This window comes from Pseudopipra pipra, chromosome 12, assembly GCF_036250125.1.
Source record: "Pseudopipra pipra isolate bDixPip1 chromosome 12, bDixPip1.hap1, whole genome shotgun sequence".
Taxonomy (NCBI): domain Eukaryota; kingdom Metazoa; phylum Chordata; class Aves; order Passeriformes; family Pipridae; genus Pseudopipra; species Pseudopipra pipra.
Genome location: NC_087560.1, coordinates 10,079,357 through 10,201,252, shown reverse-complemented (window position 1 = coordinate 10,201,252; position 121,896 = coordinate 10,079,357). Strand labels below are relative to the sequence as shown.

The window sequence follows — 121,896 nt, the reverse complement described above, 5'->3', positions numbered from 1 at the left end:
TTGCTTTACAAAATAATATTCCCTTCCTCATCCATCTCCTTTTCTTCCACTCCCTGTCCTTTTGCTTTGTTCAGTCTCTACTAATCTCTTTGCTTCCTTGCTGCCCTATCCTGCTGAGCTCTGCTGGTTCTCTTGGAATAAGGAAATAAAGCCACCTGTAGAAGACTTCTTTTGGGGACTTGCATTGCACGTGTTATCCGCACAAAACTTTTAAAAGACATTTCTACCCCCTTTCTAGTGACTCTCACAGTACCTGATTCAGTTTACTGACCACTGTGCAAGTTTGGGCTATTCAGTCTGCTTTTGCTTTCTTTTCTCTAGTCTTCTTTTATTTTCTCTTACTGTAGTTCTGCTGGTTTTCTAGATATTTACCTCCTTGTTTCCCTCCCTACATATCAGGAAAAAGCAGATGAAGTTTCCACACCAGGTTCCAAGTAGAGGAAGTAATACAGGAAATGCTATTCGTGTTTGTCTGACTGCAGTAGGAAAACGTATATCAAGCTCTTCACTGAAGCCCACACCAGCCCAGCAACACTTGTGCTAATGATACCTGGTTCCCTAGGGTGTAAGAGGCTTTGGGTGACAGCACAGCATCATGTCACTCTACCCTTGCCTGGAGTGATTTAATTAACATGCCCCTGAAGTCCCTCTGCTGTTACAGGCTGTGTTAGTTGGAGGCTTGCAGTGCTACTCCTCCTGTATGGCCATTTTAAAGGATTCTCCCTCATACCAGGGTGACAGTGGTACTAGGAATCCCCTCTTTTAGTCCAGGAGATGTGAAATCAGGATACTCGAAGGTAGCAAAGCATTCTTTAAATAAAAACATGGACAGACATGGACCAACAACAAACAGATTGCCTTTGAATAAAGTTTGCCCATCTGAATAGCAATGTCAGAAGCTGCATTTTTAAATCACAATCATATAATTTAAACAAGTTCTATTATTCTGTGTGTTGCCTTTATCTGAAGATTGCAGGCATTTGTGATTATCTGTCATTTTATGTTTATGCAGCTGTTTTCATCCTGATAGGTCACAGAAATTTGCCACATGGCAGTAATGGCAGCCATCTCATCCAGCATGTTACAAAGGAATGGAGAGATGGGGAGTGTCTACCCAGGACTGCTATTGCAAATTGACACACTTAGAAAAATGCTGTAAAGCCATTCCACTCCATTTTTAATGCTGTGTCTGAACAGCCTGTGCTCAATGAATTGTGAGATGCTCGAGTTATCTGTCTGTGCAAGATGAAGGGCTGAGCTGGCTGTGCTACGTTTAAACCTGGGCTTCTTGTGGCAGTAGGTATTCTTTGGCCCATGCAGCATCTTGAGGGTTAAGGGACTGAAAAGGCAACACTGACTATCCTCCAGCTCCTCAGGTCTTAAAACCATCAATACCCGAAGCTATTGTGATGTTCAGACTGTGTCTTCTGAGTGAGTCTGCACAGCTGGCACCACTCCAGCTGCAGCTGCTCTTTAAAGTTAAAAAACTTCTTGGAAGGTATTTTTTTTTTTTTCTTAAATTATTATTTTCTCAACTTTGAGAATAGTTTGGTGTCATGTCCCTTCCCCCTACTCCTTCCTTTAACAGCAGTTTCAGTCTAGCTTGTGTCCCACCACTCACACTCTCACTGCAGCCTTAAAGGAGCACAGACCAAACCTCAGCAATTTTCAGCAAGGCCACAGAGTCATTGGAAAGGTTCCCACTGCCTTCTTCAGTGAGCTCTTAAAGGCAGGCTCCAGCTTTCCAGTGCTGCTGTAAATAATGTCTATAAGGGGCCGGATAAGGAAGAAGGGGTACACACGGCCCTGCTTTCAGCTCGCATTTAATTTCCGTTGTCTCTTTTAAGAGAAACAAGGGAGGTAATTTCATGTAGCTTGGCACATCGTCTGACTGTTGGACCCTTAGGGGTCTGTTTGGGGCTGGCTCTCCCACCCACAGGACTTCAGGCTCCAGGTTTTACTTGGAGGAGCCAGAGAGGCCTCTCGGGTGCCTGAAGGGGAGAGCGCAAAGTGTTAACTGCAGAAGGAGCACTGGAAACAAGGGCAATTTTCTGGCTTTGATCTGTCACTTGGCAGTTCCAGGAGACAGGCTTGTCTGGGGCTATCTCTGCTGCAGAGTTTGGAAGTGGCTGAGAAGGCACTGCTCAGCCTGGGGGATCAAAGTGCACCAGAGAGCAAAGGAGCACGATGTCCTCTGTTTGAAGCAGGAGCTGCAAAATATAAATGCAGTGCTGCTCTCCTCTGGGAAGCCAAAAGGGAGGATGTGCTTCCCTCCTTTCCCCCTTTCTGTGGATTTTTCAACAGGTTAAGTTGCATTTGGTTGTTAAGGGTTGTGAGTACACTGAGAGACAAATGCAGCATCTGCAGGTAGAAGGAAGGCAGTATTATTGGAGTGGGGTTAATAGCCAGATAAGGTGGCAAATATTAAGTTATGAAAGCTTACTGTATCATTCCCTTAATTCAACAGAAGGTGACAAGGAGATGAATTAAATATAAAAAGTAGACATGAAAGAACTCAAGGAATGTCTGTGTTCTTATTCAACACTAGGATACAGAATGCTTGATTTCATGCAAATCAGACTTCATTTATTTTCTGTTTTGCTTCTTCAGTTAAATATGAGATGAATGAGGAGTGGTTTTTTTCAGCATCCCATACCTGGTAAATTCACTCTGGGAATGGAGGAAATAGAGTGAATATGATTCTGGACAATGACATTGCCAATGATCCAAAAATATTTGCACTGGGTGACCTGAATAATCTCTTGAATATAAATGAACCACAAGGGAAAATTTCTATTAAGAGCAAATGCAGTAGCTAAAAGGGTGATATTGGTGAATTGGAAATATGCAGAAGGATTAAAGCTTGCTGAATTGTAGGATTAAGTGAACTGACACAGGTGGAGAAAATAATTTCAATAATTAACAGGTTTTTGTTCTTTGGGAATCTTTCTAGGAAACATAGTCATAATGGTCATACTACACACACTAAGTTACTGCTGCAGTGTAGAACAATGGAATATATCCATGTGGTAAAGCAGTGATCCATAATCATATTGTTATGCTAGACAGCGGAAAAACATAGATATTTTAAGCAAAATTAAACTTTGTATGTTAAAATGGGTATATTACAATATGCTTCCTCCTGCAGGACACCTTCAAAACGACAGTTTGCTTACTGGGCTATCACACAGCACTTTCTCCTTCTGCTTGGCCCTTGTTTACCAATGAGGGACTGAAACACATACAAGGCAGAGAACATTGCTGAGGTCATGCAGAAGAGACCTCAATTTCTTGGTTGTCTTTCCTTTGCTAACCCTCTGTGCTGTTCATTTATATGTTGATCCTGTTGAAACAGGGCCAAGCAAAAGCAATAGCTGGTGATCATGTTGGGAACTAGGTGATTGTGGTTATTACTATGCTTCATCTGGAATCTAATGTCTCCTAAGTCATGAGCACTCTTCTCAAAGTCAGTCAACCTGGGCCACCACAAAGGCTTACAAGGGTGGGAGTTAAAAGCTAGGAAGCTGGACCAGGCAGACTGGCAAGGGCTTGTCTGTCTTCTTACAGTTTTAGGCTTCTTGTTTTGTCAATGCCTCGTACTTATCATCAGGTTAAGTCTTAACTGGTTATAATTGCTGTGCATCTCTGTTTTTCACAGCCTTACAGCTTCCCAAGGCATCTCTTTGCCACTGAACTTTTCCATGCATGGTCTACAGCAAGTGTCACTCACTTTTTCATGAGGCCCTTTTTCTTCTTCAGCGAAGCCAAGTGATTGAATCTTTGTAATTTACTGGGGCAAGGAGTACATCTTATCTCTCTTTGTAGCCTATCACAGTGTTTGCTTTCAGTGAATAATAACAGTGACAACTCTTTCATTAAGGGGCTGTTAGGTGTGTCTTCTAAGACCAAAGTTGTACAAATTATGTTTAGCACATATGCTTAATAGGCACATATGCTTAATCTTCCTATGTGCACTTGAACTTTTGCAACCAACCTGTAATCTCTAATGCTGCAGAACCTGTGAGCAAGGTGGTCCACAGCTGAATATTCTGAACAGTAAGAATTCCAATACCAGCAATTCAGGTAAAGCATTACTTTCTGATAGCATTAAGTATAAAAGGTTCCCCTGAAATGGTTGTGACCTGCCTGTTCTGCATGGCTTGGAGGATTAGCAAAGTCTGTTTGAATTGACAGAGATTAAAAAATGTTTCTTGACAAAGCAGCTGTTATTAGCATGATTAGCAAAACCACTAATTGGGGAGTGGTGAACAGCAACCAAACAAAAGCTATTTGACTCCAGCCCTGCAGTTAGTGCCAAAATATTGATGGACAATACACAACTTTTAATCATTGCATAGAGGACTGTAGGAGAATCAAGAAGGGCTGTGATCCAGTACTGTCCAGTGCCTTTGAGACCACTGCAGTGGTGCACAGGGAGCGTGGTTTGCTAGCTGGGGAGCAGTCAGTGGCAGTCAGGACTGTATTGGAGGCTCTTCTCTTGGTGTCCTTGCTAGTACAGAGCTTCTTCCTCTTTGGTGGAGGAAAGTGTGTGCACCTTGAAATGTTTATGATAGTGAGTAAGGACTTGATTTGGGCTTGGTTTTGTGGTCTGTTTGCTTTACTAAAACCTGAAGAACTGATCCTAAAAAAATGCTAAAGGACAAAGGTAGAATGTTGTGCTAATGATGGTGTAGGATATGGCAGCAGTGCTTTGCCATATAATTTTTTTGCCCTTCTTCCATGTACCTCCAAGTAGTAGCTTGAAATCATTGCCGGTCATGAACAGTTAATTGTGTCATGTATTACCTCCCCACAACAGTCACTTGGACTACAGAGGGCTGTGTGGGGTTTTTATAGTAGGGAGTTGGGTTTTTTGTTGCTCTTGTCATCTCTGCTGGGATTTGGTTTTAATGCTAGAAATATGCTTGGCATGGACAGTGGGGCTGCAAGGCACTGTGGCTCTGGGGAGTTCTTGTCCTGGATAGTATCCCACAGAGATGAATTCTACTCTCATAGCAGAAGGAAAGTGTGACCCTGCTAAAGGGACACGGCTGGTAATTGCAGTTCTCAAATTGCAAAGAGGATGTTCCCGAGCAATTCTGTTGCTATGTTGGAGAGCATCAGGAATGGTCAACAAGTGGTCAACCTGTGGTCCCAATGCCTGCTGTCTGTCAGCCTTGATTAATGGTAACTGAAACTCAAATCACTTGAAATTGAGTTATTAATTAATTAAAAACCATAGTATTGAGAGCAGAGTAGGAACTACTTTTCTTTACCTGAAAGGTGAATCAAATGCTGGTTGGTTGCAGCATAGCAGGAGCCCGGAGGAGTGCTTGAAAGTTCCAATAACTATACAGAAGCAGGCTGTGCCCTTTCAGGCTGAAGATATCTGCAGCCTTTGACCAGGATTTTTGGTCCAATGAGGGATGCAACTTCAAATGTGCATGTCTTTGCTGACATTCACTGGGGCAGTTTGGTGTGGAGGGCTTTGGATTCCCTTCTGACATGCATAGCCCTTTTCTGAATTTTGATCATTGTGGCTAGATGGGCTTCTTAGGATGACACAGATGCAACTTGTGAATGATTTATAGCATTTCAAAAATTCTGATTGTGCTGTCTGGGGAAATGGACTAAGTACAGTTTGCTCCATTTAAAAGCAGAAAGTTGTTTTTATTGTAAAACTCCAAACTGTATTTGCATATTCCCATGCTCTGCTATCTTGCATCTCCTGTCCCTGTCAATAAACAAGATCTTTCAGTGGTTTACTCAGTAAGAAAGTGATTCCACATTATTTCCTACAGAGGTTTCTGCTGAAGTAGGCTGGCTGTAAAGAAGCAGCAACTTCTTTACATTCAGTAACCATACCATTTTCTCTATCAGCATGGAGCATTTGACTCATGTGCCCTAGAAAATAACTCCTCACTCCCACTATGTGCTCATATACTGAGCTGAGATCTAAACCTGACCTGCAGTTCTGGGATAAAAACTCGTGATCAGAATCACTGGATGCAGGAGGTCAGTGTTGCAGCGTCCCTAGTCTCTGGGGTGAGAGTCCACTATTTAAGGAGTATTGTTGTGAATTCTAAAACAGGTTAATGCTTTCTAAGGTCTAGTGAAGTTACAAAAACACAGTACAAAAGAACATGTCTGCCTTAAATAAAAGCTGATTATGGGGCTCAATCTTGTTTCTATAAAAGTCAATAAGGGGATCATGCCTCTAGATTTCACCCACTCTGGGTCAGGGGCTTTTATCAGGGGGCAAAAAACTTCTGTATGAAAAACTGAGATGCTTGGTTTCCAGCACAAGCTGTAATTCCACTCTTGCAGTAATGTCATGCAAGTATACTCTTCAGGGAGCCAATTTAATAAACAATTCAAAAATAGTGGTTCTGTCTACAGTCTCTTCTCCCACACAGCACCTTGAAATGTATTCAGCACTGAGCCTTATGAAGCAGAAGGCTAACCTTCCCCAGGACTTTACACTCCCTGTAGTTGAGGGACTGGGTTTTCATTACAGTTAGTAGCAGATGGGGTAACTAATATTTTAAGCCAGATCTGAGACTGTGAATTTGTAGCAGAGTTTTGTGTGATTTAATTTTCTTAATATGATACTCTCAGAATGTGCACAATCCAGAGGTGCTTGGTTGTAAAGCCTGCAAATAGGCTCACCTCTTCCTGTAATTATCAGAAAGTCTTCTGATCTGTCTGCATAAACTGGGTATTTGTATGTACACAAGCATCCACCCAGCACAAGCCTCTTGAGAGTTTTGGCTCCCTTTTTTTGTAACTTTCTTTCCATGATCCTTGCTCTGCATGTCTTGTTTGTTATTCCCCGTTTTCCATACTGGAACTCGCCTATTAAAGACGTGTCTCCTAATACTTGCTTTTCATGGGGAGATTGTGATGAGCAGGCTGGGATTTCAGATTCCTGCAGAAATCTACCTCTGAAACCCATTTCTGACTGTGCCTCACCCTAGTGTAGCAGCACCCCTGGCTGTGGTGAACTCCACTCATCCAGACTGCCCTCACTTGTGAGTAATTTTCTTGTTCTCCTTAGCTACCCATGGATTTGCTAAGTGCTGAAGAGCATATATGAAACGTACCCTAGAGAGTTGTTAGCCAGGTGGCTGCTCCATTAATTTTCATGGTGGCCCTGTGTTATATCTCTGTATGCTGCTGTGGAAAAACTCAGTGCCCTCCGAGTTTTAATTCAGGGATCATAAAGGCCTAATGTCACTTTTCCGTAAAGGAGAGAGCAGCAAATGATTCCTTGGTGCATTTTGCTTTTATTTTGCAGCATGTGAAGACAGAGAGGTTTATGATTTTATTCGTGATATAAAATCACTTGGTTAGTTCTGCATAATATTGTTTACAGATATTTCAGAACCATTTTGGAAATTCTCGGGGACAGAAACGAATATCAAGGTGTGACCAGTTAAAAAAGTGCTTGTTCTGAGATTCCTTTCTATAGAAATTAATGAGGCATTTTTGGGGAATGAATTCTGAATGTATTAATTTCTGATCATCTTCAGTACTAACCAGAGATTAAGGGAGAAGTGTCGAGTGCAGTTAACTCAAGCCAAGGAGGAGAAATGGAGGGCAGCTGAAGCCTGCTCAGCCAGTGCTGGCTTTTTCGGCTCTGTTCCCCTTGCTGAGGAAGGGCTCTCTCCAGGCATTGACTTTACTTGTCTGTTTAATAGTCCTAGTAAATCCTGAAGTACTGTGTACCCATGGCTCAAGGTCCCTCTGTGCACACATGCACAGTAATAATCCTGCCCTAAGTGCCTCTTAGTGTGTTAGGTGTTACCTTCAGAAGATTGCTTCCCTCCCACGTAGTGTCTCAGCTTTACCAAGGTTGGATCTCCTTCAAAGAGAGCAGCCTTCACAGTCTTAACAGGCTTTCATCCATATGGCTTCTCACTTTTTTTCCCCTCCCTCTGCTTTAGTTTTTCCTTGCTCACCTGTCTGCTCTGCAGCTTGCTTGGATGCATTGCTGACTTGGGAGCTCAAGACCAAGGATTCTTTTAAGCTTTCTGTCCTAGCACGTAGCTGAATACATTCAAAGACTCCCAGACGTGACTGGCTGTGAGTGTGTTGCATGGGACGGGCTGAGGGCTGTACTTAAGCTACATTCAAGTCTCTCACAGTTCTTCCCATCCCCACTGGCCAAGGAAGCCATATATCCTTTTCCTGGTACGTAAAAAAAGAGTTCTAAGACTTGCCCCTGTGGTTTCTTCCTACCATTAAACAACTCCATCTCTGTACAGCTAATATAATTTTGTTTTGCAGCTAGTCAACCCTCTTGATCATGCTCTTTGCTGATCTGGTAGTTATTTTTGTTGCCTCTGTGGAGATCTGCTCTCAGCATACCCAGAGCCAATGCTCCTGACAGGCAGCACAATCCTGGAGAGCCTTGGCAGGCTGCCTGTGTCTGTCCTGCAGGCCCTGGGGGGACTCTCACACGTTTTGCTGCTTACTTTCCTCTTTCCTAGAGATCTAACGCAATTTTGCAAGTAGTCACTTGGAGCCATATTTCCCTTTGCCCTGGAATATTTTTTATTTATTTTTAGTAAACGTTTGTCAGTATTTCTAACATTGTGCCTCCAGCAACGTGGCCTGGACTGAAGCCACGCAGCAGTCTGACAACCTGTTAGGCGAGTCTCCTATCAATTAGGCTGCAGCTGTCATTGGATCTATTCTCAGCCTCCTTGGTACGTGTTTGCAAATAACAGGGGCTGCTGTTTTGCAGCTCTTGATTTTTTTTTTTTTCTCCACAGCCAGTCAAGAACATTTTATCCCTAGAATCCCTTCTGCCTCCTTTGTTTTTGCTTTCTAATCATCTTCACTTTATTCTCCTAAGAATATGTGCTTATCGACGATATTCTTATAAGTAAAGTGTCTTCACTCTTATTTAATGCAGAAAACCCAGAAAACCTCCCTCAAAGAAACAAACAAACAAAAAAATCTCACTTAAGGCCATACCTTGATCCTTTAAATGTTTTCAGACTTTCTCCAAAGCATCCAGACTGCTTCTTACCTGTGGGGAGCTGCCATTTTGAAAGCCCATCTTGGATGGAAGCTCTCTATGGGGGAGCCTTGTTTCTGCTGATGTTTGAACTTTGAGGTGATAGTGTGCTTTATTATCAGGTTTGCCACAGCTGGAAATAGAATCCCTGATGATGTACAATCTGTTAGAATTTCCTCTTATACCTTCTACCATTTACAGCTTTCTCTTCTCTTCCAAAAAATTAATGAAAATGGCTCTATAACTTTTTTCCAGATGTTACACGCTGCATGGGGGTGCTTGATGCTAATCTTTCATTCAGTAGTCCATGGATCACAGCCCAGTTTGTGTTAGAGTAGCCATGCTTAGGCATATAACTTTTTTTGTTTTGCTTCCATGTGAAATGGGAAATCAGAACTGGAGTATTCAAGCAAGGCAAAAGCACCGAGAGCATTTTGTCCTTGGGTTGGCTGAAAGATACATTCTGGTATTATGCTGTCATTTCTTTCATAAGCCCAGCTCCAATTTTGCATGAAACCAGTGGAAACTGTTCCACCTTCCACTCAATCCATAGGTTCTAACAACAGGTCTCTGGCCAGCTTGCAGCTCTGGAGGCAGAACCAGCCCATCATAGGCAGATTGAAACAGTTAAGTTTAGATCAGCTCATGCTGAATTGGCCAAAGTCCCTACACTTTCCTGCTGGGAGGCTCAGGACAGGACTTCTTTCTATGCCCATGAAATAGCACTGCAAGATACTTCCCCTGACATCACTCAATGTTTGCTCTGCAAGAATATCCAGGAGGAGCCCACTTGGTGCTGTAGCTGAGCTGGCATTCAGAGTCAGCTTGAAGTTTTTGTTTATGAAATTACCCCAAAGTAGCTGTGTGGCCCTGTGAAGCTCTCAGGCGCTGTTTGAATTCACACAGCACTGCTCTGCAATGCTGTATTTCCTGGAGTGTGGTAAACCTGGGACTGGAAGGCTCCACCAGGACCCCAGCACTAAGAGGTTTGGTGTTAGTGCACCAAGGTAAGGGACAGATGGCTCTTGAAGGGATTCTGCAGAGCTCTGAGCAGCCTCTTGGCACATGAGCAAGAGGGGCTTCTATGGACAAAATTAGGGAAGCCAGACCACATAGAAGGCCTAGACAGGGCATGCTGGATTGTCTAGCAGTGCTTTGGCACCTCAGAAAGTGGTGCTTTCGTGATCTTCTTCCTAGGACTCTAAATTCCTTAGGAAACCTCTGTTTTGACTAGGATCTAGGCTCCCACTTCAGGTGTTTCACGAAATACTTGTTGGACATAGATCCTACTGAGCAGTGTAGACCTTTGGGCAATCTCCAGCTGAGGCATTTAAGGGTTTCTCAAGTACTTATTTAATGAAAAACGCATTTCACATGTATATAGCATCCCACATTGTTCCTGCTCAACCACTGAGCTTTCAACTCTTTGAAAGTATAAACATAGTTAGAACAAGCTGCCATCCTGCAGACAAAGCTCAGTTGGCAAGATGATGTAGTTTATGCAGTATTTATGTTCTCCTGGTAAACAAAGACAAGTAAAATGCTTTACTTGTTAACATCAATTCAAAGGGAAAGCGAATGATGGCACTTGCTGTAATCATGTTCAGTGTTCTGAAGGTGTCTGCAGGTTTCACCTTTATACTAAGCTCTTGCTTATAATTTGCTTCTTATGTTTTAATAGTGTGTGTCTGTTTCTGAGAATGCAGTGTAGGACCTTGTTTCAAGACCATATCTAAGGAGAAGGGCTCTCTCTGGATTTTATAGTGATAATATTAAATGCAGCAGGAGCACTGGTTAAATAAGCAGGAGAGGACAGAGCTGACTAGTTTGGTGTTCATTTCTTTGTCAGCTGCCATTGGAATAGTGTTCAGATTAATGTGATTACTCTTTGCAGTGGCTGCAAGTTCATAGACCAACTGTGCACTTGTATCAAAGTCATTAGAATGATTTTAGTCCAGGTTTCCTACCAGAATTATTTATATAAAATGCATTTGAAATTCTATACTGGCCATTTACACGTGAGGATTTCTATTTCAGGAAGCTTTGGAAATAGCCAGGATCTTCAACTGCACCCTTTCCAAAAGATACAAGATCCTTTTAACATTTAATGATGACTGAGAAGGTGCTTAAAAATAACTTAGAAGCACAAAACACATTAATGTGGTCCCTACCAGTTACAGGACTGGACTAACAGTTAAATTTTGGATTCTATTTGCTTTTCTTGTCCTTTCTTGCTTCATGACCTCAGGTGAATTGCCTGGTTTCCCTTGACAAATGAGCTTAATACTTATCTATTGTCCATATTTATGTTATTACATTTAGGAAGTGATAGAATCTGAATTCATCTTCTTGAGGAAAAAACTGTAAAACTCTGTGGTGATCGGGTAGTATAAAATATACCCTTCTACATGACTGCACATGGTATTATCCACTGCATAATTTGTTGGGTATCAAGTCCATTTCACATGCAAAAGGTCCCTAGTTAATGATGGTATAAGTTCTTTTGGGAGGGATTATGCTTACATATATATTTTTACAATATTCAATATAATAGCAAGCTAATCTGGACTGTATCATTTTTGCTTTGCTACAATTTATACAATATAGGTAATTAATTAGTCTGATTCTCCTTCATGTTGCTAAATGGAACATGAACAGCTCATAATGGGCAGCAGTAAATAGATATTTGTATGTATACAGGTACCCTGTGCGGTGAAGGGGCCATGCAGGAGACAAGGTACTGAGCAAAACAGCCCTACATAAAACCAGGCTTTCATTTAAAGGAAGAAAAATGTCACTGAAAGCTGCAAGATTATTAGCATTACTATGCATGAGGAGTAGTCAAAGAAGATGTTACAAGAGGAAGAGAGACATTATTCAAGTGTCTAGGAAGATGGACCATCATCAGCAGTGGAGAGAGAAAAGGCTTTCAAAGGAATAGCATACCATTTCAAACATTAAATTATAAGGGGACTGAAGCTTTAAAAGGTATGTTGGAGTTCCTGCATTATTTATAATTTGAGATTGCCTTTCCCCCTAGATGCTTAAGTTTTGTTCCATTCATACAGAAAAGCCCTTCTCAGCTTCTGGACACTGAGCCAGCTCTAAGTTTTGGGATATGATTTACTCTGAGAAGACATTGATTACCTGCAATGCTGCAGTGGGTTGAAGCTGCTGCTTAAAGAGGTTGGGGAAGTGAGAAAAATTTGGCTACCATTACTCTGGAACTTGGGAATGCTGGGCTTGGAATTAATTATTATTTTGTGTTTTTATTGCGTCCATAACTACCAGTTCCAGGCACTGACAGGATTTCACAGTGCTGGGTGCTGTCCTTTCCTCAACACAATTTAAGGTCTTCTGGACACCTTTTTTGAACCTAGTGCAGAGCTGCACTGACAGTGCAATCATTCAGAGTGCAGAAGCTTACACCAGGAAAAAAACCTGCAAAAATATAGCTCATATCAGTTGCCTGAGCAAAAGAAGCTGTATTGGCAAAAAGAAACTTTTTCCCCCCTTTTGCTCATATTATAGCTGTGTCTACGTTAGGGCTTTTGCTAGCATAGCTGAAAAAAAAAATCATACTCCTAGCTGACAGGGATATGCTGACAATTTTTTTAAATAGATGATGGATCAGTGTGTGTTTGGGGGGGGAGGGGGAGGGGTGAACCTGGTTTAAAATAGAAGTTTCTAAAATTGGTTTGCACAGATACCCTTAAAATGGCAAGTACTACCCTTGCCAATAGCCTCCTGCTTCCTGGCCCTCCTGTCCTTCTCATCCAGGCTCAGACCCCAGCCCTGTATTCCCCTTCCCTTCACCCACACCCTGGTGTGTCCAGCTGGGAACTCTTGCCTGCTGTCCTTCAGTTCTCCTGCCTGGCTTCTGCCCTGGCATCATCCCACCTCCATGACCCTGCCCCCCCCTTCCCTGCAGGCAGACACCTTCACTAACGCTCCAGTCTAACCCCTCTGCTCCCTGAAGTGTTTCTTACCTTCCTCCCAAGGCCTCCATCGGGTGTGAAGGCTCAGGCTTTGCATACAAACAGAAGTCCTCCAAATACTCTCTGCCATTGCAAAATGCTTCATTTCCTTTGGCCAAACTGCACACTGAGTCAGAGAGAGCAGAGCGATTCTCATTTCTAACAGGGAGGCAGAGACTTTCCAGAACACCTGGAGAATACTTGGAGGAAGAGATGGGCTGTGATAAGATCACAGGACTAGAGGCATGAAGGTTGGTTCTGTTGCTGCTTGCCCTGACCAGACAATTACTATGTTTCCCTTGTTCCATCAGCTCAGGTTGGTTGATTGGTTGGTCCAAATGGCATATAAGGGTGTCATATGCACTAGCTCCTGGGGACAGTATTGATTCCAAAGCTAATCTGATCTTTCTGTGTCATCTTTGGACTAAAGTTACTGCTTTGGTGCATCAGATTCCCTGTGTATAAAATGAGACTTCACAGTCATAAGGTATGAACCTTAATTTAATCAAACTGGAAATGGGGTGAGGTCCTGTGGTGGTTGAATCTGCTGAAGTGCAAGGAGTAGGGATTAGCTGGTCCCCAGACGACTATCATGCCTTTGAAAGCACAATTTTGGAAAATAAGTTGCTAAATAACCTGCAGACGTTGTGAGGGAGTAAGGGGTCAGAGGCAAGCAGGGTCCTGAGCAGACAGCGGCCTGGGCAAACGGGTCTTGGAACCACCCACAAGTGTCAGTGTGCATAGCCAGCACCCCAGGGTCCTTACTGTGGTTATTGCAGGTAATTCATAGGTTATACACCTGGAAATGAGGCATATGTAATAATTTTTTTAAAAGAGCAATGAGAAGACTTGTTTTAATTTCTTTTCGAATATGAAAGTTTAAGTACTTAAATAGATTTTAACTAAGTAACCCAAGCCCATTGGTATCAATTATCTGTTCAGAGTTTAAACTGACATTTCATAAGTATGTTAATTGATACTGCACTAACTAACTATAGGTATCTTCCTAAGTGCCAATTATCTGCCTCAACATTCCCCACAATTTAAGTTTGTTAGTAAGAAGCTAATTACACTAGTTTATTGCTGATGGAATTACATGAAGAGTAGATTTCACTCTTACATACTTATTAGACCTCAATAAGTGATCCTTAGCAGTCTGTTGCTATTCAATTAACAAGTAATAACTTACTTAATGAATCTAATTGAAATGCTTATTTCAGTCAGGCACCTAACATAAAGCGCTTTACTTTGAGCACTTTTTTGAGTGCTATTCTTGTTTACTTAACAAGAACAAAATGGTGCCACTGAGGAAAACTCAGGACTGGGACACCTGAACCACTGTTGGCAGAGCCCTGCCAAACATAACCAGAAGTAATCTGCCAGGTGATTTCTGTTCTACTGAAACATCATGGGAATAAACCAAGATTTTTGTCTCTCTAAGGGTTTAAATCCACGGAGAGGATTCTGCAGCATGAAATTCTCCTAACACATTAGCTCTGCCTCCTGTGCTGGATGTAAACACACTGGCTGCTCTGCTGGGAGTGCACAGCTCCTCTGCGCTGCTGTGGGCTCTGTCACTGAGTTCTCATTGCAGTTCAACTCCCTTGAAAACTCACTCCTTTTCCTTTTGAGTCTGCAAGTTTAGCTTAAGAGATTGATAGAGGTGTGATGATGGCTCTATTTAATGATCTGAAACTATTAGTATAATTACAGCCAAAAAGAGAATGTAACATGTAATTTGAGTGTTTTATACTGTTCCATGTCCTTCAGTGAGACTGACACTAAATCACTGTGAATTTAATCTTTGCTCACAAGCAGAACCTGTGCTGAGCTGTCTTGAGTGACCACTGCTGGGGTGAGCAAAACACAGTTGCTATGAAGAGACAGGTTCCTAACAAAAGTGGCTGCACACACCGTACCTAGTGAGCCATTAGGTTGGGAGTCTCCTTAATGGGGAAAGGGAGGATTCTCAACTGGGATTTTGTGGTCTTGGGAAGGATAACCTGGTGTGCCCATTTATGGGAAGGCCCAAGAATGGTTGACTTCTAAAGCTATTTTGTTTCAGGATTAAAAGTCTGCTTTCTCCTATAATGAGTATTTAACAGACAAGACTTGTGTTTGTGGATAAATGCCAGGAAATCTTCTCAAGCAACACTAACAAATTATGCCATTTGGCAATATTAGTGTATGGGCAGTAACCTTTTCTCGAGAATTTTTAGCAGATAGATTTAGTGTCAAAAAACCCCATAATAGGCTGTAATACCTTCTCCAGTCTATCAGGTTTGTTACCAACTTTTTAATGTATGCCTTCTACTCATTGAATTGAAAGACCTTATTGATCTCTTTGCAGCTGAACTGATTATTGGGGTAAGAGAGAGACTTCCTGAAAGAAGCCAAGAGAAATTATTCATTTAACATATTCTTATTTTAGTAAACTTCCATTTAACCTCCAGGGTTAATGAAAAAAAAAATTGCTGGTTGGCTGGCATGAATTTATTAAATCAGACAGAAACTGAGTTCAGGCTAGTACATTTAATGTCAACGTTTGTAATAATCTTCGGGGAAAAAAATCCACACAGATTTATTAGTATTGCAGAACTGCTTTATTTTAAAACAACAGCCGTAACAGCAAAGGAACCCAGCAAGAAAAGTAACCCCCAAAATGGAGACACATTCTGTACCTTTGGATAGTTCAGAAATACTTAAATAAGGTATTGGGGACTTCGTAGGTCTGTGGTTATTGGCTGAAATCCTTTTGTCATCAGGAGGCATTAGCTGGCTGGTGTCTGTAGCTTCTTTGAGTTGGTATTGGGGGATTTGGTCTGCTGTCCAGAGGTGCCATGGTTCTTCCCCATGTCTGCAGAGTGAATGTTGCACATCAGAGCTGGCATCTTTGTTAGTCTGAACAGAGAGCGAGGATTAAATAGGCCTAACAGCTGAGGGGATTTTCAAAGGCATGAGTGGTATTTACACATGTATCTTCTGCTGGTTTCTGTTGGTTTTCCAGACTTGCTTTCAGATTCCTGGTTTGATGTGGGTCTGTCATCCCACTGCTCTACTTGACCCTGTTACGGACAAGCTACTTACGGGTGTTTGATGGAGATTTGTGGAAATTTTCAGAGATACAAATGTCAACACTGAAGTTACATCGATGAGATGGAGAAGCCCATTCTCGATAGGAAGGAGTTAATAGAGAACCATCCTGGAGAAGGTTCTGTCTTGTCATTTGTTGTGTGACAAGCTTGGAGGTGAGACTGGGTGGCATAAAAAAGGTGCAGTCTGACATTTTGAAGCTGGGCTCCTCTGATCCTGATTTGACTTTGTATGTGAAGCAAAGGGGAGTGGGGCTGGAACATCCTATAAAGCAGCAGTTCAGGAGAGGAGAAGCCTTTGTTGGAAGGACTATGAAAAAACAAATGAGTACTAAAATACCGAAGTGCAGCTTGTTCTGTGCAGAATAAGTTAAACTATGTTTCAGAGAACACAAGGAGGAGTGTAAAAAGTCCAGTACTGGATTTAGATAGAAAGTGCTGACACTATTAGCTGGGTGGTATTTGTGCAGGATTTTTATTGGAAGCCAACATCATAAAGCTGTCCATTCTGTCAGCCAGTTTCAGGGCAAACTTTTTCTCCTCCCTCCTGCCATCAAATTGAGGTGACAGGTTTCTAAATGGTTTTCTTCTGAAATGTGACAAAAAGTATATTTTTGTCAACTGATCTTGCTTTGTGTCTTATGTGATATTTTGTCCCTCCTGGCCTGGAATATCTTCTGTAGTTAGAGGCTTTTGAGACATATTCCCTCCCTCAGAATATGGGGAGAAATTCTACCTGGAGTTTTGTTCCTGTGGAAGAGCAAATCCAGTCTTTTACCAACTACTGCAGTTTAACTGAAGCAGCAGGAACTAGCAAGGAATGCTTGTAATATGGGACATATCATGTATAGTAAAATGTCATTTTCAAGTGCTTTCTGAGCTATCCGTCCTAGTAATGAAGCAGCTCTGAAACATCACATGACTTTCTCACAGTGTGTTGCACTCAGGATAACCTCACCTTTGATCATGATGTCACTTCAGATGAAAGACTTGCATGGAGAGTGGTACGTTGTGCATTAGGATCGGCAGATATCCTCTGGGATCTGAACAGTGAAGGACTATTTGAGATGTGCACTCTATGCTTGTCAAAGAGAAGTAAGTGCTGCGATAAAAATAGAATATTCAAACTCCCCTCAGCCTGGGGAGAAGGAGGACTTCACCTTTATGCAAGAAGACCTGCTTAATCTGAAAGTTCTCCTAGAAAGGGTTTTAACGGTGAGTAATCATTTTTACTGTCATTCAGTCCAGGATCAGATCAGTGATCTCCCGAATGAGTAGGTCCAAGTGGCCCTGCTTAAACAGGGGTCTTGAACCAGATGATCTCCAGAGGTCCCTTCCAACCTCAATCATTCTGTGATTTTGATATCTTGATATGCCTACCAATAGAAGTGAAACAAACACCACAAAACACTTTCTTCTCCTGTTAGCACCAGCAGCCCCCTGAAGCCTTGACCAAACACACGTGGCCAGAGATGATGTTGGGGCTGCGTCCTGTTGCAGCAAATGCTTTCCTGTAGATGTGCTGCCCATTTTGCTTTGGCCTTGCTCCCCCCTCCTTAGCATTTGCTTTCAGGGAACGTCTGAGTGATTGAGGGTGAAGGCCTGGCCCCATGCAGCTCTGCCACCTCCTTCGATGGAGTCAGTATTTCACCCGCGCTAACGGTGACAGAGACTGAATGTCAGAGCTGCATGCACAAGCTTTCAGAGAAATCAATTCTCACATGCAGCATTAATACTGGAAGTGCTTTTCTCTCACCTAATCGTTGGTGAGGCACAATAACCTGTGACTAATGGCCATTTGTGGTTATACAGCACGGCCTGATTATAAATATTTGCCATTAGTCCGTAACAAAAAAAAAATCTCAGGCTGTTAATTGACCAACATGTATTCCTGAGGAAATCAGAGTAATCAGATGGATATTCATTGCACAGAAAAGGAAGGTGCAGCCAGCTTGTGCATTGTTTTTATGATTCATCTGCTTTTGATTATTTTTTCCTCATGTGAGGCCAGTATTGTAAATCAAAGATTTGAGAAATAACCCTGTGCTTGAAGTGACCCAAATTAAAAGCCAATTGCCACCTTTCTTCTCTTACTAGGCAGCCGTCCATTTCTGTGCAGGAACAGACATATGTTAAAGGCTGTCATGCTGCTGCAGAAGCAAACCAGTGAGCTCATGGGCTGCCTCTGCCAGTGGTTAAGGTCAGCTACTGGAAAAAATTACAAGACAGCTATTACAGCCAGGTATGATCCTGAAGAAGGGCCTTCATGGAGAACTGTTACTCTTTGCTCAATTTTGTTCAAGTCAGTGAGACTCTGACCTGGAAAAATTGCTTCTGATTCTCAAAACAAGGACAGCAAGGTGTGTGCAGGTCGGTTTGGGGATTGTGATTTTTTTTTTTTTTTGGCCATTCAAGTTTTTCAGTCATAAACTGCCTTTTTTGTTGACAAATGGGGATCATTCCTGAAAATGGTCAGGACAGCTTGTCCATGTGGTAGATTTTCTTCTCCTTCCCTACCCTTTAAAGCATTACAGGAGCTTGAGCAACAATCTTCCTGGCTGACATGAAGGGCAGTCTGATACAGAGGACACAGTGTCACCATTGCAGCCCAAGGAATTCTCAACCCTTACCTAAACATTGTGACACTCTGGCCTCTCCACTCTGGTCAGCAGCCTTCACTTGGACACAGACTTGGATCTAGTTACAATTTTAACGAGCGGAGCTCAGAAAAGTTATTAGTGACTGTAGGAAAAAAGCAAGTGAGCAGGCCATAAATCAGGCCATGGGATGAATTCAGAATGCACTAATAAAATCAGAGCTTCCAATAAATTTCATTTCAGGCAGAGTAGCAACAGTTTCTCAGTCGAGAGTTCAGCACAGATTATAATTTCAGATGTGTGTCTGGCCAACTCAATATGCCTACAAAAATGTTTGCAAGCAGGCAGCAATGGCTGGTCTAGAGTCAGGCCCTCACACCAGCTGAACTTTAGTAGGATTGAATAAAAAGGTGAGAATCTCTACTTCTCTGAGCAAAGCTCAGTCTAATTAAATATTTAATGTGTTGGGTTTTTTTCTCCCAAATCCTTTGATTTCTTGCTCTTTCATACTGTGATATGATGACATTTGAACAACAAATGCTGTCTTGGTACGTTGGTCTCCTGGTACTGCTTTTTATATGAAAAGCTTGCACATCCTAGCTGAAGTCCAGATGCTCCATTTATGAGGTATTTTGTCGTGATCAATTTTTAAAAAATATTTTTCTATGCCATGAAATTAATAGGCACCCAGGGAAATACCAACCAACTCCTCCCTACTCCTGCAAATACTAACCTTTCCCAGATGGGAAGGTATTTCTCCTTCCCTTTATTTACCTGCAAGATGTCCTTGCTGGTTCTCAGAATCACAGATAGAGAAGGAAACATTAAGTGGAAAATGCTACAAACAGACCAACTGCACTAAGAACACTGCATTCTGAGGAGCCATTTACTGCATAAACCCTGCATAATCTTCCCAGGGTCACAGAGTGAGTCATTAGCAAGACAGCACTAAGACAGAGGCATCCTGATTTTTCTAACTACTCTGATTACTTTAAGACCCCAATTTAAAAGGCCATAGGTTTGTGCTGGCAGCACAGTCATAGAGATAACTACTCACGATTTTACAAATTGGTTTTCTTGCAATCATCTCACTAGTGTGGGCCTGCAGCCCTTTTGTGTTCTGTTCAAAATTATTTTTTTCTATCAAAACCAAAGCAAGGCAGAGATGAGCAGCAGCCTCTTCTCTGCTGCCCCGTGCCCACAGCAGCCCTGGGTGCTCAGGCCAGCTCTGTGTTCTGGGCCTGGGACCTGCCCTTGCCAGGATGATCCTGCCCACCTGCATCAAGCACCCTCTGTGTGCTCATCAGCTGTGGCCATGAATTGTTCTTCAAGAGAGACTTTAGGATGCTTAAAACCAACCAATTGACCCAAGAGATCACTGGAGGAGAAAAACTGAACCTGTGTTCATTTCTTTTCTTTCCAAGTTTTCCTTATTGCTGCAGTTCCCTTTCAGAATGGGGCATCTGTAGGTGGGTGCTTTGGCATCATCCTTGGAGACAAAGCAGTTTAGAAGCTGCTGGTATGGCTGCTTAGCCACTGGCTGCCATGTTCCCTCTCTGTTAATAAAGGGAGAGATTTTCTTGTACTTATTTTTCTAAAAAATGGTAAATATTTGTTTTTATAGACTTCTGTGGTGTTTGCAACCATCATTGAGCTCAGCAGATGTTTGGAGAGATGATGGTCTGGCCACACCTGTCCAGCCACCGTGTCCCTCTGGTTACAGGAAGGCTGGTTCAATACAGATCAAAATACGTAATTCTGGAAAATGGTCACTTGGCACATTTTAGATAAAATACAGACGTTTTCTGAACACAAAAAAGTACCCCAGGATTTGCATTGCAGATGCGCATTTATATGTCACTAAAATAGAAATTTGTAATTTTCTAATGACTTTTAATGCCTGACTAAAAATGACTCAAGTAGATGTGTGCTTCAAATGCTACAGACTCTCCATGAAAGGACCACCTTTAGCCACACTGGCTGACACTTTGGTGTCAAAGGCATCATTAATTTTAGTGGAAATTAAGTGGAAAAGCAGCACAGGCTTGCAGCATATGACAGCTGTATGTCTTTGATGCTTCATTTCATGTATTAAAGACATCCAATGAAAAAACATAATACACCAATAAAAAGAAATATAAATTTTCTTTGGCACTAGAAAAATATGTATTGAGCCATTATAGGTTTGGGAGGCATTTTTGGCTTTTTTTTTTTTTTTTTAAGCACCATATTTTTTTTATTTTAAAAGATTTTTTTTTAGTAAGATAAAACTAGGTGCCATTGTACTGCTAAAACATGGGCAGCAATTTCAAATGATTAATACCTTGACAGCATAATCTCATAAAAACATAGTTTTTATCCATTATCTAAAATCAAGTTTTAATTAAAAGAGTACGTTATAGTTGTTTTCTGTTACTAAATTATCTTAAGATCAAGTGTGATGTTGGCACATACTAAATATACAGCATATATATTTCTGCTGGGCTTTACTGTCTGCAGGAAATGTGAATTTCAATTATTAAGCATTAATAAGTATATAGGAATGTCCTGCTATGTGGGTCTGCAATTAATTTTACCAGTAATTAGCTCTATCTTTTGTAGTCTATATTTTAGAAGGAACACGCTACCGTCTTACAAAACTGTGCTGCATTTGCACAAAATTGGTATTCTTTTTACCATAATAAGAAAGGTTTGCCCAGGTGAAACCTGGATCAAGCTCCAGTAAAGGCTTCATATGGGCACATGGGCACGTTTTCAAATTCAGTGCAACATGTTGGTGTGTCATGTGGGCAGCCCTGGCTCTGTCCTGTGTTCTGCTACTGCACACTGGTTACTTGGATGTTTTGTATTCACCTCAGGAGGCTGAAAGTCACCTCCAGACCCTCACTGCTCCCCAAGAACACCCATGTCAGCGTGTGGCTGCAAGGGAAACGAAGGACTGGTGAGTGTCACCTCCACCTCCACAGTTTCTGTACGGCTGATGAGCGGCTGGATGGCTCCGTGCCTTCCTCACTGGACTACTGAAGGTAAGCAGAGATTTTTCCTCCATTGTAATCCCAACCACACATCTAAAACCAGCTGCACTAATAATGAAATTACACTCTCAGTACATTGGAATATTTTATTTTGACTTTACATGCGGTGTTAAAAACCCAAAGAACGTATTATTTACACATCCACAATACAAGTTTACAAGATATCTATACATGTTAAAGTACTCTATAGTATAGAGCAGCTTCATTTAAGGGTTACTTTTTTTATGCCGTACCATTAAAAAAGATACAATCTGCGTTTACCTTTGCACAAATGGATAAAGCATCTTTTATTATTAAATTAACAGAATAAGGACTAGGTTGAATGTTAGAAATTTCAACATAAATACTGAGAGAACTCACATTACCATCTACAAGGCAGCACAATGTTACAGGAGGTTATCAGGGTTCACATACATTTATCTTTCGGGTCACACAAGTCTGTATTAATATTTGTAAAGTGAATTCGGATCAGTTTGTGTCTTTTGACAACGGAGTACATTTTAATAGTTATTAATCTGTAGTGTTTTAGTTGCAAGACAGAAGTGTTTAGGAAGAGAGATCATTGATTTTTGGATCCAGAGGTCTCAGGAAATAAATGTCCCTTACAGCCTTACAAGAAGAAATGACTACTTCTATCCTTTATTCTTTGTTCTGTAACAGAGATCCAGTTTTTTAGTGACTAACCTTTTCTCCCCTTTGAACACATAATATAAATCTCCACCGTCTCTGAAACCCATTGCAGTTATTTGTCCCACTAATTCATGAATATTCCTCTGCCATGGTTATTTCTATAGTTATGTTCAATAAACAATGTGGTAGTGTGTAGTTTGCAAGCTAAAATAGCCATCTGTGTTGAACATCAGCTGCAAGTGGATACTGTAAACCCTACTAAATAGCTTACACAACTTTAGCAGGTGTTCCATTACCCTAGAAACCTCATTTGATTTCACATTATAACTGTTTGATCCTTCAGAGAGCTGGAGTGGAATGTTTATCATGGTAAGGTGATTTAATGCTGCTGTCTTCTTGGATTGTAGGCTGCCTTTAGTTACCATTAATTATTCTTGCTTTTTATCCTTTTTTTTTTTTGGGTGCTGTTGAGAGGTTTTACAACTGGCACTCGGGAGATATGTGCTATAGTGAGAACACTTGACAGATTTAATTTTTTTTTTTTTAGTACTTTTATCATTTGCATGAATAAGGCACAAAATGCACAGATTCAGGTAAACTCACACATAATATTTACAGAATATTGTCATTACCTGCATGACTTTGGAAAAAAACAAACCTTACTTTACACAACAAAAACAAATTGATTGCACTACTGTTGAGTTTTCACAGACTGCTTCTGCCAGGCCAATTAATGTTTCTTCTTTTTTACTGACAAGAGTCTATCAGCGTGTAGGGCATAATTAAATGCAACAAAAATGTAACCTTCTCCAGTTACACAGGCGTTTGCCAAGTGAATTGATTAGTAGCTGCCCTCAATGAGAAGTACAGGGGCTCAAGTTCACAGTGGCCAGGTATTGGATGGAGGCACTGTGGAAACACAGTAAAACTCCCCCGTTCCAGCCCAAAACACTAGATTTGAAATGCACAGCTCTGAATCAATAGCAGCATAACAGAGTTATGAAGAATTAAACACATCTGCACTCTTTCACCGGGTGACTGTTTCATCAAGGCGTTACCACTCAGGAGGCTGTCAGAGATGCGCAGTTCATCCTTAGCTGGCTCCAAACTGAACCCAACGGGCTGCAGAAGGCAGAGTCATCTGTTTGTTCAGTCATGCTCAATGTAAACAATTCCATAGCATAAAAGATGCAATGGGAATCTAAGTACATCCTAGTGTGTACAGTACACACGCACATCCACACACACGCACAGCTTATCTGTGGCAAAAACAAAATGCCACACACATGGAGAGAAAAAAAAAAAAAAATGCTACAGTTGGGCCAGAGACTGAATTCCAGCAAATTGATTATTAACCCAGCTATTCATTGAGACATTACCATTTTCTGACATTTGTGCAAGAGGCAAGGTGAATGCATACATAGTAAAATGTTCACATTTAATGGGAATGACCACACTTAATGGCAGTCTAAAATGGAACCCATTTTTCAAGTATTTGCTTACTGATTTTTTCCCAATAACTGTTTTTAGCTATTTAGAACAGTAACGTAGCCCCCACCCCATTGTGCTACATGTCTCCTTAGCTCCAAACAAAAGAAATGTAATGACCAGCACTTTCCTTTGTTCTTTTGTGTTTGCTCGTAGCAAGTACACGAAGTCTTGCTACAGCTACACGTGGCAAGACACAGATGTTGCTGAAGTAAAGACAGTTTCTTTGGCCACTTTGTTCTCCTTAATAACAAGCAAGTCTCTGTCTTATGTGTCTACCACAACATCATCTCACAACCTGTACAGGTCAATGCCAGACTCATTTTAGCACAGACATGTCCTAGTAACTGTATTTGTTCAGTGGTCTGACTGAAGTTGTCTGAGGAACGAATGAGGGTTTTGGTGGCACGTCGGGTTTTAAGGAGGGTGTCCTCTTTATTCCTGTACGAGGAAGGGTGCCGTTGCTCGTGTAACTGCTTTGCCTGGACAAGGAAGGCTGGAGGTGAACGCTGACAGGCGTCCCTTGCATGTAGTCCATCTTTGTGCCTGCCGTGGGGGTCATGTACCCCCCACGATTAATACTTGGCTGTCTGGATAACAAAACACCATTTGGTGAGTTTAAGTTTTTAGGAAGGGCAGATATCGAGTGCCTTTGTGAAGAATTTTTGTGATAACCTCTCTGCCTTTCCAAAGAGGTCATTGGTACTGCAGGGGTGGTGGGAACGTCCACTCGTTTTGTGGGACTGTTTCTTGGAAGAGTTGATGGAGGAGAGTATAAAGATGCCTCCCTGTTGGGAACCTTAGGTGGGATCTCAGACATATTGCCCATTGGATCCAGCATTAAAGTCTGGTGGGCCACTTGAATATCTCCCATAATTGCTTTGGGATTATTAGTAGTTTCATTTAAGTGTTTCAGAAAATCATTCAGGGTGTTCCTGGAATCAACAGATCTCCTGTGGTCTCTTTTGCTGGATGGTTTTGTAAGTGGATGATCAATATGTTGCATCTTTTTGTCTGCCTTGTGTGCATTAGAATTTGAGAAAGATGTATTGTAATCATGGGTAGCATTGGGAAGAACAATAGCACTGGGAATATGTCCATGACTTAGAGGAGAGTGGGGTGGAGGACTGGAAGGAAAAAACTGAGGGCTTTTTAGTGGAGTTTCCTTCCGTGAAGCATTGAGGTTACCGTGCGCTTTGTCCGACTGGCTTTTCATAGCCTGCAGAGTCTTTTGTTGAAGAACTGGTGTAGATTCAGGAGTTGGAAGTGCAGCTAATTCTGGAGGCTGTCCCCTGTGGTCCATCATCATGGACTTTGTATCACCGTTTGGAGGCAACTCCTTCCTGCTAGTCAGCAGGTTTGTGTACAGTTTGGGTGAATCAATGTTCTGTTGATATTCCTTGACGGGACTGTCAAACAGCCCATTCAGTTTGGCAAAGCTCCCACTGGAGTCCGTGCAGGACTGAGCCGATTCTGCATCTTTGTGTATTTTTCTGGATTTCCGTACAAATATATCCCGGTAACAGTAAACGGCCACTCCCGCAATAAAGGCTCCCAGGACAAAAGCGGCAAAGACACAAGTGATTAGGACATTCATATGTACCATTTGGTTGGACTCTCCTGATTGTACTTCCCACCTTACACCTGCAAAAAACAGGCAGGATATCATAAATCTACAGGTATTCACACTGACACATTTCAGAAGATGACAGCCTCCCTCAGGGAAGTGTCTACTCAGTGTTTGTAAGTGCTCTGGGTGTTGTGTTGGTGTAACTCAGTAGGATTCTGCAATTCACACCACTGGTGAATGCAAATAATTTTATAAATAAAAATGACTGTGTGAGCATTGACCAGTCTAAATGAAGACTGTCTATCTGCTTTGATAATAAGGTATTCTTGTCGAAGTTTCTCTCTCCTTATGTTTTGTTTAGCCTGTCCCCAAATTTCCTTTAAGGCTCACAAGTAGGGGCCTTATGTTATTAACATTAATGATTTCTGCTGGAAAATTGAGGTTAGAAGGTCCTACTGGGCCAGACAGCAATTAATAACTCATGGATGGATTTCTCTCTCTTTTCTGCCCAACTCATAAATCAGTATCAAAGGAGAGGCAGGATTATGCAAATGTTGTGTAAAAATGTACAAAGTACATACTGCATTGTTATAACCATGCTACTGTAATACGGTGCAAAACTTGTGAACTACTCCACCCCCATGTTGCTGGCCCTGTAGTGCACACCTGGCACTATATTAATGTACAAGTCTTGAAGTTCAGGATCATGTGATTCTGTTAGAGCACTAATTTTTATTTTTTTTTTTTTTTAGCCAATAATGAACATAAATACTTACATAACATAAAAAAAAAACAACTTGCAGGGTAAGTCATTAGAGAATGTTAAAATTTAGAAACTTTTAGCTTAGACTAAGAAGTTGAATATTTGATTAATTTTTTTATTTGTGTATTAACAAGCTCCCTTTGGTTTTTTTTGAGATTTTAAAGCAACCACAGACATCTTGCAGCTAAGACAATGTTAGTTTTTAATGAAAGTAATTCTGTTGCTATCCCAAGAGATGTTAGAATGAAAGAGCAAGAGGGAAGGAACAGATTCGCTTTTTGTTAGAGGCAAGGCCTTTGAACATTGTTAATGTTCAGGGTTACAGGTTTTAATGGCACTGTGCAGAAGAAGAAGGAAAACATGAGTAAAGTTCATTAATAGCTACGACACAAAATGTGATTCAGAACCAAGAGCAAATGATAATAAAAACTTAAAGCAAAACGGAAAATAGCTGCAACAAATAAAAATGACAAATGCACTGCCATAATGGCTGATAGGAAACCTGATATGTTTTGGTGAATGGTAATAAAACACAAATGGTTTTTGGCTGGTGAGATTTTTCAGTAAATACAGAATTGTGCAAACATGTCTGTCACCTCACTGTACTGTGCACTGATGGAGAATTGTGTTAAGTTTTGGTTATTGGATTGGAAGCTTCTCGATTCTGTGGTTGACTGCAATAGTCCTACTCAATTAAAGTCTCTGTTGCCATAACAGCCTAATCAAAGGTTCACTTAGCTAAGTGAACAGAAGGATGAACTACAGGCAGAATAGGTTTCTTTTTGTGTTTAGCTAAAAATCTCTGCGTGTCTCAGTATGTACTGAGACCATCTGTAAACTGATGCTCATATCCAGAGAATAAAAATTCAGCACATTCTTACTCTGACCCACGTTCTTCAGAAACATGCTCCAGGCAAGCAGTGTTTGGGATATGCCCCATTTAACACACGGATCTGTCACTGAGCTCTGATTTGTTTTCTGTTTCCCCCCCACCTTCAACCCAAATGAAAAAACCCAAATGAAAAAAACCCAAACATAAGCAACCATTCATGAGGACTAATAGTCTTAACCAAACTAGACTGGTTTGAAAACAACAAACAGAGGTACAGGCAAGTCTTGAAGGTAATTTTTTTTTAATGCATCCGGAACTCCCACTGATTTCAATGGGAGTTTTGAAACATCCCAGGAATAAAAGGCTGAGCTTATTATCTGTGTTTCTCATTATAGTCTCTAAGCAGCATTTTGTCCACAGGATAAGTATATATGAAAAACATGATTGCACTGTCTGCATATTCACAGGAAATGGGTGTAAAATATAGCCCAACAATCATGGTTGTTACGTTTAAGCCTTAGGCAATGCTGAGACTATCAGGTTTCCATTCAGCTGCAATGTATTCCCTGGTAAGGCCTTACCCTTTGGGACACCTGATAATGGATCAGAATAATCAGAAGTGTTTGGGTCATCTTGAACTACAAATTTCCGAGAGCCAGTCACTTTAGGTTTCCAGGAACCAATCACTTTAGGTGATATAACTGGGATACTTGCCATTGTGGTAATGGAAGCTGAGGAGAACTTCATGTCTGTGGTGGCAAACAGATTTTTATTAATGTGTTTCATGGCACATCTAAGCTATAACTGGAGACAGTATTTAACGGGAGTTACAAAATGTGACCCCCCCTACACTCTGCAGAAGTACAGATGGCTGATTAAAATCAATCACTTCAAAACTTTAAGTATGAAAAAAGTACATTTAAACATCAACAGCTGCTAGCCAAAAAGCCAGAGAAGTCAAACATGAAAGCAGTGCAAAAGTTAAAGTAAGCAACTGTGGGGGTGAAAAGCACAACTCAGTCTACTTAATTGCTGTATTCTTCATTGGAGACAACATAGTTGGCTGCCTTTTAAACATCTTCAAAAAAAAAAGAAGTTACTTGGAAAGATATACGCTCATGACAGGTTACGCCTGAGAAACCAGATCAGCTCCATTATTGTTATTATGGTATACCTGGAACTGCTGAATGAGCTATTTCTGCAGGTGGGGATAAAAGGAATGCTTTTAACCTCTATTTTGTAATGGTTCTTAAGGAATAATGTTGCATAGATTCTGGCTCTCTGTAGTACGTTTGGTGAACAGAACCACCACAGCCTACGTGAAAACAGACAGGAGCAGGAAACACATCAAACTGGGTTTACAATTCACAGTCTAGTTTGCACACTCAAGTGTTTTGTGTTCACTGTCACAGTAGGTTTAGGCATGAAGGTCTATGGCTCAAGATTGGACTTGAGAAATGTACTTCAAAAGCACACAAATTCAGGACTTGAAAATAAGGTTCAGTTGTATCTGTGTCATAAAATATCACTTTGAAAATTCAGTCAATAAACACTCATGAAGCCAGGCAGCACTTCTGTGTAACACGGTTTTGTTTTGCTTTCCTAAGTGAGTCTCTAACTTGCATTATGAGTAAATAAATCTGGAAGATTTGTCATGTTACAGAAGTGAAAATGTCAGAAACCAAACCACAAAATAATGTTCTTGTTTCACCCTTGCAAATTTAACATACAAATAGATTATTTTCGTATTTGTCAGTCAGAAATGTGCCCTTGGTTTGAAAGGAAAGACCCAAGTTCCAGAACCAAAGACTGGAAAATAAGGGCTGAGTCTTGCTCCTGTTGAAGTCAACACAGGTTCTGCTCTTGAGTTCAACAGAGGAGCACTCTGGTGTCCCAGAACACCAGAGGCCGACACTGGAAACACTATTAGAAAAGTCACTGCAGGAGAAAAGGATGTGAAAGTCCATCTGACAATGCACAATATTTTTTCTAAGCCACTTTTGTCTACACAAGTTCTCATTCAGCTACACAGTTTGTGATGTTAAATTTTTTGCCATTAGCATAAACTACTTAAAGCATTTCAAAAATATAGAAATACACATTTTAGAAAATGTGTATTTGTGCAAAAAGCTTGCTGGGAAAGAAGGAAAAGAGAAAAGGAGAGGTAAGGAGGAAGAGGATGAAGTTCTGCCATTCATCTACTAGAGATGACCAATAGGGGCATTCACAAACACATGGCTGGGGATAAAGAGTAAAGCTTAGTGGACTTCGTGCAGTGAAGATGTCATCTATGTTAATCAGGCTCTTTAATAAAAGATGGCTCAATAAATAATGAGCTGTTAACATGCGGCTACACAGGGTGAAGTGCTGAGTGAGAAGAGTCTGACTATCTTTACCATCAGTGGGAACATGAGTAAAAGCACAAAAATGGAGGACTGCCAACTGTGCAAAAGGAAGGAAAAAAGGGCTGAAAATGCTGAACTGAAGGAAAGTAAAGGTCATTAATTCAAAAAATTAAAAAAAACTAACCAGATGTTGGGTCGCCAAATATTTTGTAATCTGGTGTAGCTGTAGTAGGCAAAATTTCTAAAAGAATTAAAGGAACAAGTAATCAGTAAAAAGTAACAAAAAGAAAGCAAAAGATCTCAAACCTGAGTAATGGAAAATAAAAACTAAAATATTACTGCTTATAAAAAATAAATTCTTCAATACTTTGCCGTAGACCCCAAATAGTTGTAAACTGGTGAAGGAAAGACAAAAACTCTGCCACCCAGGACCAAAAAGCTCAGCTTTGTGAACATTCACAGTAACACCAGGTGATGTGTTCATCATGTTACTGAAAAGCTCATCAGAAATTTAACATCCACAGTGAGGTGTGGCCACAGACTACAGTGAGACATTACAAAGGAGCAGCATCGACTGGGCCTTACCATGGCAGTCCCCAAGCTGCGCCGTGTTGCCGTACTCGACATCTTGTACGTATCCTCCAGTGCTGTGGTTGTATGAAACAAACAAAGAGAACCTGCAATTAACAGTATTAGTAAGGATACAAATGGAGATTTTTATTTTTTTTTTCCCCTGGAAGCAGCAAATAGAAACATATCCAACAGCCAGTGTATGGCCCAAAGAATTCACAAAATGCACAAGTTAGCTATAGCCCAGGTTTTAAAACTCTTTTGTGTGTGCTTATGCCAGGAAATAGAAAAAAAAAAAAAATCCCTTTTTTTTAGCAACTGCATCATGTCTTCTCCATTGGGCACGCTCTTGGGTTTAGATACAACGTCCAATTATACTAGTTAAACTTTGCACTGGCCTGCTACAAAGGCCTCTTTTTAAGATACAGCTGCTAATGCACCATATATTACAGACTTGATTTGTGCAAAATGCCTTTGGTATGCATATATATCACCCCAGCTCCAGCACAGAGGCACAACCTTACTCTTCCCACTGTGAATCCTGTGCTTTCATATTTGCAATTGGCTGTGCCCTGGCCGGGAGCATGCCTGGGAGGGGATACTCTGTACTCTCTGAGCTGCTCAGGTTTGCAGGCAGCCTTCCTGCTTCCAAATGCTCTTCCTACAAGTTTGCTCGTCCTGCACATGTAAAACTCCCACTGAAAGCAAGTCTTCACCCAAAGGTTGCAGAATTAGGCCAGACTTTAGCATTCTGTTCTCTTATGTGCACAGTGCACTGAAAAAACATGTTTAAAAAAACGGAGATTTATTAACTGTGTGCAAGGGAAGAGCACGAGATTTGAGCTCATGGGGTCTGTAAAGCATATACAGAGATGCTGGGCTAATTTGAAAAGGAGTACTTACAACATGCCTGGTGTAACTCTTCCACAAGTCTCGTGGTCTAACCAGCCGCAGTACGGGTCCCGTGAAGCAATACATGCCCTTGCAAGAGAAAAAAACCAAAAAATCATGCATTTTTTACTTCCTTCCCAAGAGATGTTGGTGCCCTTCCTTTAAGGGGGAATTCAGGAATGTAACCATACTTTTTACATGACCCGTGACGCTCACACCGACTCAGAGGAATTCTAATGACGCAGCTGGAGAAGGCCACGAACAGAGCATGGTGGTCTCTGTCCAGCTGAAGGGAGATGACTCTTCTGTCCTCCTCGCTCTCTCCATTACACCTGTTCAGCAAAAATAATGGGAGGTCATTGCTTTAGTGACTGTAGTACCTTGTGCAGTAAATGTTTTATTTATGGTCCGTGTAAATACTGAAAAGAGACTTTTTATATATACAAATGTAACCTACTAGTCTTTGCTGAGTCATTTTGGAAACAAATCCGTGAGTTATCAAATGCCAGCTTCTGGTTGCTATTTACAGCTAGGTGACAAATTTGCTGAACTAAAAAAAAAAATCCAAATCCATTTTCTTTGTTCTCTCAGTCAGCCTAAATATCTTGACAGAGCAGAAGAGGAGTCCTATACTGGATGCCTGTAGAGTCTAACTGGAACATTTCCATTCCCAAATTCTTTGTGCCAGAACAAGCAAGTTTAAAATGATCAGATGTAGTTTATACATTATTGGTCACTCCTGAGCAACCCCTCAAGATAAGCTCAGATTATTTAACATCAGCAGATACTTCTGACGTTTCAGAAGTACTTGTGGCAGAATTAGACTGTGCCACTGACGTCACTGGAGTGGAATTAGGTTGTTCATTCAACCCATGCAAAGTGGCAAGTGACCAAATATTTTCAGGTTATTCAGCACGAGGAACATGATGAAATGACAAACAAGTGGTGATGTTGGTGATAATGAGCTGGCTTTCTCTTACCATAATCTTTTTTAGCTAGGTACCTAGTACTAGATGAAAAGCTTAGATGTTCTGGTAATACTTACTTTGCATGATTATATGCTTCAATCTCTTCCAGTAATACGCTGTCATTCAAAGAAAAGGGCCCGGTCTTTGCCAAGATTTTAAGTACTACTCCTGCTTCGGAGCCAACAAATATGACTGTGTAGTTCTGGTGGGGTCCAGCAGCGTGATCTACAGCTATTGCTGTCAATCTGTATCTAGCAAGACCAAAAGGCATATCATTAACAGCAAGTCTTCTTGTTTTCCTTTTCACATGTGTTATTTTTGAACAATGTCATACCTGACACGTGTTTTGGTAAACCAAGGCTCCTCAGTGACTGAGGGAACAGCTGAATCCATTAAAGGATGAGATTTGATGAAGGAGAGCGTTTCGTCTGGGAAATCAATGGAGGTTTTGTAAGCCTCTGCTAGGCCATGTTTTGCACAGCAGCCAGGTCTGAAATGAGAACAGCATTGTTTTCCTCTTGGTATTTTGGCTAATGAGAGAAGGCAGACAGCTAATGAGCATCCTTATGGCTGAAGTGTCAAGTTCTGCTTTGGGTTTTACCCAACAAGGCACTCAAGAGTGCAGTTGATTTAAAGTAGCTCTTTACAAGAACAGTGTTATGACATCATAAGTAAGAACCTTTTACCTTGGCTTTGGTACTTTGTCTTCAGGTACAGCTGTCCAAACAGAGTCAGGAGTCTTTTGTTCTTTAAATCTGCCTTTGAAGACTTTCTCAATGTCATCCATGCTGAAAGCACACACTGCTGAACCAGGGATGCTGTAAAATTAGAAAAACGGTTGCAAGAACTCAGACTACAATGGCAGCAATCTCAGTGTAAGAGAGAACCAGAGAAGTACCTTTGATGTAAAGTTGCTCATCTCTCACCTGTTAAGCTGTGTGGTGAATACACCAACAACTGTGGGCACTCCATTGATTTCTATTATGTCTGTGATAGACTGCAGAACATCAAAGTAGAAGAATGAATCCCCAGGAACTGAGCAGTTGAGTCGAGCTTTCAGAAAGGATGTCCAATGTTTCTCCAGGACCCTTTGGGATCCCCCCATGTCATTTTTGCATATGCGTGCCACACGGGAATACACAGCCTGTCAAGGACAAAAAAAGAAAGGAAAAGGGAGGAAGGCTTGAGAGATGCAAAGAAAACAGTGCTTGTTTCAGAGCTGTTAATAAAACAGCAAAGATAATTTTGTTAACAGGACGCTGTCATTTATCTGCACGGAAAAGATGAAAGCAAACGGTGTTCATCTCGTAGTGCACAGGCATCATAATGTATCACAAAGCAAATGCATCTTCACAGCTTGTCCCCACCCTTTTTCCCCTTCAAAATTGTATTGTTATTGAGATTTAAAGACTTTAATTAACCATGTGTAAAGGATTTAATAATTTATTGTAGAATATCCTTCCATGGTGAGGCATGAGTATTATACTCTGTACTGGCATGACTGAATTATTCAATATCCAGGGACATTAGAGAAACTTCTTTGAAACTCTTCTTTTGTGTTGTTTTCTTTTGTTTCTTTAATAAGCATGAAAACACCCTCAGATTTTCCATTACTTGCCACAAGAGTTAAGGCAACAGCACACTGAAAGATACCTGTAGTGAGCTCACCTAACAGCAAGGCTTAGAGACCAGAAACAGCTTTTGGGTTGAAGAATGCACTGCTCTATTTCTCCTTTATTTCCCTCCCTGTAAATTATAATGATGGGAAAACTGTGCAACCTTTATATTAGTCCCTACTTCATATTGTAAACTGTGCTTGTTCCTGATGCTGGTTTAGGATGATCTCTTTCTGCTGCGACTCACACCCCCCTGACAGCTCCCTGACGATACCGACCTTGCCCAAAGTGTTGTGCTCTACAGCGATTTCTCGGAAGAAGAAATAAACATAGTTCCCATATTCTATGGCGTGGAGGAAGTGTGGTTCTGTAAGAAAGAGCAAGGACAAGTTACTTCAAAGAGCTGCTCAGTCATCATACGACACTGACTGCGCTGTGCGACTTGGTGGCTCCCCCCCAGGCCCACACCACCCAGTGTGAGCTCCAGTCTTCCAGATACTTTGGGATGGCCAAATAAGGGTGCACTGGAGTTTAAATGAACTTGAAACTGGAGTTTAAGTGAACCTGAAGTCTTTAGTGTTGGCTACTAGACTGTAAAAAGGCCTCGCAGAAATTCTATTTCAGCTATGGTATTTTGTTACTGCAAATCCATTCACTGAAGTGTTTAACAAAAATTTTTCCTTTTTTTTTTTTTGCATTAAACAGCTTTTTTATTGTAATGATACCACACTGAAAGCCTCATACATGCTGACATTGTAGCATATGTGTAAAGCATGCTGGCTGTGAATTACCTGACCTGTGCCACTGAAATTACATTTGCTATGTGTATGGGAAAATACTCCCCAAATTACCTTTTATCCATTTGGAATCATACTTTATTGTTCTTAAGGCAGATCCATCCCCCATGCTGCGATAAATAACAGCATCACTTGCCAGGAAATCTGCTACTGTTGCCGAATACAATTTTCCATCTAAAACGGAAGTTGAAAACATGATATTAAGAGGCCTTTAATAATCTAGAGAATTCTGATTAGCCTGTATTTTCCCCCATTTTTTTTGCTGTCACACTTCCCCAAATTGCTGTAACCTATTTATTAGCAGGTCAGCTTCTGATCCTTTGGAGGCCCTTTAAAAATTTAAGAGCAGGGGCACCATGACACCTTTAGCTTTCCTGTGCTTGCTTTAAAAGCTCTCTGGCTCCTTTGGTGTCATTAATCATTTAGACTCATTACAAGCAAAAGTTCTTACCAGCAAAGAGGGCGACATTGGTTTGTCTGGCATCAAATGGGCATCTTGCCAAACCACTAATTTCCTCCCCATCATACTCTAAGGTATTCAGCTGGAGAAGAAGAATAAATGGGTGATAGTGTCATTTCTATTTTGTGCACTGGCACAAAAGCACAACACTGTCTTTCCACAAAACTTAATTCAGCACCTTGGCTTCTGTCTGTTTTTATTTCACCTTGAAGCACTCCCCAATCACACTGGATGTATTTGCTAAAGCATAATCAGTGCAAGCAAAATCAGTAACAGATGAATGACGTCTGCAATATTCTTACCCGATAGTATCTGCACATAGGGTTAAATGCATTTGTTCCACAGACAAACACCATCTCATCATTTCTTGGAACAAAGACTTTAATGAAGTTATGGCATTCATCCTGAAAAGAGAATAATATGTATTAATCACAGACTTCACATATATAGTAAATACTAGCATAATTTTTCTATAATGTTTATTAACCCTAAACTTACTTTATGTTTGCCTTTCATAGCACAGTTCTCTCTGTCCTGTTGCCTTGATCTCCATGTTAATTTCTGTTAAATAAGACCAGAAAAGAACATTGAAATTCCTTTCCATAGAAAATTCTTAAAAAAAATTAAACCCAAAGAAAACACCTCTCCCTTTCCAGCACCTGCATCTACTCACCTTGCTTGGAGTAACTTCTGATTTTGGAACTTCATTTAAGTTTACAGTGTAAACCTGGTCCCTGTTTGCAGAGTAAAAAGACATCAGTAAATTCATTAATTCTATGGTCCTGTATTTGATAAGCTAAACTGATTTTTAGAATATTGTGTTAGACCAGAAAGTCCTATGAAATGCTTTTAGATTTTCTGAGAAGGTTGTTCATGGGAAACATGGGGTGGTTTTGATTTTTATTGGTGTGGTCCTTAAGCAGCACCTGCAGTGTCCAGCTCCTCATCTCTGCCTGCCCATTCAGTTAAAGACTAACCCAGGCTGTAAATATGCAAGTGTGTAATCCTCACTTCTGACATCCCTGATGTGTCAGTCCAAGTTTAAAGCGATCAGGAGAGGTTTTTATCAGGCAGGGCAGCAATATAAAAGAGGGAAAAGAGCATTTGATCATTGGTTTTAGCCTAACTACAGTAACTGCAGCCTTCAAATCCAATTTTCATGCACTGGCCATAGATATGGTATATTTCTCTGGGAAGTCCTTTCCCAATTCTAATTTTTATCATATTCTGCACATTTTTCTAAATGAATTTTACACATAAATGCAAAACCAGAAGAGAAAAGAATTTTAATCTAATGAACTGAGTGAAGGAAAATTACCTGCCAGTGATATAAAGTGTGTCTCGAATTTTCAGCATTAGTTGGAAGTCCAGTCTGTGCTGAGATTCATTGCCTGAAGGGCGTCCTCTAAATACTGGATATTGCCTTGAATCTGCAAGTAAAAATGGGCTACACCATCACTCAGGATTATAGAGCTAAAGAATCAATATATGGCATTGATTAGCTGTATATACTAGGTGTAGAAGGGTTTAAACTAAATTCCTTGAGTAATGTCTTGAATATAAATGAGAAAAAGATGGCTAATGTCAGCAAATGTTCTTTTTCCTGAAGTTATTGCTGTATTTCTGATTGCTTTTTTAAGAAAATGATTAAGTGTTCTATTAAAGATACAAAGCCAGTAAACACATTTCAATTTGAAAGGAATCAGATTTTTTTTTCAATCTCCCAAGGAAAAAAAACCCCAAAAAATCAACATTAAAACTTTTTCCCCGGTGTTTAGCACCACTTGCAGATTAACTTACAGTGGTAGTCAACAACGTTAATGGGGTCCTCGTCCTCAGGGAAGCTGACAGCTCGGCACCCGGACAGGCTCATTAGCGTCAGGAAGGCACAGAGCAGAGGGAGCCTCATGGCTGGGGAAGGATGAGCACTACCTTTGTGGAAACACTGTTTAACTACCTGGAAAACAGGAAGACAACAGTGAGATTTCAGCTGCACAGGACAGTAAACGTGACTTCCTACAGCAGATTTTGTCTGTATTTGAGCACTGGCAGCAGTGGACTGAACTGGAGCTTAGGAAAGGCTCCCGTAGGCACACTGATGGAAAACTGCTGCATGGCATACCCCTAACTCAAAGCTGCCCTGAAACATATTGATGTTTGCTAATTTTTAGCTGGATTTAGAGGCATTTCCAAAGAAGCTGACAACTGTCAGCCCATTTAATTCACAGGAATCAGAACATGCAGGCTGCTGACCTGGCAAGAAAAATTGTCAAACTTGGGATTAGAATTTTAATTAAACCGCAATCTCTTTCCATCCCTTCTATCACTGAATGTCATCCAATAAAAACCCATTTCCCATAAAATACCTAAATCTTATCCACAAAACGTCATGGCACACACAGTCTGTCCAAACACCCATGCTGTGTTTTAATATTGGTGCTTGTTTCCAGGCTGTGCCATCACGGTACTCAGTCTAACATGCCCATTGTCAAAGACCTTATGCCAAGGACCAGGCACTTGATGCTTTGTCTTCTGCAGTGACTTACACATGTGCACAGTAAATGCAAAATGTTGCCCTTACAGCACTGTCACATGTTTTGCAAGGGTGGCAAGAGACTTAAATGAGGGGATAATGTTGAATTGGGTTCCCAAGATGCCACTTTCCCCCTCATTCTATTTTATACTGTTGAAAGCAAGCAACTTCAGAGCCTTTCACTGGGGGGGGTTGTGTGTGCCCTATAGACTGTACACTACAGATTATGACAGCACCGCAACTTTATACAACAAAGCTTTTAAGAGGGGAAGGGAAACATAACTTCTCCAATTAAACCACAGAGATATTTTAGTGAGCAAGAATGTAACTACTCAAGTTGCAATTTGGGTAGGATGCAAGAAAACACATCTCAAAGTGAAATGTGATCTTTAATGACCGCAAGTGGTCTGGGCAGGGGTCATATTTCTCATTAGAAACCTGGCAAATGTTGTATTATTCCCTCCTCCAACCTTTTGGAGGCATTCATTCAGCCCTGATTCACAGGTCAGAGCTCTGAGTCATCAGCTCAATGCCTTGCACTTGCTGAAATTAGTTATTAAATGCTTTGTCTAAACAAAAAAAAAAAGAAACCTTTCCATTTTAATGTTTCAAGAACTGCAGTGAGAGGAACACGTTGCCAGCACAAGGTGCCAGACCCGATCTAGCAAAGCACAAAAGTATTAATCATTTAATAATTTGAAAAGCAATTAAAAAAACCCCTTCATAACAACACTTAACCTTTCAGCAACGCTTACTGGGGACAAAAATGCTGTACTTGTTAATTGATACTATGGCTGGCTAAGGGCAGGGCTTCCTCCTTCCACAAGGCTGCTGAGCTGTCAGTTCAGGCTGGACTGTGAGCAGAGCAACCGAGAGGCTGGTAACGTTTTGGGGATGGGGGCGGGGGTGTTGTCTGGATGCCTGCCCATTACAGACTGACCTGGAAAGAAGCATTTTCCACTGTTAATGATATTTCTGTATCTCAGTCCACCAGTCCAGAACGAATGGGCTGTGCTCTTAGTCAAGATTGATGAGTGCAGTGGTTAATAAACACTAATGATTCCTGGCACTTTCCCTCTGCTCTTCCTTGTCCTGACATGGCCTCTTCAGCTGAAGCATCTTGCGTTAAATTACTAATGAGCAAACTTAAAACAAACTGGAATTAATAAAGTTAGTCAAATTAGTTCTTTCTTGTGAAAGCACCATTAGAGCAAAGTCCTGCAGCACAGTGGCTCCCAGACACAATAACAAATCATTAATGGTTACACAATCTTTCTTTTTTTTTTTTGGTTCTTTTTTTAAAGAAAAGCAGGCTCCAAATATCCAATCCACTGCTATCCCAGTGAAAGAGAAAGGGGAGGCACACAACTGTACGTTGAGTCAGTGCACAGTAACATCCATAAGGTGCTTAGTGAAAGTCCTCCCTGAAGCCTTGTTTTCTTGGAGAACAAATGAATACAAATTGCCAAAGAGCAAGAAGCTCTCCCAGCCATGCAGGCTGTAGTTAGCATAGAAGATGAGGCTGTTCGTGGCCCACACACCAGGACTCAAAGAGACCCTGGCCCAGCTGCAAATCACACACAGCCTGCAAACTGCACAAGTTCTGCCTGTACCAAGCATGGGCAGAGATCCTTTTTTCCTCACTTTCCTTCCAATATCCCACCTGGGAAGAATTCACTGGGGCAAGTCACAAAACTTCCATGTAACCTGCCTTACACAGGCAGATACTGGCTTCTGGACTCGAGGAAATGGCTACAGAAAAAAGGGCAATTTGTTTTTGGGTCATGATTGTCATGGCCAACACACAGCAAACTGTCTCAAAAGCAATAAGGAAACACCCGAAATGCCACGTAAACAAGGAGAGTTTCAGTTCTCTCAATTAGATTCAAATTTCAGGGGGCATATCATACTCCCTCAAAGAATGAGAAGTTTTGTAAATGTAAATTCACAGGATGTGTCTCCCCAGAGATGGCACCCAGAGCAGAAACAAACTCACGTTCGTGTCTTCCTCAAACCCCCTGAAACATCTCAGTATACTCCAGAGATGAACTCTGAGAACACACAGGGCAGGAATAGTTATGTTCTGCAATCTCTTCTAACTGAACATCACCTGTCACAAATCTCTATCAAAGAAAATATCTACATGAAGCACAGACCTTTGTCATGACAGGAGAGAAGAGCAGACAGAGAGCTGGACTGGATCAGCAAACCAGAGGCAATCACTTTTCACCAGCCAGGCAAGAAGTACAGATTTCTTTGTTATTTTGCTTGCAAAATTATTACAAGAACATTAACAGTAGCTCTGATTTCCAGCCACATGTGAAAAGGAAATGCACCTGCTTCAAGAGGCTCTTGAATGCAGCTTTTATCTAGTTGGACATAGGCTTGAGATCAGACTGAACAGAGAATAAACTGGGAAGAACAGCTGTTTCCTGGATAATCAGAAAAATGGGCTCCATCTAGCCCTTGGAGCAGGGGTTTATGACAGCCAGGTGTATGCCTCTGGTAGACACAGATAGGCTGGTGTGAAAGATGTAATTCTTGCCACATTCAAACCTTTTAGTGGAGGCCACTACTGGGGACTACAAATAACAATGATGAAGTATCTCTTTGGACCAGAATAGCTGATTACAAAATGCTGGCAAAGTCTACCTTCAAGAAAATGCAGAAAACAATCATACTCTGGGTTTGATTATTTCTCCCCAGCCAGGATTCAGACCAGTCTTTGATTAATTTCTCTTATAAATTGCATTCCTAGCGTTTCTGCTAGGAAACAATCCATGGCAAGTGCAGTGTTTGGAAATTACCATATTGCTATCCTTGTTTTGCAGCTGGGGAATTGAGGCACAGACCAAGGCTGAATTTGTGACCAAGGCCAACAACCAAAAAAGCCTTTTCAAAGGTCCTGAGCTGCTCTGGGTCACATAGGGTCCTTCCTTGCAGCACAGGCACAGTGACCAGTGCCATTATGGTGGAGAGCAAGTCACAAATCAGAGCTCTTCTGGCCACTTGGTCTGTGCCATAACTACTTGTTGGCTGCAAATACAAAGAACTAGAGGAATAAATGTTAACTGGTGGCACAAATCGACATTAAGAGGAGAGCAACCTGCCTGAAATGGGCCTCAGGGAGATGCTGTTGGTCAAATGGAAGGCAGGCAGTTGTCCCAAGTAATAAACTGGTTCTTTGTGGCTGGTACCTTTCAATCTCAGCTACAAATCCCATCCTTCAATTCCTGATTGGGGGAATCCAGAGAAGCAGGATATAATTTCTGTTAAAATATGAGCCTGCCTTCAAACAATCACACATGAAGGGGAACAGGCTGGTGTTTCTTGCCCATTAATCTACTCCAGCCTTTGACAACGTGCTGGTGACACTCCATCAATCATCTTTCTGTGCACTGCCACGTAAAAGAGAAGGGGGGAAGGGAAAGGGCATTCAGCCAGCTCGGGAGAAGCAACATATAAAATGGCTTCAAACCAGACTGATGCAATATCTTCTACTCACTGAGAAAAAAAAAAATCTTAAAAATCTCCTTAACGCAATAAATGCTTCTCAAAATGCTAAAGCACAGACAGGAGAGCAGCACGGCAAATCCAGGCTCAAGTTCAGGACAGGTCAGAACAAAAGACATATCCTAAAAGTTAGCTCACTTGTGGAGAGTTTGGCAAGGAATGGAGAAAAGGGTTGCAATAATAACAGCTGAGTAAATGACTACATTGTCTTCCTTCTCCACCAGACTCAGGCTGTTAGGTGAGATCAAGGATGTCCTCTGTGCGTGAAGGTACAAGTGAACCATAACGTAGAGGGGGGACAGGCAAAACTGAATATGCTGAGCTTAGGCAATTTCTGTTGGTGTGGTTTGCCACAATCCCAAGTGACTGGACTTGGACAGATCAGGAAATCCCTGCTGTCCTCTGTTCCTTCCTGCATGCAAATGGCTCCCTGAGGGCACTAATTAGTGCAAAGGCACTAACTACTGCATTTCTCAGATGGCACCTTCTGAAATCTTGAGCATGAAACCACTCTAATAATAAGATAAAAGTTAATATGAAACAAAACATAAAAATCTTTTACTGCTGTTTGTTCAGAGATGCTCAACAAGTTTCTCAGGGCCTACAGTTGAGACTTCAGTTTCTGACACAGAGCAAAGCAGATCCTGTGCAACACTCAGCAACTTCCACTCAGCCCTTGAGACAACCCTCGGTGAGGGTCACAGGGAAACCTTAGAGAGTGGCTTCAGGGCACTGAGCAGTTGGGCTCTTTAACCAGAAGACACTCAAGCAACAAAGATGTGCTGGCCAGGCTAGAGCAAGTCACAGATTTCACCTGCAACCAAATAAAAGCTACATTAGTCTCTGAATGGGACCTTCTGTTCAGCACCTCTCCCCTTTTTTTGGATACAAAGGGCAAGTCTAGAAAAGTTAAAAATCTTGTTTACTACAGCTTCAGGGATCATCTTTTGATGCACAAATCACTTACAGTCTACTAACAGCAGGTTAAAAAGCACTACCTGAAAAGGGTATGGTTCAGATTCTGGGCTTCATGAAGTTAAAACACCTGTTGGCAGTGACTCCCCTTTAGTGTGCTAAGGATCTGCATCTGAGTTTACTTGCTGATGGTAACTGCTACCAGGTGGGAGAAGTTCAACTTCTTGAGCCAGCTGCAGAGAGAACAGCTCACCATTAGGGCACTGGGGCTCTACTCCACTTGTACCTAGTAAAGAAATGTAGGTTGTTGCTCGATTTTGGTTTGTCAACCAGGTCAATCTTTTCAGAAGATAAAACATTCAGAAGAAAATATATGAAGGTGGTACAGGCTGTCTTCAGCAGCGCCCTACACTCATAGAAATGTATGCATTGGCAATCACAGATACATGAGAATATTCACTCAGATACCTAATCCCTGCTGTGACTAGAATAAAATAACTAGAGCAGAGCCACAAAGCGGGGGAACCAGGTCAAAAAATGTTTTGGTAATCAAAACATGAAAATGAAGCCATTCTGTATCACTGGAGTCAAAATGTAAGACCAGCATGGCCCAAGGTCTAATGGCTTGAACTCCAGAGAGGGAACCAACTACTCTTTGTCCTGCCTCTATTTTTTTGGTTTCGGTCTTTTTCTTCTGTGTCTTACTGTGTGAAATGGGTATGATGAGTCATTTGCTTACAAGCCAGAAAGTATTCCACACAGAACACAACATTTGCCTTAAAAATCTGTATCAGTATTTATTATACGAGAAGCAAGGGATTAGATTCCCATTTTAGGTCATAGCTATACATAGGTTTTCCAATGATGCAATTGCATTATAGTGTGCTAAATCCTCCCTAAACAGGGATACAACAGCCAGCATCAATGCAAGTGTGATTTTCTTTATAATTTTTTTTAATGTCATTCCAGTATGTGTTTCTTCTAATGAAGGCTGACTTCAATAAAGTTCCTGAAGGCAATGCCTGACACACAGGTTTACTGTACATTCAAATCTTGGAGATTGTCTATGATGTGATAAATCCATGTTGTGGAAATTGGTGACAGATTGTTTCAGCTAATTATCAAATAGCACAGAAAAATATTTGTGGTTTTAATAAAAGAGACGTACTTAATTCTTGTAGTCCCTTTGAGAAACATACAGCATGATTTTGTATGAATAAATAGGTAATAAAACCTGTTTCTGTCCTATAAAGGTACACTCAAATTTAAACTTGCTGTATATAGCCCTCCTGACTTTCTATAACAACCTTAAAGTCTGCAGCTCTGAAGAAAAAATTTAGGATATTTGAAGCAGATATATTAATTGAGCATGAAAGTGCAAATAACAGGTCTGTTATTTTAAGATAATACTTGACTTCTTTTAAGGATTCTGCATTAACACCTCTTGATCTATGCCTAAGTAAAAAAAGATAGTTTAATATTAAAGTGATGAAACCCTACCACTGAGTATCACAGCTTTCATCTTAATTGGCTTATGGTACTGCCAGCTACACTTCAGTTGTTTGCACGCTTTGAACGTTGCAGAAAGCATACCCCTCTTACTCCAGAATGAGCTGACAGAATGCCTGCAAAATGGATAGGGTGACTTTTAATGATGCAAGTGTTTAGTGGTTGATTAGATGCACTTTGAGGGCTAAATTCTCCTGTGATCAAAAATTTACTTGAACACAAGGTAGTTTCAGCAGGAAAGGAAATAAAATGCTCAACAAACTGTAAGTGATTGCTTCAATTATGTTCATTTTAAGTTAATTTTTGAGAGTGAATGTTAACTACCTTCCCTTACCAGGGTGACACAAAAGTGCTTCAGCTGAAACCAACCTTTGATTTCGGCTCACATCTATGGTCAAATCTGTTCTGTTTTGCAAAGCTCCTGTAGGACATCCTTCCCTTGAAATTTTGCCAAGGTTGAGCTATTGGTGATGGAGTGCAAGGTACTTTAACTTAAGCAGTGCTCTGGATTCACCATTTCAGCAGACCTGCATTTCATTAATTCAAACTGCTCATGCCCAACTGGGACTGCCCTAGGATATACTAAATTTATTCATGAAAGCATCCAAGGACTGGTGCAGCAAATGTCAGTGCAGTGATGTTCAAGGTTTGTTCTATACTCTTGGCACTGATCTTCCATTAATTCCTGGCCATGGGCAGCACTGGTAGCATGAGTTCCTACCCCTGCCCTGACCCCAACCCGAGGAAAGCAAAGCCCCCCTGCTGGGGAGAGAAGCTGTGGCTCATCGGGGTGAAGTCCTGAGTGCCTCCAGCTGGGTCAGAGGTGTCTGGTGCTTTTGATTAGCGTGTTTCAGACCGAAATACTTTTATCCTGAAAACTAGCAAGAACTCTTAAGCCATGATGGCAAAGATCTAATTACTTACAGTACTACACACAGGCTTAGATGCAGGTTTGGGAACAACCCAAACTGCCCCCCTTGGCCTCAAACAAAAGCCTAAAAACCTAGACCAAAGTATTACTTTTCCTCCCTCAAGGAGGGTTGGCCACAAGTGTGAGTGAGAGCTGGAAGTGAAGGAAGTAAGTATTCTTCCTGCAAGCCTACAGAACATGATTTACATAGGAAAACTGCCACTCATTTCAGCATGATTAGGCATCATCTGATAAGGCAACTCTGAGACAGGTATAAACCAGTATTTGCAGGTGAGGACATAATGAAGGTCTCAGGCACAACTTGCACAAGTCCAGCTGACGCCACAGCCAGGGTGAGTTGCTGGCAGTGCCCCGGGCCTGCTGTCTGAGAGCCCTGCTGTCTCTCCAGCCTGCACCTTGAGCAGTGCTCCAGCCCTGATCCCCGAGATAAGTGCTGCCCATTTTAGTCCTGGCTGGAGCCCAGGAGGTCAGGGTTGGCCTACGGGATGAAGTGAATGGGATGTTCTGAAATGGAAGGGAGGTTTGGGGGAAAGAATACATCCCAACAAGCAGGACAGGCAAAATAAAAAGGGATTTGCACTGTGGAGAGGGCACATCTGCTGTTCAACAGGCTGTGCCTCAGACAATGTTTCTGTCAACCTCACTCCAGAAAGCATCACTTCTTTCCACCCACTGCTCTCCCCTGCTATAAACATCCCTCCAGCATTGCATCACCATGCCTTGCTGGAGCATGGGGCCTGCTGGCCTGAGTTGCTACTGCCAGGGAAAAGGCTGCCACTGCTCCCCCTTCAGAGAGAAAGTAAATGGCTCCTGGAAAATGCAAGGGGAGAGACAGAAGACTATCAACTGGCAAGAAACACATCAGAGCATCTTAAGCACTGTGCTGGTACTATCAGTATGCCATTCTCAGGGCTGGAATGGCCAGCCAGCCTTGCCTGTAGGAATACTGCCTATAGAGAGTGGGGAACAAGGCGTTTTTAACTAGTTTTGGTTTTTCTGCACAGACAAATCTGGTAGCTGGCCACCCAGTTACCTCTTTGGATATGCAAAGCATGTGCTCCGTCACTTTCCTGGGCACAATCAATTACATGTACAAAATACAGGCATGAAAACCTGGAGGAAGCTTGAGCTCAAAGTTAACGATTACTATTCTCTTGTTAAGCATTAAAGATTAACCACACCAGTGAAAGGATGTGTTATGAAATGTCTTTCCCAGGCTGGAAAGTAATAAGAGTTGGCTTTTTTGTTTAGTTAGTTTTTTTTTTTTTTTTCTTTTTTGTTTTTGGGTTTGTTGCCTTTTTTTTTTTCATCTCAAAGTCTACTCGGGATTTCAAGTAATTGTTTAAACTTCTGTTTTTATTTACCATAATACCAAACTGTTGTCACTTGCCACGTGACTGCTCATACTTTCATTTGAGATGTCGTGCAGAAACACATGGAAATCTGGTGAAGGCAAACCAATTTTAGAACATGTTCCGAGCAATTGTTTTGCAGCACTGCCCTACAGTATGAAGTCTCTTACATTTCTTAAATTGCCTAATCAAATGCAGACTCTGTTCCAGTCACGCTAAATTTTCACATAATGGCAGAAAAATACTTCTTTCTAGCCTAGCACTGAACAGTTGGATCACATTATCACATTTGCTGCTTTTGTAGTCTCCAAGTGTGTATTTGTAAATGTATGTATATACATATTCAGAGGGGAGAGGGGGGGAACATCAGTGCTCATGCTGTGAGACCCTGGGGACAGTCAGAGGGACAAGACCCATGTCTTGAGAGGTGTCTGTGCTGAGGGTCTTCTGGGATGACCTGGCTTACCAGTAGTGGTGAAAAAATTATTTATATTTATTCTAAACAAAAATTTATTTGTTTAGAAATCAGAAGTATTAGTGCAGGATTTGATCCAGCTGATTTCCTTGCCCTGAAGTTACTAAACTGATACAAACTCAGTAAGGTAAATTATACCCAGTTGTTGCCAGTTTGGGGTCGGAGGCAGGATTGGTGCAACTTGCAGCCATGGCTATCCTGCTCTGGGTCCCAAACTTGGGCACATCCCTGTGTTGCTTCACATCAGTTTGGGGAACTGTGCATCCTAAATCCACCCACTTTCTACAGACCAAACACAACCTGCAGAGCCCACCCTCAGCAGTCATTTGGAACTGGATGCAGCTGTGCTTGGCACCAGCTCTCCCTCCTCTTTCTCTCTTTTACTTGGGCTTCATCACCTCATGGTAACATTCACACTGCAAAACAGGGAAATATATGCATCTCAATACTTTGGCATTTTGACTAGTACGCCACAGAGAAGTCACAGATCAGACCTTTAAAATTAAAAATAAAAAAGATATTCAAATCAGTAACATATGGACTGCAAGTGCTTGAATCAAGGTCAGAAGGAAATCTGTAGCAAATCAGGGAAGGGTTTTAAAGCCTTATATTACAGCCTGTCCCCTTCTCTCTTCCACACAGACCTCCCCAGATGCCCAATACAATTACAATGTTTCCTTAAATCCTTGTGTTGTCACCAGTAATATTGGCCCAATATCAACAGACTCACGCCCACACTATTTAAATCTGCAGGTCTATTTTTCTTATACATCTGCACCAAATACATTTAAGTCTGTGCTGGCATAGTTTGCCCCCAAAGACCACAACCACAAGCAGTGTTTGTTACATTTTTGGTGAGGATGAAAACCTGATGCTTTAGAGGGAGGAAAAGCCATAATCCACTCTCACAGTAAAACCTGTACAATGGTACACAAGAAAAAAAAATTCTATCTGTACCCTTGCAGGAAATCAGATTAATCCCCAAAGCATGAGATTTGATTATTTTTGTCTGAGGTTATCATCAAGGAAAAAAACCTACATAATGCTAAAAATATCCACAGCATTTACTTTATGAAGAAAAAATATGACTTACTGAGCAAAAACAAATTACTGGCTTTTTGGTGTTAATCTTTGATAAACACGTGCTGGGTTAAAGAAACTGTCACAGAGAGAAGTTTGCAAATTGAAATAAACCATTCAACTCTTCAAGATTATTTCCCCTCCACGCCCCCTCTTTACTCCTTTCATGAGACATGGGGACATTGTTCACACAGTGTTGACAGCTTTCACACTACTGCTTTTCCTCTGTTACCCTTCTCCTCAGCACTCGTCCCTAGGTGGCAATACACAAAAGAGGTATATTTGCCAGGGGTGCCAATGCTGGCTCTGGGACAACTGTTGAAGAGCCAGAGGGTCCTCTCCTGCCTTCCAGCTTCGTTGGTTCCAGTTGCTTCCACAGGGTACTGAGCCTCCCTGACCTGCCAGGCAGTGCTCTGGTATTTCACACAGAGTGCTGCTTAGGGAACACACAGACTGCTTACAGCCCTTTCTTGTTTTAACCACCATCAGGTACAGTCACGCTCCCTAACACTAGGCTACATTCAAACACTATCTAAAATTTTAATACTATAGCCTTAACTGTACACTGAGGTTTTTGTAATATACGTTTTTCTTCCCTGCAGTCTCGCAAACCAGGATGGTTACACAGCCCGATAGAACATGTAGGTGTTCACACAACATGGGAAGGGGGTACCTAAATGGAGGCACAATATAAGCAGGGGCTTGAAATACAAGCGTGAAAGTTTTCTTTTGACCCCAAGGTGCATCTGTCATGACAGACACACACAGAAATAGCAGCAACACCTCCTGTTGGAGCTGCAGTCCCTGCCCACCACCAGCACCCATACTCGGCCTGGGAAGCCAGGCAGCAGCACTTGAGGGGAATACCTTTTGTTTCACGCCACAATAAAGCTCTGAGGAAGGTCCAACCCGACAGAGGTGTGAACTGCTACTTTACTGTTGCTTGAGAAAGCAGAGTCCCAGCTGCCATGACCATTTGGTAAAAGAAAGATGAACTATGTAGCTCACATTAAGAAAAGCCTATTATTGCAGTAGCTGAGCTGAGTGACCAGCTGATCAGCTCTCATCTCTTCTGAGGTTTCACTCCCACCTCTGACGGGCTGTGATGATGGTCCCCATTGCTCACTCGTTACCTTTCCAGACAAGCACCTCTGTGTTTGCCTCCCTGCTGTCCTTCACACACTTGAAGAGCCCCCCAGCATGCATCTGCCAATTAACTTTTCATTCTCATCCCAAGCTCTCTTCAAAGCTCCCCTTTGCCTCTGATGCCTCCAATCCTGTGTGCCCCCTCTTCCCAACACACACAGCTCAGCTATGCTTAGGCAGCTTGTGCGCTGGCACAGCTGCTGATTATGCAGTCCAACACGGCTCTCCAGCTTCCACAGGCCACTGCCTGGCTGTACCTATTTGCCATCTCTTCTCTTAAACCATCCACTGTGAGAACAGGATCCATCCTTTTTAGTCTGTGTTTATCCAGTACCTATCCAATTAGAAACCTGGGCTGCAACTTGCCTCTTAGATGAATGGTTAAAAAAAAAAAAAAAAAGAAAGTAACGGCAACAACAAACCTTTTTGCAAGAAGAGTATCTGTGTGCAAATACGACCTCTGTTATGTTACCAAGGTCAGGCAGACCAAGGCCAATCTGCTGTGTGAGAATATAAATCAAAGCTGTCCAGGGACTGATTTCATTTACAAGGTTTGTAACCATTTTGGACAGAACAAATGTCACTTGCTTGCCTGAGCTCCTTGCTCCTCCTCTTCCACCACCACTTCTTTGCTCCTCCACTCCCATCTAGCCCCTCCCTTCCTGGTAATACCTCTTGACCTCCTTTGCTCTTGAAATCAAAAGTTCTTTTCCAGCAAGAAAGCAGTGGCTCACACATGATAGACAGCCATACTAGGCCAATTTATTTAAATTATGCAAAAATCTCAACAAGTAAAATTAGCAGAGAGCCACAAGTACATTCACCTGCTGGTTACCTGCCATTCATAGCGCACATCAGAATTAAAACAACAAATCCTGTAAGGACTTCTTTCCTATTGCATTCATAGATCCGCAAAACAAACCAAGGAAAGCATCTGTAGCAAGTATTAGAGTCTGGGCACAGATCCTGCGAAATCACATGGTTTCCGTTGTGGAACTAAAAAGGCTTCTACAAGAATGTGTGAAATACACAGCCGAGATTCTCCATTTCTTTTTGTGCTCCTTGGCAGTTTGCGTGGCCAAGTTAAAGCGGCAAGTTCTGTTTCTTTAGCTGGAGGCTCTCAAAGCACAGCCCGACCCGCACACTGACAGCGCACAGGACTCAGCCAGCAAGCTCCCTCTCGAGTACGGACAGAGTTAATGTAATCCCACTCCAGACAACAGGTTGCTGTCTCCAAACTGGAGCCTCGAAAAGAAGGAGTCCAGCAGTTGCCTCGCTCCTCACAGCCATTTTGCAGCCCTTCCTCCTGCAGGTGTGCACACCGAGCCGCAGCGGGGCTGGGCAGGGGTGCCAGAACGAAAGAAACTTCACGTTCTGGATGTTAACTTTAGTTACCATAGCCAGACAATGCTGCCACTGGCGTGGAAGAAAAAATTGCTGTAGCCAGCTGTGCTGTTCACAGTCGGATGGTTTCTGTGTAGCTCCAAATGGTTATGGAGCCAGTAGCCTGTTGTGGCCAAGGACAGGATGATGGATGGTCTACACACACTGTCCAAGCAGGGAGAATGGCAGAAGTTCACTTCAGGGTTGTTAAAATGCTAATCTGGGTTAGTTAACAAAAGCTGAGTGGAACAGAAAAGTTAGGGAAATAAACACTACTCATATGTTATATGTGTGCACTACAGATTTGATCTCTGTGGTTAACACAAACATTTGACTTTGGAAGTGGGACAATTCAACAGTCTTCCCGTCTGAATAAACTGAATCAACTGTAATATTAGCTGTACTGTAATTACTGTCAAGCCACAACGAGGGAAAGTGGGCTATGGCACACAACACACAGAGCTCCAGGAAACACCATTGAAAGGGCAGTAACACGATTTTCACTGCACACCTCTTCCATGTGACATGGGAACAAATCAGAACCCGCTTTCTTTTGAACTCAAGGCTGGCAGCTATTCACAGAACAAGCAACAACTTAATAAGATGACTTAGATAGATTTTAGCAGTAACTGCTGTAGCTTATCAGATGCGTAAGAAAAGAGATCATCTGTTCGAGCAGCAGTTTTGACGAAAGCGACATTTGAACTGTTTTAATTACATACAGAGTTGCTAAGACTGAAAATAACTTGTACTACCCAATGCAAGTAAGATGCCTTATTCTGTTTCTTCTTAATTACTTGTGGAGCAAATTATTACTTTATCAAGTGGAAAGGTATCTGATTTTATCAATCTGGAATTAGAGGTATGTTTAACGACGAGTATGTAATCAACCACCATCTCCTCTGTTCAGCAAGCAAAGTAAACACATAGTCTATGCCTTGAAAAATATCAGATCACATAAGTAAGCTCAACATAAGCTTATACAGGCACAGCAGCTGTTGATATAGCTATTTTCTTTGTCTTACAAAGACTAGAACTGAAACAGTCTCAGTCATATCACTTGTAAAACACTTGATGAAAACTGACTGTATTCACACATGATCTCCACTGGACTTCAGATTTCAAATTTCTTTCTTCTTTTTTTTTTCAGAAGGAAGAACAACCATAGCATTTCAACATTTCCATACAGGTTCTATCCATCCAATTGGGCTTCACCTGACTTCAGAGGATACTGAATCATCTGTTAAGTACACTAATGTTTTAAAAAGAATTCAAACCCCCTAAAACTCCAGAGCTGAAATCTGCATGTGATCAACTGCAGTAAGACCAGAAGATACATTGCTACAAATGCTGATATACACTTTGAAGTGAGCTTCTATGATGGACTTTTGTTTTCCTTCCCACACCTCTCATGACAGGACTGATGGGATCAAAGGCCAATTTAGTCAGAGTGGATTGCACATATAATTAAGCATTCTATCTAAAAGTGTGCTCTTCATAAATACACAGCAAAGTTATGGTGGCTCTAAGGGCTATAGTATCTGCTGCAATAGTCAGCTCAGCTCAGCCGTTCCCAGAAACGTTCAGATGGTCCAGCTCAAAGGGCACGAGAGGCTGGGGGAAAAAACCCGCAGCCATACAGCTGGTTTGTAGAGCTTTGACAGGGCCATCACTGTATTCCTGGCACACACTCCTGCATCACACAAAGCACATTTAGAAAATGATGTTATCTTTGTTGCATCTCGACCATAAAGGAGAACAGGTAGTGACAGACTGCAGGATATGGGGGAGGAATGTTCACTGTAACTAAAGGTGCAGATGAAAGTGAGAAGCTGGTTAAATAAACCAATTTAGAGCCTCTGGGTTATACTTTTTTGGCTGTCTTTTTGGAAACAAATCTGAGCTACATAATTCAGAATGCTAATAAATTCTTACTACAAACTTTTCCTTTCTGATTTAAGAAAGCCTGAGTTTTATATTAGTTTAAACAAAAGGTGTTCAAGTTCATGATTATATAGAAAAGAAATCAGGGCACTAAGCTGGCAATTTGTATTTATCTAAGCCAGAGTAAATGTTTATACAATATCTGCCAACATAACAAAATATGCCTGTCACTTACTACATTAAACATGATTACGTACAGCTTAATTTACTGAAAGGAACTGAAGTAGACTTTGGAGGTGCATAGAATTTTATAGTGTGAATAAAGCAGGAAAAACATCTATTCTCTTTTGCCACAAAAGTAATTGCAAAGCTTTACAATGAGCTTCCTGTTGGACTTGGGAAAAGGAGAGAACCTCAGAAAATTCTCTGTGAAAGTATTTGTATGTGAGAGCAACAGACCAGCAGTAAAAGCCTCTAAGACAGTAGGAAGCTGTTCCTTCACATAATATTTAGGGAATTAAAACACATTAATAAGACCAAAAACTTGGGAGCACAAAGGTATCCCAATAAAGATGCATGTTTTTTTCTCCAAGGGAAATAACCGGGAGAAAAAATGCCACTCATTTACAGAGCACTGAACAGTATTCTGGAGGAAGTTTGCTGTAATTCCTGCACATTATGTGTGAAGCTTGTGTGTGTACATGGATAAGCTACAATACCATCTGTACAGCAAGTGCCACATATGTGAGCATTATGAACCATCATTGCTGTTGCTATGCTCAAAAGTAAATGTATTCTAAGCCACACACACATATAAATACAAATGACTTTACACACTAAGGGCTGAATTTTGCTCGAATTACTCACAGGCTAATGCCTGTGATACAGACATAATCTTGACCAGAAGTAAGAAACAACTCAGAGGTTGGCAGAAAACCACTAATTTAAGACTAACTATATTCATGCTAACAAGTGGGATATCCACCAGAACTACAATGTTTTCAACACATCAACCTAAAGCACTTAATCGCATTTTTCAACTCACAAGATAAAACACAACGACAGTCACAAAAAACCCCGCACCACCATCCCCCAGCCCTTTAAAACACAACCCGGATAGCCACCTAGAAATATCTGTGCGACCTTTCATTTCCATTCATCCTTATAAATAATAAAGAAGGCTTTAAACCCTTCCTAATTACTCCCTGAAAGCAGCTGTATCGGTTTCTGCAGCGCTGAAACGCCTCCACCTCCCCCCGAAAAAAAAAAAAAAAAAAAAAAAAAGAAAGTTTCCCCGCTCCGCACCTGAGCATTGTTTTCGGCAGGAGGGCGGCGCGGAGCTGCCCCCGCCGCGGCGCGGGGATAATTCACAACTGACTCCAGTATTTGTTTCCATCCATAATTGATGGGGAGCTGGAAACACAGCTCCCTCTGCCTCCCAGCGCCCGGCTGCTGCCGGGGAGCCCGTAAATCACGCCTCGCCGGGCGCCCGCCCCGCCGGCAGCGCCGAGCCCCGCGGCCGGGCGGGCTCAGCCCCCGACGCGGCGCCACAGCCCCGACTCACCCCAAAGCGCCCCGGGGCGACTTCGCTGGGGACGAGCCCCACAGCTCCGCTCCGGCCGCCCCGTCCCCGGCCAGCGCCGGCTCCCTCCCGCTCCGCTCGGCAGCGCTCCCCGTACCTGCTGCTGCCCGCGGCCGCCGCCCGCCGGCGGGGCCGCCCGCTCCGCTCCGCCCGCCGGCCCCCGCCGGGCGCCCCATCCCGGCGCTGCGCTGGGAGCCGGGGCGGCGCGGGGGAGGCGCGCCCGGCAGAGCCCACCCACCCCTTCCCTCCTTCCCTCCCTCCACCTCCCGCTAAGGGGTTTATTCTCGCCCGTCCTCCGCGCCGCCACCGCGGACAACTTTTGGGTCTCACCGCAGCGGGAGCGCGGCCCGCGGCCGGCGGGGCTCGGCGGCGAGTCGCGCCATGGCGGGGCGGGGGCGGACCGGGACCGGCCCCGGCACCGCCCCGGCCGCGGCCCCCCCGCCTCCGCCTCCCCCGCCGCGGGCAGCGCCGGGCGCCGCCCCGATCCCGCACCGAGCGGCCCCGGCCCGGTGCGCCGAGCTCCGGCAAAACTTCGCCCGTAGTTTTACCCCTCCCAAAACACCTCTCGGCAAACCTGCCCACCCTCTGCCGCCCCCGCGGCCGCGGAGGTAAACAGCTGGGGCGAAGCCATGGGGAGGCGTTTTCTTCATCGCCGACGCCACCTTCGCTTCTTAAGACAAATTTTCGCTTCTACGTGGAAAGAAAAAAGTCGTTGCGAGCGATGCAATTTTGCAGGCTAATGATTTTGCAGACGAGTACTTCGCGTGTGGTGCTGGGGGGGGGGGGGGATGTCCTTGAAATGACATCTTTTTAAATGCCTGTCCAAAATCCCCTCAGATATTCCAGAAACAAAAGGTTTAATCCCAGAAATGAAGTCCAGGAAATAGCTGTCACTAATTCATTTTTTCTTCACATGAAAGATAAATTAATTAAGGCTTAAAGTGCCATGGAATATTTTGGATGCCCCTGCAAGGAGTAATAAATGATTACTCGCCAAACCGTATCATCTGTGTTTGTTTTATGGGAAATAAGTAAAATACTGAGTAAAAATAATTTAGAGATTTTGCTGTGGAATATCTTCTTCGTTCACATGCAGTTCCCAAATTTCTGCCCCTTAGCTGTGCACTGCCTCCATGGCAAATCCTTGGGCCGGTTGCTCCCCACAGCTCTCCTGCCCCTCTGGAAGACAAACACTTGATACTCCCAAGCAGTATTTTGGGCTGATCTGGCAGGTTTCTGTGCACACACACCACTCACAGTGGGAGCGTTTCTTCTTGAGAACTGATTCATCTAAGCAAGGGCGCCAGGATTTGGCCCATAGTAAATTCTCTTTAGAGATTGTGCCAACAAAATCTCCCAGCCATGGGAATAGGACGTTTTTGGCAACTCAGCCCCTTGGCTGTCTCACTCTGATGTTTCCTAGTGGTGACAGGCTAAAGGCGAGATCATTATGGGCTTCCTCGAAGGGAACAGAGCACGGCGATGTGGCACCCCAGGAGCTGCTGCCTGGTTAAAGGTGTAAGGACATTATTTCCCCTTTCTCATGAACAGCCCTAATCTGAAAAGCATCAAAATTTGCACAGTGCACGAAAATGCTGTGATAGAGACTACTCGCTTGGTTAGGAATCAAATTGCAACCTGAGGAAAAAGAAAGCTGAAAGTGCTTCAAACAGAAGGATCCGTTTCACAGAATAGCTCTGTGGCCTTTGCACTGGAAGTCAAACCCTTGGAGCAAACCCACTGTTGTGAGGATTTATCAGGGGTACAGAGGGGTACCTTGGTGCAAGTTACCCACACCAGGGCATTACAAATGTAGGATTTGCTTCTTGGCTTTTGAAACGCCTGATGGTAGTGCTAGCCAGAAAAACGGCAGTACTAGAAGAGCCACTCATATTTTCATTCGATAGATCCCTTTTGTGAGTGCCACGTAGAAATTACTCTGCAATGTTGCTCGGTTATCCCTACAGCGGGGGGCATTGGATGCACAGCCTGTGGCATCTGCTTGGGCTGTGGCTGCACACTCCCCTCTGCTCTGAGAAGGGCGGCTTGTGGGAAGGGACCTTTCTTCCCTGCTATACCTCCCAGCCACAAGCTGTCTCAAGGCTTCCATATATCAAGATGAGAGACTAATATGGTTTAAATCTCCTTCTGGTTCAATTAGGCAGGTGACACAATGTTGAGCATCGGATCACATTCCTGTAGGGCAAAGAGTTCCAGTTTGAAGTACAGCATTTTAGAGGATTTTGGTATAGCCAAGACTAATATCTTGTGTCTACACTTAAATACGGTAGTTTATTATCGTTTCAAAATTTGCTGCATGGCTAGAAACCACTTTATGTAAGGATTTAAAGTATGTGCACTTACAATATGTGTGCAGTCAGGGAATTACACAGCCACAGGTTTTTAAACACAAATATATGCAGGTTCCTATTGATATGATAAACTATCAGTAACATGTGCTGCAAAGCTTCTTAAATCCTCATTGACACAACAGACCACTACTGTGTCAATAGTGTGCAGATTAATGGGGTATTGTCAGGCTATTTTAGGCCTTAACTTTCATTTATCCTAAAACTTGTTCTTCATTGTAACTCTTAACCTTTGGATTCTGCCAACACATTTCTTGTCACAAATATACTAATGGAATTAAAAGAAACCTGGCTTTTAAATGTTAATTATCCCTAGAATGATTGATTTGTAAAAGAAACACATCAGCAGAATCTGAAAGTACAGAGGCACAATAAAATGGGCTGAGTGTCAGCCCAAGAGCCAGGAATGCCCCAGGACCAGCTTTGGCTCCGACCAGACTGTCCCTGTGCTCCAGGTGGTAATGAGAGCACTTACCCACCCTATCTCATGGTTTAGCATATGGATTATTCCTACAGTCTAAAGGACTTTTCACCCTCTAAGTGTTTTACAGACTTAAGCAACACTTGTTCATGAATTTGAAAATGTAAGCAAAATATTAAAAATTTACATACTGATAATAGAACCACCATCTGTTAGAACACCATCTTGAGTTCTTGATTCATTAATATATGGATAATACTAAACTAATATGTGTTTAAACCAGACATTTCTTTGTGCTTGAATGCCTCCACTGGGTTTATAACCAAGGCTGAACTGCTTTCAGCAAGCAGGTGTGTTAATTAAAATCACCGCTTCAGCCACACGGTGATTTGGTAAGGAAGTGCAAGTGCACACAGTGCAGGGCAGTTTGTAAGTTCAGAAAACCACCTTCAGAGCATGGTCACACAGGAAAGTTTGCTCAAATGGCGCATCCCTAGGAAATACCAAGTGCCAAGGAAAATGGCATTGATGGTTTCCCCCTGCCTGAGCTAGAGCTGAATCAGTGACTCAGCATGCTAACACAAGGAAACTTATATTTTCAGGACATGTTCATTTAAGCTGTGTCATTTCCAATAAAAACAGCAAAGGTCAGTTACAGAAGGATGGTCAAGTCACAGGAGTGCCAAGAAGTGATGCTGTTATATCCTAAGAGTAGTTTTGCTTTAGCTAAATATTTTCTCTCTCCCTTCTCTTTTTTTTCTTCCAAAAATCACCACATTTTGCCAGTGTGTACAGACATCTGCCTACTGCATGGCATTGTATAGAAGAATTGGTAATGTAATATGGATCAATACATAATTTCTGATGAAGTAGACAAGCATTTTTTATATTCACTGTCTTTAAATCTAAATTGCAAAGTGCGGATGTTATGACTTACCTTGCCTGTAATTAAGTTTGATAATAAAAGAGAATAGAATTTATTTATTATGAGTGCATAAAATTAGTTGGACAATTTAAGGTGCTATTCAATGAGTAATGCTCCCATAGCAGGGGTAAACATTAGTCTGTCTGATAATATTAGTTTCTATTAACAACCTAGAAAAGTTATTTTTATACAGCTCTGTTTTTATGTGCTTTTGTGTCTTCTCAATATCTGGGGAGCCATTGCACAGGGCAGGGCAGGCATGTGTAATAGGTGAATAAATGTAGAACAATTTCCAAGAAAAACAGGCTTTTTATCTCTATCGATTGGTGAAGAATTCTCTCCTTTGGATTTTTAAGAACATAACTGTAGAAAATAGGAAGATGAAGCTATAATGCTTCACAGCTCATCACCAGAACAGGGTTAAAGCCATATACTGATAGCTCATTATGGTACTCCACCTTTAGCCTGCACAAGGCAGAATTAGGTGTTTCCTAATGCCCACCTCTGCCAACCATTCCTGGCTTTAGCATCCAGTCTTCATGAACCCTTACTGTAGCTATTGCCCTATTTGTAGCCACTTATTCACCTCCACTCCCCATAGTTTAGATCCCAAGATGGGTCTTTAGTCTGCCTGCATTTAAATCCTGTCCCTGTTCAATCACCCTAAACTTTGTTGCCTGGGGGAATATAGGTGAAAATCCCAGTGTTTGGCTGGCAAAGCAATAAAGCCATTTTCCTTTTTCAAGTCCTGAGCTTGTAGCAGTATCAACGCAAGTCAGAAGTGAGACATTTCAGAACATTGTTGCTCATGATTTACACCAATAGGCTAAAAATAGCAAACTGCCAATGTAATAAGCCTGTGCTGTGTTGATACAGGCAAATAATTGGTTATAACTCAAGTATTGTATAAAGAGTGGGAAGTTTAAGAAAAGACATTGCAAATTTATCCTTGTAAATAGTATCCAATTCAAGTATCACATGAATGTAGTTCTTTATAATGCTTACAGGAAAGAAGATAATTTTCTCATATTTTCCAAAGGATGGGAAACCCTTCTTTTCACCCTTGTCAGTTGTCAGAAGATTATAGGAGGTGCTTTTAGGCAACTACCATTTTGTAAAATATAGGAGGACACAAAACAGTTCCAACACTTTCTCATAGCATCTTCTTGGGTATTGTGTTGAGAGTTGTGTTTAAAGCATTTCTGACTGTCAAAAATTAACATAGAATCATTTAGGTTGGAAAAGACCTTTAAGATCATTGAGTTCAACCATTAACAACATCACCATGCTCTCTTTTTTATATTCTTCTAATCTGCCTCCTCAGTTAGAGGGATGTGTAGAAATCAGGTTGTATGCCTGTCACTTGAAGGTGTAGCGATAATTTTCTGCTAACGGTGATGGGCTGTGCACCCAAACTTGGCAACTTTATCCTGTCTCTGCATAGGATCACCTTGTGCATATGCTTTCACTCTTGTCATGTATCTTTCTGGCTGGTGTAAGAAATGGGTCCACAGTGTCATTCATGACCACCCACGATCATCTGACACCAATTTGCCTCGAGAAGCATACAGAACACTATTTCTATATTGAATATTTAAGTGATAAATCTAATAGCTGCTCTCAAGTCTTACTTAGGCAAAAGTCTGGCTGAAATTCAATATGTTGGTTTTCCAATTCCTCCAACTACCTCTGGGGAGGTAGAAGAGATGTGCCAGTAATGAATAAAAATAATTGTAAAACAAATAATTTTTTCTAAGCTTTGGCAGTATGCTGCATGGGTCAGCCAGAGAGGATCATGCAGGATCCTGTGCAGATGAACCTGAGGCAGTGGAAAGCCAGAAATTCCCCCTCTGCTGAGGCTGTGGGGCTGGCAAAGAGAACCCGTGTCAGCAAAGATGGGAGAGACAGAGACACAATGCTTGTAATGTGTTGTCCTGTGTGTTTTACTGCTCGAAATGTGCTTAAGAGTGAAATCTGGATGACTGTATGACAAAGCTAATAAAAGGGATTCAAGCAATAAACATAACTGGGCACAGTCTTGTAAAACTGGTCTTTCCTGCCTGTAAGCTCCCCATCAGGCTTAACTTTGTAAAACTGACTCTTTCAGGGCAACAGTTCTTGCCATGGCACTTTCCTGCAAAGATCACTGCAATAGTAAAACATGACTATTTCCTGGTCCTTGCAAAAGAATAGTATTGTAAAACAAACAAACAAACAAAAATCCCAGAGAGGGACAATTCTACAGGGCAGAGAGCTGGGAACAGAAAAACCAAGCTTAAGGCATTGTCATGGTGCCTTCTGGGGCCAGGTGTAGAGTGGTAAGTGTTGCAAACTCCCTTCAGCCCTTTAAATGTCTACAGGAATGATTGAAAGCCAGAAAACTCCATTTTTCTGTACAATGATTAGCTTTTCATTTAGGTATATTACAGCACCCATCTTTTGATGGGGAATTTATTTAAAACATCTAAGGTAATATCAACAAACTACTGTAATTAGATTTAATGGCACACTTCCAAGATTAATAGGTGATCTTCCTCACAGGCTACAATTTTAATTTCCAGAATTTCATTTGTCATACAGCTGTACTCAGTTCAGATTCACCAGCTACAGTGTTTACCTCCACTTTTCCTTACTAGTAGTAGAATGTGCTGCCTTTTCCAGGCACAGACAGATGAAAAGATGTATTAGTAACAAATTTTTGTTCATGGCATATAATCACCAGATGACAAGACACTTAATGTTATCTATTTATATATTATACATAGCAACTTCTGTTACACAAAATCACTTTTCAGTCCCATTTTAGCCGATTACCTAATCCTGTAATTGATTCTGTGTGATGAGTCCCTGTTGTCCTGTGGAGACCCACTGACCTTCAGAACAGGAACAGGCCTGAAAACATTCTATTATTTCACTGTTATTTATGTGTAAATTACAAGATAATGTAAGATGAGAACAGATGATTTTATCTTTTTATTTATTTCACTGGGCTCAGAATTTTAAGTGTTTTATGTCTTGGCCAAGAAGAAAAAATACTCCCTATCAGTAAGAATGACCAAAGACATAACTGATGTTTTCTTTAAGGTAAATCAAATACTCCCTTAGAAATTTAACCAATCATACATGTTCTCAAGCAGCTCAGAGCTACAGTAAAGCTCCTTTATACTGTAACTGTCACATCTCAAAACTTGCAAAGGGGTGAGGCAATTGCTCACTGGTTATAAATACCAGCAGATTAGTTTATCTATAGATTTGTATCATGTTATTCATTCCAGAGTCTGTAAAATCTGACGTGAATCAGCTTGACTTCATACACAAACAATCACATCCTACACAAAGGTGAGTCCACAGGTAGCAGCTGATGACATTTTATAATCTTGGAGGTTTTTAGTATTACAAAAAACAAGCAATTAATGTGTGCTTGTACAGACTCACACAGACACATCCACAGACACACACAGACCTTCCTCCTTCACTGTCCCACCAAATATAACTCCATGGATTAAGGCCTTAAATAAGTCTCTAAGAATGTAACTTAGTACAGTCTGAATCTCCCTTGGGCAAGCCTGAGGTAGCTCCTTCGGCTGTCACAGCTGAGCAGCTGTCCAGCCTAACACCGACTCAGGAGCCAAAAACCTGCCTCATTTGGGCGACAGTGAAACAGTTGTAAAGGATCAGACAGACATTATTCGTGGCTGATGTAGGGAGGGTGCTTAGAAAATAGTTAATACCAGTAATTACTAAGAATAGAAAGATAAACAACCTGCTTGTAATTTTGTATCTGCTTGAATTCTGAAATAAAGCCTCTTACCACATGGCATTCCTGTCCAGCAAGAGGGTAGACTCATCCTGGGTTTGAAGAAAGATGATCAAACTATTTACTTTTACCTCGGTGACACACACAGAAAGTTCATAGCCCACACACAAACAGTAATGGCAGGAGTTGCTGCCTTTGGCATATTAACTTGAGTTTCTGTTTAGTGTATGCCCCTTGACATCTCAGTATCTACTTCCTAGCCTAGGATATTTTGTTCTTGAGGCATAGGTGGATACCTTTAATTATATTTTCAACACTTATGGCCTTATTTAACATTACAGTTTGTTTGAAAAAAATTACTTCTATCTTTGGTGTACCTCAGTGTTCCTCCTTGTGTGCTAGCTGTGGGCTGCAAAATCCTTTCTATCGAGTAGCTCTAGCAGAACCATCCATGGAAGGTTTGCTTTTCTCTGTTCTGTGCTTTGCACATTAGTGCAGAAGGAAAATTTCCACTTACAGAAGGTGAGTACACACAATTATTATTCTTTATATACCACATTATAAAAATTAAGAGGCGAAAATAAGTGCACGTTTTTTGACCCTTTGGAGTTACTGCTACTCCTTCCCCCCACCAACATTTGAAATGTCACCATGTCCACTGATCCTGGGACACATCCTACTGTTTTTCTTTGGAGGATGAAAGATGACATATTTTCACCTTTGAGGTGACAGTAGGTGACAATGAGATAGGTGGCCCATTTCATCCCCACATTGTTTCCCTGATCACAGTGTGCCAGCTGCTTGTATGACTCTGCATGTCAGCCCACTAATCTTGAGTGATGCAAAGCTCCACAGAGTCTGGGGAAATACCATTGTCTGTGACAACTCATGCAGGAAACAGTCATGCAAAGGAGCTGTCAGGGAGGAGGCTTGGTCTAGAAGAGGGGGGGTGTATGGGGTCAAAAGTGTAGAAAGCACTTTGGATCCAAGGCAGTATAAATTAGCAATGGCACCTATTCTAGCCCACAAAATCTCCTATTTGCATCGTATACTCAAAAAATTAACATTGCAAAAATATACAAGAAAGCAGCAACCAGTAATAATGAAGTTATTACTAAATACCCTGGATGGTGCTTGACTTGGAAAAACAGGCTCAGGTAGGAATGCCAACACTATTATCTGACGTGGCTCAAAAAAAAGAGTAAGCCATGACATCTCCATTCTTGGCAAATCACAGGGACTGCTGCAGGCACTCTGTTCCCTCTGCTGCTTGGAGTGATGCAGTCATAGCTGCTGTCACTGTTAGCTACTGATCTCCTCTTTTCTGTGTCTTTGTGGGTAAGAGGAGGGCATGAAAAGTGGTTCCCTATTTGGGAAGCAATGGAAGAAACAGTATTTGTGGCTCCAGTCAAAGTTGTCCACCTCCTTTTATAGATTTGACTTTTTTTTTTTAATTACTTGCATGACAAGGTGCCAGGATTTTAGCAGCCGTGTTATAGCAAATAAATGATTTTATAATAAAGTCTCTACTGTCCAGTAGCCAAAGATAACTACAGGTTATTCTCAGCTTTCTTATCAAAAGCTCTTTCAGACTTGGGTATTTTATCTGAGTACTTCAGATGCTGCCTGAATAACTTCCTGTGTTCAGAAGAATCTCAATGATTGTTTATTTTGTGCATATGTACTTTACATGCTGGTGGAAAATGCCTAGCTGGCATTTCTTTCCCTGCCATTATTAGCCATGTATGTGCATTAGGCCAAGAGTGCAGCATTAAACCAGAGAGGAATGGAAAGGTCTCCACCTCCTCATGCAGCCAGACCATACAGAAACACTCTCCATGTGTGGGAGGGGGGACCCATCTGCATGAAGCACAGGCTTACTGGGGCCCCTGCCATCTGGGCAGTCCCCTGCACTGCCCTGGCACTGCCAGGTGAAGAAGGGAGCGGAGTCAGGGGAAGAAAGGAAAGGCAAAGGGGGGAGAAAGCAGAGTTTCCAATGCTCAGCCAGGTCACAGGTGATTTTGAGAACAGGGTCATGGTCAAGCTTGGACTCCCATCACATCCCATTGCCAGGACTCAAGCCCAGAGGAGCTTTGGACATGTCAGAAGAGGGATCTGAGCGAGGAAGTCTCTGCGAGGTGAATCACGTATCACTCCTGCCCATCAGTAATGTCACGGTGCTGATGTCAGGCCGACAATTTAGATTCAAAATCATTCCTAGAAGGATCAGGGGAGCACGTGAGCATGTGTTCCTGGGGTTGCTGGCCATCTGGGCTGCTCTTAAAGCCGTGTGGTTTTACACCCTGCCCACGTTTCAGGTGTCCTGTATCTAGAACGTCACCAGAGAGAACTGCATGTGTTAACTTGTTCTCTGATCTACACCTCTTCATGAACTTTTGACAGAGCCTAAGTCTATGTTTTCCCTAGGATCTTCAAAACCCTTTCAAACAGACCTGATGACAGAAAGCCTGTTGATTTTTGTTGGGACTGCATGAAGATCCCTCTTTTCTCTCAGTTGTCAAAGAAAAAAAATGTGAACTGTAGTTTTCAAATGTCATGCTGGGGAACCAACCCTTAAACACTTCCTCATATATAAAATGTCCTGGCAGGATTACCATATAATATCCATTGCAGCAGTGGAAAATATCAAAGGATCATGATTTAAAATTAAACAAAGCAGTACACTTTCTTGTCTCAAAAGCAATACACTGTTCCTTTTCCTTCTTTTCCCTTCTCATCTGCAAATTGCCATGCAGTTTGGTAAAGTGGGATTAAGTAGCCACAATAAACACACCCATGTGAGGCCAGAAAGTGCAAATGGAAGCAATCGCTTTACTTTTTAGCCCAAACCTTCTGTTACTGTAGCAAATGAGATTTTTTTTGCAGCTGACTCGCAGAAACTGATTTAGACCCTTTCCACTTGCTGCGAGCAAGTGTTCCCACTCCAAAAATAGCCTATTGAAGAAAGAAGTGTCAGTTGCTGTCTTCAACAGGCTGCTTTCTAAACCCATTGTTAGAAGACACCTACTTCAAATGAAACCTGGCATGTCACCACGCCGGTGGGCAAAGTGCCATTCTAGCAGATGGGCAGGGGGTAGGCAGTGCCAGCAATTCAGTCTGTTTATCAACCTGAGTAACAAGGTTGTATTCCCATCTGAGAATGTCAGAGCCTGTAGCTGTGCTCTGCCTTAACCTGTGTCCTTACATGTGTTGCTGCCCAGACACATCTATGGGGTATTTAAAACGTTTCTATTTGATTTTGAGCCCAAAGTGCTCTGTCTGACCAGGCACTAGGTTTAAGTTTGGGATGGGTGAGCCCGGCCTGCCATGGTCTGCAATGAAGGTGTGGGCAGGACCACATGAGCAGTGCTTGTCTTTCAGTGCCTTTATCCCCACTGTGGCATTTAGCAGAAAATATGTGGGAAAACACTTCAGGGTGCTGTAGTCATGGCAAAACAGAAACACCTCAACAGCTGTGGAAATGGTGAGAAACTGCAATGTAGGTATCTCTGACTGGAGCTGTAGGAGATCAGTAAGGGGTTAATCTCAGTGCTCAGGTCCCCCTACATTTAGTGTGAACATGTGCCCAAGTACCAGGTGGTAAGAGCAGTCCTGCTCTCATTTTGTACTAGTCTCACAAATCCCCACACTCTCACTCGCTCACAAGAGCATCAGGCCTTGATGAACTGGGATTCATATGCCTCAGCCTCGTGAGACTAATGTGACAATGAAGTCTCCACCTTTTGATGTGTCTTGTGCAAAAAAAGTGTTGACTTTCTAGTGAAATGCCAGCCTGTGTGTGGAGGCTTTATCTAGGTTCTTCTGTAGCACCTATTTTTATTAATTGTGTTACAAAGTCTCAAATTAATGCATGTAAACTCTATCTGCATATTTTCAAAATCCTGTCTTATATATCCCATGAAACTATTAGTTTAGTTATCACTAGGTATTAAAATTTAAAAGGGTCACTAAATGCATACTGCTAGAAGGGAACAACATTAGTTACACATTACCAGAACAAAACTAAATTAAGAAACAGCTCATTTCCTTTGTACCATCAATATTTTACTCAGCCATAGCCTGGATGCTTGTACTCACAAAAAGGAATTAATCATTCATGTGCTAATGTACATCCATTATTTTTAAATCATCACTTAAGTAATCATTTTTGTGTGTGCTCAGATGTGTGATGCCTGCTTATGAAAGTGCAGGAAAGATCAATACAAATTAAATAAAATTTAAAAGGTGGATATCTGTGAAACAGATGCAAAAGAGTCCTCCATGCAGTAAAATTGTAATCAAATTTCTGTAAAACTCTGTTAGTGAGTCATAATTTGAAAAAGATACCAGTCTAATGCAAAACTTATTTATATGCCATGCTACCCTCTTCATTTTGGTGCGAGCATACACAATGAAGTTCATCACAGATTTTGTCTTAAAACATGCATAAAACTGAAACAACAAAATCTTTATTGCCATTTAATTGGGTACTGCCATTTCCCAACAGTTTATTTACCGAGAACTGCAATGCTCACACCATAACATCATCTGTGTCTGCACATCTGGGAGGTTCCCAAAACCCTTCACGAAGTGAAGTGCAGGAAGCCCCGTGGAAACTTCCCCCTGTGTTGAGTGCAGGGCTCCCAGCTTGTGCTGCAGGTCACACACCAAGTGTGGGAAACAAAGCACTGTGTGTGGCTCAGCAAAAACAACATTCTCCTCTCCTGCAAAGTGTCACACAGCCTTTAACATCCACCCAGTACAGCTCACAATAATCAAAGTCTCATTTCCCCGGCTCCCTGGAATGGACTAACTGTATCTCCTGGGCTGGATTTGCTGCTGCCTTGGGCTTGTCATTTACACCCATGGAAAGTGCTTCCAAATCAAGAGCCCTGCTTTGCTCAGATATAAATTACAGCCACTTTACTCAGCCATAAATGTCTATCTAAGGTGCAAAGTAGGGAAGAACAGCAGTTAGTGTTGGCTGCATATAAGAAGACTTAAGATGGTCCTACTAGATTGGAGCCCACAGTCCCACAGAAATTAAATCAACTTCTGCTGAAAGTGTGATTGCTTCTTTTGGACTACCCATATCAGTGAAAGAATATGGCAAAGCTTTTAGATCCCTGCAAGGACAGTGAATTTCAAGCATAGTACTTGAAGTAGAATTTGGTGTTGCAGTGCTGTAGGGGTTTTTTTCTATTGATTCAGTAATTTTTATGGTGATGTATTTTGATGACAATTTCTCTGTGTTTATGAGGCAATAACAAAATCTGAAAAATAAATTCCAAGGCCAAGTTGTCTATTAATATATGGTATGGCTTCCTGTAAATTAACAGAGATGAACCAGAACAATGCTCAGCAGAAAGCAAGAGGGCGTGTACCTTGACTTCAAGATGGGAGGACTTGAGTTCCTTTTTCAGCTAAAACCTGACATTCTCAGTCTGTGAAATGGAGAAAATGATCCAGCAGGCAATATTTTTGTTCTGCAGAAACTTCTGAATCTTAGTAGTGGGTTGCCAGTTACCTCTACACCAAAAGCCATGCTTTTGGATATTTAATTTTGAATAAAGGACTTCTTTTTTTCTTCCTCTCTTCCCCTTTTTATTAGATCTAGATATTTTCCAGATGAAATTTTTGTGAAAACCAGTGCATCTCTGTGAACTGTTTCTCCCTCATCAAGACATCATATTTCCAGCCATCTCATCTGCAAATGTCAACGAGTATATGGCAAAAAAGGAAGTACAAAAGCATAATTAGTTCACTGATAGTGGATAATAGAGCAGCATGAACTGACCATGATTCAGAGATGTATTGTGAATGGCTATATTTTAGCCTGCAAGGAACTGAGAGTTTAACTTTTCTTTTGGAGAAGTCCCAGGTGAAGCTGGGTTGGGCCACAGCTTGGGGGCTCCCTGAGGAGCACGCAGGAGTTCAGTACATGCTGCGTAGGCACCAAACCAAGCACACAATTTACATCCCCTGGCAGAGCAAAGCAACCAGTTACTACAGTCCAATACACAGCTATGAATCCATAACCTTGCAGAATTGGATTGGATCCGTTTATGTAATTTCAACCTAATTAAGTGACAATGTGTGGTCACGAGCAGTGTATAAGGCAAAAAACAGTTGCCAGATGAAGTGCCCACCAGGTCTGGAGGCCACTGTCAGTTAACCGTGCAGGACAAGCACTTTTGATACCCAAACAGTTGAATAAATATGGATTTTTTCCCCCGCTTTTATCAAATTCAGCAGCTGATAAGGCTGACAGATGGAGGAAGGGGAATGAGAAGGCAATGAGCTTCTCAGGCTCAGTGTGTGCCACTTGGGTGGGTAGAGGAAGGGCCCTTTCCTAAAGGAGATATATTTGAGTTACTGGAGGTGACACAGGTCCTTTGCATGAGCTGCCTGCATGAAGTTACCCGACTGCTTAAGATTGAAGTTGCTGATAAGAATGTAGAGTTTGACCTATAATAATTTCTTTTTTTTGGTGCCTAAAGGACTAAGTGAGTCTTTTCCCCAGGTCAGAAGCTGCAAGTGAGCTGGGAATCACTTAAGAGAGATTCAGCTGTGTCTGTGGACCTTTACCACTCTCTATGCATAGAATCCTTGCAGAGAAATCAGAATGGGAGCTTGCACAGATGCAGAGAATTGCCCCAAACCTATGTGTGTGCATCCACCATCTCCAAACACACATGTGCCTTTTTTTGCCTTTGCTTAAATTTAGCAAGTGTAAGTGTCCTGAAATGCACTTCATATGATGTGAAGGATAAAAATGTCTCTGTCTTGCTTGTGCCAGTTTATTGCTAATGCAGGCAGGTGATTCATCAATGGATGAAATGAGATTTTCAAGTTGTTTTAAAATGATGAGGTAGTTTTCAGAGCTCACGCAGTTTGTTACTAGATACACGATTTATTAATATATTTGTCAAATAATGTATTTGACAAGTTTTAAAAACATTTCTAGCTAATTGCTTTTATAGCTCATCAATCTTAGGAAGGGAATAGCAAGATAAGATTGTATTTTACAATTCGTATTTTTCTAGTCTCTCTCTTGTCATAGCCCCGTGAAAGGGATGGCAATGTAAACACTGGATCCATGTCTCCCCATGATTTTTCTTTGGTTTACTGTTGATTTTCTTTTGAGCTGGACTCAACCTTGCAAGTGAAACCAGATAAGGAGACTGGCCAGTTTCAAACTTCAGTTTACAGTTTCATAATTGATTAGTGTACTGTGATTGCTTTCAGCACCGTGGGACTTTTTAACAGCACTTTGCCTGATTTTTGTTTTGATTTCACTCTAAACCATACCTGTGTTTCCATCTATTCCTTACTGGGTCCCATTCAGAAATATCATTTTCAGGATTACATTTCCTATTAAAAGCTTGATTGAAAGATGGATTCAGGGCTCAGACACATGCTCACTTAACAAAGCAGATGCAGCGATTTCCTCAAGCTGTTTGTTACCACCTGCTTGTCAGGCACTGTATCCCACCAAGGAGTGGATGGAGTGTTTGGTGGCTGCTTCAGTGCAAAGTCCTGTGGCTCAGTTATATTCCCTGGACATGTTCCCTTCCATCTGCAGATGTCTAAGCGTCAAACAGGCACTTAAGGCCCACTGATAGAGACTGGAATTATTAATGATCTGAGCAGTTTTCCTGATTGAGACCCGAGTTTCCAGTCCTGTGACAAGATACACCAGAAGACTTCCAAACCTGTCCTGGGCAGCCACTGGGCTCTGCTTAGGCACAGGAGTCTGCCAGAACCAGTGCAGGACCAGGGGCTCAGGCTGAGCACACACATCTCCTCCCACGTGTTGATGCTCATTTCCAGGCCCAGCTGCTTTTTACAGCCCCTCTGCCAACCACTGCTGCCCCATAACTCTGCAGAATAGATCATGTGCCTCTTCCCTCTGCTCTCTGGGCAAAATCAGGCAGACAGCTTAACCACCTGCTTTAACTATTTAAACCTAATGTAGTTTTAAAGCCATAAAAGCCTAACAGAAAAGCAGGGAGAAGTCTTGGAGACCATTCTGCTGAATAAGTGTGGGGAAATTTCTGATACTGGACTGGTAACTGGGAAAAGTAAAGCAGTGATGCCTCAAACCACAGTAATGGTTTGTTAACTAATATTGTGGGTTTACAACCACTTCTCTGGGACTACTGTGGTGGGGAGGAGAGAGATGGGTTACAGAGATGTAAATCTCTGCAAGATCAGCATGTACACACCCTTCACAAACCTGCTCATGCAGCTTGCACATAAGCCTACAAGGAGTTGCTGATTCAGGTTTTTCTTAATAACAAAAATATATTTTTTGGAACTTAAGCTTTGGAACTTAATGCAGTCTGCTAATCTATCTTTTATTAAAAAATAAAGCAGAACAACGTAGAAGAAATAGCACCAGCCAGTGCTGGGAAGGCAGACTATTATATCGAGAGCGAGAGCATGTGCATCTACACTGAATAGACTTCATTTCTGAGGCGTGCCTTACTCAGACCCAGCCCTGCAAATGTACTCCACCAGGCTTACTGGCATGGGACAAAAACACTGTCTGATCCAGTCCCTACAGATCAGATCCACTCATCTGCAAGAGCTGTTTCCCTACCACTCTTTCTTAGTATTGAAAAGCCTTTGCTAGGTCAAAAAATTCAACAGTCAGTTTTATTTCATTTGGGACATGGTATGGGGTTTTTTTTGTTTTATATATATTTTAAAGTTATCTTTGTCTTCAGCAGAGGGTGATAAGTTGTGGTATTGTCACCCTAACAGTTCAGAAACAGCTACAACAAGCAGGGTGAGCAGAGGCACTTCAGAAGCTAATGAGAGTGGAGAGATCTGCATATTCAGAGCAGGAGCTGCACATACAAACTGAGCAACTGCCACCAATGGACGAGCTGATTACTGTTTATTTGGAGGGGAGAGAAATGAGTTCTAACTGGCTGTTCACTTTTGTTATCGTGAAATGCATATTTGGCTACAGCAAATGACTTCAAATCAGAAAAGTGACATTTTTGTGCTGGCTGTTTATAAACAGGATGTAGTTAGTGTAAGGCACCCACTTCACATTTTCAAGGCCAGACTCAAATGTATCACACTTTATCCTTAGTTTTTTCATATTTGCTATACCCAAGGCCTTGCAGTTTTATAGGGACCTAAGAAAATAACTTGACAGATCAGTTGGCACTTAATATTGTATGACAGTTCATTGTTTTAAAGAGAGTTTGTATTTGGACTTGAAACTTTAATCACAGCATTACAGGCCCAGTCCTGTTTTTGATAGTCGATGTCATGAGCTTTGGTAAGTGCACAACTGAACTCAGTAGAACTGAAAACTGCTTAGCTGAGATGAGGGTCAGAACTTCAGGCCCCTTGCTGACTGTTTGACTCCAATGGGGTGGCAGCTGGAAATGGGCAAGGAGAGGAGTAGGAATAAGATAGTGGGGCAGCATCACAGGTACAGCTTTCTAGAAAGACAGATGCAGCTTTAATCCACAATTCGCCCATCAGATATCTTCCTAACACTCATGATAAAGTTGGTGGGAGCGGTTTGAGGAAATCACAGAGAAAAACTACCTTTTATGTAAATGTGTAACAGTAATTCTTGCTTCTTACAAGAAAAACATTGTGGAGACAAGAGGCAGCTTTCTGAGGGAAAAAAAAAAGGAAGGGATGTGGGACTACAGTACTGAAATCTGTAAGCAGTTGCTAGAAATTGTGCTCCAGACTGGTATACATAGAGTTAGCTTTTGACTCCAGTAATAACTAAAGCAACTTATCTTCTGCCAGCAAAACACATTCCTTTCCAACAGAAAATTGCAGTGAGTGGGCCATCATCTTCATCATTCTTCAGCTTCCCCTCTGTGGACAACATTGAAAAGGCCAACTGTTCTTGGTTGTTTTGTTGTTTTTTTTTTTCTTCCCTGTACCTGTCAGTGACAGTACCAATAAGTTTTGAAACAAAAGGACAATTTGCTACTTTAGAATTAGCACCATGACTACTCTTTGTATGGAAATAAGGTTACTCTGCTATAATGAAATTGCTGAGCTGAAGGCACAGTTTGAAGTTCATGACCCATTGAAATGATGATTTATGGAACTTTTTTGCAAATTACCTGTGTTAACATTGAATGTAATATATTTCTATCAATAAAAAGGGAGTTTTCTTTGCAAGATTCTTCTCATTTGTTGTAGATAATTTTGTTCCTTCAATACTTTCCCATAGGAGGGTTTCAATTTTACAATCCACTAGAAACCTCGGAAGGTTCTGCTTTCAGATAAATGCTTGGCAGTGTCCAGGCTCAGTCCACTTGGATGGATGTTACAGTGGAAAGCCTTTCTTCTGTACTACCACCAATTTACATATGGTCTCAGCTCTGGAAAGACGGGTCATGTTGCCAAGATCTGCACCAAGATGTGACAGAGAAAGAGGTAAGAAGAAAAACTGCAAGACTTCCCTTGTCTTCTTGTCTGTGCTCAATGTTAAACTTGTTTCATGAGAAGACAAGAAAAATCAGTGTGGGATCAAAGTATTAGAGGGAGATAATGGTGAATCAAGGAGCATTTTGCTTATGTGGGATTATAATATGAAAGGCAAAATTAAGCACGTGGAAACAAAAAACACTGGGGAATGGGAACAGTGTGATGTGGAATTCCCTCTGTGTCATCTCCACTGAATTTCATTCACTGGAAGTGGTCAATATATAGCAAATATTTGAGAGATCAATGCCAGAGCAGTATTTTGTATATTCTGTGGATGGAAGTGTACTGGGAATCTGGTCAGCAGTGTAATTGTTTATATTCATTATAAACAATCTGTGTTATTTGGCAACAAACCCTGCCTTTCTGAGTTGACTCTCACTGCTGCTGAGATAGTTTCATCAGCTGGTTGTAATTTTACTTCAGGGGCATGCAAAAATACACTGTATTTCTTCCAAATTATCTGTGGGAAAAATATGAAGAATACACTAAAGGCCCCTTACTCTTGTGGGACCTCTTTTGGCCCTCTTTCAATAGTCTTTAAGGGCTATAAGAGGATATAGAATAGGTTTAGTTTGCATGTGTCTTGTAGCACTGTTATGTACATCTGCATATTTCCTGGTTTTAATGCCCAACTATGTTCTTCTTGAACAGTGACAGCAGATAAAATAAAGAAAATTGCTATTGAAGGTAAAATGGGGCATGGAATGGGGGGAAAAGATCTTATTGTGAAAAAGTTAAACCCTTATTTAGCTTAAACGATGAAGCAAATAATATAGAAATGATTTTCTGAGCCTTCCACACAAGGCTGAGTTTATTGCAGATGTGTAAGTATGGTTTTTGCAAGATGAGACCTTGTGTTTTTCCAGGATACCCTGCACCTTAAGCACTTCCTTGTGCTTCTTATAACTATGTACTTGTGCTGCTGCCTAAAACTATATATTTGCCTTTTTTTTTTTTTTTTTTTTTTTTTGTCTTGTCTCCTAAAAATGTAAAGAGAAGGCCTGACAGTAACTTCATGGTTGGGATCTTCCACCTCATAATCTGAAGACTGCTCAGAATGGGTCAAAGCAAGGACTCAAGACTTGAACTTTTACATCCCACATATCTGTTTTGACTACTAGGAGACAGTCACTTGAAAGGAGATTTTTTCTGTCACTTCTGAGTTGTTCCAATTTGTAGGAATAATTAAATATTATTAAATTTAATGAGAGATGGATTATACAATCCAACAAGTTTGAGCATTCACCTTTGATGTCACTGATGCAGGTTTGAGCCTCTGCTCTAGTGGCTCATCAGAGCAAACAGACACAGCTGAATTGCTGGATGGGGATTGCTTTTGCTTGACTGACATCTTCTCGAGGTATAAAAAGAAACCCTATACCAAACTGTTTGTTGAAAGAGGGCTGACCAGCTCTGAGTGAGCCCTACCACATCCCTGCTACTTCTCTGACCACAGACCTGGTCATACTTAAGCAGAAATATTACAAGAGCATGTCCCAGCCACGTGTTTTCGAAGAGCATTTCATCAGCATGAATGGTTTTAGTTCCTCTCCCATGCTGGCAGCCTCCACTGCGGGGGAATGTGTTTGTGCTCACACCTGTGCCTGGAGATCACAACTGCACGAGAACATGAAAGAACTTTTCCACGTATATTAGGTGCTTTTAAAAAATTCCTGTAATCTTCTGTTTTCCCTTCTTTCTCCTCTTGTCTGTTTTTGCTAAGCCTATGCTTGTCATGCCTGTAGGCTTCAAAGGGAGGAAGACTCTTATTCTGAAAGTAGCTGTTTCTACCAGAGGAGCGTATTCACTTTGGCTGTGATCTTCCTCCAGGAAGGTGAGGCTCTGCTCTCAGCTTACACCCAGGCTATCCCAGCTCCACTGAGTTGACCCAAGGACAGAAGTTAGCTCTGTGGTGCTAGAGGCTGAGCTTTAGCTCTCCCTTAGGAAGTCTGACTCTCTCCCCATCTCTCCTGCTTTTGGAAAGTGCAGCAGGAGCTTCTCTAAATTTTGACCGGGCGATTTCATTTGTTCAGTACTTAAAGAGCAGGATTTATTTACTGAGGATTTAAATTTCTCTCAAGTAGGGAGAAACCAAATAGCACTGCTCTTTAAGCATGCCTCCACATTTAGAAAGCATTGGGTTACACTTTCCATTTGAAGCTTTTCTTCTCAAAAAATAATGCAGACACCCCTCCTGAGACTTTCCTGGCACTGCCCCCCCAGTAACCCAATCCACCCCCGTGGAAGAGCAGAGCTCGCTGCTCGCCAGGTGTGCAGGCAAGTTTGTCACATAAAAGACTTAAGGCATAACTGTCGGCAACATGAGCTCTGAAAAGGCATTGAAAGAGGGCTTTATATATATTTAAGTATAAGGTATGTGCTGTTTTGCTAATCGGATTCAGTATCTATATTTTACTGCAAATGCACCTTTTTCTCCATAAGCTATGAACGAGAAATTAATTTGACTGACTTTTTGGATGGCCTTTGATTAGAGATGGATCCCTTCCCACAGGCATCCTCTGACATCTTTGCTTTACTTGAGTGCTATCAAAACTAGTAGGAGGAAACCACCATTTCTATTTGAATGAATTCTCCTGTTATTATGGTGTCAGGCACTCAGCATTGTCTGACCCTGCAATCTAGAGGCCCAAAGTCTCTGCAGTCCTGGGAAATACTTCTGAAAAATAGTGATAACTAAGATAATAATAATTCTCAGCACTCCTGTAAAGCTTTTAATCCACTGATCTCAACCAGATACCAGCACTTACTACTAGAGGAAAGCTAAATATGTGCCATGAGGGATCCTATCATTTGAAGGAGGAAGCTTGCAGAACACTGTGCACTGGGCTGTTAGAAAGGACAATGGTCAATTGTTTTGGGTAACATACTGATCTCACTACACTTAATGGCAAAATGACTTCAGTGGAGCCATAAACACAAAAAAGTGTTGGGAAAAATAGTGTCACAGTCTCTGTATTCAAAATATGCCTTTTGTAAAAAAGCACTGCACACTGTAATATAGATGTTTGCTATCTGTTGCTTATCTTGCATGTCACACTTATTTTTGACAATTTATCTTCTTTGTCTATCTAATTTCTATCAAATTTGAATATGCACAGATACAACTTAATAAAGAAAGTGAAATATTGCCAAAATGCTCTGCTAATATTGTCATTATTTCAAATTGATTTACTTGTACATCAGATTTTTTGTTTCCCTTTCACAGAAATTCAAGGAACCTATTTTTTTTTGGCACCTGCATTCATGGCAAATAGCCTTCAAAGTGTCATTGAAGAGATTTTGGTGAAGAAAAAATTTACATTTGCATGTGTAGACACTGATGTTTGCTCTCAAGAAGTAGGCAAACATATCCAACTGGGAGGGAGTCAGCTAATCATGTACCTATATGACAAACTGTAGCTAATCAATGCAAGAGAAATTACAATCAATCCAAACTGCTAAGAATTGGAAAAATATCCTATTTTTGTAATAGGTTTGAATAAGAAACACTTCTGAAGCAGCTGTGATTTGCTTACAGATTTTCTACAAAAGGAAGGGAAAAGCAGATTTCCCTGATAAATGATTTATTGTTAATTATTCACTGAGTCCCATTCTCCCACCTACTTTAATGAACTCTAATATAGTGAATCTTAGCACCCAATATAATGAAAGCAAAATTTCACCCTTAGTGCAGTGTGAATGGCACAATTGCTTTATTCTTTTATTCACAAAGTGTCAGTCATTCATTTCAGCTCTGGATCATTCAACAGAACTAAGATGTGCAGTGAATGTGATTCCAGTCATGTCATCCTGTTAGTGCAAAGTGCTTCTCAATAGCACTTGACAGCACACTGCTGGATTGGCTCAGTGCATTAAAACAAACCAAATTATTCTGGTTTTATGTACATATCAGTACTTGTTGACATACTAGTAAATTGTTTTAATAGCCTGTACTTATGAAGGTGTATATCTTTGTAGTTAAATTCCAATACATTGTAAAGAATGCTTTACATAGAAAATATTACTCTCTCAGGAAAACTGTAATCACGGAGTTTAGACTCAAAAAATACAGTCATGCTAACTGCTTTATCTGATCTTTGAAAAGCCATCATAAGGTAGATCTGTGTGATTGAATCAGAAGTGAGTGGCCCGACACATGGCTTTGGAGCAAGGGGAATAAAATGTGCTGCAGTTACAGCCCAATTAAATGGTATTCTGCTTAGCTATTTGTGGCCACAACTGCAGCCTTGAGGAAAACCAAACCAAGACTTTTTTTACATAATCCTGAAAAATAATTTCCTTTAAGTAGTTTTTAGACCAGGTTTATATTTTATGTCAAACAAAGGAGATGATGAATACTTCCTTCAGTTAATACCACCTCATCTGAAAGGTGTGCATTGGCCTAGCAAAGCAATAAATAAATCCACAGTGATGAATACTGACACTCTTTACTCCTTATTCCTGCCTCTGCTATCAGCTCCAAGCTGCCATGCCAACTCAGACATACAGAAAATATTCTTATGATGTGTCTTGTTTGTGAAGACTGACCAGTTCCCTCTAATTCGTGGTGGTCCTTAGGGAGGACATAATTCACCTCACTAACCTTTATGGACTTTAGTGCACAGATGACTTGCTGATGTTTTTAATTGGTTCAACTGCACGAGCGGTTGAATGGTTTGATGTGGTTTGTTACACTTGCTGCTTTTGTATGAAATATCTAAACACTCAGGAAATCTTATTGTAATGCACATTCAACCTCTCATCTACCCGTGCAGCTGTAATGGCTTGTGGTTTTCAAAATTTGATCAGAGGGGTCTTCCAGTAACTAGATGAATTAAGATTCATTGACTGAGTGCAGATCCTGGGGGGCAGCACACATTGGTGATGCCAGACAGAAACTTTGTTTGGCACTAGTGTATCTTGCTGATGCACCTATTCTTTGCCTGATTGCATTCACATCCACCTCTCTGTAGGACTTGGTGTCATCTCTCAAAAATAGCTGAACCTTTGCCACTTAAGCATGTCATCTGACTCCTTTCAGAGCAGAGGCAATTTCTAAAAAGCCCTGGAAAACTGGTGTCTTCAATTTGAATGTATTCAGCATTAGAAATATATGACCTACATCTACTCTGGGAGAGAAAGGAGGGGATAGGGTGATGGGGCATTCCAAGAGTGGGAGTGGGTCATTTAGGGGTCCCTTTTTTTTAATATTGCATAGTTTTTAGCAGGAGAACCACAGTCACGCTACAGACCTGCCTCCAAGGGAGACAGATCTGAAAATCTTACAGGAAGGACCTGCATGGTGAAGCAATTCTCAAAATTACTAATTTTAGCTGCTAGTCCATTGGTGTGTTTTATTCTACAGCACTGGTTGGGAGTTGCTGTATGATCAGGGAAGAGCTATTGAGCTACAGACAGTTTGTATTTTACAAGCACTGATCAAATATGGTTTAAATAGGCAATGCAGATTTCTAAATGGCATGGCTGTCCACTTTGCTCTTCTCACCTGCATGTTTATCTCCTTAGCAAATCTTGTGACAAACAGGAGAATTCTTGGTAAATGCATGCTTTTGGTTGATTCCATCTGAACACTGAAGTTTTTCTGTTCTATGAGAATGTATAGAGAGAATATAAAATCATAGAACAGTATGAGTATTTGTATTATTATTAAAAATAAAACAATAATACAAATACTCTGGAACTGCCAGTACACTGAAATCTGGAGATTTGAGGTGGTTTGCAAAACATCCACAAATGAAACCTGATAGTGTGGTTAGAGTCCCTCACGTGATGGGCTCTCTCCTTCAGACCTTATGGATGCTTTCTAAAATATCCTCAGACTGCTAAGGGTACCTCTGCAAAGTGCAACACTTCACTTTCTACACAGAAACTATTCATTGGCTTGTAAAGTGCAGGCAGGCTGCAAAGTTGCATTACATCCATCAACAGCACAAAGGGAAAATGGGATTTGTTTACATTATCACTGACTAAACAATACTACTATATATAATACTACTATCTGTAAATAGTTCTATCATCAATGCTATCAATACCAATATCTATCAATACTAACAATACCACTATCTACCTAAAAAGAATACTATTAATAATATCTAAGATAATCCTTCCTGGACTAGGGAAAGGGTAGATGGTACAGAGTTCTTTAAACAGAATGCAGAAATCAAAAGCCCTTTTGCTCACATTTTTCACAATAGGAATTAGATAGACAAGTAATCAGATAGTGGTAGAGGTGAAATGAACTGCAAGAAAAAAGTCAGACCATACACAGCTTCTCTCATACTAAAAGCATAGATTATTAGGCAGTTCTTGCATGTGTGAGATAAAGTGGGTACATGGGCCAATGGAAATACTGTATTTGCATTAATATATTACACTTGCTATAGAACAGTTGTGGCAGGAATATTATTACCTTTTTTTCCCTTTACAGTAAGTGTTACACTTTATAACACTTGTTCTTTGAAGAATACCTAACTGATTTAGCTTTGTCCTATTTCTGTTTAGCAAAGGTTGGAACTCGTTCCCACTGAAATCAGTGCATTTTAATTTTGACTGCAGCAGTACCAGGGTGCAGTCCCAGCACATAAGAATATATTTATCCAGTTTTTGCAGTTCAATAAATACTATTGATCTCCTCTGCATAAAGCATGTGGCCAGCTAAGGGGTGCTCATCTCCATTTGAAATGAGCATGTTCTATTGGCTAAACTGTTTAAAGGGTAATATATCAAATATGTCAATAGTATATTTAGCAATACTAGAGATTTTACAAATTTCTCAAAAATTTTTTTAAAAAGCACACATATACTGTAACAGCAGCAATCCCAACATCCACTGCTGCATACCAAGCTGCTCCCACTTGAATAAAGTGGTAGGAGGGGGGAGACTGAGGGAAAAGGGACTAACAGGGTTTGGCACAGGGGGAATCGAACATCCTCAGGATGCTTCTGGTCTGTTCACTTAGACATGGATCTACTTCCACTTCTGTTTCTGGAGGTAATGGCTTATTTTGATCAGCCAGCTAAGCTTCTTCAACAGTCAACTCTCACCTTTAACCTTCCAACTCTGCACATTTTGCATTGCAAGGATTTGCTTTGGCTGAAAGGAAGGAGGGAGGCATTGTCCCAGCAGCTGCACTGGCAGCCTGGGGCATCTCTTGCAGGCAGGCTGGAACGAAATGCTGGAGGCAGTAGAGAATGTGTGCCCAGAACTGTGACTTTTTAAAAATTAGGATGAAAAAACCCTAAATAAATGCAAAAAAAAAAAAAAATTCCTTCTCCATATTTTCATATAAAAATCCACTCAATATATCATTAAAGTAAATAGCTTCAATAATCATTGACTCAGGCAGTCTTTATATCCAGGACTGAATTACAATCCACTATTAAAAATTTCTGGAGTGGAACCAACCCCAAACCTCTGACCTACTGCTAATAACACAGCATCAGCCTGCCTGAAAATATTATTCCATCCTCCTGCCACACACAAATCATACAACAGAGAAGCTGTTCTCATGAAAACAAAGCCTAGGAGCAACTTGCTTCTTGCATCCACTTCTATTGTTTGTCTTTAGTGTTGGGTTATTTTGTTTGCTTTAATGTTCACTGAAGCTGTTACAAATTATTTGGGTGTTTAACTTCTCTTGGTTCCCAAGTGATGTTAGGAGAAATTAGTCACTCTTCTCATGAGTGATGAAGACAAATGATGTGACTCATCTCACCTAACTTCAGCCATAGGCATTTGGGCTGATACATCCAGTTGAAGAAATTTTACAGACATACACATCCCAGTCTTTCTGGTAGAAGAGATGAGATGCCCTCAGCACATACCACTGGTTGCTACTTTCCCTCTCCTGGAGGTAATTGCTCCCTTAGGTCAGGCTGCTCAGCTACATTTAGGAGAACCCCCAAATTTATTCCTATCAAAGTGAGACAGGTTAGCTTGAAAAGTTTCACTTAAGAAGGTATCAGCCTCTTTCTGCTGCAGACAGCAGAATGCTACAGAAACCAAGATACTACAGGAGACTGAAAAATTACAGATCATATTGAAATATGGCATTCCTCTTCTTGTTAAATTAGGTACAAAACCTCACAGATGATTTTAATTTCCTTAACATCAGTGTGAACTGAAGAAAGCTGTCTTATCTTTGTGATCAGCACAAATGCTGGTTTTCCTCTTTTTTCTTAATTTTTCTAATTAGTGTATTTTACAATCCGTTAATTCTAACTTGTGAGTTTTTTGTACTGTAACTCCACAAAATCAGCAATAGTTACTTTCTGTTGCATTTGCTACAGAATGCTGGATGGTGAATTTAATGAAGAGGAAAAAAAATAAAATGTTCTTTCTCACTTATTCCAGCTCAAGCCCTTCCCAGGCAGGAAATGGAGATCCAGGCACTTTTTGTGGACAGCTTTAATTGCATGCCAAGAACAATGTGATCAGTCTGTGCTGCATGCATTGTTCCTATGAAAATTTGTAACATCCACTGTTGCAACAATGTAGGGCTTATTTATAAACAATTATCAATTATCACAAATACTTAGATAACAGTTTCATAAATCAAAATGGAGTGTGTTTATGTGGTTCTGCTGTTTTCAACAGCCTTAATAGCTTTTCTGAGAGATGCTGTGGGGACACACATCACCAACAGACTCCAAGCACAAAAATGACAAAATGCCTCCCAATTCAGCTGTGACCAGAAGAATGGGATGTTTCTGGGAGATCTTCATCCATGGCCAGATGTTTTCGCCCCCATTACTGAGAAGCTTAGCAGCTTTCAGATGGCCTCTGCAAATCCCTAGGTCGCTCTCAGACTATTGGAGGATGACTTTAATTTGCATGTTAAAAGACAGGCAAGCTTGCTTTAGAGGCTGCACTTCTGCAGTCCCTCACAGTTTGCCCCATAGATAAGACCTTCCCTGCAGATGGCACGATAGAAGTGGGAATTTCTTCTCTACAACCACCTCTCTTTGTTCACCATATAATCTTCTAAGTGTCCAGTATTTGTCTTGGCAAGTGTTAATGTACTAAACAGACATATACATACATAGGTAAGTGAATATATATAAATATATATGAATGCATGTATAAATTGATGGGGAAATTTTTTTCATTCAGTTGCTGATCAGGCCTCCAGGGGAGCCTGGCCTCAGAACCTTTTCTCCTCAGTGAGCAGGAGAGTGTCTCAGGGCTATAAACATGCATGGTATGACTGCATAAAATTAGCTCAAGGGCCTGCATATTGCACCTAGGAGTTGCACAAGCACCTGAATGTGTTTTACTTTAGCAGCCAAAAAGCAGAAAAAACAACTAAAGAGAGTAGTGGGCAGGACCCCAGGCAAACCAGCATCCCCCCAGAGAAGGGGTCTCCCCAGACAGGCAAAGGCCGAGTCAGTCACAGTTGAACACAACATATTCATCTAACTGGATTCATCTCCTAATAGGACATTTACATTAATTTAACAGTTTTAAAAGCATTTGTGAAATATGGTTATTGACAACAGGAAAAAATAGAACCTACTCTGTATGCCTTGTACCCACCTAAATTAGCAACTAATGAAAACAAATTGTATTTAAAGGATTTTAATATTAATTAAGTTAATGATGACATATTCCAAGTAGTACACTTAGAATCAGTCTGTAATAGCAAGCTAACAGATGTTGGCATTTTTATTATTAATTATACATTTCATTATCATACGATGATTGTCAAACATCATTTGACAGCAAAAAAGTATAAATGATTCACACGTTTTATATTGTGAAGATGATACTGTGCTTGATTTTATAATATGCTGACTTTAATATGCCAGAAACAAAATACTCTTTGTTTTAGCAGCCTGGAATACAGACAGCTTCTGCACAACACCAAAGACTGACTAATCTAATATGGGTTGAAGCTCTCAAAAAGAAACAAAACGAAACAGCTGTCACATTTGAAGGTGAAGCATGTATTTTAAGATTACCTCAAGTAGCAACAGAAGGTAAAAAATATCAATGTATATATTTAACAAGTATAGTTTGCCTCTGTCATTCATATGGTTATGAAACAAATATGTTGGGAAATAATGGTGCTAACAAGTTGCCATTCAATCATGATAAAATTGGGAACAATTTATGCAATATTTGCATTTTCCTTAGAATTTGTTTAAAATTCATAAAGTTTCACCTTAAAAATGAAGCATTGGAATTATCTTATTGATTTCAAATCACATTATATGTATCCTTCAGAATGCAGTTTCAGCAAAGCCTGCTGTAGATACAGTAAATATCTCCAAAAGAACATTTGGGAAGGTAGTGTAAATCTCCACTGCATGTCAGAGCAGACAGATCAGAGCTCTCCAAATCAAATACTGGTACACTCATCTTTATAATCACCCAGGATTTTTTTTGCTTACTGTTTTCTAGCTCAGCATAATCTTTGTTCATTGAATAAATGTTAAATACTGTAAATGACAGTTCTCTGAGGGCTATGTGAGTCTCAAGACATCATTCAATCTAATACAATCAAACAGCAGTAGCATCTGAGAGAAAGGTGAGTGGTTTCACAGTCAGCCTGATTTTTTAACAGAAAGGCTCATTTAGTAATTGTTAAACAAGTCATAAACATCCTTGCCAAACTCCATCACTTCAAAAGGCATGATTGGTAAATGAAAATGGATCCAAATTACCCTTTTTCCTTCTGCAGGGCATGAAGTGCTCGGACATAGTAATAATTCTGTCTTCCTGTGTCCTCATGCACACTTACCATTTCAGAATTGTTTTTTCAATGATCCCTTTTCTCCCTTTGTTCAAGTTTCACAGTTAGACCATCCTTCCCATTCTGTATTAGCACAGTTCACAAGAAGGCTATTTCAACTTCGTTTTCTAACACTTATCTGCTTAAAGTGCACATAATGTATGTCTGAAATATAGCCATTATCCAGAGCTCTGATTGTAGCAGGAGATTACTCTTAGCTGACTCACTGAAAATTGTTTAACCCTAAAAACCCGGGTTTTAGACAAAGAAATGTTTTTGAAACTTTATCAGATTAAAATGTATCAGATTAATAGAATAAACTTAATGTCTTTTAACTAACCAAGGGACATTGTCTCATTAAAAATACTGGATTTTTAAGGGGACAGCAACAGCACTGGGATAGCTCCTCAGCAAGGGGCCACTAAAACCACCAGAGCTACAGAGGCTGCATCAGCTGGTCAGCTGTGCTAACACCTTTTCAATTATTATTGTGCAAGGAGGTTAAATACTGAATTTCTGTTTCTCACTGCTATGAATATGCTCTCTTCATTTCTTTTGCTTAGACAATGGAAAATGAACAGTCTTTTTCATACAGTATTTTTCCTGCAAGAGCATGATACTGAACCTCTGGGCTTCCAAGTGCCCCAGGGGCAATTTGATTTGTGGCACCCCTTTTCCTGCCATCTGTAGTAAACCCCCCCACTCTTTCAGCAGAAGATTTGCTTAAGGCTGAGAATAAGGAGAAAAGAATATTTACACTGACATTTTCTAAGCTGTACCATTGCCTGAATGTTCTGCTTTTGGAGGATTACTCCTAGAGGATTTATTTAGGGTTGGTTCTGGTCTGGTCTTTTTATGTTTTATTTACCCTGTGTCTGTTTATTGTTTGCAAAATACACTGAGCATGGAATCTCAAAAGGGTCATTTTCCATTGCTGCCCTGTACTGTATTACCAGCAATCTGTTCTCCAGCACGTGCAGAAACCGGGCATGATTCAAGGGCATAAAGAGGAATTTCCCAACATTCTGTGGTCAGAGTTTTCCTGAATCATGTGGCCCTGTATAATCTTCTTGGAAACATCCCAGGCCATTCCTTGCTATTGGGTTCTTTCCTCTGTGTGGGTATCATTGTTCTTTCCTGGACATCAGTGTTTGACACAGGATACCACCCCTCCAGCCTGGCCTACAGACCATATTGGTGGCACACATCCAGTGACAATGTTTTGACCTAATTGCCCACAAGTAGTATTGAAATTCAGTGTGGAGTATATCAAGATATACTTTCATTTCATTTGACTTTCCATCACGAGGAGTGATGAGAAACTCTTATCATAAGTGGTAACAAGGTTTCTTCTAAATTACTGAGCCTCAGCTGTACCAGGACCTGGCAGATTTCCAGCATAACCTATAAACTGGCTGAAGCTGAGTAAACAAATTATAGTGAATTTATAGTGCACAAATTTAGCCTCTCATTCTGTTTGTGATCTGTCGGTGAATAGTTTACAGCTTGTTTTGCTTCATTCATAATTCAGAATCTTTTGGCAAATAGCCCTGTACTTGTAGGTGATGAGTTTTTAGTAGGTCTTCGGGATATTCCAGTCTCAAGAGATGTTGACACATTTTCATGAAGGCACAGGCTTTCATCCCTTTTGAATATGTGTCAAGTATTAAGCCTGCTCATATTCAGCATTACACAAAAGTTTCTGCCTGCCTTTTTGGCGGGGTAATGAGAAATTTTTCCTTAAAACATCATGAAGACACAAACATACATTACAAAAGCAGACACCAAAGGAAAAAAAAAGCCCCACAAAACCAATGGCCACTGCACTAAGATTTAACTGCAAAACTGAGTCAGAAGCAAGAAATCAGGCTTGCAGCCTAAAGGCATTTCCTAGACTGAGGTTTCAGCCTGTTGTGAATCCTATTGGGCTAAATCTTAACAGAAAGAAGTGCTTAGCTGTTCAGTGTAACCCTGAGTATAGTAGAAAAAAACCCCTCTTATTTTCCCTTTCCAAGCTAAAATCATGTTCCTTACTATATAAACATAAATCCCATTGACAAAAGACTGAAAAATCCTATTCACAATAGCTCAGACTGAGCGGGCAAGCGTATTTCAGTGCAAAAGTTAAGTTCTCTAGTGACAGATGTGGCTGCACAAGCTGCACAAAGCAGGGTGATGGCAGACACCAGTCCCCAATGAGCATGGCAAACACAGAACCAGAACCCACCATCAATTCACACTGACACTGTTGGATAAGCAAATCTAATGAAAGAACTACTTCAGCTCTTCCCAGGCTCCTTTCTCATCCTCTCTTTCTATAGCAGAAGCTACGATATGAATGCTTAAAAAGTGCTATAATAGAAAAACAACTAAAAACATACAGCTTGCTGTCTGCTCTTGGTTGTACAATGCAGTAAATGTCTTATCACTAGATTTTATTAATACCCTAAATGCATCCTTCCCAAAGAGGTACAGAGCCCTTAAATATTCCTGGTTTGCCACTGTATCCTTTATGTAAAGAGACTGCCATTGGTCAAAATGATTACCCCAAGTTTTTCAATTTTACCAGTGAATCAGGGAGTAATTCTACTCTTTGTTTTGCTCTACCTGAATTCAATTAAACAAGAAGCTTGACAAAATACAGCTGAGTGTAGACTCATAGAACATGCTGAATTGGAAGGGACCAGTCAGGATTATCAAATCCAACTCCTGGCCCTGCGCAGGACACCCCAGGAATCCCACCATGTGCCTGAGAGCATTGTCCAAACGCTTCTTGAACTCAGACAGGCCTGCTGCTGTGACCACTGTCCTGGGAAGCCTGTTCCAGTGCCCAGCCACCCTTTGGGTGAAAAACCTTTTCCTGATATCCAACCTAAACCTCCCCTGACTCAGCTTCAGGCCATTCCCTCAGGTCCTGTCGCTAGCCACAAGAGTGAAGAGATCTGTTCTTGCCCCTCCAATTCCACCTACGAGGATGTTGAAGACCACACTGAGGCCATCTCAAAGCCTGTGCATCTTTTAAGCTGAATTTATGTCACTTCAGGTTTTGTTTTGAAGACAAACATAGTACTTAAATGCTACAGGCTTTGTGATGGCCCTTTACACAGGACAAATTCCATCTATCTTGAGCAAACTAATTTATGTGGATATCTGTGGAAAGAAAGACACTGGAACATTGTCAAAGAAAAAGCCTTTATAAAAAAGGCTGATGGAGACTAATGCAAGTATTAAAAGAAATTATCCAAATGTTTCTGTATTTGCTCAGCTGTAAAGTTAGCAGAGAGATTAGTATAAAACTCAAGTAAAGCTTTAGAAATGTTTTAATGATATGTAAACCAAGAAATTTGCAAATGATCACAATCCAGATGGTGCAATGCTTTGGAACATGGTGGTGGTAGTTCATCACAAGACACTACCATCCATCCTGGCTCTGCACCATCTGCATTCATGAAGCTCAACCAGACCTCTCATCCTGACTCACTAACCTGCTGCCAGGCATCCATGCTTACTGCAAGTTGTATGAATTTATCAAATGCCTTTAGAAAGCCTCAAAAAAAAAATAAATCTGTAAATACCATAATGCCTACAATGAATTAACAGGAAAAAGTCACACTGTACATGTTTTAAGATGGTTGGGAATTCTAGATGATTTCGAGTTACAGCTAAACCTGATTAAACCTTACATGGCAATCCCAGGTCCAGTTCTTGCTCCAGATATGTATAATTAGATGGTTTCATGCATTTTCCTCTCCCTCACACACACATATGCAACAGAATCAGCTGGTTGCTCTTTGGAGACCTGGGAGCTGTACATTTACTGATGCTGATATCCATTTCAGAGCTGGAGGACAGAGACTAAATGAACTGATTAGGTTTTTAGATGTGCCTTGGAAATGGACTCTGGCCTGAATTCACTTTTTGCTTGAGATTATTTTACTTACCTTCCAAGCCTACCATGAACAACCCCCAAATTCGGTATTTCAAACACCCCATTTACTCTGAAGGTAGATTTACAGAAAAACTTCGATTTTAAACAGAAAAGGAGTGCTTCAACAATAATGTTAAAAACAGTATTTGAACAAGAATTGCAAGATCTTTATACTATCCACAAGACTTTTTAAATTTGGAAACTAAATTCACAGACTGAGTATTTCTTTAAAATTAAGAGTCCTTTTGCTGTGTTAACATTTTTCCTTCTGTGCTGTTGCAACCATTCTCCCACTCCTTTATCTGACTGATATGGTAATAACAGGTCCTAGGGCCATATGTTCAAATACATTAGAATTCATGATGGCTTTGTTCTAGTTTCTTGGTTCTTATTAAGGCTGACAATCTTCAAGGAAAATGAGCTTTACTAGCACAACTTCCTTAACATTGTAAAAGATGAACATATACAAATACAGTGCTTGACTGCACAAGTGTTTGTATGTTGATCATAGGCCTGATCCTGTCCACACCTACTCCTGGTCATATTGGGAACAGTTGCCTTGCTTTCCAAGGAATCTCCTGGCAATGAAATGTACTGGTATGAGCAAGAATTTACAGGATAAGGCTCTACATATGTGTAGATATGAGTGAAAACTAAACTTTGTCTAGAGATCACAGGATCTGTTCTAGAGAACAGGATCACAGTGACAGAGCAAGTTGGCACATGCAAGAAAGCACGAAATCCTGAAAGCAAGAGATCCTAACCCAGCCCTGATCTTTCCCATCTGCAGACAAGATATTCCAACAATTCCCCTTGGTCACCTCCCTGTGGGCAGCCTGGGGCAGACCTTATGACCTAAAGTCCACTTTGTGGAGTGATAGTGAAGTTAACACAAGTCTCAGCAGTACCTACATGTTAACTAGAGGAGGTTGAAAATATTTTCAGGGTACATAAAATTTACAGATATGCGGGCTCAGAGGGAATTAATCTATTCAGAAAGTCAGATCATGTTGTAAAATAGCTTGGTCAAAAGAGTAAAATCAGAGAAGTATAAATGTTATTCACTGACATTTTCTAGGTGAAATATTTTGACTTTTTGTTCCAAAATGACATTGCATTTTGAAACTGACAGACCCATTTGGGTTTTGGGTTAAAAAAACCATAAATAACCCTCTTAGAAAATAAGGTTCTTTGTCTTAGGTCAGGCACAATGTTTTGTGTCAGCTGAGACTGACATTTAAATATATTTTTTCCAGGCTAGACACAAGCAGAAAAATCCAGCTCTAATCTTGACACATCCTGGTAAATGTATAAAACTGAACAATTGTTTCCAAATATGTACGCTATTGGGAAAAGCAGCAATTGTGGCTTCAGCTTTCAAGCAAGGATATAGTTGTTGAATTGGGTTACTTGAAAAGCACCCACCATTCAGTTTTATTAAAAGCTCTTCCCAATTAACAAAACAGATGTGTTTAGGATTACAAAAAAACAACCACAGACTTCCTTAGAGCTTGTCTGGTCATAAATATGCCATTAGACATGCAAAGATTTTCACCTCTCCTCACATAAGACGTTCCAAGGTTCTCCTGGCCAGCCTTCAGGACTCAGGATGCCATTTTATGAAGTTAAACTACTTTAGTCTGTGACCTTTAAGATTAACTGTTTGGGGATTTTCTTCTCACATATATTTTTAATCTGTTATCCAATTCGTGCAATTGTTTTAGAGCAACTGTGCTTGTGAAATGCACTTTATAGAGCTTGAAAAAAGAAATAAGTGCTAAGGAAGGCTTCTTATTTATACAGCGAGGTTGTGTATTACATTTGCATAATATGATATCAGAAGAAATAAATGGCACCAGAAATAAGTGTATGGAGGGAAGTGCTAATGAGCTGTGCAGAACAGGGAAAGACAGTATTTTTTCACAGAGGATATGGATCTACATTTTGGGACAAAGGAGAGTCATAGAATTTTTCTCTAATGGAAACCTGAACAAAGAGATATTGGATCACATTTTCTCCCCCCGAATTTGTTAGGTTGTTTACAGATGTAATTCTGAATATTAATAAAACATGCCTACTAAGCTGTACAGCCAGAAAACACGCACAGTGGAGCATGGTATTGCAGAGCCAGTTTAATGAGCTAGTTGGGCTCCACTGACATTACGTAGAATAGAGAATCTACCTGGAAAAGTCTAAGACAGAGGTGCATATGTAAATGCTCAAGCATGAGAAAAATGTATCACTGAACAGGGTTAGCCCATGTAAAAGGAAGGGAACCTAAAGCAGAGGAGATAAAGCCCATTGGAATTGTCCTGTTCTGGGGATTTCCAAGAGATGGTGGTTAAAGTATGACATCACCACAGGGTTGGCTCTGTGTTGTCACATTCTTCACATGTGATTTTTTGACCCAATCTATCACTGTGCTGTGTACAGATCATTGAGAAAGGGACCAAGTTCATGCATCTGTTTTTTCCTGTTGGAAGAGGATATTTTGTCATAAGCCTCAATTTCTGCCTAAGTCAATGGGAATTCTACCACTGATGTCCATGGAAGCAGAACTAGCTCCTATGCTTTAGCAGCTGCCATCCTTCTCCTCTGGCAAAATTAATCCGTGTTCCTCAAAGACTTCAAGACCCACTGACTGATGCTGCAGCAGTACAACAAAGGGTCGAAAAGGGGAAGGAAAGGCTACACAGTTTACAGTGAACATACCTCTAAGGTGTCCTTCTTATTAAAAGTCTTCTATATGCAAATGTAGAAAACAAAAAAGACTCGAATGGATGTCAAAACACCTCCTCAGTAAACCTGGCTGCTAGTTGCTCTGCTTAGAGAAAAGCTAGAAAATATTTCTTAAAAAACAGCTACCAGTATAACACTGATTCACTGCAAGGTTTTTCTTGGACAAACACATTCACCGAAGAAACAAAACAAAACCAAAGCCCAAACCAACAAGCTGTCCTCTCAATTTACAGCCCTTTTACAATACCTTCTATTATTGATGGGACATGGCTTCACAATTCTTTTTTTTTATATTTTATTTTTTTGACATTACACAGAGATGACTGCATAGTGCACAGCCAGTCACTGCATTTGCTGGATAATTTTATATCCTGCTCAAATGCTGGAGTATATATGGTCCCATGGTGAGTACATCCAATAGACTTTTTTCTTCAATGGGGTTATAAATACAAGTAAAAGCAAAGTACTGCACATAAGGTGCCTATATATTGCTTTAGTGAAGAGTGAAAGATGCTGTGGATTTTGGTAGGTGGATTCATTCTGTCTTACAGCATACTGAATAAATTGATATCTTTGTTCATAGAAAGGTGAATTTCTCTGTGGGCAGTGTGTTCCAAAAAATATTTTCTGAGGCATTCTCTAAGGCAACTGTCTAACTACACTGTGGAGTCTTCTGCAAGAAGCAAGTAGCAAATCTTGTTGCTCACTTACATCTTCATGACTTACTTTTGTAAAAAGTCAGGCAGCTTAGGTATGTCATATTGTAACAGGCCAGCTTGGGTTTGGAAAAGTGCCTGACATAAAGAATGTGAGTCTTCTCTGTTATTGAAAATCTAGTCTAAACCCACGGAAGAGTACTTTATTCCTCAAGTGGTCCCAGTGAACTCACTACGGACCCCTCTGAAGGAAGTGTTACCCAGTTACACAAAATTTCACAATGTTGTCCTAAATCTGGAGTGCCAATAACCAAGAAGGTGGCAAGGCAACAGTTTGTAATATAACAGAATCTATAGTAGTAGCTGCATATAGGGAAGGTTTTAGCTGCTTTTGAGGTATAGCCCAAAAAGGAAACAATTCTACTGCAGTATAGTGGAGGAAGTTGCACTCTTATTATTAAACTTCTGAAAAATATTTATTTGCTTTTGAAGAGGCATCTGAGATTTCCTTTCCTGGTCAGAACTGAGAAGTCTTCTGGGTTTTATTTATTTTCCATCCAAGCTTAAGACTTATGTTTTACAACTCTGACTCACAGACTGAAGTTTGTCTTTAAACAATTTAGACTGTGGTGTACTTCTGACGAGTACCTAAACCCATCTTTGAGAAATCAGTGTGCAGAGAGAGAGAAGAGAGAGGTAATGTCTGTCCCTGGATTGGATCTGACACTGCTCTCGATCACAACACAGCAAGGCTGGAAGGATTCCACGTTGGTGTAGCATCAAACGGGCGTGTACAGCTTCTGTGAGGGCTGCAGCAGGACACAGAGATCCCGGCTCTGCCGCTCAGCTGAGCTGGCACACTCCTGCACTTCAGCGCTGTAGAGTGAGGCAGGGCTACCACAGAAACTGGAAACTGGCACAGCAGCTGAACTGTGCAAGACCTTTGCTGTAACAGACCCAAGGGTGACCTGACAGGCTTGGGGCTCCTGCACCACCCCTCACCTCCGGCAGGCAATGCCCCTTACTGTGCACTGCACCACCCCTGTGGGGACCAAGCACACCTCACCCCTGATCCCTACATCAGGCAGCAGTCCCACCCCTTTCTACATCCAGCTCATTTATGTAAGGATTTGTTTTGAATTTTTAGCCTTGCAAAGTGACTCTACAAGTTTCAATCCTCAGAATGAAGGGAAATCTGATTTTGCTTTCAGCTTTCTATTCCATAACCCGCAATATTTGTTACCTACTTTTTCAAGCACCAGTGTTTTGGCAATAAAAAATCTCAAAAATGCAAAAAAAACTCCCTTATACAGCAGTTTGGGTTTAGCCAGAAAGCTTTGTCAACTCTGGCTCAGCAGTTAGTTATCCTGGTTAACTGGATCAATGGTGACAGCTGTAATTACTAGAGATGAGATTGCCTGCACTGTAATTACACTTCAATCTTCAGTGTGAGATGGACTGTAGGACACACACTGCAGATTCTCCCAATTACAAACAGGTTATGGAGAGCATAGTACTTCTGTGCTAATCATGTTTGTTATTATATAGAGTAAAAAAAAAATATGTCACCAGCTGAAAGAATTGTTAATCTGAAGCAGCTTTGCTGATTCAAAGGCATTAATCCACAAAGCTTTACCGCTCTGTGGGTTTTCAAGATAACCACACTATGGAAACACAGAAGGGTTTTTTTTTAACCTAAATAGTTACTAGTTATTCAGCACATTACAAATGCCAGTACTTGCTCCAATATTCATGTGCAGAACATTAATAAAACATCAATGTTTATAAAAAATTTCTCCTTTCAAAACCATGCATTAAATATAGGAATAATTCTTTGAATTTTTTTAAGTCCAGTGTAATATGAAAACACATGCTGTGCCTGTAAAAATTTGTTCAAAGAACAAGGACTAAGAATAAGGAAACTATATATATTTGACCTTTAAATTAGGTTTGAAGACATCAACCATGAATGTAACTTAAGGAAAAAAAGTGTGTCTGAAGGTAAAAGGATGCTGAAATGTTTATTTTCAAGACCAGCAAAACTATTAAAGAAATATTCTATTCTTCCTCACTAACTCAGCCCTCTCTGGTCATGGACTCCTGTTTTTGCTTTCCTTGAGGGAAGATAATATATTTCTTTAATTAGGTTTAAAAATGTTATTGCTGATTTGAAACTACATCTACATACATGTATTAACAACTTCTGTTTCCCAGGATGGCCACTGCACCTTGTTTTTATGCAGCTCTTATTCTAATCTAGTTTATTTTTCAGTGCACAGAAACATCTATGATTCATGTTTGGGGGAGAGGGGAGTGAGGGGAATAAACCAATATATCTTTTTCTCTCATTTTCTTTCCTTTTTTTTTTTTTTTTTTTAAGTCCCGAGGCTCAACTATGTCTGATATATTAAAGACCACGTAGGTTTAATGAAATCCATTTATGATTTTATGAGTAAAATCTGTCCCTGAGCACCACTTAAGCTCACACATATGCCATCACAACAGATCTGAAGTGGCATGTTCGTGGGGAAGAGGTCTCGCTCCTGTTCTTTGCAAAGGGGTAAATTTGAGTTTCTAGCATTGAAACCCGCAGTTTTACATTCGTGCAGCCATCGCATTCTCCTTTGCAAGTGCCAAGTGATGGCACTGCAGGGAAAGCGAGCACCATCTGTCTCCACTGCATGTGCTTTCCATGTGATGCCGTACAGTGGGAAGGAAGAGTGATCTTTGCAGGAGGCTGCTGCTCTTGCTGCTGCCTCTGCATCTCCTCTCCTGGCCTGCGTGGGGCAGCGCTGGGGGAGCACAGGCAGAGCTTTGACTTGCACAGCAAAGTCCACTGCGGAGGGAGACCTGTGCCAGGGAAAGGGCAGGTGCACATTAACTCCCCACTACAGCAACTGGGTGTCGAGAACTAAACTGATTTCTTGCATCATTACATATCCCTGCATCCAGTGTGCTGCCTCTTGGGGCTAGTGGCAAATGCACAAACTGTTCCCAGATTTTTGGGGAAATAATCTATATTTTATTTCACAAGTAAGAATTTTCCAAAAAATGTAGCAAATTGAGAGGGGAAAAGGGACAGGTAAGTTTTATAGTTCAGCTCAAACCTAGTTTGAAGCTACTGAAAACATCACTTGTTTGGTAGTATAGTGACAATCCTCAGCAGAATTTAACTGTTCCAAATAGATATTAGAAGAAAACGTTTGGATATCATATATTCTGATAAAAATGATTTCTAATTATGACTATTTTCTTTCACTCATTTTTCTGTATAATTTGCAATTATCTTTTTTAACAGTTTGACTCAAACTACAAATGCTATGGAAGATTTTTGAATTAAAATTACATTATCTTATCAGGCACTGTTACCTTATATGATACAAGCTGTTGGGGATATTTAATTTATTTAAGCTATGATTTCCCTAATGATAAAAATGGGTTAATCCACTTGTCTATTTTGAAAAGTTTGGTATTGTATTTCAAAATGAGTCTATGAAATCCTGATTAAAAGAAAATGCTTAAGCATACATTCAACCTTAAGCATGTGATTCTGCTGAAATGAATGGTTCTACTTACGTATTCAAAGGTAAGCATGTGCTTACTGCTTTGTTCAGTTGGGGCCTCAGATATTTCCAGAGATTTTAATATCACATTTGCAAACCAGATGGTAGTGCCTTAGTTTAGTAACAATGGAGCAAAGTGTCCTTCGTTTATACTTTAATCTCAGAAAATGAGATCAAGACATTTTCAGCAACTAGTTGATTGATACTATGTGAAAGCTGAACAACCTTGTTAATTAGGCAGTCCTGCTGGAGTGTCTGAAGTGCACGGCAAACCATAATTAAAATATACCATTACAGTGATCTGTGGAGGCAACCTGCTTTAACCCTCCCTGAAGAACTGGCTTTCCTGAAGGTGCACTGCGGCATCAGAGGGGCAGACAAAAGAGCGCTGCCATGTGATCCAGCTACAGAGGTTAGCAGCTTTCAGTTTCATAAAAGGATTAATCAGACTGGAAAACCAAGGACAAAACCTGGCTTTCTCCAGCTAAAGATCTGAGTATTCAGCAACTACATTCCATTTTATTTGTTTGGATTCCCAGTTCACAAACACATACAAAAAAAAGTAACTGTGGACTCCAGAAGGCTCAAACTAATGCCTTGTGAAGAGATCCTTTTTGTCACCACAGAAAGACATGGATGGCTGATGAAAGTTTCTCACTGGCCCTGGGCAATGAATATTCAGGAGGTGCTTACCTTACCAAGTGGACAAAGTCTTCAAGGAAATTGGAAGGGGGAAAGAAGGTGGAAGAGGGTCAAGTTCAAATAATAACTTATCTTGGAGAGGTTGAATTTGTTGAGACTGTCCTGAAATTGCTTCATTATCACTGCAGTGAGAACTGCAACAGGAAACTTCAGCAAAAACAACTCCTTTAGATAAGTTTTCCAAAGCTACTTAGTAACTTGCTTGGTTTGCAGATCACATTTTGAATTTTCAACTCGCTCAGCAAGCTTAGAACAAAACTCACAGATGGATGCACTATTTTGATGCAATTAACTGTATATTTAGATATACTTGTCTTATACTTCTGGACTCTGTATAGAAATGTTTAGTTTAAAATAACACTGAGACAATTGATGTTTCCATAGTTTTAATTACTGTCGAAATTTGTATCCACTTTCTGAGCTTTGGAGGCTGATTTTGGCTTGGATATTTGTTTTGTCTTTATTCAGAGAGACAGTGCAATTGAAAATATCCTTTCCGAAGATGGCAAAATGTGATGTAAAAAAACCATCTCAGTCAAAACTCTGAATACTGGATAAGCCAGAAAGTGTTAAAAAGCTGGAACTGGATATAATAAACCCCTTATATGTTGCTAAGTTTAATTCAGAAAATCTTTCTCTACAACAATATTAGTCTCCCTGTAGACAATATTGTTTCTAATTCATTACCTACCAGCATTCAAAACACAGTTTATTTCAAAAACTGCAAAAGCAAAACAATGGAAGTATGTTAAAACCCTATTATTTATTTAAAAGAGGTAAAGAATGTGTCTTAAGTTATACAAAATTACCATATTTTTATTGGTTTTGAGCTCTGGGAGGAAATGTGTATGCAATTATAGTATGTCTTCTGCATCTGTCTGCTGAGTTTATAGTAAGAATAAATCGTGGTTAATCATGTACAGTCTTGTATTTGCTCATAACCACAACAGTGATATGTATGCATGGAGCATCCTGCTGTTTGTTATTGGATTTTTCCTAATTCATATAGTATTTCATGTTTTGCTACTGACAACATAAAGCTTTCAGTCTTGCATATATTAAATACAATCACATTATTAAAGTGACCAAAGTTCCCAAACCTTGCTGATTATCATAATGTACATACAGATCAATATATTTGCACAGCCTTGATGGGGGGTGTGTGTTTGTATTACATAAATAGTAATGAATATTAGGAGTGCCTCCTGATCAAACAGCCCAAAACAGGAAAGAATTTTCCTATTTAGGGTAAAATAGGAAAGAATTTTCCTATTTACAGTTTGACATTGGTGGGTTTTTCTCTCAATTTTCAAGTGTAGATTTTTGGAATTAACCTTGCATTCAGTGAGGAAAATTCCCTTAGGCACTATCTGTTCTGAGCATGACTCACCTTTGTGGTTAATTTTTTTCCCTCATGCCCATGCCTTTCCAATATCTTTGATAGTTTTAGTCTGAACAGTTGAAAAGCCTGTCTTTTTAAAAATCAAAACTAAAAGGCAAAATTTAAATTGTCTGCTCATAAAATTATTATATTAAATGTTGCCTTTCCAGTACTAAAACAGCAGAAGTGGTATTCTTTGAATCTAGACTACATGAAGAGCCAGGCCACCCACCAGGTGAGAGCTCCTCTAGCTCTTGGGTAGGTGGTGGGAAGGACATGACAACCTTTCCATGATCTGAGATGAGGAGATCCTAGTTTTAATTATTCATTACTCGGATTTATCCTGGGAGATTAGTACTTGTAACTATAACTTGGCACAGAGCTGTCTAGACAGAATGTATCACTACCAAAAGGACTTGTGATAAGCCATATGACTGGGGCCAATAATAATGGATTTATAGATTTGACTTGATACACATTTTGATTTTCTTGCTAGGAGTTGTTATATACAGAATAACAGTACTTAGGTCTCTGGGCCTAAACCCACGAGACTAGAGGGGAGGCATGAGATCCACTCAGTGTCAGAGACACTTTCCTGTGTCTATGGATACACTCAAAATACAAACCCCCTCACTGCACAGAAATACCAGATGCAGAGAAAACAGTTTCCTACTGACTGAATTTGCACTTCTCAATTTTTTTTTTAGAATATATTTAGATTAAGAATTAATATTCCAATTGGTTGATTTGCAGGGAGTTCTGCATGGTATTTAGATGCTAATTACTGCACAATTAGAGGGCTAAGGTCAGACACATCTTCCAGTAATGGAGCAGAGAAATTTACAGTGTTAAAATATCAAAATTATCCACAAATACAGATACGAGAAGGTTTTAAAAAGGCTACCACACATGAGTTTCTGCAGTTCAGAGGCCAGACTTTGCTCTTGTTAATTATACTTAAGTCAAAGGGAGCAGGATTTGACTGTAATGACTACAGAGCAGAGCAATGCAGGTTACATGTTTCCTCACACTGAGAGCCAGCATGCACACATTTGGGTTTTGGCACTTATAGTCACTCTCTTCTCTGGCCAAACACCACATGTGCCCATTCAAAATTTTTCACTAACTACCCCACGACAAATCTGCATGTTTCTTACTCAAACATTCAAGGAGAAATTACTGTGGAAATGGAGTTAACAGCGTATCTATCACGTCTTACATCCTGCTCTGAAATCTGGATGGAGGAGAAAAATTTCTACGTTAAGGAATGCTGGCATCAGAATGCAAAACAATCATAAAGCATTCAAGATCTGGGTGCACAGGCAGGGTACAATCTGTTTTATTACCACCACACTGTATGATCAGAACCTTTGCAAAGGCAGGCTACCGGAAATGCACAGATTTTTATTTTTCAATGTGTTACAAAGAGGTAACTTGAGTTCTTTTCTAGATTGAAACATCTAAAACCTGTCCTGCTTTAGGAACAGGGGTTTTATTTTCTTCCCACTAAAAGGCTAGCCCAAAGGTGCTACTATTTTGCATTCAGTGCTGCTGAAATTATATTTAAACTGGAAAATCAATGACATTATATTGGAAGAAATACCATTTTTTTTCTTTAGCAAGGAAAACAGTGCCTGAATGGAAAATAACTAATAAGACCTGCAGAAGGGAAGGTGGTCTCATGCCCACTGTTTCTCACTTAATCACTTTATGGGCACAGGCAGCAGCACCTGGCTCAGGTCTGACGCCAGGGTTGATGCTGCTGCCACCCCAGTTTTGTGAGTGTGTGTGAGAGAGGAACCAAGGTCTGGGGAATCTGCCTTGAGCCCAAGTGATGAAGGGCCCTTACCCTGAATAACAGGATTAGCTCTGCTGCTCAAATGAATGGTGTCCTGTTCTATTCAGCTGTGACCAGAGCAACATTCATCAGCAACTGCAAAACACCTTCTTTGTCCTTCTAGGGAAGGAAACAATCAGACTGAGAGCAACTTTTCCCTAGTAACTAAGGCCATGTACAACTTGGGAAATCAAGAGAAAGTTACACTACTTTTTGTTCTCCAATATCCCCTTTTGTGGGGGAATGAGAGCATTTCCATAACATTCATCTGAAAAAATATCAGCTGGAAAGTAAAAAAGACCAAGAATGTAAAGCTGACCAGGTGGGATTGCTATTTAGTAACAAGACTGGAAAAGGAGCAGTCTCAATAACAGAAGAAGACAGATTAAAGTTTTCTGAAATTCATGACTCCCTGAAAGTTTGAAAGCACATGATCAGCTCATACTTGTAAGCAACAATAGTTCTTTTGATTGACTCCAACTCTCCATGAACCAGGCTGTTTTCATGAGTAATCTTCTCTTCTGAACAGCTACTGTGCAAAATTAATTTTGGACCCACTTAAGATTCTCATGGAAGCAACTGAAGCTCAGCAACTGTTGACATACTCACCTAGATCTGATGGTAAAAGAAACACACTGGTTATTGCTCAGCTCAGTGCAGGCATTGCCCACTGGGATATGTTTTCCATTGTCTTGCTTAGATATAATGACATCTAAGTCAGTCAAGAAGCCTCAACCTACTGCTCTTTAGCTTGACTTCAGTGTCAAGACAACGCTGGGCCAAAACAAGGAACCAAGAGGAAGCGTTACTAGCAACCCTGGGATGTCACATTCCCCAAGGACAGGGAAGAAAAATCACAGAGCAGCAAACACACACCCTCACTTTGCACCTGCCCATTTGCTGCCAGCCTCCTCTCCCACAGGTCTCCAGTGCCACAATGTCCCATCTGCCCCCCACAGCCAACATGCTCAGCCCCCGACTGCCGTGGCCTGACAGCCACTTGTGGCTGCACTGTGAGTGCCAAGGCTTAGAGGCAGCTTGTAAAATCTGAGCTAACCTGTGCTGCCTGTCTGACTCCTTCCCTGCTTTTGGGGCCCAGATCTCCTCAACTGGGCTTTGCTCCCTGCAAGTGGAGGGTAAATTTTCACTCTCTGCCTAAGAGCTCTGCCACAGGAGGTTCCTGTGTCGTGTGGCTCCCATTCTGCCCTTTTTGAGCCTTCCCTGACCCACATTCATAGGAAATTTCCACCCTGTCCAGCCCAGTGCTCTCCACACTGCAGGTTGGCCACACTTGGGCCAGCTCTGGTCTTGAGACTTCATACCAATGTGAGCACAATGCTGAGGTACCATTGGCAGCCTAAGAATAAAGCTAATTTCTCTGGGCTTAGAGCTCTGCTTTGATCCTTCACAGTGGAGCTGGGCTGCAACTGGCCAGCATGGGGAGTGCTTGTGGCACATCCCCAAGCTCTCAATTCCTTGTGGAGGAGCTCAAGGAATTTCATGAAATAGCACAGAACTGCCTGGGCTGGTCCCACTACTCCCACTTATTCCAGCTTTAAAAAAGAAGACTGATGTCTTGGTCCTGGGGAATGAAAGAACTAAAAATCCAGCAAAGTTTCAACGCCTGCCAAGAATAAATGTTTCACTAACGGAAATATTTTTCCCTCTTGATCTGCCATAACATGGCTGCTCTGTGGCAGTCAGGAGTATGATGAGCTCAGGGCATAAGAGCCTTTTTAAAATCAACACTTATCCACCAAAATTGGGGCTGCTAGGAGTTATATTGGACACAGGAGCCATTTTTAATGTATAGCCCATGACAAATCTGATTTACAGATTAAAATAACAATATTATGGCATTTATAGGATGTATAAATTTAAAGCTGAACTGTACTAGCCATAAAATCTTGGATGCTTTTGTTACAGCTGTGAATAGCAGCAAAACAATACAACAGCAAAGCTTTGCAATTAATAATCTCAAAGTGTAACCACATTCAAAAAATCAGGATCCCTTTCAGAGTGCATTACCAGGTGACATGAACATTGCACTGTGTCATGTCACATCAGGCTTCCTTCAGGCAATAGCTCAGAGCTGACATAAACAGATGCAAAAGACTAAGTTGAGAACATTTATTAAAATGGATTCAAAGGAAGACCATGTGGCCTTATTATTCAGTTGTAACTATTGTTCTGTACTGTATATTTACCACTTTTCTTTAGCCTGATGCATAGAAAAAAAAATGGTCACTAGGAAATCTAATCCTTAAGGGTGTGTAATTCTGTAATATTTCTACACTATTTTGAATCAGAACTTATCTTTTGCTCATGCACTTTGGTAGTTAGCCACCAAGAAGCCAGTTACAAACCCTTAATTTCTAGGACAACCTGCTCTGCTCTTGCCCTGCAAGCAGATACTCCAGACAGCTTCCCTGTGCTACAGCAGCTGGTGCTGGTACTGAGGAACCAGGGAGGGCTGTTGAGCTGCACAAAGGGTCAGGGAAGGCTCTTTACCTACTGATGGAGAAAACAAGAGGGCTACATCCTTTTGTACTACAAGAAATGTGACAGTCAACACTACAAACACACAGTTTACAAGACATATTTTAAAATATATGCATTTTTAATGAAAGACTTCCTGCAGGCAGGCTAACCAAGACATTTTGCAGTGCCAGTTCTCTCTCTGGCATGACTGAAGGTTTTCAATTCACTTCCAATAATGGGTATTACTGGGTCAATAATTCCCATTCTGGTTTGAACAAACTCACTGGAAAACCCAACACTTGAAAAATGCAAGGGGTCAGCTGAGGGAGCAGACCCATAGTGTGGGATCTCAGCCAGGGACAGGTTTTAGTTCCCATTGCCTCCTCCAGTATTTAGAGACCACTAATAATTCTGCATGCACTGTGGTCCATGCCAGGTTTGTGAAATTAATGATAAAGCTGGGTGAAAATAAAAATCCCCAGAAGAAATTCTCAGAGAAATGTGCAAATTGATTTCAGTTAATTGTGGCTGCTATGATGACTATTTAATTTTCATTATCTTTTGATTGTATATGGTGAGGAATAGCATTAGCACCACACTACTGAGGAATAGCGAGGCAGAGAATACAACAATCTGCCATTTCACACCAAGTAATTAAGTATCCCACTCACCTTGTTCACCCGAGTACTAACCACTGGCAAGTATGCAAAAATCACGTCTTTCCTAAGCCCTCCTCAGCAGAATGAACAGATCACCATCCCCATTTTGCAATTAGGGAACCTGAAGCCCAGGTTTAAACGTTGCTGAAATAGCAGAGACGAGAATAATTATGGTTGTGGTCTTACACAATTTCCACCCAAGTCAGAAAAGTGAGAGCTCTCTAGTGAAGTTCCTGCCCTGCAAAAATCAATAGCTGAACTCCCTCCTTACCCCTGTTCCTATTCACTGAACCATAATAATGACAAGAGAGCTATTTGCATGTTTAAAGAAGCAGAACTGAATGCATACAGACTCCTTATAATCAGTTTCGCAGCAGCTGACTGTAAAAACACGCAATTTAGGTTCAAATAATATATATTTTTAAAAAATCCTGAAATGCACCTTTGCCAGTTTGCTGGTGCTGAAACCATAAAACCCAGCACGGTGTGGCTGAAAAGTGTTCAGTGCAGAAAGGTAGAATGCTGGGCTTTGAACGAACATATTGTGAGTCTGAAAGCTGTACAATCAATTAGCATCCTACTGGAAACCTGACAGCCTGTCGTGACCCATTAGGAGGTATTCTGTGCTCTCAATAGCTGTGGCTATAGGGACCATTTACACAGATACCAGGTAAGCTCCTACAAGGCAGAATATGGTAAGGTCAGCTCTTTGTTTTACTTCTAAGTGCTTTTTTCAAGATGATTTTCTCTCTGGTGGAATGAACATTGCAGTGCAGCTAAAAATGGCAACACTGTATTTCAGGTAAGTGGGTTGAAAAGTCATTCTCAATGGGAAATGAACTCATGACCTTTTCAAAGAAAGGTAAAGCTCAAGTCGTAAAAGTTTGCATGTAAGATGCACTAAATATATCGTTGAGTAATAGCTCAAGAGGGCAATAACACCATAGCCTGCCTAACAGCTCATGCTAATGCAAACATAATGTGCCATGTAAAAAGAGATTAATCAAGTTTTCCTACAGGAAAACTCACAGCCTGTTGTGACCCATTAGGAAGTATTCTGTGCTCTCAATATCTGTGCCTACAGGGACCTTTTATGAACTGACAAATTTGGGTGACTGGTAATACCACACCAGGACAGAAATAAAGTCTGAGATGGGTGTCACATTTCTGGTCTTTTCCATCAGTCTGCTTATAGACATTTCCCTTTCATTCATACTCTTTAATGTATGTACACAGTGTGCACACATACACATATCTTGTGTTAACTATAACACAGTGTGTTAACTGTGCAGTCACAGCAGAAACCTTTCCTAGTTCCCAAAGCCACTGCTTTTTGGTTTATGATCGTAGGCTCAGTTTTCAGCCAGGAGCATGGTAAAAACTGGTAAGTAAGTTCAAACCATATCTGATTTCCTTCACAAAAACAGAGAAAACAACATAGTTCAGATTATGATTTAATGTCAGAGATGAGTAAATAAGATTTAACGACAATATCAGCATTCTTTGATGAGGGCAACCTCAAGTCGCTGGCTCATCTCTTCTGTAAATTGGAATCCACTCTGATTAGACTCCATTTGGCATTCTGCTGTGCATTAGTCAGTTAATGCAGTGCTTATACCAGCTATACTTAATGAGGCAGCAGGCGTGCCTTCCTTTTCAAGCAAGAGCTTATCTACATGTCTATAGTTGATTTTGTAAGTGAGACAGCAGATCCTCAGGCCCTGTTTGCTTTCATCTGAATGTTTGAAAACATTGTGTCCTGCATGGAAGGTAAAATATTGCTTCATAAAAGCCAGGCTGCCACATGTGCTGCGTTGTTTAAAAAAAGCACCACCAAAAGTCCCCACCCCTCTCTCGCCTTCCACAGAATAACAGTTTTAGAGTAATAGTTTAAGACACCTTGGTTCTTTCTCTGCTGTGTTTATGAAGGCAGTGTTTTATCTCCTTGTGCATATCACATTGTGATTACTTTATTAGGGATTTACTAGAAGAAGTAGATAAGTGAACACTAAAAATTTTAAGCACAAGTTTCACCTAGAGATGTTCTAACAAATAGGCTGTTTCAGTGAATTGGAATCTCTTTAGCTAACTGATTTAATGGCTCTACATAACTCCAGTCCATCAGAAAATACTGGGAGTCTAACTCATAACCCCCTGCCACTGCAGCCTTTTACTCTATTGCAAGACCAGTGTCAAACACTGCCAGATCACAATGAGAGTCCTATATCTTTATTTCTGTAGGACTGATTATAGGGTGTACCGTTAGGGTGGGTTGGGATCTGTAAGTCGATCTCTAAGGCCCATCAAACTTTAATTACTCTTCTTTTAACCCAAAGACGTCGCAAATCATGTTTTGATTAAAAGCCAACACCACCCACTCAACTAGAAATGTTGGCAATGTAGATGCTTTATTACAGTATATTTGTCTTGATTTTTCCTAATAGAAACTGAGTAAACTGGTCTTACTGTAAGAAAGCATATATGAGACTGCTTAGGGTACAGGCATGTTCAACAGTAGTGTTGTGGCAGCTTTGGGGGATATTAAGCAGTGGAACAAATTCCTGTCTGAGTTTGGAGCCTCTTCTGGGTTTACATCATATCTGGTTAATTTGATACTAGTTTGGGCATTTACATTATGAATTACAGGCACACCTTTCACTGCTGATCAGAAAAACTTCATTTTAGCGATGATGGTTTCAAAGTATTCGGAAGTTATAGCTTACTGCTGGACATGACGTTTGAAAGCAGGCAATATTTCCCACTGTCAGACAAAACTGACTGCTAGAAAATCACTTTTTATTATATACATTCTTCTTAATTTCTCAGTCTCAAGTATGATGGTTGGCATAGTTTATTTTATGATAAAATGTTAAGCTCACTCTGTGATTATGTTACTAACGTAGGTATGGCACAAAAATAGTAGTGAAAAGTCAGTAAATGTTGCTATGAACCAAAACTTCGAAGCTGCACTATTCCACCAAGCTATTCTTGCAACAAAATATTTTTAGAAATCAAGATTCAAACAATTGAGTAGTAGGTAGTTACGAGCAGCAAAACCTCAGAGAAAAGCAAATATTTACATCCTTATGTGCATAAAAGAAAGCCGAACGAGTGCAATCTGAAGCATGATAAAACTATAATTAGTTTCATTTACAGCAGCAGAAGAGATAGCACCATGAATGAAGTCAGGCATGACTGATGGGTTTGAAGTACCTCCCTACATCCTTATTTTATATTTGCCACCCCAAATCATGACTACAATAGAATTAAGGCCCACTAGTGTGCCACAAGTTCTCACAGAGTATCATGCACTTCAAAATTTAAATCTTGGATATCAGGCATTAATAAACTAGAATTCTGAATTCTTAAGATTTCCTCACTGTTCTCTCTTACTTAAATCGTATCACAACATTTAACATAAGACTACGGAATTAATAAACATTTACCAGTCAACATGAGTACTATGGAATAAAGTCTAACATCACTTCACTAAATTAAGCCTGCAGGTAGCGAGAGCTACACATCACACTGGAGTTGCTGTGTCATCTCACCCTGCCTTCCACCTTTCCCTTTGCTAAGCCCAAGGGAAACCATTCTTCAATATGGTGTTACTCTGCTGCCAATCTCCTGGTGAAAAAAATCCTGTGAACCTCTACTGACACCTCCTTCAAGACAGGAATATCCCAGTCTTCATATTCTTCTCACACAACTCCCACCTGGCTACACAAATCCCTGGACTGTGTGAGACAATGCCAGCATTCAACACAATGTATGCAATGGTGGTTTTTCATACAGTTTCCTTCTCTGTAATTTTTGACACTTTATTTATTGACCAATTTGTGGGAAGTCTTGACACTTCAGGGAATGTCAGAGAGTATGCAGCTAAGGGGGTCAGTTTGTGCCTTAAGTGAACTGAACGACAGAAAAGAAAAAATGAGGTTAGAAGAGACCACTGAAGATCATCATTAAGACCAGACTCTTGTTCAAAGCAAGTCTAACTTTCAAGTTGGATCGTGTTTCTCAAAGATTTGTCCAGCTGTGTCTCAAAAACCTCCAAGCAAGAGATCTTACAGCCTCTCTGGGCAGCCTGCTCCCTGCTCTCACAGTGACAATTATGTCCTTGTGTCCAACTAAAATTTCTCTTGCTGCTACTTGTGCTTACAGGTTCTTGTCTTTTCACTGTGCACTTCTGAGAGAGATCTGGCTCCATCTTTTCTGTAGCTCCTTCTTTAGGTAGTGTAAGACTGATTATAACCCCCCTCAGCCTGCTCTTCTCCAGGTTAAACAAACCTACCTCCCTCGTATGGCGTATGTTCCAGCCCCTGACTACTAGTGACTCCCCACTGCACTCTCTGCTGTCCTCAGGCAACCCAAAACCAGCTGCAGTATTCCAGACACAGGCCCAGAAATGCCAATAGAAGGGAAAGATCAGTTCCCTTGTCCTACTTGCTCTCCAGCCAGCTGTCCTTCTCTCAGCAAGGCAAGAGCATTACAGTGCAACCTTAAGCCTACATTAGCAATATTTTTGGGCAGTTTACATCGATAGTGTGTTGTTTATATGGAAACCAAGAACTTTGCAATCATATGTATTTCATCCATTATTCTCTTACCTTACCATTTTTTCCAGTAAACTCTGACTATTGTGACACTTTTGCAGGACTATTTTGTGGGCAGTTCTTTCCCAATTCAGCTAAAGCAATGTGATGAGAAGCAGAAGAGATTGCAATATGCTAACATTGTAAATGTGCTTTTGAAGAGGCCTTTGGGCACAGATGTTCCATAAAACTGTATTTATTATTATAATAATCTGCTGAAGAATTCAATTGTTTATTCAGGGGTCTGAATATTGAAGACTCCCTAAATCTAATGATTCTAAGTCTGCCCCACTTACTTCCCTTCCAACACTAATAAGAAATACAAATTTGGAAAATCTGTATATACCAACGCATTTTAGAGCACCACAGAATAAACACTGACTTATAGTATAAATGCTGCTAGAAGAAATCTTTCAGATGGAATCCCTTCAAAATACAGGCATGTCAAAATAGCTTCTAAGGAAAAGACTCAAACCCACAATGCCAAGGTACCAGTTGAGATTAACACCTAACCACAGACGGACATTAATAGGAGATGCCTGTGAGTACTCTGGCTTGTAACAGAACTGATACATGTGGCCAGAGGACTCTGGTTCATCCTTTCCTTGAGGCACTGTGGAGATTCAATTTTAACTCCACATGACATTTTGGACAATGTTATTTGGTTGTGATTCCCTGATACTAGTTTGGAGAGGGGAACAATAATTTGAACATCAGAAACGCGACAAACTCCATGACAAACGTATAAATGTCACAATTTTTTTTTTCTTAAATTATGTGGCAACTCCTTGCTCAAACAACTTCAGAATTGGATTTCTAGTCAAACTGGGATGCAGCAATTGAACAATTTTCTGTCAGTCAATGCAGATATAAGAGATTGCAGAAGAGTTAGAAAAAATTACTTTAAAGATGTAAACTATTCTTATCTGGAACCACAAAAAGTTTGCCTGACTATAATTATCTCTTCTGATTTTGTCCCCTGGAAAGCTAACTGAAACCCAGAACCTTCCTGTCTTTGCTACATGGGTGCCATTGCAAGAGCTTCCTTGGAAAGGTTTTCTTTACGTGCTCAGCTGATCCCCAGCAATGAGCACTGGGAGGTCTCGGAGCACCTGGCTCTTGAAACAGATGTTTGGCACATGAGGCTGGGGGTTGCCTGCTGCAGATAAGACTGAAAAACTCAAATCACAATAATTATTTACCTTTATTAGCCTCAACAGGGTTCAAACTGGTATCTATTTAATCATATCATATTTACTATTGTCAGGAGAAAGCTCTGAGGAGTCTCCAGAGGAAACTGCCTGTAGCTCTACAAACCTTCTGAGCCTGTTCTTTTATACTATGTCATGTTCTCAGCCCTTTCCAAAAAATCTAGATTCTATATATCGACCCAGTAATATAAATGTTTTATTCTTAGAGATATTAAATTCATATGCTATTTTAATTCAAAAAACATTGTATTCCACTGTGGAAAAGCAGTATTTGTTCATCTGTTCATGAACTCTGCAGTCTGTAGGTTCACTGGGGGACTAAAATACTGCTGAAATCCTTTGCCTTTTCCTCCTCATTTTTGCAGAGAAATATAACTGAAAACTGTTATTTTTTCACCTCACTATTTTAACATTAAATGCTCTAATTTCCTAAACAATGCATGAAGAAATACTTGAATTATTTGTTTGCAGATGATCATTACAGAGGAAGCTGCTTTTGCAAATGGGAAACAGTTCATGTCATCTTGTACCAAGGTCCAACAATTCCCACACCTTGTGCTTCCAGGGTTACAGTCCTAAATCTATTGTAATAAGATTTTCTGCAGAAATGCTTGTGCTTCTTCCTTCATGTTTGGCCTTCACAGCTTGGCCCACGTGAGGTAGGTTCTAACAGCTGGCAGCGGGTTTCCCAGTGGGTGTGCTCTCTCCGTGTCCTCAGAGCCTCTGAGCCTGTCCCAGCAAGGCTCTGAGCCTTGTGCTGCCTCAGGAGGCTGATCCATGTGGCTGGCAGAGGAAAACCCTTTAGAGGATTAGTGGGACTGCTGGCCCTGCGTGGCTCTGTCACCACCAGTACTAAAGGAAACAGCACGACTAACAACCAAGTGTTGCTCACACGTACAGCTGTCCTTGCTGCCATGTGTGCACATTCCCCGGGATATTCATACACTTCAAGGATGAAGAGGCCAGAAAAATAAATGAAGTTAGTCCAGGCAGAGGTGTTTCTGGCTACAGTATGTATTTTATGATAATAAAAGATGCAGAAACCAGCAGTCCTCTCAGCAGAGCACCAGCTGGCTCCACACATTGCAATAATAAGCTCTGCTCTAAAAAGCTGGGCTTCCATATCTCGTATACCAAGCACAAAATCACTAATGGTCTACAAACTGCCTACAACCATAGTTGTGCTTCTGAGTTACCACAGTTTCCTGATACAGAATGAAACAGTGTTTTTAAGTTCTGTCTGTTAGAGCAGTACAGTAGTGACTCAAATCTCAAGAAACTTTCACTCGACACTATTTTATACCCTTCAGTGAGAAAAATATGCCAGGAGTCGTTATGTAGTGTAAAATCATACTTAGCATAAGGTCTGATGCCACAGTAGATTAAGAGTGGGAGAGCTGAAGAAGTAGTAAAAGTGGGTGCAATGACATGCATCTCTAGTTCTTCCAGTACATAAATTTATCATATTTTCCCTAAGCCACTAATTGACTCGTTGTTCACTGGTTGTGGAGCCCATTTGCTTTGGGAACATCAGCAGAGAAAGAAGGCTGCTGTTAAAGGATTTCCAAGTGTGAGTGAGCAATGGTTTCCAAGCAGTCAGCAAAGCAAAATAAACTTCTACCAGAACAGTTAGTTGAAGGCACCTCTTCCCCCAAACACCTGCCAAATTTAAGTTTTCTACCCCAACTGCTGTGGTTTTCATGTTGTTCAATAACAGTCTCATGCAATTTTTGTAATGGGAAAAGTGTCCTTTATGTGTCACCTCATTCTCAAAAACAATGAACTATTTTTGCTTGAACTTTATTAAAATTAATTTTTAAATGCAATAAAAAAGGAGTCACCAAGGACGGGAAATTTTTCCTTGAAAAATGAAAGATTCAAAAGATATAAGCAGCTGATCAAATAACCCCTGAGTGGAAATGGCACTGGTCTCAGAAGGTTGGTATTTAAGCTGGCATGTGATTTTAAGCACTTGAGTAATCCCTAAGAAGCAAAAAAAATAAAAAAATCATGTGCTGCATGTTACATGTAAGTACAAAATCTTGCTAACCTGGAACTGTGGACTGTAAACATAAGCCAAAACTGAGTAACTTTTATATTCATGCTTAAAGTTACACACTCATTCAAGAGCTTGGAGTAGACACAACCTAATGCTGTTCTCAAATTGCTACAGTATTTCACAGAGTGCTATGGTAATATATTCTGCTGTATACAGTGTGATGTTAATTTTTATGCCTTGCAGTAGAATGTGCAGTGAAGTTGAATTACAATTGCTGTGGGAATCATAACACTGGAAAACATGTCTAAATCTCAGCTTTAAGGCCGTGCTAACATATCTTTTACATTTAATTTCCGCTAGGAAAAAAAAAGAAAAGGAAAAAAAAAGAAAAAAAAAAAAAAGAAAAAGGAACAACTGACTATTGTTGCCTTTGCTGGCAAAAAGAACCAAGATGTTCCACTGTGGGTTATCTGGGGGTCTCTGTCACATTCCCTTTGCTCTCTTACCAGTTTGCTCTTACCAAATACTGTTACAGAGACACCCCAATGAAGTTGCTCTGTGACACATTCATAAGGCCTTATGCAAAAGGGGAGCAAGGATAGGAAGAACCTTCTAATCTTCACACATACCCTCAAGAGTGTTCTGGATTCACAGTCCAGAAAAGAAATTATGTGAGGCAAAGTTGTATCCGTCAGTAATCAGGGACAACTCAAGGTCCCCCCATGGAAAAATCACTAGAAACAAGGTGAAAAAAGGAGAGAGAGAAGCCAAGCTGACATTCCCACTGAAAAGAGCCTTTATCATTCCTCATGTGATACATGAGCAAGGTGCAATAAAAACTCTTTACAGCCAAAATGTCATTTTGTTGACTACTGACCTCCTGTCTTCTTTGCACTTTGGAAGTGATTTTAACTGACTTTTGAATGCTCTCTTTTAGTTGCCTTTTCTTTTTTTTCTTAGACTTAGCAAATGGCCTTGTTAAACCTGTCCTTTTCTTGGATTCCTGGGTATTACCAGGATCTTAACCCCTTTGAGAGTTTTCTAACTGTGGATGTTTCTATAATTTCTATAAATAATTTGCAAAATAGTTCAGTGGTTTTTTTCCTCTTAAGTATAAAAGTCCATAAAAAGAGGAGAGCACCAAGGCTGAAATGGGAAAATCACTAGGCTAGAAAAAGGAAAGTGATATTGTGCTCTTAGTACCTAAAACCAGCATTCCCATTTCATATTGGTGCCATGAAAGACAGTGCTAAGACGAATCAGAAACAGAGTGGGACAGGTCATCAAATTTTCATCATTTGGACTCCATCTCTCTGAACCCTTTCATGACATGGTATTAGAGCAATACGAAATGGAAAGAGGTGAACAGGTCCACATCTGTATGTCTGAAATACCAGGAGGATTATACAATTCCTGTATTTTTCACCTGATTTCTCCTCATGGGAACCTGACCAGTGCCATCAAGCAGTTGTGCCTGCACATATATGGATACACATGCACACATGCGGCGTATGTCTACTTTCCAAAAAAACATCTATTAATAGCTTACAGCTCCTACAAATATATACATGGTTTTGGAGCTTGATAGTTTCTGTAGTGTTTGCCATCTTTCATTTAAAAGTTTCTTCCCCCTCCAAAAAACGTATGCTGTTCTGAGAAAAAGGCATGTGTACTGGGGGTGGTCTGCCTCATAAAGAGCCACAGGGCTTGGGGCCAGCCAGCTCTTTTCAATTATCAGGTCCAGGTGGGAAGCGGTCAGGTGGTTCCTACAAAGGCTGAGGGCCTGCATGTGAAGTGGGAGGTTTCTGTGAAGTCTGTTTTGGTTGAGGGGAAAAAGGGCTGAAATTAGATTTTACTAAGTTTGAAAATAACCTGACTCCTGAAGGTGTGGTGTCCGATGTTGTTGCGCTGGGGGCTGCCCACACACCTTACATTACGGGGACCTATATGTACTTTCAACAAGTCCATTAGACTTGTTTGCACTGCTTCATAGTCCTGGCCACAGCAAACAAACAACAAAACATCTTCCCCCTCGCCCCCCACAAAGAAACCAGAGCAAAAGCACAGAGAAATCCAACCCCAAAGAACCCACCACGAATATATTAAAAATTCTGGCTAATGTACACACAGCAGAAAAATAAGAAAGCAATCATCCAAAATGACTTTTGTGTTACAGATTGCTCTTGAATGAGGCCTAATGGTGGAAGCATCACTGCAAACTGTTTTCCATTGTCGGCATGCATTTATGATAACCATTTTGTCCAATTTCCTGTTCTTTTGCTGGCAGAAAGGGACAGATTCCCCCTCCTTTACACTAAGGCTTCCTCATGCTGCCTGGGCTGTACTGCACGTGTGCTCAGTCCCTTCCTGGGAAGCTGAGAATAGGAGGTGGAATGATTATTGTTGCGCAATAACTATTTTTCCTTTATCTTTTCTGATGGGGGAAAAATGTATGAAACTGCTGGCCACATTTGCAGTGCACCAATTAGAGATAGAGAGAAGAGGTATTCAGTCCCCATGGATGGTTCAAGGTTAAAGAAAATTACCCACTTTTAGCAGATAACAGAATCCTAACTATCTGCCTTAAACTGGGATTGACTGTACACTATCTGAGCTGATAGTAGGTACAATATTTCATCCAAAGACAGGCGTATTTGCCTTCTACTTTTACCACTGTGTAATGCTATTTTGTTGACCTTCAGTCACACTGGCACAGGAATTGATGTAACGTGAAGGGATATGACAGAAAGCAATCAACAACACAACAAGATATGAAAAGACTAAAGAAGAACTTATGTCCTCAAGAACAGGACACCTACTATCCAGTCACATACAGAGTTTTGAGTTGTGAAGAGCTACCCGAAAATACAATGTAAATCAATATATGTCCACTTTATTCACAAAATGATGGATAATGTAGCAAGCCATCTTGATTTACCTTAATTTGCAAATCAATTTCCTACACTTTTTTTTTTAAAAACCCCACTAATCAATTTCAGATCAAAATAGGCTGAAGCACAGGGGGATCTGCCAGCCCCATCAGAACAGTGGGAACCCTAGAGATATGCCAGAGCAGTCCTGGCACAGCCAGGAGGCACCCAGTGCTGTGCCATGCTGTGCCACAGCATGCAGCCTGCTGGCAGGTTGTGCTTGCCTGCACACACTGCCTCATCCCATGTCTGAGCTCCCAGATCCAGCACTAGATGTGCACTGCATTAGTTCCTTGGGGAAAAGTTAGAGAAGCCCAAAGGCAGCACTAACACTAACAATGTGTTAGTGTTTCAATGACTGTTGCCTGCTCCACCTTTGGGAAGCCATGGATGCTGCCTGGCACTGGGATGATAGTATTACAGATGAGTCTGGACACATGGATGAGTTGGGATTGCAACCTGGGAACTTTCCTCTCTTTATCACTCAAGGCAATGACTGCAGTGCAGGCAGATCCAAACAGGAGACAGCCCGCAGGCTGCCCTCAGCCCTCCTGCCCAGCCCCACAAACTCATACCACTGCCATGAGGTTCTCACAGCACTTTGTGGTGACCTCATGTGCCAAATATGATGTCTGGCCAGTGACACTGTTCAGGACAGCAGGGGCTGGTGCAGCACAGCCGTTCTCGGAAAGGGCAGCAGGCCAAGCGTGTCCCAAGCTCTGCCTGTCACACCTCACCTGGGCCTGGGACAGTGAGAGGGAACTGGTGGCTCCCCACAGCTCTCTGTCATTCCTCAGCCCATTTCTATAGCTTCTGTGTAGCTGTGTCTGCAGCTGAGACTGTTCTTGCTACTCCAGCCCTGTCTTTTTATTTTAATGTGGGGGCAGGGGAGAGCAGACTGTTCATAGTCCTCTCCTGTGTGGTGCAGGCCAGATGATCTATGTCAAATTTTTTTTTGGTCAAAGCTATTTTAAGACACAAAATTAAAGACTTGACACATGGAGCTCTGTGGGATTTTACACTTGGAAAACAATCTTCACAATGTCCTAGAATATGAACAGTACTTTTCTGTGGTGAATCTGTATGGGAGCTACACAGAATCTCATCTATCACAGTATTGTAGCAACAAAAGTAATAACTGCATAGTCTTTTAACCAACAAAGCCCTTAAAGGGCTTGTGAGTTAGGGTGCAGAAGGAAACAGATTTCAACAGACATGGAAAGTATTTCTTATGTGAGGATTTTAAAGGGAAAGCAGCTGTAAGAATGAAAATATTCAGGAAGAAGATCAGATCTGTTGAAATACTCAGATACACTTCCATGTCTATCCTCAGAGCAGCACTTCGCAGAATACATGCAAACCAAACTCGAGTTCATTGTCTCGTTTCACTCTTGGCTGTTCTTTGGAGGACTAGGAGAATACAGCTGCAGAGTAAAACAGTTTAAAATCTGAGCTCTTGCAACAGATGAGGGTAATACATCTCCATTTTAAAATACAGATGGATTATTTCCACAGATGATTTGCAGATGTAACATTCAGCTATTTAAAGACTAGGGTTTTTTCCAACACTTTTGGAAGAGCAGTAGAAAATCGTGTTTGTGGTAGAACTTAAACTGAAATTGTAGAGCTGTTCCATTAGTACCCATAGCACCCATCACATTTTTGTTCTTTGTTTCGGTCAAGGGTTTCCCTTTTTTTGTCTTTGCCTTTTCTATATCTCACACTTGGCTCTTTTCTGCCTGTGTCCATAGCAGCACCCTCTGGTAGATTGCAATGATGCTGAGATGGACTTCTGCCAGGGGAAGAACAGAAGCAGTAAGCAACAGGCTATGCAGTTCAAGGTCATTCTGGGTTTTTCCCCTCTAGCACCAAACCCTTCTAAGCAGCAGTACCTGAAATGTTCTTTCAATCCTGCTAATCTGGGTAAAGTGGGACTCATTCTGCTTTTCGTTTTATCTCCTGTGTCAGTGGGATGCCAACAAAAATCAGCTAACCAAGCAAACTGCTTGGTTGCTTACTGCAACATGTGCTAACAGGTACAGCATTCAATGCCCGACATCTGAGTTGCCTTCAAATGCTTCTAGGAGCATTTAAAAAAGAATGAAAACATTTGCTGTTGTACATAGCAGAGAAGGTGCCTTGAAAGTATTTATATTTCTTACTATTTCTGTGTCTTAGAGAAGACACAATGTGCCAAGCATTTGCTGGTTATTAAAAGATTTAATCCTACTTCAAGACTCACAGAAAAGAGATCACTGTGTAGACAAATGTGTAGAAAAAAATACACAGAAAATATGATGCATTTCTAACTTTATAGACTCCATACATTATGACTTATAAAAATGGTTAAGCATTGCTGGGTCAAAGCTTTAAAAAACCTGGGATCATTACAATAAGATTGCCCATGTGGCTGAGTCAAAGACCATAAATCCATGCTGTGATAATTTTGTCTAAAAGCATAAAAATATTTGGGAGAGAAGTGAATGGAGTAGATAAGAAGTGAATGGATGTTGAGGTCATTATTGGAAGATGGCAGGCATAGATGCAGGGACACAGAATCAAAGATGAAAGCACAATTAATACAGAGGGAGTTGGTGGGACATGCCAGAAGCAGTATGTATAAAGAACTGTCTTACTCAGATGTAAGTACTAACACATTTGGGGGCGTGTGGGGTTTGAAAAATATAAGGACTAACGGGATGGAGTGTGCTGTCACCCCGAGGAGTGGAACAGAGCCAAAGAAAGGATCATTTGAGGTGAAATAGCAAACAAAGCTTACTGACTGTGCCACTTATTTGCTTCACATATTCACTTTTAGTTACAGCCATCCATTCACAGTTGGCATGTTTCCAAAGAAAAATTTGTGAATCTCACAGATTAATAATTAAACCCTTCCTTATTCAATCGATGCAGCATAATTACCAACAATATACCAAAAAAAAAAAAAAAGAACCACCACCTTCACCTACTCCTTCAAAACAAACCAAACCAAAAACCCACCCCAATCCTCAAAAAAAAAAAAACCCAAGGCCCTGAAAAAGAAAACTATGACACATCCTGTAAAGGCTAACTAACTGGAAGTCTCTCAGAAGGCATGAAACAAGTACCCCCAGGGAAAAATCGTTTAGCAAAACCACTTCAAATATAGCTTTCATTACTGCAAAATCTCCCCCATTTGATATCCTGTGACAATTAGTCCTGAGCATCAAAAACTATCTCAATTGGCATAATGCATGATGAAGAGAAAAAAAATCATATCTTGGGTAGCTGGATCTTGGATTGATAGTTGGAGAAGCCAGAGGGAGACCCAGACAGGAGGTTGAAGTGAGGACCACATGAAGTGTGTGCTCTACGTACATACAGAAGACAGGCTTTTTTTTTTCTCTGAAATGTCCAGTTTAATATACAAAACAGTGAGCCCAGAGAAAAAAAACCTGGTTATCCATACAAAGAGTTATTGAAATTGAAATCTACAGACATTAAAGTTTAAACCTGATAATCACACAGGTCAGACTTGGAACTTTTTCAAAGTTAATCAAAGTTAACCACAAGCCAGTTATCAACCATGGACTCAGTTCGTGTCTTGCTCAGTCCCAAATCACTATTTTAGCCACTGCCTGTGTAATGCTGTAAAAGTAACAGCAAGTTTGCTTTTAACTGCTAGAAACTCTGACATTTCTGCAGAAAATGGGTAGCCCTTTAAAAAAAAAGAATGGCATGAATAAATTTGCAACTAAGCTATGCTACCACACTCACAGAAACCAAACTTTTAAAATTATGTGACCAAAGGCTGAATATAATGATTGAGAGAAAAATTGTGAAGTTGCTATGGTAACTATTAAAGATTCAGACAGGCTGTTGATATGAGATCTTATTAAATATGTCAAACCAAACATTTTATTTATAATTTAAAACTCCAACGTTGTCACTTTACAGTTAACAGAAAATAAAAAGAAATTCAAGATGTAACTTAATAAAGACTTGAGAGTTAAGGCTGAGACAACACTTTCATTCTACCTTGTCACTTCACACATTCGAAAACACCTTCAAAAATCCTTCTATGCTAAAATTTTCCATGCTTGGCCATAGCCTGAAGAAAGGGAGAAGCAAAACTATTTATCTTCTTTTGAATTAACTTCTTGGGGGGGGGGGGAGAGATCAGAACATCTTGATTTTTAGCCCCTGACATAATCACTCTGGTGTTTAAAGATCACACTGTGATTGTGCACTATACACTGCTGTTCTTACTTGGAATAAGTTACAGTTGCTCCATTGTTCTTACCTTAGTGAATCTATCTAACTTTACAGATGAAACAGCAGAAACTTTCCCAGAAAACCAAACTTCTTTAAGACCTCAGTTCTGCAAAGCACTGAAATCTTCACTGGGATTACTCATGTGCTTGAAATTAGGCACGAGATTAATTCCAATGCAGTCTAATTTATTCTGTGATGTAATTGCAATCCTAACAGGAACATTAATAACACATTCATGTTGTGTTACAGGAGCCAAGATCCTTCCTTGCTTGTGGCCATGATGGAATGGGAAGAACTGTAGGTCCTGTGACTCGACTGAGAACCTGCTGAAGGATCCCAGTCCCACACAGCTTTGCTGACAGGTGGCCTCTGAGACTATGTACACTCTGTAACTTTAGCTGCCAGCCTGGTAATCCTGACCCATCTTTGGGCATCTTTATCCTCAGAATGATGTCTGTATCTTGGCTATGAGAGAGGACGTGGCTCTAAAGGGCTGTGGCCACTTACAAATACCAGTTGACATTGGAGTGTTGTGGCCAACTCATCACGTGGTGTGAGCACTTAGATGCGCAATGGTGGCTTCTTCAAGAAGCCCTGGTTGCTGCCATGGTCAATGAGACTAATTTTATGGATAACTGAAAGTTGCAGAAGGTGCTGACCCTTTCCCTTACAGAGTGGAGTAAGAACAAGCATTGCACAGTCAGCTGAGTCACAGCGTGACCCTGCAACGAGGGTCTACTGTAATGCACATTCCCAGGGAGGCAGAGCCTGCCATCACTTGAGAAATTACCCCTTGCTCTGCAAATTTCTGCACTTGCCCTGAAATAACACTGAAATGGCACTGATCTATTAATAAAATCACTTTTTCCTGCACAGAAATCCTGTAACACAGCTATACTGTGCAGACCCACAGCTAGGTAGTTGGATGATACTTATCTGAATATCACGATAAATTAGCTCTTTCTACCTTACATTTCAAATAAATTATCTGTGATTTTATTTTTTTTTGTCTAAGCGAATTGTATTTTTTCAAGCAAGATGCATTAGTACAGAGTTTGGATTTCTGTCTAGTGGAATGTGCATTTTTCAAATGTCAAACTGTACTTTGTTTTGAGTCTCAGAGTGGGCCTTATGTGACAGTGTTTCCACAGGCAAGGCTAGCTCCAGAGATTTCCACCTCCCCCTCTCTGAACCACCTCACAGTCGTGACCTCGGTGTTGCAATTTCCACCCCTTCAGGAATTCTACAGATATATTTGCTTGTGGTGTCACCCAGTAGTTTGAGTTTTAAATAAAAAATGCACTGGAAAACCTCTCATGGAAACCTATTCCAACCATCATGACATTTCAGGTTTCCTCACGGAACAAAGTACATAAAAACTGGGCTCCCAAAACCAACTATCTTTTCCTAGATGACCATTTTAAATATAGCTATTAATCCTTATCAAATTAAAATTCAGCAATTGCATATTGCTTGCAAGTTTCTGGTTACTGTTTAATGTATACATATAGCAGGATAACACATGCCTCCATACAATTATTTGCAGGTGCTGTTAAATCACTAGCAATCAAATAGCCTACATTTAATATTTCTAATTAGCTTATTTAGCAATCATGATGGAAACACAGGAATACATTTAGTGGTGTCCTCTCAGATATCCTTAAAAATGAGGAATGTCACTAGGGGCTTGTCCTGATGTGGGTGTTTTTTCAGCCCAGTCAGTATGCATCATTTTAATGTGACTGTGATCATAGCCCCATTGTGCCTGCCAATCCCAATTAACAGGATCACCCCTCCTAGGGCAGAATTTATTGCTGCATGTGCAGCTTACTGGGACATGAAGCAGTAGTCTTGCAGTCTGCAGGCCTCTGCAAAGCCGTGCCTCTGGGAACTGTGCTCAACTTTTCTCAGCTGTGAAACCTCTCTGTTGCAAGATGTGTTCCTGTCACATACTCTTCCCTATGCCAGGCTGAATATTTCACTTTTTTGAAGACTCCACTACAATCAGTGATATCTTGATAAGCAGAAATATATTCAGGAGATAGCCTTGCTGTTAATCTTGAAGTTACCATTCAGCCTTGAAAACTAGGGCAGGTTTGCTTATCACTGAAAACACTTGGTTTGCACCAGCACAATGAGTTATTACATCTGAAAATGAAACAGCATCTGGCTTTTTTTGCTTAAAATTGATGTGTATGTCATGTTACATTTTTCAGCACACAGGCAGTGTTGGGCCATCTACGTTGTATCACATACATACAACATAATTCATATGTGAGGTGCCTGTTTGGCACAGCACCAGCCTTTTCTGCCAGTGTCAAGCAACCGTACTTCTGGTGAGCAGGGGACCAGTAAGTCACTTTTATCACACAAGACCTTTTTTGGCAAAAGGATAGCACCAAGAATTTCAGCAGCAACAATCAAAAGGCTGTGCACAGTGCAAAGATATGCACTATCTTTTTGCATCTCCAGGGACTTTCCCTAGATTCTGTGGCAGACAGTGCAAAGAGATTGCTTGTAGCTCTTTTGTTCCTTCATCTCTGCTCACCGATTTTCATTTAGAATCAAACACTTTTGCTGGAGGCAAAAGGTATATTTTCTGGCTTCATGTCCTAGAATTTCTGTAAATTGTTCTTGCACATGTCTGCAGCTGACATACAAAATATGCAAACTCTTCTCTTGATTTATGCTTTATGCTCTGCATGGAGCCTGTATAATTGTGGAAAAAAAAAAAAAACAAACCCAAGACCAAAAAGTAGTTTTCCTTGAATTTCAGAAAGTAATGTATACTGTTTGAAATGCAGCATCTTACTGCTGCCCCCACTGGAACAGTTCATTTCTAGTGTGTATCTTGTAAAAAAATCTGAAAAAACCCAGAACTTTTTTCAACATCCCTAGTTATGAATCTTAGCATTAGAGAAGGCTTCCTGTTCCTACCACTGTGCCTGGCAGTAGAGAAAACTTAGGAAATAACTTTAGGGAATTCACTAAAGGCCACTTGTCTGAATGGACTTGCAACTAAACTTTTAACTACAAAACCCTGGGCTAAATTATCAAAAGAGCTCACCTCCCATTTGGCACAAGATTAAGGACAGACTTTTCAAAGCATTTAGCCACTTGAAGTTCTCAGTGTGACACCACTGCCCAAATTTCCAAACTTTCCACTCTCTTAAGGACCTAGAAATAAGCTAAACTCCTTTGAAAACAGTTATTGGTTTTGGACACTTCAAAATTATATTATATTGAATGTAGTCCAGAGACTACACCACTCTAAGTATTTATAATTACTTGATAAAATACAAATGTTTCCTTCAATTTCTTTATGAATAGTTTTTCTGCATTCCTCAGAAAACTTCTGAATCTATAAGCAGAAAGTTTCCTTTCTGCACTCTTCAGGGTTCTTATTCAAAAGCTCAGACAAAATGGCCCTTGCTGTTTTACTGATAACTAGAGTAACTTCCACCCTGTCTCTTCCAGATTCATACCCCCCCCTAAGTTTAGCTTCCTTCACAAACAGTGAATTCCTTTATTTCCTTATAAAGACTTTGATACAACAGTTCAGCTAGGAACCATTTTTATCACTAAAATTACACTCATTAGAAGTTAAAGTTACGGAATGAAATAGAGCAATCTCAGATCAAAGCAGCCTGCTCTTAACTACATAAAAACAAATTAAAGCAACTAATAAGAAGCAGGCTAACACATCAAGGACCTAAATGATTAACTTACATTTAGCAATTATTTTGACAACTTACTAAAGCAAGACTGCATAATACTGCCCAGCTTTTTCTAAATTAAAGCTTATTATATTTACATGAAAAAAGAAGTGATGGTTTAGTTATTTAGCAAGATCTTTCTTACCAGCCAAAAAAAAAAAAGCAGCATTCTTATCAGAAATAAATTGACCACGACAAAACATGAGTCTCTAAATTATGCTTTCTGCATATTAGTACAGTGATACTATTGATTCCATAGTAATAAACTGCAGTAGAAGTAATTGCATTTTACTGTGATCACAAACCCAAATATTTAGGGTCTGACCATATGCAGTATGAATCCATTTATAATTAGGGAGACAACAGTATGCTTTCTATTTCACTATGATTTATCTGTGCTATCAGGGAGCTTTTTGGAGGTAAGCTTATTATTACTACTTTTATCTGTAAAAGTTTAATTAATATCTTCTTCCCCCTCCTCATATGGTTTCAGTTATTAAAAAGGCAATGGAAGATGAAGGGAAAGTTTCAAAGTACAGCAATACAAGACCAGAGTGAAATTCAAACAACAAAAAATAAGGATTGAGCCACCTATAAGAGTATTAAGGAATCATAGAATTATTTAGGTTGGAAAAGACATTCAAGATCATAAAGTCCAACTGTTAACTTCAGCACTGCCAAATCCACCACTAAACCATGTCCCCAAGTGCCACATCTACACATCTTCTGTACACAGTGAACAGTACCTCATCCAAGCCACGAGCAGCCAGTTTCTCCAAAGGAATGTTCATTCTTCATCTTTGGCAGCAGAGATTAGGGTTAGCATGTTAATGCTATATGGAATAAAATGGTCTAAAGTCCCCAGACAACTCTATATATCCAAAGACAGACCTGAAAGTATTTTTAATGAAATCAAGTATAACATTTAAACACATTAGTGAGTTCCACACTAACTCTACTTTGTATTTTTAACAATAGAGAGTTTGATAGATATGACAGTGCTGGACAAACAATTCATATTTATCACTTGCTACAGTATGAAGATTATTTGTATTCAGACTCAATTCTGTCTAGGATTTAACACACTCATGGAACAAATAAAGGTATCTTGTGACTTATCTCATAATGTGCAGAAAGAGTGATGGTAATATGTGTCTGGTGTTGAATGTGTAAGTTCACAGGCTGTCTAGGAAGCCTTTGTGTCCTGTGCAGTCTGTATCAGTATATAATACTAAGATATTTAATATTGATATAAAAATAAATTTTTTACAGTGAGAGCAATCATTCATGGAAGGAATCTCCCCAGGCCTGGCAGGGTCCCTGTCACTGGAGGTTTTCAAGATGTGATTGGACAGGGTGCTAGAAAATCTTATTTAGGCTCCCTTTGCCACAAAAGGTTGGACCAGGTGATCTTCCAAGGTCCCTTCCAAGCTGGGCTGTTCTATGGCTCTATATGAATGTTAACAATGTTTTTCAGCTATTCACAGTGAAAAGCAGAGGCTGCTGCATCACAAAGTGTCCCCACTCATGCTTGTCTTCCTCATCACCCTTCTCAAACCAACCCCTGTGCCATCAAAAAAGTGCTCACTATTTTCTTACACATTTAGATAAATTTAGCTTCAAAGATTTTCTTTTCCATTGTAAAAGCTGAAGGTTTAGACTTACGGAAAAAGCTTAGGTTCTGGAATACAGTTATAGGGCAAATTGGAAAAAAAAAATTGAACACCCTAGCAGTTATGTGGCAATTAGCATGGCAAATTACCATAATCATCTTATAAATGGTTGCAAGTACATCACTGTTACTTCTTTTCTAAGTGTGCAAAATTACTCTGTGCCTTATAATTCTGGGATACCAATGAGATATTTTTCAAAGAGTAACTAAAGTTCCAGAAAATACTTGAACAAAAGACAGATGTGTACAAGCAACTACCCTTCAAGCTGAGCGTGGAGTGCATTCTGAACTTAGAAGTGAAGTCCAGAACTGAAAAAATCCAGCCAGGATTTTGCCAGCTTGTGGATATGTCCCAGTGGACATCCATTCTACACATCAGCTACCAGCATGAAATATATTATCTAAGGCAGGTGAAAAGGACTCTGTGGTAGCACAGACACAGCAGACATAACTGCATGAACTGTTTCATAGAGGTGGAGGTTGTACAAATCTTTTTCCATGCTCCCAGCACTGACACTACAGAGGAGCTCTCTGGGCTGGGCTGGCTCACATGGCACTGCTCTGCCACTCAGTGCCTGGGGCAGTGGTTCAGGGCACTTGGTAGGTTAACCCAACTGATATTTTAGAAAAATGACAGTATCTGTCAGTAGCTCACTGGGTCTGGCCAGGGCTGGGACTGGCACAGCCACCTTTGACAAGCAGCTGTGAGCTTGTCCCTTCTGGAAGGGCTCCTTCCCTGCAGCCTGTGACAGTGAGCCCAGGGGCAGCAGCAAGTCCCCACTGGCCCGAGACTTTGCTCAGCATGAGCACCTGCACAGACCAGGGTGTTACTGAAGCACTGACATGGAAGTCACACATCTCCTTCCTGCAGCCAGCATTTGAGGGGATGCTATCTATCTTAAGAGAGTGGATTTCTGGATACATAATTTCATATTTCCTCTGGTTTGTATTTCTGGGCCCCTGGCCCAGACTGTGTCTTGAGCAGACCTCAGGCCAAATTCTGTTTTCAGCTACAATGCAGCTGTTCTGAAGGAATTGCTTTGACTTCCACTGCATTGCTCTGGATTAGCACTGTAGTAATAAAGGGTAGAATTTGGATCATTGCATTCTTTCCCTGCCATCCAAAGAAAAAGCAGGTTAACAGATTTGCATCACGGTGCATCAGATGAGGAGTTTTGAAGAAACACAGAAAATGAGTCCTGACAGATAAAAAAAGAACCTCCAAACCCAGGTAGCTCAATGCAAATGACAAAGTCTGCGTTTCTGACTTTTTCTGGTTTTATTTGTCAACACTATTTAACTGTACATATATTTTAAAAAATAACAATTTTGAAGAACACAAAGATGTTTTTAAGCAGTCTGGGGGAACTTTAATCACATTCAACTAAAGTGCTCACTCAATTCTCAGATCTAGTTTGAACTCTTATTTTTGTTCAGCAAGATTCATGTGAAAAGCAACCATAGCCTGGGGTTTTGAAGTTGAAAGATTATAATTTGGCCTTCTGGCATGTATCTTTGTCAGTTTTTTAATCTTTATATGCCGTCTTTCAGCTTTAGAGAGAGACCAATTGATGTTCCCTGAAGCGTGTATATTCTTTCAACACCATAAAAGAAGTCAGCCATTGTCATTTTCAATCTAAAAGTTTTATTCTCTTTATTTTCAAATAATTTGGCTTACTAGTTCAATTGCCTGTGTCAGGTTCAAAAAACAAGAATTAATGTAATCTGATTTCTACAGCTATCTATAGACTGTTGGTCATACACTGTGATATCTGAATGTGATACAAATACACTCAGCAAAACCAGACACCTCAAATGGCTTAAGAGATAAAACCCTTTAAATAAGCTTGAGACAGATCTGAATTTATTTAAATGTCTGATTCTAAATGTACTTATGCCTAGTAGTAAT

The 121,896-nt window shown here is 40.8% G+C and overlaps 1 protein-coding gene and 2 long non-coding RNA genes across 7 annotated transcripts; 2 read left to right on the top strand and 1 right to left on the bottom strand.

Annotated features, from left to right (window-relative positions):
* Positions 1-14,912: 14,912 nt before the first annotated feature.
* On the top strand, positions 14,913-27,591 carry LOC135420878 (uncharacterized). Of its 2 annotated transcripts, none has more exons than XR_010433760.1 (4): positions 14,913-17,309; positions 18,192-18,336; positions 21,550-21,717; positions 26,167-27,591. It is a non-coding gene; the product is annotated as an uncharacterized LOC135420878 (long non-coding RNA). The 2 variants fall into 2 exon arrangements; XR_010433759.1 differs by having other exon boundaries at positions 18,192-19,101.
* SEMA6D (semaphorin 6D) lies at positions 21,799-53,361 on the bottom strand. Of its 4 annotated transcripts, none has more exons than XM_064668801.1 (19): positions 53,290-53,361; positions 36,457-36,613; positions 35,975-36,086; positions 35,330-35,390; positions 35,155-35,217; positions 34,959-35,060; positions 34,648-34,738; positions 34,251-34,370; positions 33,678-33,766; positions 32,710-32,927; positions 32,470-32,601; positions 32,118-32,273; positions 31,861-32,034; positions 31,007-31,147; positions 30,828-30,905; positions 29,940-30,031; positions 29,539-29,595; positions 27,591-27,758; positions 21,799-25,488 (listed from the first exon to the last, which is right to left on the bottom strand). In XM_064668801.1, the coding sequence occupies exons 2-19, from the start codon at positions 36,563-36,565 to the stop codon at positions 24,185-24,187; spliced, it is 3,267 nt and encodes a 1,088-aa protein (XP_064524871.1). In that variant the 5' UTR covers positions 36,566-36,613; positions 53,290-53,361; the 3' UTR covers positions 21,799-24,184. The 4 variants fall into 4 exon arrangements, with proteins under 4 accessions (XP_064524871.1, XP_064524872.1, XP_064524874.1 ...); XM_064668802.1 differs by lacking the exon at positions 53,290-53,361 and adding an exon at positions 53,057-53,148; XM_064668804.1 differs by lacking the exon at positions 53,290-53,361 and adding an exon at positions 52,942-53,050.
* Positions 32,587-36,354, top strand: LOC135420879 (uncharacterized). The gene is made up of 2 exons (XR_010433761.1): positions 32,587-32,658; positions 33,621-36,354. It is a non-coding gene; the product is annotated as an uncharacterized LOC135420879 (long non-coding RNA).
* Positions 53,362-121,896: the final 68,535 nt, after the last annotated feature.

Coding starts and splice junctions, on each gene's coding strand:
- SEMA6D (XM_064668801.1), bottom strand. CDS start 36,565: ATGAGGCTCCCTCTGCTCTGTGCCTTCCTGACGCTAATGAGCCTGTCC. Junction 29,596..29,939: donor GCAGCTTGGGGACTGCCATG/GTAAGGCCCAGT, acceptor TAATTCTTTTAG/AAATTTTGCCTACTACAGCT. Junction 27,759..29,538: donor ATTTGGCGACCCAACATCTG/GTTAGTTTTTTT, acceptor TTGCCACCACAG/ACATGAAGTTCTCCTCAGCT.